The sequence below is a fragment of the Stegodyphus dumicola genome, chromosome 3 (assembly GCF_044657685.1).
Source record: "Stegodyphus dumicola isolate Sdum_Otavi_A_Nest chromosome 3, ASM4465768v1".
Classification (NCBI taxonomy): Eukaryota; Metazoa; Arthropoda; class Arachnida; order Araneae; family Eresidae; genus Stegodyphus; species Stegodyphus dumicola.
Genome location: NC_140770.1, coordinates 145,710,334 through 145,848,493, shown reverse-complemented (window position 1 = coordinate 145,848,493; position 138,160 = coordinate 145,710,334). Strand labels below are relative to the sequence as shown.

The following is a 138,160-nucleotide window of genomic DNA, read 5'->3' as shown; positions in this document are numbered from 1 at the left end:
GAATATTTTATCTATATTTTTAATAATTGCTTTAAATTATTTGCACCATTGTTTAAGATGTTTAGGTTAAATAATTTTAGGAAAAAAATCTAAAATAAATAATAAAAAATTGAGATGGAAACTTTAATTTTGAATAACGTTAAAAAATTAATTGCACTACTGTTATATTATTTGAGAAGGTAAAAAAAAAATCTCGTGCATCCTAAAGAGAAAAAGAAAATCACATTGTATTATATGTATTTATGCCATTGATTGCCTTTCCTTTCTTGAGATTATATTACTGGAACAAAATAATGCACTCTCTTTTCTCGAGATTATATTACTGGAACAAAATAATGCAATCTTAATTACTGATTTCCATATTAATAATTCCATTTCTTAATTACTGACATACACTCATGTGTATGTCATGGGGGGATCAATACATCTTATTAACTATAAAAATTATTTTATATTGAATATGTATCAAACGGTAACAAACTTCAACTCAGTATTTATTATTAGGATCAAAACGATATTACAGTTAAAAGTGCTCTCAGTCTCCTTTTTTTTTTTTTTTTAAATACTATTTAAAATATGGTAAGTTTTTCACATCGCATTTTTTCAATTACAATAAATTTTTAACAGCATCGTAGATGAGACAGAATTATAATTCAGATTATTTTTATTTTAATTGATTTTATAGAAAATAATGATAAAGCATTGAGCTTTATAAAAGTAATCTGATTTTTAAAATAATGCTGTTTAACTGTTTATGTTCAATGTTGCATGAATCAAGATCTTTAGCCTTTTTTTTTTTTTTAACAAAGTAAACATATCGCACAATCTTTTCTCAATAATTTAATGCTAATAATAGTGTTTTTCTTTTTTTATCGCAGGCAGTAATTGTTTATGAAATCAAAACGCGTAGGACTTGGCGAAAAAAGGTTAACGCCAATTGGCGCAGCTTTCTATTTCAACGGAATACACGGAAAAAACATATAAAATTCAATTATTTGTAAAGGGTGATTCCAGTAAATAGTGTCACAGTATTTAATACATTTTGATGCTAATAGTACATGCTGAAAATGTCATATACGGCGGCAATTTTTTTATACAATATGGCTGAAACTTTCCAACCAATTCAACAGAGATAGTTAAATGACAAAAATACTGAAAACAAAATAATAAATCATGCAGTTTTAACTTACCTATGAAAGGTTACAAGTCCTCCTTTCACGAAACTTTCTTTACATCCGTAGGCGCTGCAGCGAATAACCATTTTTAATTAAATTTTATGTGACCAAGCAGAGCAGAAGTCTTTCGTCCCATAGAAAGCAATGTAAAGTATTTCCGCACTTTCGGAATTCGCGCAGCAGTCACGTGACACTAATGTTGGAACCGGTTGAAGGTTGCAATACTCTCTCTACCGCGTATTTCCAAACCCTACCCCGCTTTTCGAATTTTTGACGTCACGAAAATATCGACTAGTTTTACCTGGCAAGACGCCTACCCCACTTTTGAATACTACGGCGCGCTTTCGAAAGAATTGTGCTGCTGAATAGTGTGTTTAGGTGCTAATTGTGAGATTTTCGCAATTTAAATTATGATGAGGTGGAATTTACGCAAAATCTTTAGTGAATGTTTATTGTTTATCGCCGTAGTGTATTTGAGGAAAGAGGAGAATAATTCACTGCTGATGTATACATTAACAGTATGAAAAGTCTGGAAGGTGACACTCGGCAATAAATGTGCTGCATTTCATCGCAAAATTCAGCGACGCCAGTGAAACAAACGAAAGTGTTCGAAAAACTTATCCACATCTGAAGCCACTATACAAAAATTGGCCACTATACAAAAGTGCCCACATAGGGAAGCACTTCCGCAAAGGATCCGTTAAATGTAAACATCGCCAAAAATGGCGATAAACGTTCAAAGCTGGTAACCCGGCGAATTGGCAACCTGGTTTGCTTTTAGAAAGAGAATATTTGCCGTGCGTTTGCCGCTTGCGAGAGGTGCGTCAGTACCGGTTTAGGTGGCGAAAATCGCCGGAGGTGGGGGGGTGAACATAATACAGTCAAAAGTCGTTAATCCGGACTCGTCGGGACTTCGGCGATTCCGGATTATCGATTTTTCCGGATTATAGATCATCAGTTTAAATCTGGTAAAATGGCATGCAGAAATTATAAAATTAAAAATATGAAACCGTAATTTACGAAATAAAGAACAATTATGATCTAAAGGGTATCAAAATTTACAAAAAAAAGCTTAATATTTATTTGTTTACTTTATTAAACATTTCTTTCAATGTAAGTTGTTTAAGTTGCTTCGTTTTTTATGTGATAATACATTCTCTTTAATTCTATAAACAGACATAATTTCTTGTTCAGTTACAAAGTTCCGCTGTTCAAGTCGTATAATTGCTGTGTCGAGAATACCGACTAATTTGTCAATCGAAATTTTTTGTTTTCAATAACCTCTGTCACTTTCTTCGCTATTGGAAGCGAATTATAATGACGAGGAATTTGATTTAAATCATATCAAAGACGGAGTACATCGAGATGAAATACTACATTGAGTAAGCAATTATAAGCCAAATAAAATAAAAACATCTGCCCTTAAGATAAGGATAGTGCTGACGGATCAACTTCCAATTCATTGCACGCCGCGCGGCGTTAAAGATAAACAAAGTTTAGATAAACAAACGTTAAAGTTAAGATAAACAAAGGATATGGCTTTATCCATTTTTTGCAGCAATTCCACTTTTTGTTTAATGGACTCCGAAAGATACTTTCGCTTTGTATATCCTTTACATATTAGTAAATATATATCGGAAATTCTATTTGACATAATCGAAAGTTCAAGCTTACTTTTATAAAATTGCTCTAACAGTCTGCAAAAAATAATAATTTGGATCCAATTCGAAGATTAAGGAACAACGCAATCTGCAACATTAACTGAAATAGATAATTAGATAATTTTAGCTTAGCTTATTCCGTCCGTTATACATTAAACGCGCTTTCGTAAACGTATTTTGCGCACGCGCACACGCAAATTCGCCGCGGTAAAGGTCTTACGCGCATGCGTCCACGCGACGCATGCGCAGAAAGTTTGTAGCTTTGAGGTCCGGATTATAGATCATTCCGGATTATGGGCGTCCGAATTAACGACTTTTGACTGTACGGCTTTTTAAAAGACTTTAAACACGCAGAACCACAGGGCTCCTAAACTATTATGATTAACGTGGGTTAAGTTTAAATTAAGTTTTTATTTTTATTACTGTTATTTTTACCTAAAATAATAAGAATTAAATCAGTTTTCTTGCTTAAAAATTTGATATATTTTTAATGCATTTTTAAAAATTACTTTTCAGAGGATGCTAGGTGTTTATATACAATAGATGATTAGAATGAAAAAAAATATATATTTATTCTCCGAGATGACAAAATACTTTTATGTATTCCCAAGGTCATCAAAGTTAGTAAACCACTGCTTTGAGTAATTAATCAAAGTTTGAATGAATCTTGAAAGATAACAAGATGTATAATGTTTATTCTAGTTTTATTTACAATGCTACTTTAAAGGATTTGAATATTATTGAAGATACTTGGCATTGTCAAATTTATTACGAAAAAAACAGTTGTTGCAAAATAAAATATTTTAAGCTATCAGCAAGTAAATTCAAAAAACAACTTTGAAAAATTGCTTGTGTAAAATGAATGTCTTAAATGTATTATTTAGTAATGAATCTATTAATCTATTAAATGTACAGTAGCACTAATTATTAAACATAATTTTGAGAATATCGACAAGCAAAGCACGTAATGAAAAAGACACTTTTTACTAAAAATATTAGTATTCTGTATGAATGACAGAGAATATATGTAATGGCTAAATACAGTCAAAAGTCGTTAATTCGGACGCCCATAATCCGGAATGATCTATCAAAGCTACAAACTTTCTGCGCATGCGTCGCGTGGACGCATGCGCGTAAGACATTTACCGCGGCGAATTTGCGTGTGCGCGTGCGCAAAATACGTTTACGAAAGCGCGTTTAATGTATAACGGACGGAATAAGCTAAGCTAAAATTATCTAATTATCTATTTCAGTTAATGTTGCAGATTGCGTTGTTCCTTAATCTTCGAATTGGATCCAAATTATTATTTTTTGCAGACTGTTAGAGCAATTTTATAAAAGTAAGCTTGAACTTTCGATTATGTCAAATAGAATTTCCGATATATATTTACTAATATGTAAAGGATATACAAAGCGAAAGTATCTTTCGGAGTCCATTAAACAAAAAGTGGAATTGCTGCAAAAAATGGATAAAGCCATATCCTTTGTTTATCTTAACTTTAACGTTTGTTTATCTAAACTTTGTTTATCTTTAACGCCGCGCGGCGTGCAATGAATTGGAAGTTGATCCGTCAGCACTATCCTTATCTTAAGGGCAGATGTTTTTATTTTATTTGGCTTATAATTGCTTACTCAATGTAGTATTTCATCTCGATGTACTCCGTCTTTGATATGATTTAAATCAAATTCCTCGTCATTATAATTCGCTTCCGATAGCGAAGAAAGTGACAGAGGTTATTGAAAACAAAAAATTTCGATTGACAAATTAGTCGGTATTCTCGACACAGCAATTATACGACTTGAACAGCGGAACTTTGTAACTGAACAAGAAATTATGTCTGTTTATAGAATTAAAGAGAATGTATTATCACATAAAAAACGAAGCAACTTAAACAACTTACATTGAAAGAAATGTTTAATAAAGTAAACAAATAAATATTAAGCTTTTTTTTGTAAATTTTGATACCCTTTAGATCATAATTGTTCTTTATTTCGTAAATTACGGTTTCATATTTTTAATTTTATAATTTCTGCATGCCATTTTACCAGATTTAAACTGATGATCTATAATCCGGAAAAATCGATAATCCGGAATCGCCGAAGTCCCGACGAGTCCGGATTAACGACTTTTGACTGTACCTATATAAAGAAAAACAAACAAACAAACAAACAAAAAGTAGTATTCTCTACCTCGACATTGCAAAAGTAAACCTGCTATGCAACACATAGTTAATTTCTGATTACATTGCAAGCATTTTCTTCAGATTTTTCCTACAACTGGTTAAGACCCTTGAATACTGGTAGTTTGATCTGGTTTCATATCATAGTTAAAGGGCTGGCTGCATGGTTGATTTTTCTAGTTTACCTCATATGTCATGCAAATACAAGCCAGTTTGCCTTAGAAAGTTGTTCAAAACGACATCTTTCTTCAGGTCCATAGCTATTCTCACTTTGGATATTCTAAATTGCACTAATGTATACAGCATTGAATTATGTCCATTTTAAGGTAAATTTGCGGAACATCATTTCTTATAAGTTTCCAAACATCTTTTCAGAAACTGTCTTTCTTACAAGATTTAGAGATGAAGGTATATTTAGTGATCATCAGTCTGAATTCGAAAAACAGTGCAACTCTTCAGAAGACATTCCTTGTGATCTAGTGACTATTTTAGAGGAAAAGATAAAACAACAAAATGGAAGAAAGAACCCTTTCGAATTCAAAGATGCATGGTGTCCCATAATATCGTAAAAAAATTGCCTGGCAATACACATCTAAAGATGTGGCTTCACCCATCGATGCATGGAAGCTAATATTTGATAATGCAATGATTGAAATGATTGTGAAATGCTCTAGTATTTATGTAAAAAAAATTTCGGGAAATTTTAAAGAGATGCAAAACCTATGGAGAAGTGTTTCTTGCTTTTTTAGGACTTATGTAAATCCCATTCCCATTATCTATCCTCCCATGTAAATGTTAGAGAATTGTGGGTGACTGATGGAACAGGATTGAATATTTTTCATAAAACAATGAACTATAAGCATTTTCTTTTCATTTGTGCCTTATGATTTGATGATGTTGGAACACGGGATGGCAGAAGAAAGAGTGATAAATAGCTCCAATAAGAGATTTGTTTGAAAATTTTGTCAAGAATTGTCAGAAATTATATCATGTAGGGGAATACATGACTTTGGACGAAAAGCTAGAACCTTTTCAAGGTCGATGCTCCTTTCTTAAGTATATGCCTAAGAAATCTGTAAGATATGGTTGGTATAAAGATATTTACTGTGGTTGATTTTAGAACCTTCTATACTTTCAACATGGAAATTTACTCAGGTAGGTAGCCAGATGGGCCATACAAGAAAGTCAACAGTTCTTGTGAAAAATCTGAAATAATTACGTTTTATAACATGACAAAAGGTTTGGTTTATTGAGATTATAAAGTACATCAGGGCTATCTGCCTAAAGGGAGGGATGCCTTCGTGGAGGACTTTCTAAGGGAAACTGGCTTGTATACATGGTACACATGGGGAAACCACGAAAATGCCCATGCAGCCAGCCTGTTTGTGGGATTTGAACCTCGGACCGAACAACCAGTGTTCAGCAACTTTACCGATCAGCTGCTCGTTGACCCTCGTGAAAAAAGGAGCAGTTGATATAGTCGACGAAATGGGTGGCACTTACTCTGTGGCCAGAGTATCAAACCGATGGCCTATGGGCATTTTTTTTTTTTTTTTTTTGTTATTAAATATTGCCAGCATAAATTCAAAGATCTTGCTTTTATCTACTAAAACTCCACCAGAGAAGTTCAGGAATAGGAGGCACTTCTGATTTGGTCATTGCACTTTTAGATCCTCATTTAAAATCACGACAGAAACAGAAGGAATACAACGAAGATTCACAAACAAAGAAAAGAAAATTATGTTACCAGAGATGTTACATGTGCTCAAGAGAAAAAGGCAGAAAATCAAAAACTATATATGTGAAGTGTAAAAAAAATAGTATACTATGTCAACAACACTGTGAAATAGAAGCGTCATTCAAACCACAAAATACCTATAATTCTTCTTGAGCCTAATTGATTTGAAAATTAATTATATAACTCACTGTTCATGTAATAATTCTGCATAATTTGGATTATAATTGCATTCAAAAATAAAAACACAAATTTCTCATAGAAATCAATGATTCCTAGTGATATGAAGAAAACGTAAGTACTTTTGATTTATTTGTCATTAATTTTAAAAGTAACAATATTTTTAAGCAATTTTATATAATAAATGTTATAATTAATATAGAATGCATTATTTTACATTATTATATTTGTACGTCGTTTAATTGCGACGCGCGTTCTCGTGTTACATAAAAAAAAATTTTTTTTTTAAAAATTGCAGAAAACTTCAGATCAAGGAATAAGAAAGAATTGCAGTGCCTCTATGTGCTTAAAAACTAGGAAGCATTCTGCAGACTTTCGTGCCAAAAAATCAAGGTTGACAAAGGGATTAATACATTTTATTGTTTCTTTTAGTGTATACATTTCAAAATTATTAAAATAACTCGCACAGTTATTTAATTGCTTAAAACAGCAGTAAAGTGCATTTATAAAGATATACAAGGAACTTCATAATTCATTGCTTTGGTGAACAACTGAAATTTACTAAATTACCTAATTTTATAACGTTAAATATCTTCGTAACTGTGGTATTATGCTCTGTTTTATAAAAGCTTAACTACTTTATTCATTTGTTATACATTAAAATATTTTCTGATTTATTTACTAAATGCATAATCAATTATCAGGATTACTAAATGTATTAAGAATTTCCATACATGCTTGTGCAGTGTGAATGCATGTTTGTGTAATGAACTTTGATTTTCATGAACAAAAAAGAAATACAATCTCTGAATAAGTACTTTTTTGTTTTCCAGTACCTGTGTTTAGCTGTAAAAGTAAATTCACTTCAAGTATGTGTCTGTGCAATTGTGACGATGTAAATGCTGAAATGTATGTATAGTAAAAACTCAACAAAAAAAATATCCGGAAAGCTCTTGAAATTTTGGATAGCCGAGCACATAAAAAATGAAATATTGTAATAAGTGAATGGAAGAATAAACTACTAGTCTAAAATCATAAAAACAGTTCTCTTATTTGTATCATTTTCATTCATCCTTGGAGTCGCTGAATTCTATGCAGTGCAACATACGAGCCAAACTCACTAATTTTTACTCACACTGCCATATACTCATCACTGAATTCCAAAGCTAACTGATGAGAGATGAGATGTTTGTGTGGCGTTTGTAGACATGGAAGGCGAAAGTACCATAGATAAACAAAACTGGCTCGTGTCACAGGCTATTCCGAGGGTATTTCAAAGCCAAATTAGCCTCTTTTCTACGAAACATGTGAAACCACCTCTCTTTCATTTCACACCCCATTTAAATCTCGCCAGCGATGCCAGTGTTTTCTGTATTTTGTTCATTTCCAGAAAGGATATCTTTTCGTGTTAAGCGATTTTTGTTTCGTGTTAAGAGAAACAAAATGCATGAAAATACATAGTAGGTTGTCGAGACTATTGCATTATTTTGTGTTAACCAATATTTTGCCTTAAGCGTTTTCATGTTAAACATATTCCACTGTATACAGATGTGTTTGGACTATGTATATACAAATAATTTTTTAAAAGGAAAGTTTATAATCCTTCCAAAAATTTTTGTGCATTATGCTGTTAAAAATTGATCAGTAAATATATAAAGAAAGAAATTTAGAACCAATTTTTCAGAAAGAATAAAAATTGAAATTCAAATTAACTTGATAAAATCCTGTTTAAACTAGTAAAATCTTTTTAAATTGGAAGATATCTTTAATTTCTCATTTTAAGACATCGAACAAAGTGGAAATTAAGTAACAGACGAAATGACAGCGTCATGTGCAAAGCAAGTAAAATGAATATTTATATTATAAACAGAATGCGTTGAAACATTTTTTTTTTTTTTGTCTGTATTGTCTTATCTTTATCTATTTTCAGATACATTGTGTAAAAATATTGGGTAATTGTAAAATTATTATATTAAGTTTAAGAAATACCAAAACTACTAAAATTTTTTACAACCCCCTTGCTGTAGATAGGGGTTGCAATCTACAGTTTAAGAAAGTCTTGTCTAAAATAACGTTACAATATTTGCTTTTGTTGCAATATTGGATTAACTGAAGTCACAGCAAGTGCAGTTATGGCAGATGTGCAATTTTGGAATTTACAGAAATATCAAGTAGCAAAATTTTTGGAATTTAGGACCCACAGAGATTGCATAGCACAACAAAATGTACCTGCTGAAGCTAGGACTCCAGTGCATGGTTATATTCTTATAAGGAGTGTATGCCTGAATGCAAAGATGCATTTTGAGTCATCATCGCTAGGTCACTAGCCTACACAGCATTGTGTGATACATCATTCATGTAAATAAGAAATAAAATTGACTGCACTTTAGTTAAATAACCAATTTCATTCCTTGTAAGTATTATGCAAGAGTATTGTAATTGTTGAATAAGAATACAACACTTGCTTTCTGTTCATCTGAAATGGGATAGATATTCTAGCAGTTATTCCAGAAGTTTGCAAGAACGGATCATTCTGTATTTAGTTAGATAATCAAAATACACAAGCTATGAACGTAACATATTAAACCGTAATTCACTTTTCACATTGGACAGCCAATGTTTATCAATTTTCACATAAGTCGTGCTTTCCCTTAAATTTGAAAATACTCTATTGTATGCTGTTCTGTTGAAGACAAGCCTGAAATCATTTTTTCTTTTTTTTTTCTTCAAAATGCAATTGATAACTTGTTTTTTTTACAAAATTTGAAGCTGGGAGTCATGAACAAATTTGTGGCGGGTCACCAAATTCAAAGAAATTTATTTGACAAAGATATACGGGAATTTGAAGAGAATTTTGGATATTTTTTAACATTTGTCAGGAATTTTAAATTAAACATTTCCATATTTTAATTCTGATTTTATTGCTTTCCACTTGATTTATGTGTTATGTTTGATGATTTCCAAACAGCTCGAATCAAATTTCAAAGCAACTACATACACGCAGCTAAGATTTAGTTTTTTCGGCTATCTTAGTAGTGTCTTGCATGCAATTTGTAATTGTAATACGCATCATTTATAAACTATGTTTCTTATTTCTAATCAAATTTGTTGACAAGTAAGCACATAACATTTCCTAAGCATTGGAAAATTCAGTAGTGTCTCAAAGGATAATAAAAACAATTTTGTTTTCGTTGCAATTTTGTTCATGATGGTTAAATGGCCCAAAATCTCTTGTAAGAGAAATGGGATGGATGCACCAACATCAAATAAACTTAGAGAAAAACTATTAATGAAAATGCAAACAAAAATGTAACCATTGGCTCTCTTTCTACTTCTAAAAATAAAAAAAATTGAGTAAATATCAAGAGTTTATACTGTTTTACATGTTGCATTATCAATGGAAAAAGAATATCTATTGTGTGTTAAATGCAGTGAAAACTTGGCAAATGGAAAGCATGAAACCTGCGAAATTAAAAATACATTTAGAAATGGTACTTTTCCCGTTTTGCCGCCGCAAACAATAAAGTCGCCAACAACGGTACTACTGATGCCAAACGGAATATCTTCGCTGCCAACGTTTTCCGCCTCATTTTTGAAACAAGTCGCAGCCATTTCTTATCAGATTGTTTCTTTCAATACTGGCATACAACTACATAGAATTTTTACAAGATAATTAAAATTTATGCCCCAATACCATTCACAGTAATTAAGACAATTAGATTGCAATCACACCACTCACCCGAAGGCAAAATGAAGGGCTAAATTCATCAATTCTAATGAGAATGCAGTAGCGAAGTAAAGCACTGCTGTTTTACATAATTTCTGAGTAAGCTATTTGTACGAATTGAAATAATTCTTGCATTTAAACTCGCATTCCAAATTAAGATTTAACTTGAAATTAATGTAGATAATTACTGAGAGAATTAGATTTTTGTAGCGTAGTTTACGTGAGATGAGATCACTTGGGATCACGTGATATGAAACGGTGGGTCAGAATGTTCTACCATGAAAGCATAGTAAGTTCTTAAATTAATGTCTTTTTTCAAATTTATCGTCTTTATTTATTGTCTTTTTACAAAATTTTAAATGATATTAAAATGTTTGTGCCTTCAAAATAAAAAATTCTTAGAACTAACATATGTTTACATTTTTTATGTGTATATTGTATGTTGTCGACAACTTAAGGCCTCATTCAATTGAAACATTTAGTGATCGTTAGTCGTCATACGTCATCAGTTGCGATTGATTTTGCTGTTTTGGTATTCAATTGAAACGCAACGATCACTCTGAGCTCGCGATCGCTCGTTCTCATAGCGATCACTTGGAACCCATCATTCCTCGGCGAAAAACGATCGAATCAATATGGCGGCTGTGTTGTTTGTGCTTTCATGAGGACAGAAATCAAGTGTGCTAAAGAAAATGCTTTAGATCTGCTGAATGAGCATCAACTTATATCAAAGTATAGAGCGTATAAGGATCCTAGCAAGGACACATCATCTGTGTTGTATCCAAATTAAGTGCACTTGTTGCTAGTGGACATTGATTTAGCGTGGTGTTGTTTACATTTGTGTTGATGGATTGCTACCTAATTCAGAGAAATATGCGTGGATGCACTGCATCAAATTATTCATATCGTACCAGAAATAAACTTTAGTATGTTCTATTTCCCGAGAAATGAAGAAATACGAAGAAAATGGGTAATTAATTCTTGTCCATTGGAATAGATTCCGATCGCAAGATCATGCGCTTTTGAAGTAAGTTCAGCTTCGTATGTTTTCATAATTGTTAAAAAAATAAGTGTTCATGTTTCAGCGAAATGTGTATTATCATTTTTAAGTATTGCTAATTAATGACAAACTGATTTATATGTACAAAATGAATATCAGAATGTGTATAGTCAATACACAGATACCGACGGCAATAAGTAGATGTTGATGTGATTTTCTTTATTGTTATTATCGCGAAAGGACAAAGTTTAAATAATTATATTATACATTTGATTTCAATTTTGTGCGTGATTATAACTATGAAGCGCACTTTTTATTTAAATTTTAATGCGGGATTCATGGTTTAAAATCGTATGTTATTTTTTGACCTTATTATATTGTCGCCAAATCTGTCAGTCGGCTTCCAATGTAAAAAAAAATGTAAACATTGGATAATATGATTGAAATTATGCATTATATAATGTTTCCCTTAAAGTAACATTAATATATCGTATTTATATTCATTTTGAAGAAGGTAAGCATCAATTTAGGTATTTAACGAATAATTTTGACTGTATACATCATGTAGACTGTATTTCCAGCTCTTTCATTTAACTGCGATTGCTGTCAATTTATTTCCAATGTATCAACATAAAATATGTTTTAAAATGCTGTACAAGCTTAGTCAGTGATTCTTAATTTAATTCAGACAATTTTTTATGTGTAATTAAAATAATTTAATAATATATGTTACTGTAATTTACTATTTTTGATTTTAATGTTTTAGAAATTTGCTAAATCAAGTTTATTTTTGTGTGACCTTGCATCAGAGGCGCCAATGATAAATCTGTTTTGGCTTTCACTGCTAAAGTTTTTAATGAAAAAAGTATTACTGATGTAAAAGAATGAAAAAATTATATTTACTTCCTAATCAGTGCCTTATGATATTGCAATAACTTAAAAGGCTTCTTACTGTTTCTTAAGTTGCATAACGTGTTTTCATAACTTCTTATCATCTTTATATTTTATTCGTCTATGTTATCAAATAAATATAAAAGGTATGTTTCTAATTAAAAATTCTTCCTTTCATAGCAGTGTTATGTACCATGATGTGATATGTGTTGGCGTTTATTATATAGTTATGAACATTAGAGTCATTATAGAGTTTTATGTATTTATTAAATATATATGTAATCTACATCACTGTGTATTATATAATTTTCCTTTTAGAATATATTACATTGTATTTTTTGAGTTGTTAATAGAACTAGGTACACTTCTTTTCTTTTGCTTTAAAAGGTCTTTTGAATCACTTTTTTTTCAGTATGCAAAACTTACTTGACCTATATTTTTCACATGTATATGATTTATGTGAATGGAATGTATCATTTAGGTTAGCTGTTTTCATAAAGGAATTAAAATAAAATACCTTTGAAGAATTTTCATAGATAAAACTTTGAAACAATAGCGCTGAAAAGCCAAAGATGGCAAACCAAACGTGAACTGCAACCCTAAAGAATGGTTACGAGGAGTCAACCTGCACATCTGGTAGCTCTTTCATTGGTTATTTCGAAACAAACGCAACTTCCGACCACGTGACAAACAGCATCGCGCATCAAGTAACCTCTGGCAACCCTTACGAGTTCGACTGGTAGGGAAGTGTTTCAAATGAATACGAAAAATCACTTGTTTTCAAAAGTGATCGCTAATGCTGGATACAACGATCGCTGTTTCAATTGAATGAGGCCTTAAGTCTGCTTGGCGAGATTTGCGCCAGTGAAACTGAAAAGTACCTCAGAAACTAAACATAAAGATTAAATAAATAAATCTGAAGAAAGCTGATCTTTGGAATATGGTAACTGGTAGTTTGGCGATATTTTGGAGGCGATAAAGGTTACTACCTAGGACTTTGGTAATAATGTGAGAAGCACTCAGTTCCGATTACGCATTATTTTGTGTGAGGGAAATGAGAGATCATGAGATATGTCGTGACATTAATGGAGGAATTACAGTTGTTTAATCGGAAAAGGGGGGAAATCTGGAAATTTCGTATTTAGCTATATTCTGTGTTGTGTGAAACGTGACATTAATGGACAAATTACAGTTCTTTAATCGGAAAAGGGGATTAATTTGGAAAAGCTTCATTGTGCGTTGTGTGAAATAATGTTGATTAATTTTCGGATTGCATGGCGCTGTGTAAAGTGAATTCTAAATTTTTAATGCGTTTATCTGATAATAATAATAAGTTGAGATTGTGTGAAAGAAAGGATATTACAAGTTTAAATGGCGGTGCAAGAAATATGGTGAAAATGAGTGTAAGGAAGGGTACGTGGTTTGCTGAAAGTAGTTTGAGTATAGGTGAAATTTTATTAATTTCTTATTACTTGGTGAATAGACTTCCAGTTGACTACTGGATTTAGGATTTAGAAATTAGCAGTAGTACTGCGACGTAATGAAGATTCTGAAGAAGATTAGGTAAGTTGGTATTTTTAATCATTTGAGGATATCATTTTTATGCATTGTTCTAAATGTAAGGAATAAATAAATTAAAATGGTATTATTTGAAAATTGTTATTAGCAATGATTTAGTTTAAAGTAATTAGGATTGTAATCTAATTTTTATTAATTTAATGTATGTGCTTATTTATATTTTAAGTAGTGTTTTTTAATTTAATTATATTTTAATTTAATGATCGTGATTTTGTGAGTTATATGTTTGCAGTATTTTGGAATATGTTTGAGTAGTATACGTTGACTATTTTCATGCATTTTCGTGAAATTTTTCTAATTTATGAGAAAAAAGCAGTGTACATGGATATAGTGAAGAGTGTGCGCAATGCCATTTTTGCGCAATTCTGGGATGTTTTTTTAAGTAAAAATAAGTCGACGTGTACGTGGTTTAGTGATATTTTAATTAAATGATAGTTATTTTGTGAATTTTATGTTTGTAGGAATTTGGTATACGTTTTAGTTGAAGTAAACGTGCATGGAAATAATTTAAATATTTAACACTAAGTATTTGTAATGTTTGCGGTATGAATTCGTTGGTGACGTTTATAATAGATAATTTAGAGGTAAAAGTTTTTAGATATTTTATTTATTTTATACGTGGAAATGTTCATATTTGGAAAGGGTATATACTTTTTCGTGAAAAGGTAATTTAATATATGTTCTTTTTACCGGGTTTAAAGATTCAGAAAATTGTCATGCATTTTCGTGAAATTTTTCTAATTTATGAGAAAAAAGCAGTGTACATGGATATAGTGAAGAGTGTGCGCAATGCCATTTTTGTGCAATTCTGGGATGTTTTTTTAAGTAAAAATAACTCGACGTGTACATGGTTTATGTGTATGTGTTATTGTGAAAAAGGCGCAAGGAGTTTGCAATTGTGCACTTTTTCCCAATTTTGCAGTGAATATTTGTCATGATTAAGCAGTTTTGTTAGATAAAATTTCTAGTATAAGTGTAATTTGGCTTGTAGATTGTTGGAAAAAGTGTTCAGTAATTAAAAAGAAAAGAAACATGTCTTTACTTCGTGAAGACAAAATGGCGGCGGGAAAAAAAAAAAAAAAATAGAGGATTGCTGTAGCAGAGTTTTACAGGCATCCTTAAAAGTTTCATATTTATTTGCAAAAAATTTAAAACCTCATACAATTGGAGAATCGCTCATTCTTCCTTCAGCAATTAAAATTACATCATGCAGAAAAATATAGTAACGATTTAAAAAAAAAAAAAAAAAAATGACACTGTTTCTCACCAAATTTTTGTCATATCAGACACTATAGAATACAAAATCCAGTCTTTACTATAAAACTTGATGAAACTACCAACATTACTAAAATGTTTCATTTCATCGTTTATGTGAGATATGTTTTTGAAAATGACGTAGTAGAATATTTTTTATGTTGTAATATTTGGGAAGGAAAAGCAACTGGAGAGAAAATATTTGAAATTATTAACAGACATTTTGAAACAAATAATCTTACCTAGACACACTGTGTCGCAGTTTGTACTAATGTAAGCTTTTAAAATTAAGCCAATACTTTAGCAAGGAGAATTGAACAACAACAACAAAAAAACAGAAACATGTTTTTTAACATTTTACTAAAGAAAATAATACAGATTTCTTGTTTAAAATAACATATGATAAAATTGACAGAAATTTTTTTGAAAAATTTCCAAATAAGGAATTAGGTTGGATCTGTGACCCATTTTGCCTTTGGTATTTTCAATTCCAATGTATCTCTAAATGAAAAAGAACAATTAATTGATATTTTAAGTGACGGAATACTGTGTGTTAAGTCTCTAACTTGCCAAAAATTTTAGTTAATTGGAAACTAATATGCCGATTTAAAAGGAATGAAAGTAAATTATTACGTTTCTTACATAAAATTGTACAGTAAACTTTTAGCTTATATTTAAAACTTCTAAAATGCTTATCTTACATTTTTCTGTTACATAAGCATTAAAAGTGGATTTCTCACTGAAATAGAAATAATTTTGCTATTGAATTAACATGGAGAACTTTTTTATTGAAATATTTTTTCTCTGTGACATTAGTTGCATCTACAAAATAAAGATTAAAGAACTGTTTTTAAAACATTTTGACTAGTTTTAAAATGAATGAAGCACTAGATTAGTGAGTTTTTATTACATTATTGACAATACAGTTTTTAAACGATCGAAAAATTTTCAGCGGAGATAATTATTTGTCAAATATGAATGTGTTTTCAAAGAGGAAATAAATAATAAGTGATAAAAAGAAAATTCAGTTAGAACATTCACATCTCTAACAAAGTAATTTGCTTTGATTTAATCTTTATAATACAATATATTTTAAAATGATAAGGCAAAATCCAATGCGAAGATTACGATAGCACCTAGAGTATTCAGCATTTCGTATAATCCTATAACCAGATAATAATAATATTAAAATAAATTTTATCTGAATGAAGTTTTCTTATTACAGAAACAGTAAAATTATGCAATTACATAAACGAATACACTTTCAGACAATATACTTAATACTGTTTACAAGCCAAAGTTCTGTTTTTGTTACTTCTCGCCCTTCAGCGCATGCTCAAGAATTACAAGCCAGGCGAAACTAGTCGATTTGTCCATGACGTCAAAAATTCGAAAAGTGGGGTAGGGTTTGGAAATACGCGTCCGGGAACGCGGCAAAATTTCGCATTCTCTTTCGCGAAAAATGATCAAAATCGGAATATCCGAGCACGGTATTAAATAATTTAATAACTCGTGTTGTGCCATATTTAAGAGAATTCGCTATCAATGGGATATCACCTAATTTTAGGGCCATAGTTCTTTAAACAGTAAAATAGGACAATATGAATATGAAATAGGGTATGTATTAATGAGAATTAAACAGTATAAACACAGCATAAAATCGTAATACTAATAAATTATGAACGAATTAGGGAAAAATGGGCCTACCTAACTTCGGGGTAGTCCTTATAATCCAATATATATCTTGGCAAATCCAATGTAATCAAAATTCGAATTTCTATTTAACGTCCAAAATCAGAAGAATGGACAAGTATCATGTAACATCATTCACATATGTCGTCCAGCTCGAAGAATATTAAATCGTCATAAAGGCACGTCTTCATTCACATACGTAGTCCGGCTTGAAGAAGAATATTAAATCGTCATAAAGGCATGTCTTGCCTTTGTTAGCTTTCTGAACGTCTGTAGCGATTGCTGGTGTCTAGGGTTCGATTAACGCATGCACAAAAGGCACGGTCGAGGCCCCAAAATGTGGGGAAAGGCAACGACCATAGATGATAACACACATTTATTACTAAGGCTCCTATATACCAGGCTGAATCATCAGGCATTCGCGATCCCAACTGGGAGATTTAATGGCGGCTGTGTAGTTACGGTGCAACAATTTTTTGTGTTTTTTTGTGTAAAATGGGCGGATGTGCAGCTATTAATTGTTCAAATCATTCACGGAAAGGTCATACATTGGTAAAATTTCCTAAAAATGAAGAAAGAAGAAAAATATGGGTAAATAATTGCCGAAGAGACAATTGGAAACCTGGTCCAGGCGCTGAACTTTGCTTAGTAAGTGTAATGTTAATTACGCCTTCATTTAGAGTATATCTTCTCTGATGTTTATAATGTGCAAGTAAAGTGAAATTCTTGTGTACGATAACCTGAGTATCTGCTAATTTCTGTAATAATAGCTATAATTACATTAGTCTAGGGTTAATGTACCCGTCGCCAAACATCGCCAATGTGGATGTTTTGAATGTGAAAAAGAAATTTCTCTTCTAATATAAAGCGCAGATTTTGTTTTCCTGTGCTAATTGTGGAATTTAATACTAATGTAACATGAAAATCATTAGCATATTGAAATTTATTAAAAAATAAATAATAATTTGGAAAGTCAAGATAAAATCTGAATGTTTGCTAAAGATATATGTAACATTATACTATAGTTGCAATATCGTTGGAATGATATATAATTTTTTTCTTTATTTTATAATCACTGTTGTTAAAAAGTTAGATGAGTTGTTTATGCACGGTGCCCACTACTGTTTCTTGGGTAAAATAACTTCCAGAATTTTGACATTGACATCTGAAGTCAATAGAATAAATTGAATAGCATGAGACAAAATATATATAATTTGACTTCAATAATTGCGAGTACCATATATTTATAATCACAGTATTATACAATTTGGCAATTTAAAAAAGATAATAAGAGTAAAGATTTAGAAATGAATGCAGAACATTCAAATAAGCACAGAAAACTTGTGAAACTGCATGTGTATTTTTCAAAAATAATTGTAGTGTTTTTAATGCATGTGTAGTGTTTTTAATGTATGTGTAGTGTTTAATGCATGCATAACAATCAAATAAATCTGCCTGTAATGATGAATTTCAAAGGCCAAGCCAAAATCCTTTCATGAATTTGATACTTCTAAAGAATGTGATCTCGTCAAATTAAATCCTCATGACATTGATAAACAGTTATTACTGATCTGTGTTACAAAACAGATTTTTATACATGATAAATAATATTTTCTGAAGCGTTATTTTGTGTTGTCATCTCTAAATAAAAAATTGCCTACAAATTCAGAAAGCTACTGAACTACGTTCTAGAGTTTTTAATAACTTTAATTGGATATGTCTGTGCCGATGCAATTTAAAAAATTGTCGTTTAAACTGGCCTTGATGCTTTTTAAAATGCATGTTGGCACTGTGCTTCGAAATTAGGCCTATGTTTTGAATGATTAGAGAATTAAAAATTAAATATTTCAATTAGAGCAATAAACATTACTACAATTATAACAAGAACCATAGTCTGCTCTAATTATAAATGTATTTATCGGCCTAGTATCTTAAAAGTTGGGTGAAGTGAACTCTTATTTTCTTATCTATTGTAAGAGCACTATAGCAAGAAATAATAAAGTTTTATTTTAGTTGTTTTTAATGTTAAAGCAAAACACTACTTCATTTAATTTTTGGATAATGTTCTAAAGAACACTTTAAATTATAGGCAAAAAATAAATATTGGATAATTAAATTCTGCCCAAGCTTACAAGATGCTGCTGCTGATATGTTAGACATGGTTTGTTTATTGTTTCAGTTTTTTATAATACTTGGCCTAATTTAATTACCTGCATATTTATTTATTGCCTATACTTACTTACAGTTCATGCTTGCTGCCTTTGGCACAACCTCACTGTGTGGTTTGTTTTTTGTACTTTTATTTATTTTGTATACTTTTTTTTATTACTTTATGTATTTACAGGATCATTTTGAGGAATCTCAATTTGAGTCACTATGCAAAAATAGAAAAAAACTAAGAAAAACTGCAGTACCAACACTCTTTAGCATTCCAAATCCACCACCATCTGTAACTGACAAGAGGATAAGAGAAGTAAGATGTCCTAAGCCAAATACTGAAGTGGTAAATTATTTAATATTCTCCAAAAAAATTGTTGAAAAAATCATTGTTATTACAAATATATAATTCATCCAACCATTGTTTAAAAAAATAATCACAGCATAACATGTTTACTATTTCTTTTTGAATTTAGGAAACTCTACCTGCTTCAAATGAAGAGTTGTTAAAAAAAATAGAATTCCTTGAGCAACAGCTTCAAGAAAAAGATGCAAAATTGACATCATTTTTGTCCGATGAGCAAGTAGGAACCCTTGCTGTGCAGTCAAAAAGGAACTGGTCAGAAAAGTCCATTATAAAAGGACTGAAGATGCGATTTGCTTTGGGCAAACATAGATATAATTACCTCAGAAGTACTGGATATCCAGCACCATCGTACAGTACCTTGAACAGGAGGATTAGGGAAATAAAAATAAATTTCGGCATTTTAGAAAATTTGTTTTTTTTTCCTCAAGACAAAAGTCCATTCATTGGATGCTCTTGATAGGAACTGCTGCCTTTTAGTTGACGAAATGGAAATAGCTTCATATCAAGATTTTGATACATCGTCTAAGTCATTCATTGGAAATGTTATGTTAGGAAAACCTGCAGTTGATAAGCATTACACTATTGTAACGCTTAGAGGCCTTAAAACATCATGGAAACAGATTGTTGCCAATGAATTAACAGGGCCTTCAACATCAGGTTCTGACATGAAAGATCTAATTCATAGAACTGTAGTAGCAGCTACAGAAATAGGTTTAACTGTAAGAGCCTCTGTTTCAGATATGGGAAGCAATAACAGAGCAATGTGGTCGTCATTGGATGTATCTGTCTCTAGGACAGATAGGAAGACAAATTACAATATTGGAGGACCTGATGTTTTCATTCACAATATTGCAGATGTACCACATCTCATTAAAAACATGAGAAATGCATTTCTTTCAAGTATTATGATATTACCAGAGGAATTTTGCCAGCAGCATGCCTTGCCATCGAGGATAGTATCTTCAGTGTATGTGAAACGACTCTGGTCAAGTGAGATAGAATCAGATGCTGCCCTGAGATCTCTACATCACTTGAACAGAGTTCATCTCTTCCCAACACACTTTTCCTCGATGAATGTGGCATCTGCTGTGCAATTGTTTTCTGTAAAAACAGCTGCTGCTATTGAAAAAGCAGTTATTTTACACCAAGTTGCAAAAGAAGCATTAACTTCTGCATGGTGGCTGAGACTTGTAGCAGAATGGTTTACAATTATGACTGCAAGGCATCCAAAAAAAGGCATCACTATCAAAAATCAAGATGAGAAATTTAATATTTTATTGAAATTCATTCATGTGACTGAAACTGTTCAGTTTGGGAAAGCATGGAAGCCATTTCAAACTGGCATTATTATGAGCACATTGAGTGTTGTGAAACTCTCAAAAGAATTATTTTCCGAGGGGTTTACATTTTTCTTACCAGGCAGGTTGACACAAGATGCGCTGGAAAATGCCTTTTCACAGATTAGACGAAAGTCGGGTGCAAAGCCTACTGCTTTGCAAGCCAAGAGAGCACTGAAATTAGTGTGCCTATCACAGTTCATTTCAGATATCAATAATCCAAATTATTGTTCTGAAAGTGACCACAGCCTCTTTGATGCTTCTGAATTAGAGGTTGCTATCAGAAAGGAGGTCTTGCATCCTATCTCCAATTCTGTAGTGCCATCTACCTCTTCTGCAAACGTCGCTTGCCCCCAGCTGTGGAAGAAAATGATATACATTACATCGCAGGAGCCATATATAATAAGTTGTTGAAAAAAAAAAGCATATATGAAAATTGTAAAACAGCTATGACCATTTCAGAGGACATGCTGGAACCTGACATACCCGAGCATCGCACAATTCTTACAAACATAGCAATAAAGGTGGACTGAAGGTCATCTCTTCAGGAATGTATCGAATATGTAGGGAAGCTGAACGAGAATTTCAAAAATGTAAAGATGTACTCCTTCGTTTACAATCAGCCATCACAAAAGAATTAGTTGAAAGAATAATTGATAAATGTACGCATGTGGCCATGCCAGAATGCTGTAATCTTAAGAAAGTAATTATTGATAATTTTTTTATTACTAGATGCAAAGGCCTTACACAGCATCTTGTCAACAAAAGAGCCCATAACGTTTCATATTCATCAGCATCGGTAAGAAACAAAAAGTAAAATAATTTTAGAAGGTATGTAGGTTTTATATTAAATAATTTATGTGTTTTATGTAATATGTATTACTTTTTCCTAGGCTACGAGTATATAAATTTCTGTGTTTGATGTTATATATGTTACTTTCTGCCAGGCTATGAGTATATTATTATGGTATTATTTTCTTGTTTCTAATATATAGAAATATAGCATATTTTCCAGTATAAAATTTCAGTTAAGTTTTACTTAAAAGTATGGGAAAGCAGATTTGTTTCATGCATGATCTTTATAATACTGGTATGAAATAAATGAATTTTAATCTGTAAACATTTTTTTGTTAATATTGAAATGTGTTTCTTTGGATACATTTTTAGGCACTTGTGGATCATGTCAGACAACATGCAATAGAGAAAAGATGTCCGTGTGCATAAATTTTCCCATTGTGTTACTTCATTTTATCTAAATTTCAAGGATAATTCTTTTCATTTTTATATGGCATGTTATCAGTATAAAGGCTAGTGAAAATAAATTGGTATGTGTATCTGTTTTTGAAGTGTAATGCTTAAATAAAAAGATGGTGTGTGTTTCTTCATTTAAACAAAATTTCAAGGATAGTATTTTTCAGCGTTGTACTGTTTGTTATTTCTCAATGTAAAGGGTAACAAGGGGAAAAAAACTGGTATGGTACATCTGTTTTTTAAGCATGATAATTTTATTTATTTCTTTAGTGATGCATATATAGAGAGAGAAGGTATTTGGTCCAACTGAAGTTATAATAAATCTAATTTTACTAGATCTCTTTCTTCCCTCAGGTGTAGAAAATTTTCAAATGCAGAAAGTTTATTTGCAGAATTCATTCATTTCTGATAAACTTATTATCATTAATTTTTTATATAACATGTTATTAAGTTACACGTTTGACTACTGTGTAATAAACTTGTATTTAGGGCAAAAAATTAACTATTTTGAAGCTGGTGACTAATATCATATGCTTCTAAGAATATTACTTTTAACTTTTTTCATAATTTTTGTATTTCAGGAACATGAAACTGTTATTTTGATATACTTAAATAATAAAAGTGTGTATCTGAATCAATTAATGGATACAAATATTTTACAGTTATTTTTAGAAGATATTTGCCATATCGCTTCTAATAATTCATAAAGTATGTTAAAATATAGGTAAATAATTTGGTGCAGAATTCAAATTTAGGGTTTGAAATATAGTGAATCATGAGACTAAATGATTTTTATTGTCATGATTTGCCTGGGCTTAAGAATGTACTTTTCGCCCGGTGGAACTTGTCATCAAACTGTCCTGAACAGGCTTTTTGTTGATAATAACTTCCAGGCTTATCAGTACCTCCTTTTGAGTGGAGGGTATACAAATATAGTACCCAATTTAAATTACATTGTGATTGTAATAATATTGTGGTATTAAATAAGTGATTATAATTACAATTTAGATAATTCCATTGTAATTATATTACATTGTATCTGTGAACTCTTAATTTCATTACTTTATGCAATTATGTTGTAAGTGCATAATCTAATTGCAATAATATAATCTATTCACAATTACAAAATAATTATAAATGCAGTTACATCTTAAATAGAGGCCATTTTAATACTTTTAAATTTTCGCAAGATAACTTCCCATTGAGGTTCATTTGGAGGAAACTATGCAAATACTAAAAAAGAAATTATGCTAAATTTACATATTTTGTACAGTAGTTTCTTGTTATAATGCTGTTCAATATATCTTCAATACTTTTGTAAATTTAACGACATTCTTTGCAATCACTGTGGTGCTTTAAAAAGAAGTTTCTTAGTTATGCTTTCTAATAAGAATGTGTTAAAAATTAAGTATTATGTATAATAACTAGCAATTAAAAAACCTTGACTGCATGAAAATGCTGTTGCTGTGTAAAATAGAAAATAAGCTTTCTTTTATGCTTTGAAATGAATTACATGGGGTTAAGTCGCCCTTTTACAATTTAAGAATGTGGTTAACACACATTCTTAAATTGGACAGGTTTTATCTAAATTATTATTATAAAATATATAAACTATGAATTATTTTGTAACATAACTCAAATTACAAAATTCATTCTATATACGTTCAAATTTATTATCTTTTATGGAATAACTGTTTTTTAATTTAGGTAAAAATTGGATTTTTAGAAGTATTACAAATACAATGCAACACAAAGGTGATCTGATTGGAGAGGAAGGACTTTTTATTTCGGTTTCTAGTTCGTATTTATATTACATTTGGTGAAAATCATCCAAAACACAGAATTCTTCTTCCATATATGTTATGAAATATTTCACACATTTAAAAGAAAGTGTTTCTTCAGAGTCTTGCACAATTATTTCCATATACCTCAGACTAAAATGACAACATATTCTTAAGTTATTTTTTTAGTATGAATTTAGTGTTTTTATGGAAATTTTTGTTAAAATGTCATTAAGATAAATTTATTTGCACACTCTACGCTTTAACTATTTCCCCATTTGACACTATTGAAAGTTTTTATTCATATCTTATTTATTTTAGTCTGCTAACAAAACTGAAACATCTAAAGAATAAGTTATTTTGAATATGTTTACAAAATATACGCGAAATTTTTATTTAAGTGAAAACGTCTATATACTATTCGAGAATTAATAAATTATCCGAAAAGTTTATGTGCGCTGAATGCCGCGCGTCTATAAAATAAATCTTTAAAAAAACAGCAGACATTCAGCCAGCGTGTGCGATAAACGCGCCAAAATTGGTAGCGCGTTCCCTCCCTCGCCAAGAGAGAAAAGTTGGTGATTCAGCCTGGTTTAGAGGAGCCTTATTTATTACTATTTACAAACATAGATTACATTACGATTACAATTAATGAAATAGTATACGCGCGATCGAGCGACGTCTGCTCCGCTCCCCAGCTAATCCTCGTCTTCTCCCGAAGGCGGGAAAAACATGCTGACGCAATGCATACGTCACACAGTAGGGGATTAGGGAATATCATGACATAACATATCCCACATATATTTAAATATTTCTGTTGAGAATTTCAAAAATAATCATCGTAAAATGTAGTGGTTGTACTAAAGTTTTTCAATTTTTGTTTAGTTGGTACGCGTTAGTCAAAAGCTTGAGCACCGCTGATCTAAGCTAATCACATTTAGCTTTGCTTTAACGTATCACTTGCAGAATTAGACAATGAAAAGGTACTAATTTTTCCGATCTTATTTAAAAAGCTTAGAAAAAGTAAGAAAGGACTCTGAATTAAAAATTTCATTGTGATAGCTTGGAAAATCGCATATTATAAAACATTGATTCGTTAAAGTGAAATCTTTGCCACCATACAGGTAAAGAACTTAATTCATGGAACTTTATTCGGACAGACCTCAGTTCTTTTTTTTTTCTCCGCACTTAAATAAACAAACAAGTTTCTTCGGAAATTTGTTTATAGCAGAAAGCCAATTCCCGGAGGCGTAATGGCAAACCGCACATTGAGTTAAACAGTGTTAAGCGAATTTCGCTTACTGCGCATGCTTGATGGTGTACCTTTGGCGCGGGGAGAAATATTGGCGACTAAGCAACCCTACGCTAGCTTATTCGTGGTCTCCATGGCTGTCGAGTGTGTTCGAGTGATCGTATGTGTGAATGAGTGTCTACTATAAATTAAGTATAAATCTTACTCTGAACTACTTAGTATGCTTATGCACTAATTTTTGCATTTTCTTAATTCATATATTTAATTAGCGTTATTACAAAATTAAATAATGTCTGTAATAATTGTAATTGAAACAATTGTATTTGAAATTTCACTTCTTTCATAATAACCACAATTGCCTAGTACATATTCATTAGCAAAGCATACAATTAAGTGCTTCAAAGTATTATTAACTGTAACTCAGACATACATCTTAACATTCCACTTCCGAAAACAACGGTCAAGAGTTTCCAAGGGAGGGTGCTGTGATCACGTACGATGGAGGCAGGATCTTGGAAGAGCTCCTGAATTTTCAAAGGTGTTTTCCGGAAAATCTTCATTTATTTAAGAAAATTTTCGCGAATATCCTCTGCATTGTCTCGTTCTCAAGGCCGGGAGTTCTCCTGTACCTGGGGGTCTTGTCTTCCTTGCAATCTTTTGCAGCACTAAGACGGAGCGTTCAGATAAGTAGAACTTCTTTTCTCTAAGCTAAATCAAATATCTGTCACTAAAGTACCCTTAAATTCATTTATTTGTTATCATCATTATTATTATTATGCTCATTTTATTATGTTCTGGCATTAAATACTTAGTAATTGCTTTAAATAATGTGGTTCTTTTTTGGTTACCATCTTGTAGGGACGCTATCCTTATCAGTAGTGTTAGCTCTACCCATTGGGGCCCCTTTGAGGAATTTCTCGAGAGGGAAAAACACGATCTCGGGCCTCAATGAATGTATAGAGTTGTAGTTTTTGCTCCTTTAATCTATATTTCCTATCTATTTAAATTAAAAGCATATATTAATACAGTGTGCCTCAAATTGATAAAATAGTACACATATAATAAATTGTGATCATTAACTTAATAAATAAATAAAATGCTTATTTTTTTTTAAAATTAATTAATATTTAAAAAAAACTCCGTAATTTATTTACTTATTTATTTTTGCTGATATGTTCTCGCCTTGTTTTGGATTTATGATTTTATCTGATGGTGTTTTCTGAGTATATAAATGTGTTGGAAACCGCAATAGATGATGTTACTTAGTTTAATGTATAACTTTGCATGATATTATATGTATCTTGATCTTATGTGTCTTCTGTTACTGTGTCTCAAGGTAGAGGCTAGTATTGGTTTCCATGTTAAAAAATAAAAGTTTAAATTTAAAAATTTTTAAATTTTAGTTTCCCTGTTATAGCAAAAGTTAGCTTCTAAACCTGACTTATACTGTTATGTGACTGGACCCCCAATATTTATTATTTTATTATTAATTTTCCCCCATCTTTACATCTATTCAGCTTTACAAAACACACTCATTACACACACCTGGAAGACTCTATTTAATGTAAATGATAACAACTTTGACTACACTCATGAACACAATCGTGGTTTTTTTTTTTTTAAACAAAATTCTCTTACTTCCTTTTCTTTCTATAGGCCCCCCCTTTTTTTTTTTTTAATTATAAATAAAAAATTTTTTTCCTCTCCATTACTTTTGGGCCATTTATTTTTTACTTTATTTTGTCCCATCTTTTCTTCCTGGCCTTTCGAACTCGTATAAAATATACGAAGTTCCTTTTTACTCTCCTCTGAAATACGAAATTGCCCCCCTTTCTATATACCTTTCCTTCGCACCTATGCTTGATTTTTCGCCCATCGGTGCAGAAAGACTTAGCGGGTGCAACAAAAGGCATCTGTCTACTTTGTCTGTCTGTCTGTCTGTCTAAAACAACGGTCAAAATTTTTCAGCTGCCATTCACTGTGCCAATGCCTAAAATTTAAATAATTTTATAAAAATCTTTAAAATGATGATTCAAGTATTAAAAAATCTTAGATCATAACTTGGTCATACGCACAAAATATTTTATTATTTTTATACCAATGAAATGAAATGTTGTTCAGTGCTGACTGAATTATTTAACACCACGAGAGTATCAATATTGTGAAATCACATCATAATAATAAGAAAATTTATAAAAAAAAATGAAATAAGGGGTTATTATATTTAAATTTTACTAAGAATGATTATCTACTAACTGTAATTCATATATTCATCTCTGGTACACACTTTCCACAAATTATCTTTGGCTACTATAGTCTGTATAGTCAGCTTGACGGATACAAACAAATGATGATTGACAGTCATAATTGTAATCTTGTCTTCCTGCTACATGAGCAGTACATGTACATGTTTTCCTATAAACATGTACATGTACATCATGTATGCCATTTCATGATGGCATACAGACTTTTCACTGCAGAAATATACAATTTTATGAAGAACTAATTTGCAATAATATATAGCGCGCATGAAAACAATCCAAGCATACTTTGTAATATTTAAGTGCAATGTTATGTAATCATTAACGAAAAATTACATACATCAAAATATATTTTATTGTTGACTTTAATATTACTTTAGGATTATTAAAAATTATCATCATCTCCTACATGCTGTACAATCATCTGCCTTTTAAAAATATAACTTGTTACATTTAATATGTCATCAGGTTATCCTATTGAATAGATATTTGATAATATAACGAGTTAAGTAAATTTAAACCAATTATATTTTATTTTTACCAATTATTTACAGTTATACCACAATTTATTACATTATTTTATATCATATTAAATTCAACCAAAACATTTCACCATATTTTTAGATAAAAGACCCAAGTACCTTGCATCAGTTTTAGCTGTGATAAAATTACGCTGTAAATACTAATAGTTTTCTTTTTGAAGTTTCTTGAAAATGATGTTTCTTTTCAAAAGAATTAGAACAGTAAGGAAACAAATCATTCCTTAAAACTTTTTTCTTAATGTTACATTATATAGAAATTTAGGAACTGTTAAAAAAAGTTAATGAACTGTATGTGTGTTAAGAAAGATTATACTGTGACATAATACATAAACATACTTGCACTTATAAATAACATATCAAATTTACTGAACTGGGAAAATATATACGTACCTGAAAGCAATCTTGCAATGGCATTTGGTTTTAAGCTCTTGCTATCCACTGGGGTATTTGTATTTACGCTGACTACCTTTACCCATTTTTTGCACTCTTCAATCGAATTTATACTTGATCGTATCATTCAGGTTTCCAGTTGATGGAGCAGTACAGCAAAAAAAAAAAAAAAATCGTATTTTACACAGTAAAACATTATACATTTAGATTACACTCTAGGAAGATTTAAACGCCAGATTTGTTTACAATCAGATGGCGGTACATCTACCATATACCTTATTTATCTTCTTTTCAAATCGCGCCAGCATAATAATTACGCCAAATTTTTTTCTGGGCATGCGCAGTATGCGACATTCGTTTAATACTGTTCAACTCAATGTGCGGTCTGCCACTGCGCTTCCCGGAGAGTCAATCGAAGGATCTGAAAACTCCGTATAATTGCACTGCCTTTTACTGTAGGACAAACAAATATTTCTTTTAATGTAAGAGGCGGAGTTTTATATTTTCGTAATTTTATTTATTTATTTATTTTTAATTTTAACAAAAGTTCTAAATTTATTCCTACAAAATTAAGTAGTGGAATTTTTTCACTAATATATATAATATTATATATATACTTTTAGCGCAAAATATTTATTGCGCTAAAAGTAAATTAAAAAACCCATTTTTTATATTACAGAATTCCAATAATCTATTCCTCTTCAATTAAAGTTATACTAACAGAAATTTTCAAGTAAAAAAACAATAAAATCAATACTAAAATATGTATTGATGCCTTTTTGAAACTTTACAGTTTGAAATCCTTTCTGATTTCAATAAAGAAAATCAAATGAAAACATTAAAGAAAAAATAAGTACTTTAAAGAAAGTATAGCACTGCAGTCTTGGCATCAGATTTTTAATACCTGAAACTAATCTCATAACTGCTTCTAAACAATTTTATTTCCTTCTAAATTCTTATTTATGCAGTATTTGTTCCCCATTACTGGGAAGTGCCTGATTCGTCTAAAAACTGTACGGCTCTGTGTTGTATAGATTCATTTACATTAAACTAACAACTTTTTTAAAGTACGGATTATAAAATATATCTTCATATTATTTAAATCAAATAAAAAACTGAATCATCTTTATATTAAACGAGAAGAATAGCAGGAATGAATATATTTCATGTTACTTCATTTTTACATCAAAACATATTTTCCGAATCCTCATCTTATAAGATATTTCTCCCGCCTTCGTGGTGTTGTGGTCTGCACGTTGGGCGCGTATTCCAGACGCCCGCGATTCGATTCCCGGCGAAGGCGTTGCTTATTTTTCATCTTGCCTGCTCCCAAAATACCTAATGTCCCTACAATCTTTGCTCTGTAAAATCATATTAAAATAATTCCAAATGCCGAAGTTAAAACATGGTTCTGATTTAACTCTATGTTTGCAAAAATTTAATGAATCATCATTGATTTTTTTCCTGGCGTTTCCATAAAGTAAATGCATCTCTAGTATTTTTCTCGCGATAATCGCTTTATTCTTAATAATAATTTTAAAATTTCTCTTCAATTATATATTAATTATTACTGCTATCATTGTCAGTATACAATCGTGATTACACAAAGAATTATGCAGAAATAGCTCGCCCATTGACGGAGCTTACGAAAAAGAAAATTCCTGAGATAATTCCATGGACTGCTGTTGATTGTTTCCACTGAGTTACTTACTCCTTGTCAGTTTACTCCTTATATGCATTGATTAAATAAAGGAATTTGTGAAGTTTACCACATAACAGCTGAGTTTCATTCAGTTTACCTGTCAGTTTCTGAGTTCATTGCAGAAAGGTATGAGCTACTAACAGTATTTAAGCATTTCTATGAAGGTTGTAGCATAGTGTATATTCTCAAAAGTAAGTAATACAGATTTTCCGTAATTCAGCTTTTGTAGCAATGATTGTCTTATGAACTGGAATCAGGGCTTAATTTCTAAAAGTATGAGTGCAGGAGCCCTATGGAAGACCGTCAGGAAAGAGTAACAAGAGTAAATAAATAAACAAAATGACTATTAAAATCATTAATAATTTTTAAATTAAATAGTTAATGAATATTAAATTAATTAATTATTATTTGTTTTGTATTAATATTTAACACTTATTTATAATTATTATTTAATTAATTTTGTTATTATTTATTAAAATAATTAAATAATTAAAATTAAATAAAATGTAAAGAGATAAAATTTAACAAGCGATTTTGCGATTTTTTATATAATTTTATTGCTAAAAATAAAATTTTCTAGATCAAATTTCGACTGAAATCATTGTTCAATTACAGGGCTCCAGTACGCTCCGGTTAGAATTAGAATATATCCCCAAAACTAAGAAGTATTGGAGCTGGCGTCCGGTGGGCATAATTCACAAGTGCACGTCAGTATCGCCACTGAGGGAAGGGTTTCAAAAATGGACCAATGAGCTTCTATTACTCTTGTGACGTCGAATCTTTCAAACTGTGCGTACGAGCGCATGTTCTTATTTACGTTTTACTTCGTTTGTTTCGCAGTTATAAATGTATGGCGTATAAGTGATCTTATCATTTTAGTTGAAAATCTCATAGTGCTTTCATTTTGTAAGTTTATTTAATCTTAAACATTTCCCTTTCGCGAAATTTATCACGCATTGCAATATTCGGATTAATGTTCATGGCATATTTTCGCTCTTTATATTGAGAAAATGACTCAAGCTACAATTAGCCCCGAATATTATACATTTAGTAACACTTGTGGATTAAGATAATTTAAGTGTATATTTTTTTTATTGAGCTGAGAATAACTGGAAGCCTTACAATGAATCTAGTAGTTTCGTATCTCAGTGCTTGCATTCCTTTGATTTTGAAATTGTGAGATTCAAAATATATATTGTGATTGATCTGACTATACCTATTGTTAACATTAAAAGTTCTGTGTGAATAAGTTCAATCTCTTCGTTGTGAATGAGATAAATTCGTTCTGTTTGACGAGTATTTCCTGTGCAGACAATACTTTGAAGTTATTAACATAAAATTTTAACACATTAAATGCATAAGAATGCAAATTAGGAAAGTTCACTTTGAACAAAATTGTATATTGGCTATTATTATAGAACATCTTCTTCTATAGACTGCAATAAAAAGTGCTAAGACTGTGAGTATTTACATATACAGGGTGTATCTGCAATGCTTCAACAAACTTAGAGGATGATAGTACTCATCAAGATGAACAGAAAAATGCAATGAACATGAGGTCGCAAATAACATTTAAACGGTGACAATCGCAAAACTGATAAAAATATCGAAATCTCGCATGCTCCTTTTCTGCAGAACTGGCTAGTAGTACGAAGTTTTCTTTTCACTTTGTGCACATTCGGTGAAAAAGAGATAACAAAAACTGGTAGAAAGCCAAACAAATCTGTGAGCAGGAATCCACATATGCAAATTTTCTATATTCTTAGAAACAGAACAATAAACGTAACTTTGTAGCAAGCATGCGTCGTAAGTACGTGAACCGCCAGCGACGACAGAACGACGTCGACGTGCATAGCCACCTTGATGTGTTGTCATTGTGACGTGCGTAACCACTTTGATTGAGTTTATCCGGCAAGATGGATTGGACGTGGTGAACCTCATTGCTTGCCGGACCTGAACCTTTTGGATTTATTCTTCTGGGGACAGATGAAATCCCTCATTTATGAGACGCCAGAAGTAGTAGCAGCGCGTGTTGTGACCGCTGCAGCAGAAATCCAAGAAACTCCCGTAATCTTCGAGCGTGTCCGCCAGTCGTTCTTCTGTCGATGAACTCTGTGTGATAATGTCCGCGTTCGATACTTTGAACTGTTGTAAAATTTTTGTTTTCTCTGGACATCACGAGCTGTGTTGTACCTATTCTATGCAATAAATACTTTTCTGGAGTGTTTCTTTATTGTGTCAATTTGTCCAGTTTTCTCGATATTCACCCTTTAAACGTCATTTGCGACCCCATGTCCCGTTCCAATTTTTTGTTCGTGTTGATGGGTACTATCATTCCTCTAAGTTTGTTGAAGCATTTCCGATGCACCCTGTTTATATTTGATCTAACTTCGCACTGAAAATTTTCAAAAGAAATGCATGATGCTTTAATTATTTTGTACAGGAAATTGCGTGGCAAAACATTTTCAACCGTCTGCCTCAAGACGTCTCAAAGGTCACGTGAAATGACGGAAATATTACAGGAAGCCCATTGGCCCATTTTAGAAGCCAATCCCTCAGTGGCGATACAGATGTGCACTTATGAAATATGCCTCCGGTGGGCTCCGGCGCAATTTAAGCTCTGACTGGAATTATTAATCCATGCAAATTTGTTATGCGTTTGCATAATAAACTATGTGAAATTGTATTAAATTTAATTTCTAATTGTTAAGAGAACAGAAAAAATGTGTTTAGGAAATGCAGAAGTATTTAAAACAAGTGATTCATATTAATCACCAAATGAAACATATCATACGATATTTTTACCTTATTAAAATTATTTAAATATATAGAAGCTGTGTAGAGGGGGAGAATTATTTTAAATTTATAGCTTAAAAATCTCATAAAATTGTGATTTATCAATGGAGAATTAATGGTGAAAGAGAATGCCAGTTTTGTATAACTAATATAACTAAACATAAATATATATTTTTTAAATTTAGTTTCCATAACCACGTTTTCCAGCTACTGATTTTTGTACCCGTGACTATTCGTTCAGTATTGCAGATTAAGCAACAAATAGCTAACTTGAAAACTAAGATCGCAGTTAACTGATTTAGGAACTATGATTGTTATGATTTACAAAAGCTTTTAATTTAAAACAAAACATTTCGTTATATAGCAAAATATTCCAATAGCTAAATGTCCTATAAATGTAGTACTTAAACGTTTCTCTTTCATCCAATTATCAAAAAATTTCAGCTCTTTTTTCTGGAAGAAAAACAATTACAGAAAAGAGAAATGGAAACCAGAAAACAGTATTAAAACCTTAACAATTAAAAAAATATTCCAAGCCAAACAGAATTTTTTTTAATATTTCTGTTTAGAATGAGGGAAAAAAAGCATTAAATTAAGAAATGTAGATATCAATAATAAGAAATATAGTTATTATAAATATTACAAGTCAGATTTTTTTATTGGATTATTTCTATTTTGAAAGAGGGGAAAATGGTGTTAAACTAAGAATAGTTAAATTTTTAATAAGTTATAAAAAGAACTCAGATTTTTAATACAATTTAGAAATTTTGGAAAACTATGAAGTGTTTTTAAATATTCAATTCTAAAGAATGTACCTCCTGGACAGGTCATACTCAAAAGTATTTGCAATATAATAGACCACATGATCACTTTTGCATCATATATACTACGTTCTGCCTTTTCTGCATACTATGGTTCACGTAATACACATAAATAAATTACAGTTACATAAGCTTAATAGGATGAGATACAACCTTAGTACGATGAGAAATTTTCAAATTGAATGTTTTCAATAATTTAAAAATTTCGAATATTACAGAACTATTTTAATACCTTGAAGAGTATAATTCCTTACTGGATCACTAAAACATTGTTGTAGTTACCTGTTCTCTAAAATAGAAGTACATCACTTAATCATTTAGAATGCAATCCTGGGTTGCGTGACATTCTTCTGCATCTTTAGTGACATTAACTTTATGTTACATTCATGTCACTCAATGGCGTTTTATTAAAGTTGCATGAATGTTGCAGTGAATGTCACACTGTAACTTCATAACAACGTGGCAGCGTGACTATGCATCAACGTCTCAGTGTGAATTCACAGCAATATCAAAATGTGACTTCACATCAACGTCGCAAAAAGCGGACATAAAGCCATACTTGCAACATTACTGCGACATTGAGATCGTCACTGTGTGACACGTTTGCAATATCACAGCGACGTCGTGGTGCTATTGGAGGCCATTTATTGCATTTTTATTCTCCTAATTTTAGCAGCTATAAAGTCTTAAACAAATGCTTTAGGATTAAAGTATTCACAACAAAATTTTCTACTGATATCATCGTAAAATCAAAAAGCGTTCTTCTGATATTCCTGTTCTCAATTAGTTTATTAGTTTTAGCTTTGAAAAACTGCTTTCCTCAGAAGCTACTTGCTTAATATTGTAGAAAAAAAAGGAAAAAAGCAATAAGGTATATTCTTTCTTTCGGCAATGAAATAAATTCCACGAAAGAAGAGGAAAATTGTTGCCACGTGGGCTATGAACAGCAATCTCCGCATGTGGTGTGTTTACGATGGAGTCTATAGCAGATGTGCCACTAAAATTAGTTGATTTTTCTAATTTAGAAATTTACAGCTATTGTGAAAAATTAAGAAGTGTTCTTGGGAGAGATTTCCCTTTCCTTGAAGTCAACAGAAAGGGGTCTTCTCTTGTTTGAGGAAAAATACGTGACCAATATTTATATTAAAGTAATGCCCGATAGCAAGAAACAAGTTGTCTTAGGAAAGAAATGAAGAAAGCAATTAATTATAAAACATCTGTGCAAATTTCTGCAGAAATTGAGGTAATATTTAAAATTTTTTCCTATGCATGATGCTAACTGATATTCGTATTTTACTTTATTAGGAATATTAAGTGTCTATCAGTTAGTTGAAAAATATTCCCGAGAACTTGAATAACATTTTCTAAACTTTAAAATGATTTCCAAACTTTAACTATTCTTGAAGTATAAACATATATTTATAGTTCACGAATAGTTGTCCTAAATTATTGAAATACTTGAATTCATGAAAGTTCTTATTTGCAAGAACATAAATAGCTATCAAGCCAATTTTCTATTATGATTATTGATTACAGTGCCACAGAACATGTTATGCCACTAAATGTTTATTAATTTGATCACGATATGTTGTAATAATTTAGTTGTTATAATCAAGTTTTTAATCAGTAAGTATAAACACTGGAAAATCTTCCATTTGTAAACGGCTGGTATGTGAAACATTCTTCTTCGAAATCTTGAGCAAATTCGAGTATTGGGGGTTGAATTAAAGTTTTCCCTTTTTATTCTTACAAACTACTCTTTACGCAAATTTTCATTCTTAGGAAACAGATCGAAGGCACTACGACTCATAGGTCCACGAACGTGGAGTCGGAAGACGCGAATTTTAACTACGGGGCTTCGGCTAAACGGAGCAGCTATTAAAAAAAAAGTACAAAAGGCAGCAGTATTTTTTTATGTCCCATTCAATAGCGCCCTATATTGCCTCGCCGCGCAGTTTGGGCATACACATTCCATTACAAAATTTGTTTATTTTAGTTCCCTCTACTTGCCTTTACATTTTTTTCCAGGTATTTTCTGAGGATCTTGCAATCTAGGGGTCTAGTCTGGACACCGGTCGAGATCGATATCGGAAAACCAGTCGGGATTCTCTTTCCACTCGACAGCAGAAGGGAGAGCGAGTCTGGCCCCTTCAAATTCCGTCGGCGGAAAGTGAAGTGGAAATTCCGTGCGGAAGTGACGTTTATTGCATAGCAACCAGTTTATCTCACCTCTACATTGCTCCAGGCTCAGGCTCAGGGGTTAGTTTGTTGTCAAAGGGACTGTTTCGCACGTGCTTATTACTGAGGATGGCGGTAGAAAAAAAATCGTGTTTGAGTAAATAGTGAAATTTTTTGAAAAAATATGCTGCTGGATTTAGTAAAGAGTATGGAAAAAAGAAATGGGGAACGTTAATGGATATTTTAAATGCAGAAAGAAATGGCCTTTTCAAAACTTCAGGTATGTGAAGAAACCTAAACATAATTTTACAATCTTTTACAAAATGATTTACTATGATCTTTTACAAAATGGAAATTTTCTAAAAGGTTACATGTTTGTAAACTATTTGTTAACAGGAATTTTATGATTAAAATACATTATTTTGTCTGAAAAGGTTAATGCAACAACGTCGTAAGTCAAATCATTGAAATATAGCACCGCGTACGCGTGTTTAATATTCCTAATGAATTTGAATCAAAAAAAATTTTAATTTTTTGCAACCCATGATTATATCAATAATTTTATTTACTCAGGAATTATACCTATCACGTAGGTACAAATATACTATGTATCGTAGTTACCAATAAGCAGTGAGTAAAAATATAACAAACATTTAACAAAAGTAATAGGAAGGAAAAAAAATTAAATAACTATAGGTTAAATCATAAAACATATTATCTTGCACACACACACACACACACACACACATATATATATATATATATAACATATGAAGTGAAAGGAAATTGCAATACATATTCCTATTAATACACTTTTTAAATCGATCCCACCAGTGACCCTGTGGTAAAATCGCTGAACACTGGTAGTAGTTCGGCCGAGGTCCGAATACAGCAAACGGGTTTGTTGCATTGCCAACATATCTCTGATAACCAATATATCTGTCATTACCAACATATTTCTCGTAATTTCCAAAAGCATAAAAAATTAAGGCATACAAAACCTGTTTTAAATAAATAACTATATGAATATATAAATGTATTAATAATATATGCAGTGAAAGGAAATTGCAGTACATATTCCTATTTATGCTCTTGTTAAGTCGATCCCACTAATGGCCGAGCGGTAAAATCTCCGAACACTGGTAATGCGGTCCGAGATTCGAATCCCGCGAACGGGCTGGACGCATGCGCGTAGACAGATATATCATTGATAACTTCCAGAAGCATAGAAGTTTAGGGCACAGAAAATCTGTTTTAAATATATATATATATAACTGTATAAATATATTAACAGATGCAGTGAAAGGAATTGCAGTACATATATATTTATACCCTTTTTTTTAAATCGATCTCACCAGCGGCCGGTAAAATCGCTGAACACTAGAAGTTCGGTCCAAAATTGGAATCCCGCGAACGGGCTGGTTGCATGAACGTTTTCGTGGTTTTCCCCATGTGTTACGTGTATATGAGCTAGTTTCCTTAGAATGTCCTCCACGAAGGCAACCCTCACTTTAGGCAGATAGCCCTCCAGGCTTTGCCGTAATTACATAAAACCAAAACTAAGCAGTTTTTAGATCTGAATAAATATACACAAAACTGATGTAATATCTAAAAGTAGACCACATTAAAAAATCTGATAACTAATTATAAATCTTGCATTATAATATTGACAAAAATTTAACCGAAAATTATACAGGAATTTAACTTGTTTTATACAGGAGATTCTAGAAACTATTGGAAATTGACGATATCGGTACAGTTAAAACTACTTAAATAAATTTTTGAACTCAAAGCAATTTAATGTAAATGTTGAATTTAGGATGTGCACAGTTTGAATTATATACTGAATATTATTTAATGCATGTCTAATGTATTACATTTTTATATACTACAAATTCAAATAAAAGTAGAAGGAAATACATTATAATTTAAAACATAAAATTTCAAAATTTATAAATTACTCATCAAAACATGAAATTAAGTACATTGATATATACATTAGTTTAAAAATTACAATTTTAAATTAAAAGTATACACCCCTTCTTTATATGTGAAATAGAAAAATACCAAATATATTATTTTCACTAAAATTTAATTAAGGCATTGGTAATGTAGAATAAATAAATAATGTAGAATCGTCAGCATCAAATGCGTTATTTCTATAGCGAAATATTCGAGTTTTTCACAAATCTTAAGAAATTAAAATATCTATTACGTACACTTTCAAAAACAATCCGTGACCTCCGCCGTCCTCAGTTTAGCTCTAAAACGACAGTTAGAAACTTAAACGGCAGCTGTCCAGCTGACGGAAAAATTTCCGACGCGTCGATCTCTGTAATGATTGAGACGATGACACCAGACTCGCTCTCTGTCGAGTAGATCGCAAAAAGCGACCCGTTCTTCTATCTCGACGGTGTCCAGACTAGGGCCCCTAGTTTTGAAACTCCAGTACTCGAAAGCAGAATAATGAAATTCGAACTCTCAAGGAAGTTTTAAAGGTGAAATTTATTGTGTTTAAGACGATATATTTTATAAATTTATAGATGTTAACTAACTATATTTGTTCCACAACCAACGCACACTGACATAAACTGATGTAATTATAAAAAGCCTAAATATTCAGGCGACTGTATGCTGAATATTTTCTGATGAAAGCGTGTGAAAAAAAACCAAAATCTATGAACATACACTGTGAAAGACGTTCAGTAGAAAGAAGTTTTATTAGGGAACTAATAAAAAAACGGACACTTGGAAATAAGCATTACTTACCTGGAGAATTAAAGCCGAGAGAATTTGGATTAATTATTTAGGCATAGAAATAAACAGAGTTGCAAACTGAATAGAAATAAAAACATGAAATAATAAAGAAAATTTCATAAACATTTAACATGCAGAACTGCAGGCCCTAAGCACGTACCTTTACCAAAAAAACAGGCATACTCCCATTTTTTCTCTCTCTTGCTTTAGCTGTACCATACATTCCATGCTAAAAACCCGTAATGCGAAATGTTTTTGGTGTCCCCTTTTTCTTTGATGCTCTAAGCACGTTCTTATTTTGCTTAGTGGTTAATCCAGCTCGGAGTTTAAAGTAAATTCAACTAATGAAATTGTTTATAATTGACCATATCATGAAAAGATCGGTAGTTTGATGCTTATTTCGCAAAGAAGTTCTCCTGATATTTCTTTTGCCGTATGTTATCTTAGTATTTACACAAACCAACAATGTTAATGTGGAAAGCAACGAAAAGTGTTTTCCAACATTAGGAAGAAAGAGTAAACTTTGCACTGATGTACAGAAAAAGAAAACAAGGGCTGAAAGCCTTTTCAGATTCAGACTGAATTGGAGTTAAGAGTACAAGAAAAGTATTTCAGGATGTGTAATATTCTAGAATAGGAGATAGAACTGTGCTGCTATACTATCTTATGAATGGAACATACACTGAATTGTTGAATAATTGTGAAAGTGTTGACGGTGCAGGATTTTGGGCACGAACTGACCTCTCGATGATGTTCCATAAATGTTCGATGGGATTCATGTCGGGCGATCTAGGTGACTAGATCATTCGCTGGAATTGTCCAGAATGTTCTTCTAACCAATCGCGAACAATTGTGGCCCGTTCACATGGCGCATTGTCATCCATAAAAATCCCATCGTTGTTTGAGTACGTGAAGTCCATGAATGGCTGTAAGTGATCTCCAAGTAGCTGAAGGTATCCATTTCCAGTCAATGATCGGTTCAGTTGCACCAGAGGACCGAGTCCATGCCATGTAAAAACAGCCCAGACCATTATGGAACCACCACCAGTTTGAACAGTGCCTTGTTGACAACTTGGATCCATGGCTTCGTGGGGTCTGCGCCACACTCGAACCCTACCATCAGCTCTTACCAACTGAAATTGTGACTCATCCGACCAAGCCACGGTTTTCCATTCGTTTAGAGACCAACCGATATGCTCACGAGCCCACGAGAGTCACTACAGGCGATGTCGTGCTGTCAGTAAAGGCACTCGAGTCGGTCTTCTACTAGCATAGCCCAAGGAAGACAAATTTCGCCGCACTGTCCTATCGACACGTCCCTCGTACGTCCCACATTGATTTCTGCGGTTATTTGACGCAGTGTTGCTTGTCTGTGAACACTGAAAACTCTACGCAGACGTCGCTGGTCTCGGTCGTTAAGTGCAGGTGGTCGGCCACTGCGCTGTCCATGGTGGGATGTTATGCCTGAAATTAGCAACGAGATAGTATACTGGTAGAGAGCGTATTGCAACCTTCAACCGGTTCCAACATTAGTATCACGTGACTGCTGCGCGAATTCCGAAAGTCCGGAAATACTTTACATTGCTTTCTATGGGACGAAAGACTGCTGCTCTGCTTGGTCACATAAAATTTAAGTAAAAATGGTTATTCGCAGCAGCGCCTACGGATGTAAAGAAAGTTTCGTGAAAGGAGGACTTGTAATCTTTCATAGGTAAGTTAAAGCTGCATGATTTATTATTTTATTTTCAGTATTTTTGTCATTTTACTATCTCTGTTGAATTGGTTGGAAAGTTTCAGCCATATTGTATAAGAAAATTGCCGCCGTATATGACATTTTCAGCATGTATTATTAGCATCAAAATGTATTAAATACTGTGACACTATTTACTGGAATCACCCTTTACAAATAATTGAATTTTATATGTTTTTTCCGTGTATTCCGTTGAAATAGAAAGCTGCGCCAATTGGCGTTAACTTTTTTTCGCCAAGTCGTACGCGTTTTGATTTCATAAACAATTACTGCCTGCAATAAAAAAAGGAAAATGCTATTATTAGCATTAAATTATTGAGAAAAGATTGTGCGATATGTTTACTTTGTTAAAAAAAAAAGCTGAAGATCTTGATTCATGCAACATTGAACATAAACAGTTAAACAGCATTATTTTAAAAATCAGATTACTTTTATAAAGCTCAATGCTTTATCATTATTTTCTATAAAATCAATTAAAATAATCTGGATTATAATTCTGTCTCATCTACGATGCTGTTAGAAATTTATTGTAATTGAGAAAATGTGATGTGAAAAACTTACGATATTTTAAATAGTATTTAAAAAAAAGGAGAGTGAGAGAATTTTTAACTGTAATATCGTTTTGATCCTAATAATAAATACTGAGTTGAAGTTTGTTACCGTTTGATATATATTCAATATAAAATATTTGTTATAGTTAATAAATTTAAACAAATTTAAATTTAATTTTTAACAAATACGTATAAAAGTAAAAAAGCAAATTTAAATCCTAAAAAAAGCCAAAATAGTTTTTAAAAAAAATGTGCAAACATATAAAAGATTTAATACTCGAACTAATCTACAATATCATTTAAATTCAGAAGCATAAGCAAATCAAGTGCAAAATCAATCCATTATTTGTTAAAAATTTATTAATTATTTGTTAAACTAATTAATTATTTGTTAAAATTAATTAATTATTTGTTAAAATCATAATATTTGTTAAAAATTAAATTTATATTTGTTTAAATTTAAATTTCATTCCTTGAAGCAATGGCGCAAAGAATATTTAATTAAATTTGTATTTAAATTTAATTTTTTAAATTAAATTCAATTTATTCTTATGAAACAATATTATAGTTAAAAGATGTATTGATCCCCGCCATGACATACACATGAGTGTGGAAATCAGTAATTAAGATTGCATTATTTTGTCCCAGTAATATAATCTCAAGAAAAGAGAGTGCATTATTTTGTTCCAGTAATATAATCTCAAGAAAAGAGAGGCAATTAATGGCATAAATACATATAATACAATGTGATTTTCTTTTTCTCTTTAGGATGCAATGCATTAAAATTAAACGAGATTTTTTTACCTTCTCAAATATTATAACAGTAGTGCAATTAATTTTTTAACGTTATTCAAAATTAAAGTTTCCATCTCAATTTTTTATTATTTATTTTATATTTTCTTCCTAAAATTATTTAACCTAAACATCTTAAACAATGGTGCAAATAATTTAAAGCGATTATTAAAAATATAGATAAAATATTCAGGAAAAAAGGGGTTAAGTTATATCTAAAAATAATTGTAAAAAATCGAACAACCTAATTCGAGGCCGTTGTCTGCTGACTGCTAGCAGACGGAAATAAAAAGCACTACCTGCCATATCAAAAGCGGGCCAAACTGGCGATGAACAGCCTAAGCTATCACTCCCCAAGAGCGCCAAGAGCATTAGTCACGTGGTATATGTTGGAGACACCCTAGCAGACGAATTCTCTGTGGGTGAGCCGTCTACCTGTTATATGAAGTCGTTGGAAATTAGATACTCTCGGCACACTCTTGACACTGTGGATCTCGGAATGTTGAATTCCCTAACGATATCCGAAATGGAATGACCCATGCGTCTAGCTCCAACTACCATTCCGCGTTCAAAGTCTGTTAATTCTCGTCGTGCGGCCATAATCACGTCAAAGCCTCTTCACATGAATAACTTGAACACAAATGAAAGCCCTGCCAAAGCACTTCGCATTTATACATTTTCTACGCGATACTACTGCCATCTGTATATTTGCATATTGCTTTCCCATGACTTTTGTCACTTCAGTGTATTGTTGCACCTGTGGCTTCAACTAAAATAGTTTACTTAGTGAGAATTGCAGTTGATATGGAACATAATAAACCTTTTAAGTTCTAATTTAAATTTACATAATCAGGTTGCAATCCATTTAACAAAAAGTTACGAAAATACTAAGAGATCAAAGCATACTAATATCAGATATCATTTTTATTAAAAATTTGGTAGGCATGTAGAGTCATTAGGATTGTTGGCGTAGGAAACACGAAAAATGAGCAAAGTTCTAGCCGGGACTCTCACCTGGACCTCTCGAATACGCGCCAAGAATGCTACTGTTACACCATGAAGATATGCAGAAAGGAAGAAGAAAATACCTTATATATTCCACCCACCCCCCTTTAAAGGGCGACTGGGGATTAAGGTTATACAAGCGAACGGACAATATAGTACCTCTGCTTGCTATCTCTACTGTCTTCAATATTTAATTTAGGACTTTCACGATTAAGTTATGCTACGTAAACGTAAAAGATATGCACACCACTTTACGTTGCTAAATACAGGGTAGGGAAGTGTCTCAGGAACCTGACTACGTGACATCGTCACTTAAGCTACACGCACAATATCTCTCTCTCTGTAGAATGGTGTTTGAGACACCAGGGTGCTCAGCCAAGGCTTTACCCCTTGTAGAACAGTTTGATCATTTCGAAAGGTAGTATACAATAACCAAAAGATAAATCGAATAGGTGGTTTTTTTTTTTTGTTACAATTTTGTTAAGGTCAGATAAGAATATTATTAACGTATTAATATCAATGGAGTTGTTGTCTAAATTAGTGACAACAGATAAGTCGAGAAACTGGTGACTGTGACAAGAATGAGGTAGTGCAAACATAGGCAAATTGAATCCATTAAGAATTATCAAGTACACAACATCAAGTATTAAGACATGAACTTGAAATAATTATATTCATATATCTATAACATACACAAAAGTGAGAATGCAGACAGAAAATCTGAAGTGTAGCAGATAAGAGGAATGAAAATAAATACATAAATAAACACATATATCAAATTATTAGAGTTGCATATTACATGATCCATACATTTAGTTGGACCATAGGCCTATTCATATTTTCCAAACTGTTATAGTCGTAATCACAGATTTTAATACTGGGATTATCAACATTTTGCTGCCTTTCGTGAAATTTGTTGGCTAAGTCATAATAATGAGTGCGCAGTAATTCAATGCCTTACTCTTCATATATTCTGTTATTCCTTACATACCATTCAGCATTTACAATTTGTCGTAGAACAGTATTCTGGCAGACTTGCAATCTTTTCCTATGAGTTTTCTTGGTATATGCCCAAACCGGACTTGCATAACACAAAAGTGGACGTAGAATGGACTTGTAAATGAGTAACTTGTTGTCAATAGATAATATACTGTTTCCAGAAATTAAGGAGTATAGTTTGGTTTTACGAACTCGACACTTCTGGATAATAGATGTAATGTGCGGGGACCATGTAAGTGACTTATTGACGATCACCCAAAGAGAAAGGACTTGCTTGGCCCAGGGGATATCAGTGCCATAGAACTTCAGGTTTTTCTTGAAGTTAGTCTTCTTCGCAAACATAATAGCTGTTGTTTTTTCCACGTTCACGAGGATCTTCCACCTGGAGAGCCAAGTCTCTAGCGTGTGTAACTTTATAGTCGTTGTATAACTGGACCTGGAAATGCACTTTGTGCGAGGATCACTGTATCGTCTGCATACATAGCTAATGCTGTGTCGTGTGTGGAAGGTATGTCGTTCACGTAAATAAAGTGTAGGTCCGAGCAAAGATCCTTGCGGGACGATAGCCATAATGACATGGCTTGTGGAATTTGTGCTAGAGACGTGAACAACAAAGTGTCTATCTGTTAGGTAGGAATTAATAATGTTTATGATGTAGCCCGGGAAGCCCAGGATGTGTAATTTGCAAGGGAGGCCATCCAGCCAAACTCGATCAAAAGCCTTGGCAATGTCGAGGAATAAACCACCAGTCACTTTCCGGTTAGCCATTCCCTCTGCAATAGTTTCTACCGCTCGGCAGAGTTGGTTGGTCGTGGAGAGATGTCATCTGAACCCGAATTGATGCGGAATAATAACATTTTTGGAGTACAGAAATTCGTTGATTCTTTTGAGTATGATAGTTTCACATATTTTGTTTACTGAAGATAATAGGCTTATTGGTCTATAAGATACAGGTTCCGACTCTGGTTTACCAGACTTGAAAATAGGTATAATCTTAGTTATTTTCCACTGCCGAGGAAAGTATTGCCAGGTGAGGATAATATTGCAGATTTTAGTTAGCATGAAGATGGTCTTGACAGGGAATTTCTTGATCATGCTATTTGGCATCAATACCGGGGCTTTTCCTTTTCTTGAGTCTTTTGACGGTGCACAATATCTCCCCATCCCACTGCCTAAAATATTTCCAAGCCGACTCGACTACTATGACGCACAGCTTAAAAATATCATCTTATTGTAAAGAACGACTTAAGTGAATGATATTTGTGGTAGGGATGAAATGATGAATCACCAGGGCCTGTTGTTTGTTTACTCGAACACCAGCACAGTTCAAAAGAAACGAGAGAACACCCCCCTACCATGGGCATAGCCAGGGGATGCAGGCAGATGAATTTGCAGCCCCCTGAACGTATGCATTTTTTTATCCTGCTCAGATTTTAATAAGCTTCCGAAATATTTATTCTCTTTCTTATTATTCTGTTAAATATTTCAAAAACCGCTAATCTTTTTCTAAACTTACAGTTTGTCAACTGGCATTCGGTCTGTCCTTTGATGTAGGGACAGCTTTTTATCTACGCTCATCTTAAAGATTGTATTTAAAGATTGAAATGAGCAGCGGTAAGTGATTGGTTTTTCAGGAGTTTTCCGTAGACAGCACTAGCCTTTTTGTCCTATTGGTTACTAAATGAGTATATCGTTTCCTCAATAACCTTGGGGAAGGTGCCGAGGGAAGATTTCTTTGGGAAAAATTAGGGACTATGCCATTTGAGAGTTTCAGATCTCTTTAGTGGGTTAGTGAGAAGGGGAGAGGAAATTGTTACAATTTCACCCTTAATTTCCTTCATTATGATAATCTGACTATACAGTCTGGCAAGGTACTTAGCATTAAACAATTATAAAAAACATATGTTTTAGAATATAATAACTCGTTGAATCTATCGAAAATCATTTGCACGTTAATTACTATCCGCAACTAGTGCAAGTGTAACGCAAATTATTACTTCGGCTTTTCCTAGGACCGGTAAGAATGAATGTCAGTTATTGTTCAAGAAGCCCAATTAAAGATAACGTGCTTTCAAGATCACTTTTTTATGTGAGAGAAAGGCACTGTCACGGGGAATTTGGGACCCCCTAAAACATAGGACCTGGTGTAACCAGAACCTGATTTTCGGATTTTATTATCAAACAACCTAAAAATAATTGCACACTTGTGATTAATAATCCAAAACTCAACACAAATCGAGAAACAGTTGTAGAACTCGGTAATTTTTGAATAAATTTAAAGGATTTACATGGTCGAAACTACTATAATGAGGCTAACTTATATGGGGGAAAATAATGGAGCGTACATGCGTTTAATGGATATAACCAGGTCGGGCGACAGAATTTATGAGCAAAATAAAACTTAGAATAAAGTGAAGCAATGAGCAACAAAAGTCTTAGAATTTAGGGTATGCGCTAGCCAGCAGAATTTAGAAGTGGCAAAATTTTTAGAATTTATGGAAGCACTGGAAGTATAATTTAGGACCTGCACCAGGCAATTGCAAAATGCCAAAATGTCTTGGATTTAACCCACGCTCATACCACTTTCTGAAGTTAACAGTACAAAAGAAATGAAACTTAATGTAACAAGATAATTCTCCTCCCCTCCCTTTTTTTGTGTATTACACCAGCTATATAATTTTTTTTAATGTGCATAATGTTTTGCAGAACTTTTCTTCCACGTTTCCATCAAAGAAAATTTTAGAAGCGAACTAGAAAACGTCTTTTGAAGCAATGGGACTGATTAAGTATCGACTTAAAGTATTTTATGTGTTTTAATTTCCATTATAAAAAATGTGAAAGGAACACAGTGCTGTCACACAAAGGTTATTGTTTATTAATTAAGGCCATACATATAATACATACAGGGTGATTAAAAATATATGCCAAAAATGTAAAGGCAAGTAGACGGACTGAAATCAGCAGATTTTGTAATGGACTACGTGACCGAAATGGCTACCGTATAGGGTACTGTTGAGCCCAAGGTTCTTTAATATACCAGGTTAGGCCAGGAACGGAAAAAGCATGCCATTGGTTGCTGGTAGTGACGTCACCCGAGTGACAAGATACATCGGTCGACGCGTCTCCTGCATGATTTCAGTAGTGGAAAATGTAAACTAAAGCAAAACGATCATTTTATATGTAGTATGTATAATAACATATTGGAAATACCGGGTATATACATTCCTATTAAGTATTTTGTCAAAGTAAATGTTTATTTTACGTTCAGAATGCGCACGAATGCTAAAATAATTGTAAATATCCTTTTCTTAAAGGAAAGCATTAGAATATGAAAAATGATATTTCAGTTAATGAAACTAAATATTGTAAAACGCGGTATTTTTAAATATTTTTTCGTTGTACTGCCTGCACTTAATAAATCTTGTTGAATAGAACACATGAAAGCATAACTGCCAAAACCATGGTAATAACATAATCAAAAAGTATTTTCCCATGTTTTCTTCCACATGCATTTTTTTAATACAAATGAATTTTGATACTCTGTGAGTAATATATGATCGTGATTTTAAGTTTAAATTACATATCTCAAGTAAAAAATATATAAAACGATTTGAATCACCAAATTCATACTTAATATAGAATTCTACAAATTTCTTTTATCACATTCTAAGCAAATTGATCATTGATGTGAAAAGAGATAGAGCAAGCAGTCACTTATATTGATTTACTTCAGATGTCAGCAGAAGTACATATACAGTCAAAAGTCGTTAATCCGGACTCGTCGGGACTTCGGCGATTCCGGATTATAGATCATCAGTTTAAATCTGGTACGATGGCATGCAGAAATTACAAAATTAAAAATATGAAACCGTAATTTATGAAATAAAGAACAATTATGATCTAAAGGGTATCAAAATTTACAAAAAAAAAAAAAAAAAGCTTAATATTTATTTGTTTACTTTATTAAACATTTCCTTCAATGTAAGTTGCTTCGTTTCATGTGATAATACTTTCTCTTTAATTCTATTAAACAGACATAATTTCTTGTTTAGTTACAAAGTTCCGCTGTTCAAGTCCTATAATTGCTGTGTTGAGAATACCGACTAATTTGTCAATCGAAATGTTTTCGTTTTCAATAACCTCTGGGTCACTTTCTTCACTATCGGAAGCGAATTATAATGACGAGGAACTTGATTTAAATCATATCAAAGACAGAATGAAATACTACACTTAGTATGGAATTATAAACCAAATAAAATAAAAACATCTGCCCTGAAGATAAGGATAGTGTTGACAGATCAACTCCCAATCCGCCGCGTGAAATTGATAAACAGATTTCGGATGTCAAAATATACTTTCGCTTTGTAGATACAAATTACATATTAGTAAATATATATCGGAAATTCTACACTCACGTTTGTGAAAATTGCAACACCAAGAAGGAATCGTCATAATTGAATGCAATTTAATACACAGTTGAGTGGTAGTGGTACAAATAAATGATTAAATGTTCAAAGCAAACAAACAAGAACAAGAGATCAGAATCAGTATTTTGTGTGGCCACCACGCGTCGCAATAAGTGCTGCTACACGACGTGGCATGGAGTCAAACAAAGTTTGAATGTCTGACTGAGGAAGAGCATTCCATATCGTTTGTACGCGTACCCAAAGTTCGTCTGCAGACGCAACAGGACGAGGATCACGAGCAAGACGCCGACCAATGACATCCCACACATGTTCAATTGGCGACATATCCGGGGAACACGCAGGCCAAGGAAGAAGCTGTACCTGCTGCGCTGCAAAGAAGGATTTAACAATTCGAGCAGTATGAGGGCGGGCATTGTCCTGTTGAAATACAGCGCCTGGCAAGCTTTGAAGGAAGGGAACAGCTTCGGGCTGTAGAACTTCACGGATATACCGGTTGCTGTTCAGATTGCCCACAATTCGTAGCAATTGAGATCGTCTATGATATGCTATGGCGCCCCAGACCATAACTCCGAGTGTTCGTCCACTGTGGCGTTCGATAATGCACTCCGGAAGGTGGCGTTCACCGGCATAGCGTCTGACACGAATGCGGCCATCATGGTACCACAAATTAAAGCGGGATTCGTCAGAAAACACGACATGCTGCCAATCAGCACGCCAGTCTCTATGCTGATTGGCCCATTGTAGCCGCAGGCGGCGATGGTCGTGCGTTAGGGGGGATCCTGTATAAAGGAGTCCGTGCGCGCAGTCCACACTGCAGCAGACGTCTACGAATTGATGAAACACCTGTAGCTATTGACCACAGTGCTGCCAATTGTCTAGAGGGAGCTGTACAGTCCGTCCGCGCCATGAGGACCAGGTGTCTATCATCGCGAGCTGACGTCACATTTCGGGGTCCACTCCCGGATTTCCGAGTTGTCCGACACTCGTCCGTCCACTGCTTCCAAACGCGCATCACTGTGCTGCTGTTACGCTGCACACGAGAGGCTACTGCACGATACGACAATCCAGCTTCACGAAGGCCGATGATTCTCCCTCGTTCAAACTCGGTAAGTTGTTCAAATCTCGCTCTCTTTCGTCGACGAGGCATAAGTACAGATTGAGTTAACGTTTACCACTAGCAGATAACCACCGATAACCATACACGCCTCGCTACAGCCGTCTATTTATTCGGATCCATCAGCTGTTCAGAGGGCGCTGCTCAGCATACGCATGCGCTACGGATTTGCAATTCTAATCATTTGCATATCATGCGCTACTTTGCATTTCCTGAAAATTTCAGCTCACTCGCGTAAGTCCTTCATGGTGTTGCAGTTTTCACAAACGTGAGTGTATTTGACATAATCTTTCTAATCTATCATAATCTGATAATGACGTTTCTGCCCCCCCCCTCTGCCGCAGAGCAGCGTGAAATTGATAAACAGATTTCGGATTTCAAAACATACTTTCGCTTTGTAGTAAATATATATCGGAAATTCTATTTGACATAATCGAACGTTCAAGCTTACTTTTATAAAATTGCTCTGACAGTCTGCAAAAAATAATAAGCCGGATCCAATTCGAAGATTAAGGAACAACGCAATCGGCAACATTAACTGAATTAGATAACTTTAGCTTAGCGTATAACTCCGTTACAATTTAAACGCGCATGCGCACAAACATATTCGCAGCCGTAAGGGTCTTACGCGCTCTCGTAAACGCCTGTGCGCATGCGTGAACGCGACGCATGCGCAGAAAGTTTGTAGCTTTGAGGTCCGGATTATAGATCATTCCGGATTATGGGTGTCCGAATTAACGACTTTTGACTGTATTTTCAATATTATCTAAAAGTACTCTTTCCCTAATTCTTAATTTCAATTAAGCCTGCATAGAAATTAAATATTTTTAATAACTACTGTATTTACATCACCTTGTTTCTTAAAATACTTTTGTTATACTCGAAATAGTGTTCAGTATTTAAATATTTTTCTTCCTGTTATAATTAAAAACAAATTATATGGAATCAAAATTAAAAACATATGCAGCAGTTAAATAACACTGAAGAGAATATCTTATTTACTCTTTCACTATTTGTATTCCAACACAATACACATATTTGTTTTCCTTCAAGGTCAAGCATGGGGAAATGCACCTAGTTATGTTAATTAAATTACATCAGACATATGATTCAGTTAAATAACAGTGATGGGAATATGTCACTCATTTGATATTTGCATGGTAGTGTGATCGAGAAACTATTCTTTCCTCAGAATGAAGCATATATCAGTTTATGTTGGTAGCAATGCTTAACCCAAACTTTGCTTCAATGTATAGAATTACTTTTGGGATGTAAAGAAAGTAACAAAAACACATAAGCATGTGATTGAAGTTGTATAAACAAATTTAATAATTAGCTAATCATTTAGGTACTCAATATTGGTAAACATGACACTGAGTTTAAATATCTCATTGTGATACAAGTCTCATTCATAAAATGAAGATTATGATAAAAAGTGATTTAAGATGAGGGAAAAAAAATAATTTAAATGTAAAATATTAGTAATATAACCTATAAATGTACAATTACATATACTAATGTATCCATTCGATCACAGTTATGTATGAAAACTACATAAATTCCTTAAAAAAAATAAGCAGATATTTTATCTGGTTGTAAAGACTAACTCAAATGTGTCACCAACTAAATCAGATGTGTCACTGGGTGTAAACTGAATTGCACAGTCTATCTTATCAGCTTATAGCCTTTTCTTTTTTGGGGGAAAAGGAAGCTAAATTTTTCAATGCTCGTTTCCTTGTTTTGCAAGCCTGACACCTGCTTGCTCTATCTCGTTTTAGCATAAATTTGGATGAATCATTCGTGTCAGAAATATTTCTCTTCACATTTACTTTAGTTTTCTGAAGTACAACATATATAATGTATTGGTGAGTTATTTTCACACGATGATGATTTAAGATGTAAAGTGGGAACAGCATTGGCTTTCGGCACCCTTTTAGAAGTTGAACTAAGCAATCCTGCATTTAGATCCCATACGTAGTTATCAGGTGTAAAAGGAAAAGCACATATTCTTGCATTTTCGATGTTGGAATTATCTGCTTTTTTGTAGCGAACAATCCATAACTTACGAAGTTCTGGATCACTTGGAAAACGATAGTATATGATACCCTGACTTCTAGTTTTCCTTCTAAATTCTGACATAAAGTTACAGCACAATTTGCAATTTCTGACCAGGTACAATAGCAAATCAACAACACAAATCAAATGAAACTGTTGATACAACGAATGTAAACAAATGCCAAGAACTAAGGACTGTCACTCACATGACGTCATGCGCACGAGGCATAATTTTTTCCCGGCTCCACGAATCACTCTTGGGCCACCCCTGTGTTAAGCCAGGGCTGTTCCTAGCGGGGGTGCAATGCATAAAAGTAAGCGGGTGGACGGACTAAATATTTACACCTAAATATTTTTAATTCATTAAATTAGTACTTGTCACATGTAAGCACTTTTTAAACAATTTGCCATATGTAAATACTCAGTGAGAATGAAATAAAAATTTTGTTCATCATTGAGTACTTTAAAAAAAAAAAAATTGGAGGGCGGCAATTTTAGGAAAATACGCGGGCAGCCAATGGCCTAGGAACGGTTCTGTGTTGAGCGATAGATATAAGCTCTATTGACGTAAATTGTTACTCCCCGTGTGGATTTCAAGTGGTCTGCATCGCTTGTGCGAACGTACAGCTTGCCAATATACATCTATGGAGCTGCGGACGGAACGGAGGTACTCAGGAATCTTCCTCTGTACCTTCTTTTAAGTAGCTGCTCTGTTTTAGCTACAGTTCCATATATTTGCCGAATTTTGTGTTCGTGCAGGGATCTATACCACTCAAAATCTGCACAAGGAATGATGATTTTTGTCATTTTGACTCTTTTATCTACCACTCTACAATGGCCTGTATCCCCGCAAAACGCTGTTTTAGTGAACACATTGCAGGGTTTCCCTTAGACTGCATAACAATTTATGTTTAGTATCTTTCCTGAACCTCTCATTTTTCCTCGCCAGAATGCAAATTTAAAGTTATGTGAAGAAAGTTTAAAAACAGATGAAACTAGAAGTTTATTTAGAACGTGATTTCACTGGCCAGCACATGTCACTATCTTGTCCTTGCTGCTGTTACGCTGAATTTCTTTGGCCATTTCATAAGCCTGTGGGCGGGTAGGTTGTTGAGTCAGTCTAGGGTTAGCCCTAAACTAAATTGTTAGACTAGCTCTACTACTTATCTTTTAATTTATTGTTAAATTAATCTTAAGTTCCACCCCAAGCTGTCGATGTGACTGTGAGCATAAAGTATATGCATTTGTGTTAAGAGTTAAAGAATAATAAAAGGTTTGTTTTACACTTGTTCTGATATTACTCATGCCTGGGCAACAAGTTGCCAGGTTTCCTAGTAAGATCTACACATATACAAAATGATGGGAAAATATCCTAGTAAGATATTTTCTCATCATTTTGTATATGTGCATGCCTAAGATAAAATTTTAATTACAGACCACATAGTTTTAGTTTGGAAACTCTTCCTTTTCAGATTACATTACATACCAACTTCAATTTTTTCCAACTAAAATTTACTGCATAAAACTTAATTGCTGACCTCTTTGAGAAAACACTTTGTTAATTGAAAATGTCTAATTGAAACACATATATATCTATTGAAAGTAAAATTTTTGTGTGATTTAGGTATTTAATCGCTTAAAATTATACGCTGATGAAAATAAAGACTCAGATCTTTCGATTTGGAAATCCATCATTATTACAAACAATGCGATAATTTTAACCCGCGGGAAAGCGCGTGGGGTGTATCATATCCCACCCCTACATAAAAGTGGAATATTCCTAACTTGTGAAACTAAAATTCTGTGCTGCATTCAGTAGCTAAGTTTCTAGTTAGGCTGACTTTCAGAACTGCTTTTTCTTTGCCTGTGTGTTTCAGAGAAAGATTTATCGGTATTTTGTTGGAACTGGGGTATGACACACCCCACGCGCCTGTCCGCGGAAGTGTTTTTCTAACTGAATATTTAGTTCAGAAATTTACTTCTAGAGTGTAACAGTAAATATTTCTATTCGCAAGTGAGTTTAAAGTACTTGACATTAAATTCTTAAAAATTTCTAACCGCATTATGGTAAAAAGAATGACTCCCTACGAGTTAAAGATGCAATGCCTGTGAGATTTATTAGAAATATTTGAAAGCGATGAAGATTGCATTTCGGAAAATGAAGATGAAACTAGGAATATTTTCTACACTGTTTTTGGTTTCACAAAAGATAAAACATTAATTCCCAATGTTCCTAAAAAAAGGAAAAACTGTTCTTGTGCTTTCAATATTATATAACTATCATACTATATATGGTACTATTGGGGAAAATAAAACATCAGGAATTATACGTTTTTATAATATGACTAAAGGAGCAGTGGATATGGAGAATGAAATGTCAGCCAATTATTCAATTGCCAGTATAACAAGGAGGTGGCCAATGGTAATTTTCTTTCCTGCACTGAATACTGCTGCAATAAATGCTTGAATTATATTACATTCAATTGCTAATCCACCAACCAGAAACAGAAGTCTGTTTTTGAAGGACTTAGCATTACAATTAATGAAAAAAGTATTGAACAAGGATCAGAGATTAACACTTTACCAAGAAACTGACGTACTGCATGCAAAAAAAAAAAAAAAGCAAAAGTTTCGACGAAGAATTAAAACGAATACATGAAATTTGAAACAACTAAGTATGAAAGATGTGATAAATTGCCCTCGTGCCAAGGACAGAAGAACGTGAATGCAATGTTTAAAATGTGAAAACATTCTGTACCAAGAACACATGAAAGTATTTTGTTCAAAGTGTAAAGAAATAAAATAAGCATTGTGTATTAGAGATGCAATGAAACTTAGAGGCATGATGTTTATTTTTTTATTATTTTCATTTATCTTAATTTTAACTCTAAGATTATTTTGGAGATTAATTTTTTGAAATCCAATTATTATTCACGTATTTATAATACACGAGAACAAGAAAAACAGCTTTAAAACAAAATAAGACTATTTTTATCATATTTTAAATACTGGGGTATGTGATACCCCATGCGTCCACTCTACTAACTTTTCATGGTGCGACTTCCACCGGGTTAAAAAATGAATAACATTTTAAAAATCACGAAAATTTGATAAATTATTTTAGAAGTTCTGAAATCTCTTTATATGAAATAAAAAGATTACCTAATTATCTGATTTATCTAATGGTACAAAGACCGAAATTCTGCGACAGTAAAAAAAGAAAAAACACGAGAGAAAATAACAATACTAAATAATAAAAAAACCGGCTTCGAATTTTGAAGCATTTCTGTGGAATAGCGTTACAATCATAGCAGGCGCGTGAAAATTTTCAATAAAGTCTGGTAGAAGAATCAAAAACTGGTTTCAAGATCTGAAGTAAACAAACAGAAAAACGAAGTAAAATATAACTTTATATATAAAAAAATAATAATAGGTAATGTTCTGTTACTAGGGGCCGGATCCAAAAAATGTATATATGTATGTGTTCATGCATGCATGTATATATGTGTATATTATCAAATTTTTAAAAAGTAAATTTAGAATTTTTATTCGAAAAATAAATTTAATAAATATTTTTTAACACAACATATTTTTATATAAAAAACATTTACACTTTTTTAAACTTTCACATTTTTTTATTTACACTATATTTTTATGAATTGTTAAAACATTCAATATCCATAAAGATTCAGCATTCATATCATCAAGTTTATCTGCACAGAGTCAAGATTATTTTCAAGAATAAAAATATTAATTTCAAAAGTAATACAAAGAAAATATTTGTTTTTAAAAGAGCCTACACTAAGCAAAATTTCTTCCAAAATATATGAAATAAATTGCTACATATAAATTAAAGGACCTAAAATTTCATGAATGTTCAGTTTCTAGGATAAATATAGTATGTATTTACATATTTTATGATGATATTTATAATTTAGCTGCAAAGAAAATTTAAATCCTAATTATGATATATTTACTTATACAGTTACGGCAGATTTATTGCAATTCACTTTTATTCATATTTCTCACTACATCTATTGAATAACATTATAGAAAATTAAGATGCAATATTAAAAAATGTAATCAAATAAATAATGAATGATTAAAGCTTAAAATCCTAAGAATACTGGTATGTTCATTATACAAATAGAAGAACTTTGCTTGAAGCTTACTAGCGAAATGACAAGAAAAATAAAACACAGAATTCTTTTTTTAATAACCAAATAACAAAAATTAATGAATAAAACAAGAAATTAAACACAGAACTCCTAAATATTCAACTTTTTTTTTTTTTTTATGTAGAAAGGTGAAAACTAATCGGAAAACTATATATAAAATAGTCACATGCTGAAGAATGAGCAAATGCTTCTTAAACTACAGCTATGTCTAAAAACTGAAGTCCATATGCTTCACAGAATTCCATTTAATTTTATAATATTTACAATGATTATTGATCATAAAAGTTAGGTTATTTGAACATGGGAAAATACATGGGTTAGGTTATTTGAATATGCCAAAATACATAAAGTTAGGTTATTTGAATGTGGCAAATATATGAGGACTATTTGCTTAAAGCAAAAAGATGATTTTGTGTCAGACTTTGTAAGGGAAACTGGATCACATTCATGCTACACATGGGGAAATAACAAAAATCAACCAGGCAGCCAACTTGTTCACCTGGGTTCAAACCCGGCTCGACCATTATTCAGTGGTTTTAACTACTCTATCGCTGACCATAAAGATTTCTGTTTCGAGAAAAGGAGGATATGGATATAAATTTGTACTTTCTATGAGAATTTTAAGATAAGGCATAAAAGCAATGATTAAATAAAGCATTATTTGACATGATATTTATTGCTTTCCTATTAAAGTATTTATTTTTACTACTCTTAATACTCATCCCATCAAGTTCAATCACTTTTCACATGCAACTGCCCGACTAAACAATAGATTAAATTGATGAGAACAAAAATAATGCATAACATGAAATATTTGACTCTTTGAAGTTAACCATAATCTGAAAACAACAAACAAAATGTCCAAATATTTTTTTGGTTATTTCTAGCAGAAAGAAAATCCATTTCTATAGAATATTTAAATGTGTAACTTTTCTATCTGGTTACACGATTCAACCTTTTATTAACTGTAAAATGTAAATAGTTTCCGGATCATTAAAAAATTATGCTGTGATCATTATGATCTAGACCTACATGGCAAAGCTGTACTTAAATATTTTCATTCAGCCCATGCAATATGTAAGGTGAGAGACTTTAAAGACAAATAAGGCCCAAGCATGTATAAGTACCTCTCCCCCCAAAAAACACTTTTAGGAATTAGTAGGCACAAATATCACCCATATAAGCTAGAGATACAGAAAGAGCGAAAAATAAAGGAATGTAAATAAGACAAGAGAAAACGTTGATTAAATCCATTTATGGTTTCAGAGGAAACATTGAAACTTCTATCTATTTATGGCAGTACAAGTATGAACAATATAATACTGATGCATGATTTGGTGAACATGTTTTAAAATGCCCCAAAAATGGGGGGAGTTGGGCCCCACACATTGTCATTTATAAGGTGCCCAAAGTCTAAGCCAACAACAAGCACTATCTTAGCCTCGATAAAAAGCATGGACTTGATCTGATGTTACTACAAAAACAATGAGAGAAATCATAACACACAGACATGGACCTGCAATCCACTCAGAACAAATTTTGACAACTCATATCGACTTGAGCATGGTAACTTATCCATTATATGTTTTTTTTTTTTTTTTTTTTTTGTCACAGAACATCTTAAATCGGACACAAAGTCAGGTAAAGGTTTCAAAAGGATAAGAATGAAAACACATTACAGCTACATCACCAAGTTTGCTAAACATAAATCTAGCTCATCATTTGTACATTAAATTAGAGAAACAGTTATAAGAATCATCACCTTAACTTGTAACTCACGGAAACTAAGATCCACTGCAATTGTGGTACAGTACAAAGTCTTCATTCCAGACTCGTCTGGACTTCAGTGATTCTGGATAAGGGGTTTTTCCGGATTATAGATCATCAATTTAAATCTGGTAAGATGGCAAGCAAAAATTATAAAATTAAAAATATGAAACCATAATTTATGAAATAAAGAGCAATTATGATCTAAAGGGTATCAAAATTTACAAAAAAGAAAAGCTTAATATTTATTTGTTTACTTTATTAAACATTTCTTTCAATGTAAAGTTCCACTGTTCAAGTCCTGTAGTTGGTGTGCCGAGAATGCCGACTAACTTGTCAATCGAAATTTTTTCATTTTCACTAACCTCTCTGTCACTTTCTTCATGCCTTTACCCATTTTTTGCAGCAATTCCACTTTTTGTTTGATGGACATCGAAACATGCTTTCGCTTTGTAGATCCTTTGGCAGCTCCAGAATCGGAAACACTTTTTGACATAATCGAAAGTTCAAGCTTACTTTTTATAAAATTGCTCTAACAGTCTACAACAACAACAACAACAACAACAAAAAAAAAAAAAAAAAAAAAAAGAAAGCTGGATCCAATTAGAAGATTAAGGAACAATGCAATCTGCAGCATTAACTGAAATAGATAATTAGATAATTTTAGCCTAGCTTATACTGTCCGTTATACATTAAACGCGCATGCGTATACGCTACGCATGCACAGAAAGTTTGTAGCTTTGAGGTCTGGATTATGGACGTTCGGATTAAAGACTTTGTACTGTACTATGTTTGTAACTTATGTTGTTTATTACAATATTACTGCTTATTTTGCAACATAATTCTTACTGAAGGAAATACGTGGAACTGATAATTCTATAAATTTCTGCATTGTATAGTTAATTTATAAAAAAACTATATTTATGTTCTATATTTTGTTTCAAATAGATTGCGGCTCTAAAATTAAATAATTCTTTCCAATTACTTGCAAACTCACAAGATCAATTATTGCCAAGGGCATAAAAATCATGCTGAAACTCCTCATAACCTTGTTTCTGTTGATAAAAGAGAGAGCAAGTAGTCAGCAGATGAACTGTATTAAAATCTACTCTAATCATTTGCTTGTGCTATCAGAAGAAATTACTTTTATTCATCAGACAAAATATCAAAATAAAGTATAACACTCTATATCAAAAATATAAATTTTGTGGCAGAATATTTTTTTAGTTTTTACAGTTATATTGATTTTTATGATGCGGCATATTTTTTGAATTCTTTTATTTTCCAGTTTTAAGTTCCTAACTTTAATTTCCAAAATTTCTGTTTATAATATTTCGTGCATTCTGGTATCTTTTCTCTTATAGCTATGAAGTTTGATGCTAGTAACTTTTTCTAAAATTACATTCTCATGTTTTATCTTATCAATACAAATTTGAAGGAAGTATACTGTTCTAGCATCCTTTGGGAGTCACACTTTAGAGGAATATATTTAAACTTGATGAATTTTTTTCAAATGAAAATTTATAATGAAGTAATTGTGTTGGTTCCTGCACAAATGAAACTGCAGCAGTGGTGGGTGAGAATATTGGATTTGTATCAAAAGCTGATGGTGATGAATATATCATTTGTATATAGTGCATGATTCATCAGGAAGTACGCGGCAAAAATATATCACTAGCTTTAAATGCTGTGCTTATCTATCACTAGCTTCAAATCACTAGTTTCTATATCACTAGCTTCAAAGATATCAAAACAATTAATTTCGCAAAAAGCCAAGCCCTTAACTGTCATCCTTTTCAAATCTCAAAGCAGATAAAAATTCTGATCACAGAAACTTGATGCTGCATGCAAAAATATATCGATTTTCAAGAGGATAAAATTTATATGGATTATTATACAGTCAAAAGTCTTTAATCTGGACTCATCGTGACTTCGGCGATTCTGAATTATCAATTTTTCCAGATTATAGATCATCAGTTTAAATCTGGTAAGATGGCATGCAGAAATTATAAAATTAAAAATATGAAACCATAATTCATGAAATAAAGAGCAATTATGGTCTAAAGGGTATCAAAATTTACAAAAAAAAAAAAAAAAAAAAAAAAAAAAAAAAAAAAAAGCTTAATATTTATTTGTTTACTTTATTAAACATTTCTTTCAACGCGCGCATGCGTAAAGCATACATTACGCATAGTCGATTAAAAAATTGCAACCAGAAAACTATTTGATGTGATATTTATAATAACGAGGAATTTGATTTAAATCATATCAAAGACGGAATACATCAAGATGAAATACTACATTTAGTAAGGAATTATAAGTTGAATAAAATAAAAACATCAGCCCTGAAGATAAGGATAGTGCTGACAGATCAACTTCCAGTTCATTGCACGCAGCAACATCCCCCCCCCCCCCCGCAGAGCAGCGTGAAATCGATACATAGATTTCGGAATGGTTAGAGAAACAAAGGATATGCCCTTTATCCATTTTTTGCAACAATTCCACTTTTTGTTTGATGGACATCGAAACATACTTTCGCTTTGTACATCCTTTGGCAACTCCAGAATCAGAAATTCTATTTGACATAATCGAAAGTTGAAGCTTACTTTTATAAAATTGCTCTAACAGTCTGCAAAAAATAATAAGCCGGATCCAATTCGAAGATTAAGGAACAACGCAATCTGCAACATTAACTGAAATAGCTAATTAGATCATTTTAGCTTAGCTTATACCATCCGTTATACATTAAACGCGCATGTGTAAACGTATTATGCGCATGCATGAACGCATTATGCGTTTATACATGCGCAGAAAGTTTGTAGCTTTGAGGTCTGGATTATAGATCATTCCGGATTATGGGTGTCCGGATTAACGACTTTTGACTGTAGCTAACAAGAACAAACTGAATTGAGATGAAGCTGTTATATATTTTAATGGAGCATAAATCCATTTTAAAAAAATTTTTGACAATAATAATAATATAAAAAAAACTGTAGAAATACAGCATGAGAAAAAAATTGCTCATAATTAAGAATGCTACACATATGTTAAATAAATTAAAAATCTCTGAATTGTTATCGACAGCAAGAACTAAAAACTTTTAGGCATTATTTAGAATGGCTTTTAAAACTATATTACCTGTCAGATATTTTGAAAAACTGAATTTTTAAACATGAATTGAATGATTTAAACATATTCCTTCATGAATGTAACTATAACATTAAAATATAAACTTAAAAGTTTTGTTTAAAAAAAAAAAAACATATAAAAATGTGGAATCGAAAACTGATCTTCAGAAATATTTACATCTATGGATATTTTTATAATTGAAAATAACTTTTACAGAGATTTAAATCAAACAGTTATAACTGATCATCTGAAGTGTCTAGCGACATAACTTTAAAAAACACTTTCCTTCAAATTTTGATTCTCAAAAAGAAAAATAAATCATGTAAGTTAATTCATGACAGCTGTTTATCATTAAACTCTCAACAAAAGTTTGCCAAGCTATTTATTGTGCAACTCTAAATTAAAACTAGAAGTTTCCAAAAACCATTACGTGAATTTTGGCTAGAGATAGAACATAATTATATATGCATATATATGAACCCTTTATACTTGAGAGGCGACTCTCACTCACCATGTGATTTGGTGCTGCAGCTTGAGAGGTGACTCTCACTAAACAATGTAATTTGATGCTGCAACTGAAGAGGTGACTCCCGCTCATCACTTGGTTTGATGCAGAAACTTGATGTGCGGCAATAACTGTTTACGTTTAGTTTTTTCAAAGTAGTTTCTATTCAGTTCATTAGAAATTAATCTTTTAATGAGAAGAATGAAAATTTTTGGTTTGTGTCTTGCTTATATAGAAAAAAAGTAAAATTAATATTTTTTTTTTATTTTAATCAAAAAAAAAAAAAAAAAAAAGGATACAATGATGACGAATATTCAGTTCAAGTTTCCCTCTAAATGTTTTTAAAATTCCCAAGACAGCTATCATGTTTCCAGGCTTGTACTTTTCTTCTGTATCAATCTCGTTTAATTCTACTTTGTTTAACAAGGAAATTAACAAACCACTTTCATCACATAATGTGCCAGTACCTAAATGAAAAATAATTATGCAAACAACTATGTAACTGATTTTTATAATTTACAAATATTTACCTTTTTTAGTTATAAATAAGAGGATTTCAAATGTTTCTTATAAAAGAAAAATTCTTTTGATTTCATCAATCAGCTTATTGTTGAAATCAAACCTATAAATTCTCACCTTTTCCTCACACTATAGGAGCATGCAATAAATTGAATCTCAATACCTCAGCTCATTCCCTGTCAATGTGATAAATAAATAATAAAATAAAATACAATAATTAAGTACAGGAAAAAGCTTAATTTTATTCTTTTGCTTCTTGTGTGCTTAACATTTGTTCTTTGTTTGCAGCTGAATTAAGACTGTTCCTACTAACATAGATTTTTCTTTTTTTCTTTCTCATAAAACTGTAGCAAATTCTTTTTATACCCTCCACAATGTTAGGAAGAAAATTATTCAGATTCTTTATGAGTTTTAATTCCACTTTTTTTAGCAACAAACAGTTTTGCTTAAAATAATTCAGATTTAATTAACAAAAAATGTTTTTGGAATTTATATTGTCTACAGGCAATCAATAACAAACTAAGAAAGCTTTCAAATACTGAAAAACACAAATGGTACATAAATGGTAGAAAAATGTGTAGTTGACTGTGGTAGTCGTGCCGAGACAGATAAGCATCGTTGTATTATATCCTAGCATAGGGTTCAGTTGCTTCACACATGTCACCGTCGATCGACGCATAGATGACACCCATTTTTTGTTTGTTTTAACAATAAACTTTAATAAGTAAACAATTCTTGATTATTATACATTATATGTACAAGCATGAATAGGTAAGTCCGGCATGGTCTCCGCCGGATGAGAAAAACAATCTCTCCATGACGAAAGAAAATGGCGATTGTCATCCGCCCAAAAAAAACTCCGACCGTCCCGTCCGACAACCAGGGTGCAAAGTCCTCTTCGCCCCCCTCGTCTTTTTGTTAGTCCTTTCTCCTTCCGTCCAACGAACCACCTGCTCCGTCGGACTAATTATTTCGCTGGCTAGGCTTTTCCTTCTCCTTCTCGGGTTATGGGCATTACACGCCCCCACCAAGATGAAGATTTGCCTCTTAAAGGCTAATTTTCACAACAGGTTCAACCGAACCATTCAGCTTTCATTAGAAATAATGTAGAGTTCATTAGATACAAAACCCAGCGTTCTTCCTAATCAATTCCGAATTCGTCAGAATCAGAGTTCAGAGGTTTATTAGTTGACACACTTGATTTCATACAAAATGTCAAAGTTCCTGATGGCTGACATGGATACTGAAATTTTTCCGCCCCTACCCGACCAGGTGCAGGGGGTACTTAAAAACCAAAATCTGATCAGGATACAAAAGTCTTCTTACCATGTTTTTTCATTTAACAAATACAAATATTACACTAAACATAACTGCATAAATACATTCTACATTAGACAAACATTTTTTGTTTACCAACATCATTTAAACAAATTATCTCGAAAAGTATTTTAAGGACAAGAATTAAGGAACCTCTGAATATCTGTGGTTCCCCCCTCTTTTTTATATAGTACTATTATTCACACCAATCGTGACAACGCATCTGTGGCTCGATGTTGTACTCCTGGACGATAAGTGATTTTTAAATTCCATCTTTGTAAAGAGAGAGCCCAACGCGTTAATTTTGGACTCCTAGGTGTAATTTCAGTGAGATATTTCAAAGGATTATGGTCCGTAATGATTTCCACCGTCCCCCTGAAAATCCACTTATCAAATTTCTTGAGCCCGAATAACACTGCCCAGGCCTCTTTTTCTATGGCTGCCCAATTCTTTTGAGCCCCAGAAAATTTTTGGGATGCAAAAGCTATTGGTTTAAAATGCCCTTGTGCATCTCTCTGAGTTAGAAAACAACCGACGGCCACATCTGATGCATCAGAATGCACCTGAAATGGAAAATTAAAGTCATGCGTGGTCAGAGACGTCACCTGACACAGCATATCTTTCAACTTCTGGAAAGCCGCGTCTTCAACTTGACCCCACCGTACATTATTCGGCGCATTCTTTTTCGTCAAATCCGTCAAAGGTCCAGCTATCTCGGCATAGTTCGGGATATATGAGCGATAAAATCCCATGAGACCCAATACCGAACGGAATCCCTTTTTATTCGTGGGCCTTTCTAGCACTTTAATTGCTGCAATCTTACTAGGATCCGGGCCGTGTTTGCCGTTTCCTATCTTATGTCCTAGGTAATCTATTTCCTTAGCTGCAAAATCACACTTACTGAGCCTGACAGAAAATTTTAACTGTTCCAGTATCTTAAGGATCGTTTCTAGATGCTTCAGGTGTTCTTCAAACGTGTTTGAAAAAATTATAATATCGTCTATATATGCTTGGGCGAAATCACTGTACTGGAAAAGAACCTTATTCATTTCTCTTTGAAAGGTACCTGACGCTCCTGCCAAACCAAACGGCATGACGTTCCACTGAAACGTCCCGTTGTGAGTTGAAAACGCTGTCAGTGGTTTACTTGATTCCTCCATTCCGATTTGCCAGTATCCTCTGCGCATATCTAAACTTGATAGCCATTTTGAATGCCCAGCCACATATATTAATTCATGCATATCCTTCATAGGAAATGCCGGCACTTTAGTGATTGAATTCAATGCCCTGAAATCAACGCACATCCTGATTGTCGCGTCTTTCTTGACCACACACACAACCGGGTGGGCTATGTCCGCTTCCGACGGTTCAATGAGACCCAGCTCTAGAAGTTCCTTGACTTGTTTGTCCACCTCTTTGCGATATGCCATTGGAATGCCATAACAATGAGGTTTTTTTCTGTCTGCTCCAGGCATAATATCAATCTTATGTTGTCCTACTCTAGCAGGTTGAACATGTCTGAAAAATAAGTTCTTGTACTTTCTCAACAGTAGTTTTAGATCATTAATCTGCTTGTTGTTAAGATTAGTGGTACTTAGATTATTTAACCTGCTTTCAAAACTACTATCCTGGTCTAAAGTAGAGGGAATATTGTCTACTTCCCCGAACTCTTCCCCGTCAAACATTACATTGATTGCATTTGACCGCACAATGAATTTCCTTATTTTATTTTGATGTACATGCTTAATGCTCCCGTCAGCCAATTCTACTAAAAAAGAGTGTGGGTTTTTTCTTTCCTTTATCACTGCAGGACCCTGCCAACGAGCATATAACCTGTTGCTTGAATCAGGTATGAGGACTACAACCCTATCTCCTATTTCAAAAGTTTTACTCGAAGAGCGCAAATTATAATACTGCGCCATCCTACCTTGTTGGATTTCGCTCGTAAGATCAGCTTGCTCAGCAGCACGTTTTAACCGCTCCTTCAAATCTTGCAAATATTTATGAATTGGCTTCAGATCGAATTTTAATTCGTCATGCTCTCCTAACCATGTAGATTTTAAAATAGATAACGGTCCTTGTGGGGGTCTACCATACAATAGTTGGAAAGGTGATACCCCTGTAGTACTGTTAGGTATTTCCCTGTATGCCCATAATGCGTAAGGTATTTGGACATGCCAAGCTCGACCTTCCTCTCTAATAATATGATACAACATACGTTTCAAAGTCTGATTAAACCTTTCGACTAAACCATTTGACTGAGGGTACATGGGTGTCGAAAATCTCGGACTGGATCCTAATCTTTTCTCAAATTCCCGTGTTAAGTCTGCATTAAAATTGGTACCATTATCTGACGCAATCACGTTAGGAATTCCTGTCCTGGAGAAAATCTGCAGCAACGCGTCGCAGGTAGTTTTTGCCGTCAGACTGGTTAATGGCACTGCCTCGGCCCATCCTGTATGCTGGTCCACCAAGCACAAAATATATTTATGCCCCTTCGAACTAGGACGATCTATAGGTCCGATTATATCTACATTGACAACCTGAAAAGGTAACCCTGGTCTTGCTACTGGAGTAATTGGCGCTCTGTCCTTCACTTTCACTGGCTTTGTTAATTGACAACTTTCACATGATTCGCAAAATTCCTGGACATCTCTTTTCACGTTTTCCCAATAAAAGGAATAACGAATCCTCTCTAATGTTTTTTTAATTCCCATGTGTCCTCCAAACACTGATGCATGCGCGAGCTCTAGAATTTCATTCCTTCTGCATTTAGGAACAACTAATTGCTCTGCACTCTCTCCCAAAATCTTGTCCCGATGAAAAAGAAAACCGTCCCTCACAAAATAATTTCCTTTATCCGTTTTCGCTCTTTCCCACATCTTAGATAAGTCAGTGCATTCTTTCTGTTGCTGACGAAACTCCGTTGTCTGAGATAAATTAGTTGTTTTCTCCACTAAGGGTGCTCCGACATCTGGGATAGCAGCTACGTGGCTTTGAATGTCCATTTCGAACTTACCCTGAGGTGTTTCTGCCTCTCCCACGTTCGAGGAATCCTTCGATTCGTAGAACCAACCACTGCTACTTCCGTCTCCGTTGAACTGTCGATCTTTACAAGTGTTTTCGCCCCGTAACATATATAACACCTGTGGGGGTAACAAAACATCTTCAACTAAAGATTTTGCCACCGCGCAAAGTATCTCCTGATGCACTGGTGTACCCTTTCCATTAATTAGTGCTAAAGGTAATTTTACTAACTCACACCTTCTCGGCGGTCCAAAAATCCCCTTCAAATAAATTGCCGATCCGCTTCCAGATCTAAAATTTGGAATTATACTTTCCTTTACAACCGTTATCTCACTGCCAGAATCAATTAATCCGTTACTTATCCGACAGTTTACACTAACCTGCACTCTATCCAATTTGCATAACTCCTCTTTGATTGATTGTCTAGAAATTTCCTTTCCAAAATGTCCCACTTTGGCAACATTTGACACTGTTGAAGCCTGCTTCTTTGGACCAAGTTTATAGCTTTCTTTTGGCTTTACTTTAATCCTCTCTGGTGATAATCCCTCTTTAATATCATTCTCTTTCCTATAACCCTTAGCGTAAGATTTCCCGGTTGCCGAAAAAAACATATCGCATTCTCTCGCTAACTCCTTTGGTTTCCACCAATTTTCACCTTGCTTAATACCAATACGAGTAGCAGTTTCCGTATCGAGCATTTTCATTAATCTGTCCGCAACTACTAACTGATTGACAGTTTCCAGATCCGTCGCTCCCCTCAATTTGCAGTAATAACTCCACATAGAATTTAATCTTGTAGCAAACTGAATAAAATTTTCCTCCGGGTTCCTTTTAGCCCGCTTAAAATTTTCCAAACAAGTCTTAGGTGAAGGTTCATATTCCTGAAGCACTATGGTTTTCAAAGCCTCGTAATCCTCGTACTGTTCTTCCTCTAAATAAGTTAAAAGATGCGCAGCTTTGTCTCCTAACAAACACATTAACACCTTAGATTTTAAATTATCCGCTACTTTCTCACTTGCGAGGGCCTTTTCTAAACTGTTAAAAAAATAATTCCAGCCTTCTGACCCTGCGGGAACCCTCACCGTCAGCAATTTTATAGTTTTCACAATTTCATCCAAACTTTTAACTCTGGGACTCATTGTCGAATCCACCGGACCTTCCGAATTTAGACTCCGGTTTTCCGCTTCAAGTCTTAATTTTTCTAATTCTATCCGTTCGCTTTCTATGCGTAATCTCCCCTCGGCTAGCTCTATATTTTCTTTCTCTTTCCTCTCGGAAATGATCAAAGTTAACAGCTCTTTAACTACATCCTCTTCATAATTTTTACTTCCTAGAATGATATTTTTTAATTCGATCATTTTTAAATCATCCGAGACAACTTCCCCTAATTCATCGGCCAGAAGTACAAGATCGGCCTTCTTTCCTTTCATTAAATATGCCATAATGAAATATTAAAACAATATGCACAGCAATAAAATCAAAAACTTCACTGATAATTACTATAACATAAGTCATAAAGTATAAATACAGCCACTTATTTTTGTAAAAGAGATATACAAAAATCAACCAGTTATTCTAAAAAAATTATTTTACCTACTAAAATTTAAATATACAAGCATATATGCACTCTAATCAATTATCTGAGCTTTTACATACTTTATGAGTTGATACAAAAAATGACATCTGTCAGTTAAATGTTACAACAGTCCTTTTTAACAAATTTTAGTACTTTACCTCAGAATAACTTTACATTTGATATGAAACAGTAATAAAACCGTAAATAGTATTTGCAGTAAGAAAAAATATCACTGAAAATTACTCTTCACTAAATACACAGTTCCCTAAATTATTCATACGACAAAAACACATACAAAAGTTTACATACATAAAATATATATATAACACTTAAATTCTACCGAGCTTCCACCATTTCCGGAGCTCCAAAACCAGAATTTCAATTGACCTGTGTTATGATACCCCTAAACTTTTGTATCCTGACGCAGAATAATTTTAAACTTAAAGAAAAGTAATTTAACTTCAGATAAAATTTCTCCTACAGTTTGCTTTACAATCTTGCACCTTTTAGCCGTACCCAAACAAAAAAATAAAATACCCTGCATCCGATCGAACAGAGAACTAAAAAAAATCAGTACTCACCCCTGCGATGAAGCATTTGATCGCAAAGCTGCCACCATTGTAGTTGACTGTGGTAGTCGTGCCGAGACAGATAAGCATCGTTGTATTATATCGTAGCGTAGGGTTCAGTTGCTTCACACATGTCACCGTCGATCGACGCATAGATGACACCCATTTTTTGTTTGTTTTAACAATAAACTTTAAAAAGTAAACAATTCTTGATTATTATACATTATATGTACAAGCATGAATAGGTAAGTCCGGCATGGTCTCCGCCGGATGAGAAAAACAATCTCTCCATGACGAAAGAAAATGGCGATTGTCATCCGCCCAAAAAAAACTCCGACCGTCCCGTCCGACAACCAGGGTGCAAAGTCCTCTTCACCCCCCTCGTCTTTTTGTTCGTCCTTTCTCCTTCCGTCCGACGAACCACCTGCTCCGTCGGACTAATTATTTCGCTGGCTAGGCTTTTCCTTCTCCTTCTCGGGTTATGGGCATTACAAAATGAACAGGTCTTGCACTACTAATCACTTATAATACAGTCAAAAGTCGTTAATCCGGACTCGACGGGACTTCGGCGATTCCGGATTATCGATTTTTTCGGATTATAGATCATCAGTTTAAATCTCGTAAGATGGCATGCAGAAATTCTAAAATTAAAAATATGAAACCGTAATTTATGAAATAAAGAACAATTATGATCTAAAGGGTATCAAAATTTGCAAAAAGAAAAAGCTTAATATTTATTTGTTTACTTTAAACATTTCTTTAAATGTAAGTTGTTTAAGTTTTGCTTGAGAAAGTATGTGATAATACTTTCTCTTTAATTCTATTAAACAGACATAATTTCTTGTTCAGTTACAAAGATCCGCTGTTCAAGTCCTATAATTGCTGTGTCGAGAACACCGACTAATTTGTCAATCGAAATTTTTTCGTTTTCACTAACCTCTGTCACTTTCTTCGCTATCGGAAGCGAATTATAATGACGAGGAACTTGTTTTAAATCATATCAAAGACGGAGCACATCGAGATGAAAGACTAATTTGGTAAGGAATTATAAGCCAAATAAAATAAAAACATCTGCCCTGAAGATAAGGATAGTGCTGACAGATCAACTTCCAATTCATTACGTGCTCGCTACGGCGTTCCCCCCGCCGAGCAGCGTGAAATTGATAAACAAATTTCGGATTTCAAAACATACTTTCGCTTTAGATCCTTTACATATTAACAAATATATATCGGAAATTTTATTTGATATAATCGAAAATTTAAGCTTACTTTTATAAAATTGCTCTTACAGTCTGCAAAAAATAATAAGCCGGATCCAATTCGAAAATTAAGGAACAACGCAATCATCAACATTAACTGAAATAGATAATTAGATAATTTTAGCTTATACGTCCATTATACATAAAACGCGCACGCGAAAACGTATTCTGCACTTGCGCACACTCATATGCGCAGTAGTAAAAGGTCTTACGCGCACGCGTAAACGCCTATGCGCATGTGTCAACGCGGCGCATGTGCAGAAAGTTTTTAGTTTTGAGGTCCGGATTATAGATCATTCCGAATTATGGGTGTCCGAATTAACGACTTTTGACTGTATATTGTATTACTTTTCATCCACTAAAACTGTTCTAAACAGGAAAGTGAACTTTCCTTCAACATTATTAATTAATTTTAACTTTAAAATTCCAATTTTAGCTAATGATTTTAATTTCAGTTTTTTCTATCCAAAAATGTCTGCATATTTTATCTTATACATTTAATTCACATTTTTCATTTTCCTCATTCAAATGAATAACATTTGATTATTTAACTCAACAAAGGAGAAACTATGACGTCAATTGTTCAGAATTACTGTACAACTCGCTTATAACTAGTCTAGTACAACGTTCAGTATATAGGAGCAAAACTCGCTTTTAACGAGTAAACACCGGTTATAGTGAGCAAGAGTTTTGTGATTCACAAAATTTCTATTGACTTCCAACTCTCCACTCAGCTAATCCTTTCTTGGAAAATTTTCTTTAAAATTCCAAAATCAACTAAAATTTAGTGATGAGTCATAAATCCTGCACATATGTGATGACAACATTTTTTTTTATCTTAGGAGTGATCAGGATTGAATTTTTATCATCGAATACTACACTTCTTATCCATCTTAGAGACCATGGAATCATCAGGAGTTTTAAATCAAATTTTCGTAAGCACTTCATAATTTTGAAGTTTCTCGATAGAATAGAAAAAATAGGAACAACCTCAAATGATAATGTATAGTTGTGAAAACGTTAATGGATAATGGGAAAACTTCATATCAACATGCATTACCAAATTCTTCCGTAAGGCTGAACTGGACTTTTCTCAAGAGGGGCAAATCACCGAGGAAGAAGAAAAAGTAGATCTCTCGGAAAATTTGGAAAGGAGTAGAGAAGAATTTGAAAAATATGCATCTGTTGATGCCAATGTTATCACTTCCCAGATACCTATTCCCAAGGATATTGTAGCTGAAATTCTAAATAAAGCAGATGAAAAAAATACTGAAAGTGGTGATGATAATGACGAATGTGAAGAATTTCAAGCTGAACTGCTCTCAACATACTCAATGGCTTTTGAGTATGCAGAAAAACTTCAAACTTTTTTCAAAGCAAATGATGATGTTTTTCAGGGCATGAGTCTGTGGGGCTACCTCCACCCTCCCATTTCTTTGGCACTTCAAGTTCTCCTCTTTGCGCATGCGCAATAAGAATACCATCTCTGCGTGACTGCAAAAGAGAACTTTTGCCTTCTGTTTTTACAAGTTCATGTACATGTTTTACTCATCACAGAGATTCCTGTTATTTATAGCCATGTACATATTTTGATTAATTAAAGAATTTATTTTTCTAAATTGGGTGTCTAGTCATTAATCAGACCCCAAATTGGTGACTATGGCATTAAGAAGAACACGTTTTTAATCGTTCGAACATGTCTGTTAACGACGATACTATCGTTTCAACGCAAGCACCTGAAATCGACAGAATCTCAGTTAAAGTGCCGCTGTTTTGGAAAGATAATCCAAGTATTTGGTTTCAGCAGATTGAAAGCCAATTCTTTAACAGTGGCATAACTACCGATATCGCATAATACCATATAGTGGTAGGCCACATCGAGACTAACATCTTAAGTCAGGTAAGTGATATAATTGATCCTCCTCCAGTTATTGATGCTTATGACACTCTTAAAAAAAGATTAATTGAATTATTTTCCGACTCTGAAGAACAAAAATTTAAAAAACTTTTGAGAGACATTGATATAGGCGACAAACACCCATCTGTTTTACTCTGACAAATGCAAGAACTGGTGGGACCTCTCGTCCGAATTGAATTACTAAAATCATAGTGACTTCAATGCCTTCCAGCCCAGATGCAAGCCATATTGGCCTCTTCTGACATCAAACTTAAAAATTAGTAGCTACGGCTGACAAAGTCTCTGATATCACAAGTCCTACTCAGCTGCATGCAATGTACGTGAAATCAAAAGTAACTAATTCTACTGATACAAATGACACTTTAGATAATTTACAATAAAACAAATATCTGATTTAAAAAGTAGACAAACATTTTACATTGTATTCTCATATTCGATCTCACTCTCGTGGTCGTTCTAATTCTAAATCTAGATCCTTGCCCCTGAATAAACAAACTGAAAACACATCCTTGTGTTGGTACCACACCAAGTTTGGTGAAAGAGCCGTTAAATGCAACAAACCTTGCACTTTTAAATCGGAAAACAAGACAGCCAAGCGTATGTGGCGACAAACGCCATAGGCCAAAATAATTGTCGCCTTCTTGTATATGAAAAATCTTTAAGAACACATTTTTTGGTTGACACAGGAGCTGAATTGTCTGTTTTGCCTCCTACTCCACAAGACCGATGTAAACCAACATCATTGCTCAATTTAATTGCAGCAAATGGTACCAAAATTTATGTATATGGAAAACGTTTAGTCAATTTACATAGGTCTACGCTGAATTTTTCCATGGACTTTTACTATTGCTAATGGTTCGTGACCAATTTTGAGTCAGTGAGTGCACCGCTATGATGGCTTCCGACCACGGACATGAACCAAACGGAATTATATACCATCATGGCAGGGAAGACTCCAAAGTAACAAGGTTGAATATTACATACTAATAACAGTTTTTACACATTGATAACTGCAGGCATTAAGCGTTATTCTGGTTATCTGCTTTAAGTTTTGAACATTTGAAACATAATATTATTCACGGTTGTTTCTGCTTAGGCAGTGTCTTGAGATTTTCTCTATTTTATCAAGGCAGACTTTTTAATTATGGCATTATTGTTAATTTGAAATCCAAAAAATTAATCGACAGCATGACTAGCGTTGAGTCAGATGGCAAGATATCACCGGATACTGTACCCAAAGTTACAGTTTTACAATCGTTACATGTGTTTAATGATTTACTTAAAAAATATGATTCTCTGTTTCAAGATGTTTTAAAACAGACTTTGGATAAAAATACTCTTGGAATTACGCACGTAAACGAAACTAAAGGTTCTCCAGTAGCAGCTAAGGCTAGGCGCCTGACAAATTGGCTGCCGCAAAAGCAGAATTCACTTATTTAATGCAAAAAGGCATTTGTAGCCCTTCTAAAAGCTCCTGGAGTGGTCCTCTCCACATGGTAAAAAAACCGGATGGGTCCTTGCAGTTTTGCGAGGACTACCGTAAATTAAATTCAATCACTGTTCCAGATAATTATCCAATTAGACATCTACATGATTTTACATCTAATTTGAGCAATAAAACTGTTTTTTCAACATTAGACCTCAAGAAGACATATCACCAGGTACAAATAAATAAAGAGGACATTCCAAAAACAGCTATAGTTACTCCTTTCGGATTATTTGAGTTCAACTACATGACATTTGGGTTACGTAATGCTGGGCAAACCATGCAAAGATTACTCAATCAAATTCTGTCAAATTTAAATTTCTGTTTCGTCTATATAGATGATATTTTGATTGCTTCATCATCCCTCGATGAACATATACTTCATATTGCAGAAGTTATTAAGAGATTACAAAGTCATAATTTGACTGTCAACCTTTCTAAATGCACATTTGCTGCAGAACACGTAAAATTTTCAGGTCACATTATCGACAAAAATGGAATCCTTCCTTTACCAGAAAAAATTAAAGTTATTCAAGATTTTCCTAAACCCAAAATTGTTAATGAACTGGGAATTCTTAATTTCTATAAGATATTTTTAAATCATGCTACTGAAGTTACACTTCCTTTAAATGGGATGCTCGACAGCCTTTGAGTTATGTAAACAGCTTCTGACACAGGCTACAAACATAGTCCAGCCAGACCCAACAAAGAAAAATGCTCTCATGTGCGACGCATCAGACAAAGCCATAAGCACTTGCACCCAACAACACAATGCTCAAACAGGGGACCATTAAGATTTTTCTTCAGAAAATTGAGCAATACAGTACAAAAGTACAGTATGTACGACCGAGAGCCGTTGGCAATATTTGTCGCTATGAAATACTTCACATATCTTCTTGAAGGTACGAACTTTCAAGTACTTACAGATCATAAGCCACTCACAAAAGCATTTTTCCAAAAGTATGACAAGCTCTCACCTCAACAAATTAATCAACTTAATTTCATCGGCCACTTCACTACTGATATTCAACATGTGAGTGGTGCAGAAAATGACCAGCCGATGCTCTTTCTTGCATCGAAATGGTTGCTAATGTCATTCCTATTAACTATGAATCTATGTCGAAAGCACAACAGAGTGACACTGTACTCCAATCCTTTTTAGACAAAGAAAATCCAGTTCTGCAATTAAAGACGTTAAAAATGCCTGAGAGTTCTATAGAACTGTATTGCAACATTTCACATGGTAAAATCCATCCTTTTGTTCCAGACAGTCATAGAAAACTTGTCTTTTCAGCTCTGCATAACCTTTCCCCTCCTGGACCTAAAGCAACGCTGAAGTTAAATAGTGACTGATCAATTCGTCTGGCCTGGAATGAAACAGTACGTCACGAACTTCGCTAAAACTTGCCTACAATGCCAAAAGGCTAAAGTGTCTCATCATGTACGCTCTCCTTTAACTACTTTTATAGTTCCAGATGAACATTTTTCTCATATCAATATAGATTTGATTGGACCTCTTCCATCATCTCGAGGAATGTCTTACTGTCTGACATGCATCGACAGGTATACTCATTGGCCTGAAGCATATCCATTAAAAGATACACGGGCAGAGACCATTGCCACTGCTCTTTATGCTGGCTGGATCTCAAGATTCGGTGTGCCTGCTCAGATCACCAGTGATCGTGGTAGTCAATTTCGCAGTGAACTCTTTCGGGAACTAGCCGAGAACTTCGGTATTCGCCTTTCTCACACCCCTGCGTATCACCCACAAGCCAACGGCATTACTGAAAGGTGGCACAGATCCCTCAAACAATCCATAATGTGTCACTGCTCTCCAGCCAAACCAATTTGAATGCGTCTTCCAGGACAATTCTTTATGTCCCTGACAGCAACATTCCGAGGAATAACTTCCTAAAAAAATTGAATGATAATCTAGAACATCTTTGATAAATTTAATCAAAAGATTAATTTTACCTATTATTATTAGTAAATAACACCAAACAACTTTCTGACTGTTATTAAATGGCTATTTTGTGGAAGTGATTAACTAATTATAAATGCAGTAAGTCATATTGACAGTAATTTTGCAGCATACCACTCACTGCAAATGTGAGTTCCAAAGGGTTTAAGGAATGCAATTTTAAGGCACTTCATACAGAATTCTACAGCATAACTCTTTTATAAAACAATTTGTGTACAAGTGAAAATAATTCTAGTTCTTGTCAGTTAATGAATACCAGTCACATTTGTACACTAAAGCACCAAATGTTAGTAACCTATATATTTAATTTCATGAATAGCTATACAATATTATTATGAATGAGCAATAAGTATAAACTTTGATGCACTAATTTTCCTTTTTATTAGTTTTTAAAAAGAAAAAAAAATAGTATCAATTGTGTGATCTAGCAATTGCCAAGCAACGAACAGTTGCTGCTACTTAGACAAAGGTATCAACTTAAAGGAGGGATGCATTTTAATCCCCCATTTAAAATGTCTAAAGCAGTAGCAAATACAAGACACATTTACTGCTGCAGCACCACCAAGTACTGACATGAAAGATCACGCTACAAAAAGAGAGGTTTCCAGAGCATATGCCAATTTGAATGTTTACACATTCCTTTCCTTAATAATTTATTTAGTTATGGTGTAATGATCATATTGGTAGGTTTCTATTGATTCAACTAGAAATTAATCAAATTCTGTGCTTGCCTTAGTTTTTTTAATAAAAAAAAAAAAAAAAAAAAAAAAAAAAAACCTATATTTTAGTCTCCTTTTTTTTTTTTTTTTTCTTTTTTTTTTTTTTTTGGTGTGTGTGTGAAACTATATTACATTGTTAAGAGAAAATATATATTTACAGGTGCCCCTTGGCGAAAATTGGCGATACATGGACACCGAGTTTGTGCAATTACCTTGTTATTTTGGCTTTGTGTAGCGGTGATTTTTGCCTCTAAAATCACTGCTACACAAAGCAAAATAACAAGTCAAAGGATTGCACAAACTTGGTATGCATGTATACATCGACCTATTTTCACTTTAAAAAAAATCATTAGAGAATTGCATAAACTTGGTATTGCACACTCCCTTGACTTTATCCATGTACACACTGATCTATTTTTCACTTAAAAAGGTCAAAGGAGCAGGCAATTCTACACTACAGTAACACAAAAAATATATAATCTCAATAGACTACATTTTAAATCAAACAATGAAATGACATAAAAAAGGAAATTCATCTTAGCACTGCGCAAAGGAATTAACCACTTATTTAGAAATTTCTGTGTCTTCAGTCAAACAAAATTCTTTAACAGCATCCAAAAACTTCCTAAAATTATCTGAACTGGAATCTGCATACTGGCATTGCCACATAAATTCATAAAAATAAGAGTAAAAAATATCCTACGTACTGCCAGTATCCTCTGACGTTCAACCATACGCATTTCTTTCGTAGAAACAGGACACTTATAATGGCTACTAAGTAAACCTTCATTTACACACCAGTCAATTATTGCTTTTTCTCTTTCATTCCAAATTGTACAGAAATTCAAATTAATCTTACTATATTCAGCCATTTTACCGCGTAAACCACAAAATAACCACTAACATCCAACACACAAATCTTTTCCCATAGTAAAATTCACTGCAATCACACAATTACATCAGAATAGGGTTTCCATAACATTCAACTAGTCAGGTTACCGTAAATGAAACAACTTAGCAATAATCCAAGGAGTACCCTTAAATATACTCTAACCATTGTTAAGCTGTGGTAACTGGTGGCAAGTTGCACTGATGACTCCATGTAAGGATCAGTAACCAATCAAGTTGTTACAGTCAAAAGTCATTAATCCGGGCCTCAAAGCTACAAACTTTCTGCGCATGCATCAACGCATAATGCATTCACGCATGCACATAGGTGTTTACGCATGCGCGTAATACTTTTCTACATGCGTATATGCGTGTGCGCATAATACGTTTACGCATGCGCATTTAATGCATAACGGACGGTATAAGCTAAGCTAAAATTATCTATTTAAAAAAAATGATTAAAAATCTAAAAACTTACAAAAAAATTATGTATTCTTAAGTTTTATCAATTTTCGCTATCCCTAAACTTTCTCAAGCCTTGTGGCTCCCTCTATTGAGCATCAAGTTTACTACTTATGCAATTTTCCTATTTCTGCTCGCTTTTATGTAATTCTGATGAGGAGGTACATGGTTTTGAACCATAGGCACTCTGCAATTTTTAATCACTGGCATTGGCTAATTATCTATTTCATTTAATGTTGCAGATTGCGTTGTTCCTTAAAATTCGAATTGGATCCGGCTTATTATTTTTTGCAGACTGTTAGAGCAATTTTATAAAAGTAAGCTTGAACTTTCGATTATGTCAAATAGAATTTCCGACGCTAGAGCTGCCAAAGGATCTACAAAGCGAAAGCATGTTTCGATGTCCATCAAACAAAAAGTGGAATTGCTGCAAAAAATGGATAAAGGCATATCCTTTGTTTCTCTAACCATTCCGAAATCTGTTTATCAATTTCACGCTGCGGAGGGAAACGTCGCAGCGTGCAATGAACTTGAAGTTGATCTCTCAGCCCTATCCTTATCTTCAGGGCAGATTTTTTATTTTATTCAGCTTTTAATTCCTTACTAAATGTAGTATTTCATCTCGATGTATTCCATCTTTGATATGATTTAAATCAAATTCTTCGTCATTATAAACATCACGAGTACACATCAAATAGTTTTCTGGTTGCAATTTTCTAATTTTGACTATGTGTAATGTATGCTTTTACGCATGCACGCATTGAAAGAAATGTTTAATAAAGTAAACAAATATTACGCTTTTTTTTTTTTTTTAATTTTGATTAAAATTATTTTATAAATTACGGTTTCATATTTTTAATTTTATAATTTCTGCATGCCTTGTCACCAGATTTAAACTGATGATCTGTAATCCGGAAAAATCGATAATCCAGAATCGCCGAAGTCCCGATGAGTCCAAATTTAAGACGTTTGACTGTGTTTGTTTAATACGTTGGTTGAAATTGCATAATACCTATTGCATTTTTCAAAGTAAAATATATTTACTACAAATTTATGAAAATTTCCTACACAATGCATAATAACATGAAAAGCATATTATTGTAGATTAGGTACCGTCCTCATTATTTAAGGATCTTGCTAACAGCTAGTCTCAGTAATCGAGAGTTCCAGAGCATTCTGGTATGTTGTTCCGCTGGAAACAAACTGCAGACTGAATTAGTCATGCTTCATTAATTTTTCAATTGTATTTTACATCCTCTGATTCATTATATCTGGAATGATACCAGAGGAAAAACAAGATAATTGGTTTGTCATCCTTCCTGAAATTGAGAGGCCTTTGACGATAGAAACTGTGTAGAATGCTAAAATCTTTTGACGCTGGTCGTGAAGTTATGTTTCTTGTACTACAAACTGGAATGAATTATTGACCTGCGATGTCAAACTATGCCGTCTCACACATCGTAACATCTTCAAAACAGTGACTTGTGGCGGGCCACACACGCAATTTTCTCAGCTCTGTACGGTTTACTGCAAAGTTACTAATTATATCTTTAGTCAGATTTTAGCCAACATTTACACTCAGTGGGTGGCGGTGCCCTAATAAGAAAAAAGTACCACAGTTTCCTTACATTGAATTTATTGTAATATTTTAAAGTCAGGTTACTAAATGACAAATAGAATTACTTTATTACCTAATGCTTTTTTAAGATCACTAATCCTAGTGAGTAAGGCAGATTCATTATGCCACAAGACACATTCAAGTTGACCAGTTCCATCGTCCACTGCAAATAAAACAAGAATTAAAGCAAAAAATGCACAATCAAAACACTGAAATTTTCATAAAAATAACCAAGGAATCAAGAAAAATTAAAACATTTTGGAGAAACTATGTTTGAAACAGAATCTTTTTTCTCATTATAACATGAAGAGTAAAATTTCTGTACAAAGCAAAGTCTGAGATACGAAACTGGCAGATGGCACTTAGGCACATTTTTTGGAAATTTCCAAATTTTAGACCATGAGTTTAAGTTTAATAAGATGGCACATAAAAATTTTATAATTAATGAAACAAACACACATTAATGATATTAATAAACACTAAAAAAAAGTTGAATATTTATTGGTTTGTTGATTAAACATTTCGGTTGATCTTTACATTACGGTAACTTGGCGATTTTTTGGCGAAAATTTGGCGACCAACTCCCCTACAGCAACCCCCTATTTTTTTTTTCCCCGCCGCCATTTTGTCTTCCCGAAGTAAAGACATGTTTCTTTTCTTCTTATCTACTGAACACTTCTTCCAACAATCTACTAGCCGAATTACACTTATGCTAGAAATTTTATCAAACAAAACTGCTTAATCATGACAAATATTCACTGCAAAATTCGGAAAAAGTGCACAATACCATACACCTTACGCGTTTTTCAAAATAACACATACACATAAACCATGTACACGCCGACTTATTTTTACTTAAAAAAACATCCCAGAATTGCACAAAAATGGCATTGCGCACACTCTTCACTATATCCATGTACACTGCTTTTTTCTCATAAATTCGAAAAATTTCACGAAAATACATGACAATTTTCTCAATCTTTAAACCCGGTAAAAAGAACATATATGAAATTACCTGATCGCGAAAAAGTATTTACCCTTTACAAATATGAACATTTCCACATATAAAATAAATAAAATATCCAAAAACTTTTACCTCTAAATCATCTATTACATTATACACGTCACCAACGAATTCATACATGAAGCATTACAAATATTTAGTATCAAATATTTAAATTATTTCCATGCACGTTTATTTCAACTTAAACGTAAACCAAATTCCTACAAGCATAAAATTCACAAAATAACTATCATTTCATTAAAATATCACTGAACCATGTACACGTCGACTTATTTTTACTTAAAAAAACATCCCAGAATTGCACAAAAATGGCATTGCGCACACTCTTCACTATATCCATGTACACTGCTTTTATCTCATAAATTAAAAAAATTTCACGAAAATACATGACAATTTTCTCAATCTTTAAACCCGGTAAAAAGAACATATATGAAATTACATGATCGCGAAAAAGTATTTACCCTTTACAAATATGAACATTTCCACATATAAAATAAATAAAATATCCAAAAACTTTTACCTCTAAATCATCTATTACATTATACACGTCACCAACGAATTCATACATGAAGCATTACAAATATTTATTATCAAATATTTAAATTATTTCCATGCACATTTATTTCAACTTAAACATACACCAAATTCCTACAAGTATAAAATTCACAAAATAACTATCATTTCATTAAAATATAATTAAATTCAAAAACACCACTTAAAATATACACGAGCACATACATTCAATTAATAAAAATTACCTTACAATCCTAATTACTTTAAACTAAATCATTGCTAATAACAATTTTCCCAATAATACCAAATTCCTTTCCACCTTACATTTCCAACAATGCATAAAAATAATTAAAAATACTAACTTACCTAATCTCCTTCAGAATCTTCATTACGTGGCGAATACACTTTTCTTCATTCTCTTTCAGAATCTTTAAAATCATACTTATCTTTCAAAGCAAAATACCACGTAAAATAAATAACATAATAAAACATGTTTATTTCTCTCTCACACAACCTTAAAAAACATTTCTTACTATCCTTTTCAATACCACTAAATACCCATTTCGAATTCACTTTACTTACGGCCACGGGATCCAAAAATTCACAAACACTATTTCACACAACACAGAATAAAGCCAAATCCAAAATTCGCAGATTTTTCCCCATTAAAGAACAGTAATTCGTCCATTAAAATCACATGACATATCCCATGATCTCTTCCGATTAAAGAACCGTAATTCGTCCATTAATATCACATGACATATCCCATGATCTCTCATTTCCCCCACACAAAATAATGCGTAATCGGAACTCAGTACTGCTCACATTATTACCAAAGTCCCAGGTAGTAACCTTTATCGCCTCCAAAATGTCGCCAAACTACCAGTTACCGTAATGTAAAGATCAACCAACATTTCTTTTAACATAAGTATTTTAGCTGTTTCTTTTTCTTTTCTTTTCTTTTTTTTTTTTTTTTTTTGGTGTATGTGTGTGTGCGTGTGCTAAAATTTTCTCTTTAATTTTATGCGCAAGTATATTTTCTGTTCGGTTATAATAAAGTTATATCGGTACTTACATATTAGCGCAACCACCTTGTCATCATTTGGCATTTTTGACAAATGAAAAGATAAAAACTACTTATCAGGTGCAAATTTGGTGGTTTTCACAACTTCTTTAAAAATGATTCCATTATCAATATTTATCAAATTGATAAAGATTATCAACATACTTCAGTAACTTAAATAAAGAAATTTGTCTTCAAATCTTTTATGTCATATTTTTAAAACTGTTCTTCTTCCCAAATACACAGCCATCTGCTCTCACTAGAAAAAAAAAAAAAAAAAAAAAAAAGAAAAGAAAAGAATTTCAAAACTGCAAACTCATTCTGCAAAACCAGCTATCTATCAAACAGATCTCATCGTTGCTCCCCTTTACAGATATTGCAGAAAAATTTCTATATTCCTACATACATTTTACTGATGGTTCTTCCACTGCTGACAAATCCCACAGGAGCGTACTTTAAAATTTAGGCAAAAAATATCATGATTTATACATAAAAAAAAAAAAAATGTTGGAACCTGGAAATCAAGAAAAATAACACATACGAAAGTCATAATGTTGCTTGATTGAAGGATTGTTATGAGAACGGTTGCCAGAGTTTTGCATATTCCAAAAATCTGATGACTCTCTACCAAGGTAGCTGTGATAACACATAAGTGCCATTTCATATTTCAAGTCTTTCAATTGCCACATTGAGAATTTGCACGCAGTGAGAGTACTTTTCATTATGAACCTACCACACTTTTTGGCTCCTGTGCAACAGAAGCTAAACACATGCTATGAGACAATGATATCACAGTCTGGGGTCTATGTGTGTATGTGCATGTAAAAAAGAATAATTAAACGCACACACATATTATTACAATAATATTACCAAAGCGTGTGCCAACTGCATAACGGAAAAGTATTCCATTATTATTGAGTAAGAGGTGCAAAATATTTGTTGATATGAAATTTGAAGCAAACAGGGAAATATTAAGAGAATTATTAATATATTAACATTTATTCCTCTTAAAATATTAAATATTATAATTATTTTAAGAGAAATAAATGTTATTCCATAGCTTTAAACTTATTACATAAATATAACATACCACAGAATATAGTCCGCTGCTGATATTTTTTCATACTTATAATAAGACCCATCACATGAGCTTTCATTATAAACCTGGAGTCAGAACTGGTCGGTTTTTCTGTAAAGCACGAAAATGTAGTAATTTTGTTCATTAGTATTATTTTTAAAAGCAGTGCGAAATTATACTTACCATCTGATGCTTTCTTAACTACATCACGAATAAATAATTTTCTATATGAAGAATATGCGTCTTTGTAAGCGGTAGAATTCATTTTCATAAAAATCTGATGAATATATTTCCGTGAATAATGCAAAGTCGTAAAAATTTACCGCTCCATAAGTATCCAGTTATAACATCAAAATCACGAATAAAATAAGAAACGAAATTTTATACTTTCAATAAACTCTCCTTCAAGAAAAAAAAATTAAAAGTCTTATCTATGTAGAATTGAACTGCAAATAATGGAAATGCATACAAGATAAGTTAAACCGAAACCTGATAACTTTAAAGAAGCAACAATAAAGGAAAACAAAATCAGGTTTTGCACATTATTCGGAATCTTTTGCCTTGATGGAGAAATGATAAGGAAAGTTGGCTTTCTTTATTAAAAATGTTTGTTACTATTTATTTTAGAAAATTTAGTTTCTTTATTTTAGTAAATTTAGTTTCTAAGCTAACCAGGAGATATTCGACTGGTGTGTTTTCACGTGCTCCCGTGTTCAGCTTGTTTTTTTTTTTTTTTCTTTCTTATGAAGAGTGGATTATTCGGGATTCGATTAGTGTTTTATGTTATTCAGTGTGCTTCTACTGTAATTCTGGTCTTAATTACTGTGGATTAATACGTTTTTGACCGTGTTTTGTGCTATGGTGTGCGTTGCGGGTGTTAAGCCTAACACGTGCTAGTGTCAGCAATGGATCCGAAGGATTACCCGCCGCTTCCTCCGCCCGAAGTTGTGAACGTTAGTAAAGAAAATCTCTCTGGCTTACCCGAGAAGATATGTGCGTATGCAGACAAGGTGTTAGGAAAAGGTTGAAGTCAGCTATTAAACAAGGATTGTTACGATGCGGAGGATTATCAACTCGCGCTTCAGCAAGTTCTGCTTCTGAATGTTCCAGTTCATGTACAGTCGGTCACAAAAGTATTCGAACACCAGTACCCTATCAGAAAATGACAAGATGGCGTTTTTTTTTTTCTCTTTCTCTCTGTGTGTCGTGTTATTCCATCCTAGGTTTTCTTCTCCCCCCCCATCTTGGAAAAAACTGGAAAAAATTGGTTACGATCTCTTTTTGAATGGGGAGATGCCATTTTGAGAAAAAGCTGACGACCCTATCTTGGAGAATGAACATGACCGCTCTACACACCCTTTTACTCTCTCTCTCTCTTTGAATTGGGAAGCCATTTTGGGAAAAAGCAGACGACCCTATCTTGGAGAATGGAAATGAACGCCTCTCCCTCTCTCTTTGAAATGGGAAGCCATTTTGGGACCCTCTATTCTTGGGGAGGGAGAAAACTGAAGTCTGCATTTCGCTGTCTCTGAATACGGAAAGCCCTTTTGGGAAAAGCGGACCCTCTTCTTCTGATCTTGGAGAACTGGAAATGAACGATCTACACGATCTCTCTTTGAATTCAGAAGGTATTTTGGGACCTTCTAATGTTGGAAAACTGAAATGAACGCTCTACACCTTCTCTCGCTCTCTCTCTCTCTCTTTCTCAGAAATGGGTAGCCATTTGAAAACTCCCTAACTTTGGAAAAAAACAGAAATGAACGCTCCACACCATCTCTCTTTGAAAATGGGGGGTGTCATTTTGAGACCTCCCTCCCCTAAACTTGAAAAAAAAACTGAAATGAACGCTCTACACTTTCTCTCTTTGGACATGGGTAACCCTTTGGGGACCCTCTCCTCTTGGTACGAAAAAAAAAGAACTGAAGTGAAGGCTCTACACAATCTCTCTTGGAATGGGATCCATATTTCGGGAAACGTGGATCACCTCATGCTGGAAAACTGAAGTGAACCACCAAGATTGGACTCTATATAATATTTTTTTAATTGACATCATTTTAATTGACCCATTTCCGATGTGATTTCAGAAATGCAATTCCATAACAGTTCAATTTCATTCGAGGTTAAATGATCTAAACAGTTTTTGACCCACCCATCCGTATGATTATTTTCTTCTCCTTCCTGTTGCACCAAATTTTGTATGTCCATATAATCATTCCATACGGGAAGGGCTGGATCCTCACAAGGCTGTCTTGAAACACTTGGAGTCCCTTTGGGATGAGTGGAGGGATCTAGGATGTCTGGACCCGACTGCGATTCTACCTCCATGATTTCTGGACCCGTTGGAACTTGTTTACCCGGCTGAAATTCTACCTGCATGATTTCTGGACCCGTTGGAACTTGTGAACCCGGCTGTGATTCTGCCTCCATGATTTCTGGACCTGTTGGAACTTGTGGACCCGGCTGACATTCTACCTCTACGATGTCGGGACTTTTTGAAGCTTGTGGACCCGTCTGACATTCTACCTCTACGATGTCGGGACAGGTTGGAGAAGAAGAAGAAGAGGATACTAGAAGAGGTTCTCTCTGTGAGGAGTCCGAAAGAGGTTGCCTGTTTGAACAAGTCGGGGAAGAAGAAGAAGAAGAAGAAGAAGCTTCTGGATTCTGAAGCGGATCTTGCACGCCAGGTAGGTTCCGCTAAGTCGACCGTTTTTTAAGAGGTAATTTTTTTTCTTCCTCCTCATCTTCAATTGTGATGACTTCAATTTCATTCCGTTGCCGGGTCGATTTTGTTTCGGGAAATAACGGTTTGGTCCAGCTCCTCTTATCATCTAAGGAAGGGATGGGTAAAGGTGGCGGAGGGTTTTCTTCTTCTTTTTCTTGAAACATCATCGGCGATTGGAAAGAAATCTCCTCTTTCAATTGTTTCCAAAGCGAGTACGAGCACCGATCGACGAGAAAGAGACTCTTCTGGGTTGTGACGATGAGATATTGCGTTTTCGGGGGAACGACATAGTTTTGAAAAGGTCTTAGAATATATTTCTTATATTTCATCCTGTCGCTGACTTTAAAACTTCTTTCCTTCAGATTGGGGGACGATGATTCGTAATAGGCGAGAGGAGCGGCTGTGGTCTGAACAATATGAACTCCGTCCTCAGCCGTCGTTCTCACTCCAAACGTAAAATATCGTTTCGTGAGAAAAATATTCTTCCACCGAAAACTCGTGCGCGGATCTGTATATCGCCGGTCTGTTTGAATGGGCCGTCTCAAAGCTCGATCCATCCGATTCCAAGAGAAGGGAGATTCCTCTTTCGTTTGTTGCGATTCGAATAAATTTCTGTATATATTCTGAACGAGCAGGTTGGAGGATTCGACATCTTGGTTGAAAGAAACGATCGCTTGATGAGGTGGTAAATGCGGAATAAATGTCGCACAATGACACGCCAAAAAAATTTTCAAGTTGGAGATTTGCTTTAGCGTCTTCAAATCCTCCCCGTTCGAAATCCGTTGAGTTGGAAAAACGTCTAATAGCGACATGGCTCCCAATGGAAAAGAAATGATCTCGCCCAGTACTCTCGTCTTTTTATATATCTATATAGACACACACAGACACACATAGAGGCTCTATGACGTCCGTTTTATTTGTTTTTTTTTTGTTTCTCTCTCTCTCTCTCTTCTTTCCAAGAAATCTTATCTCCATGACCTCTTTTTCTTTTCTTAAAAAGATGAATGTGTGTGGGAATGAGGAAGTGAAAGTAATAATTTAATAAACAAAAAATTATCCAACCATGACCTTCTTTTTTTTTTTCAAAGTCACCCTTTCCAATCCAAGGACGTCCAGAGATAGAGAAAGCAGGGAGAGAGGAGGAGGAGGGAAGGGAAGGTCACACTCTCTTTCTCTCTATAAATAAAAGGGGAGAGCCCCAAAGTCGTATTTTTGTCCAAGTGGATCATGAGGAGGCATCCCCAGCTCACTACGTGTATTCCTTTCAAATATAAATATGTTGATCTTTCCTTTTATATCATCCAAGGAGTTGTTTACCTGAAAGCCTCCGATTTTTCAAAATGTGCGGGTTATTATACCGTGGGGAGTTATCAAAAGATGCGGGACGAATTTTTGTCCGACGAAAACGTGTTGATGGCTCGTGACATTCCACCTTTGGATGCACAAATTTTGTTAATGAAACGAGCCAAATATTTTTACACGTCCCACTTTCTAACCGTCTCGCAAATGAATAGGATTATGGATCGTCTTGAGAAGACAAAAGGGATTCTCGTTCATTTTAGTGAATGGTTGCACAAATGTTTGCACGAACCTCTCTCGATTGAGAAGACTGGGAAGAATACCTATTATATTCTTCTCGAGGACTCTCCTCGTTCGTCTCATCATAGAGAGGCTACGACTTTTGAAAAAATCCTCGAGCAAGAAAAAATAGAATGGTGGAACAACTACCCCATCCCTCTCCCCGAGCATCAAGAGGAGCCTGTTCAGAAGAAAAAGAAAAAACCTTTCCAAAAGCCTATCCTCATCCTCCTCGATAATGATGGGGATGAGGAGAAGCCTGTTCAGATTCCTCTTAGTTTGTCAGAACCCGTCGAGGATGAAAACCTCTCCCTTCCTCAAAACCCCTTGAGGAAGAGAGACCCCTCGAGAAGGAGAGATCTCTCCCATTGTCAAACCTCCTCGAAGATGAAAAACCTCTCCCTTTCTCAAGACCCATCGAAGATGAAAAACCTCTCCATTTATCAAGACCCCTCGAAAATGAGGGACCTCTCGATTTGTCAAAACCCCTCGAGGATAAGGGAACCAAAACTTCTCTCTCTTTCGAAGAGGAGGGACCTCTCAATTTGTCAAGACCCCTCGAGAATAAGGGAACCGAAAATCCTCTCCCTTTCTCAAGACTTCTCGAGGAGGAGGAGGAGAGACCGCTTCATGTCTCAAGACAGGACCCCCCTCTATCTCTTGAGGATCCGAGGGAATCGATTCCTATTGAAAAACCATCTATCGACGATCCCCAGAAAAGGTCTTCGGAGGAGATTAGACTTCCATGTAGAAAACGAATCTGCCACAATCTTCATCATCATAATAATAATAATAATATACCCCCTTCTCAACAACAGAATCCTACAACATTTGCAGATAAATGCATTCAAACCAATCCCTTTATAGTAACCCTTTTGATTGGAGAACCCGTGCATTAGCCTCGAAAAAGAAAATGAGATTCTAGACTGTTTCTATGACCAGAATGTTAAGCCAATAGATAGGTCTAGCTCAGAATTTTTCTTTTAAAAGAAAATAAATAAATAATCGAAAGACTATTCGTAAATATAAATGGTAAAGTCTTGAGTCGGCTGGAAAAAAATTTTCAGAGCTGAGAAAAATTCTACAACTCAAAAAAAAAAACTTTTTGTTAATTTTTATCATGTCTTAGACATGATAAAAATTAACGACCCCCCTTCCCTTTTCGTCTGGGAATGTTGTCTCACTCTTTTGAAAAACAAATCGTGATTCATTCATGGAATGATTGCCATTAGAGAAAGGATGAGTCATGGTCTATTTTTAGAAAGGGTGAGACATCCTTCCCAGACAAAAAGGGAGGGTCATTAATTTTTATCATGTCTAAAGACATGATAAAAATTAACCAAAAGTTTTTTTTTTTTTTTTTCAGTTCTGAGAAATTTTTTTTCTCCCAGCCGATTCAAGACTTTACCATTTTTTTAAGAATGATTTCTCCCTGATCTATTATTTCAAAATTCCAAGTTTCGCTTCAGAACCATCTATGCTGTTGAAGAAGTAACGTGATATATGTATTTTTTTTAATGAGTTCTGTCAAGATTGAATTGTGCAGGATCGACCTTGCGAATTTTTTCTCTGTGTGTTTAAATAATAATGATACCGAACCGCTTTTTGTAGAGCGCAATGGAAAAAACCTTTTGTATGGTTAGGACAATTCATGTGTTCGATCCCATTGTATTTGAGAATCTCTTGCGTCGATCCCGAAATGTAATAAATGGATCTTTGCAACCATTTCTCTAAAAACCGCCGTTTCATTTCTCCTCGCACCCAAATCATGGAAAAGGGTTCCGTCAACATCGTTAACACCCATGGAAAATAACTGTACGGAATTTCTCCTTCGTACCACGACAAGCCGTGATAATAATCACTCGCCCACACAGCGGTTCGTTTTTCTTTCTCGGTGAGCATTTGCCATGGAAACGGGGGTTTAAAAACAAATACCCCTCGAGAAGTACCGTCCAATGTGACGTAAGCCAATTCTTTCACAATAAAGGCTCCTTGAGAATCGTAGAAACCTTCAAAGTCGAGCACGAGTTCCATGTTTTTTATTTCTTTTTCTTTCCAAGGTGACCTTTATTATTATGATGATGGATGTGTATTGAGGTACGCACGATATTATTCAAAAAACAAATATATATATACGAATGTGACCTTTCCCAGAATTCATACGACCTGTCACGTGCAACCTTCTCTCTCTCTCTCTATAAAAGAGGAGACGGCGAGAGAACGCTATCCATTTTTTCCTTCAGGACACACAGCGAGAGAGAGAGAGAGAATTTTGTTTTCTTTTTTTCCTCAATTGAAGAAGATGGACATTTTGAGTACCAAACCTCTCAAAGATTCCTACATTGTTCTGGACATGGAATACTTTCACTGTTATGATCCAAAGACGGGAGATATATGTTTCATCTTGAAAGAACTGGGCTACATCACTTGCGATTTAACCTTATGCGGATCCATGATTTTTCTCCCTCCTGTCCATTACGATGACGTATCGTCCCGCAATCAAGCTGTGGTCAACCAGACTACAAATAACCGACACGGCCTGCAATGGACCGAGGGTCGTCTTTCCTACGAGCATCTTCCTACAATCCTAAAAATACTGACCGAAAATGTGGAGGTGATCTACGTCAATGGATACGATAAAGCCGAATTTTTCAGCAAGCTCTGCCAGCGATCCGTTTATGAGTTTTACATCCCAGGGAAAACCGAGTGGCGGAACAAGTCGAAATGCACGCGACACCAATATTTCCAAAAGATGATTCATTGTGCCGAGAACAAGGTGAGAAGTTTTCGATACCATTTGATGGAGGGTAGTTACGTTTTCCGGAAATTACATTGTTACCCCTCCGAGAGCAAAGCTGTCGAAGACGAAGAGGAGGCGGAAGAATCTCCCCAGGAGAACTCGTGCGACGATGAGGAGGAGGAGGAGGAGGATGAACTTTCTAATAATAATAATAAATGTCTAAGTTGGGATGCTTTAGAGACCCAAGAATATTGGTCTCAACCCTTATCTCACCTAGACCTGAAAGAGGATCCTCAAGTGTACTCTTTGCGGTCCTCTTCTAAAATTTGGTCTTGGAGAGAACCCTTGAATGTTCATGAATGAAATGGTATGTAAATCCCTAGAGAAAAAAAATAGAAAAAAAAAGTTCTTTTTTTTGTAATATGTTGATTTCTTTCCAATCCCATTTCTTTTCCATAACTCCAGCCCAATCGACGAGAAGAAGAAGAATTTTCCAAGTTACACAAGACGAATCTTCCAAGTTACACAAGACGTAGAAAGATTTCACAAGGATTTATAAATCACACGCTCCCACATGATATATGTATAGAGAGAAAAAGACCCTCTGTTCTCTAGCCAATACGTCAAGACTTCCCTAAACTAAGAGAGACCATGAGTACCGAGGAAACCTTAGCAGAGCAAGTGGAAAGACTTTCAAAGAGATTAGAAGAGTTAAGACGGGATAGATTTACAGTTCCGCCGACTAAAGAGGAAACTATCATCGATTTCAACAAACCGTTGTACTTTCATCCCCTACCCCAAAGAATGAGACGAATGGACTCGCCGTTGAACAGTTCCAATGAGAAACAAAATGTCACTTATTTGAATAGCCAATTTCAACACATGAATATTTCATAAGTATTTTTTTTGTTTTTTTCCCTAAAGCGTAGGGAGATCGGATCAGTAGTTTTTCCCTTTTCATCGTCGAAAAAGATTGGGAGGAAAAATCTTTCTCAGCTCTCTCAGAAAAATTTTTAAGCCTTTAAAAAGAAAAAAAAAAAAAAAGTTTTTGTTAATTTTTATCATGTCTTAGACATGATAAAAATTAACTCTACCCCCCCTTTTGTCTGGGAATGTTGTCTCACACTTTCTAAAAATAGACCATCACTCCTCCTTTCCTAAAGAATAGAATTCCAAGAATGGGATCTGGTCTATTTTTAGAAACGGTGAGATCCTATTCCCAGACAAAAGGCGGATAGAGTTAATTTTTATCATGTCTAAAGTTCAGGGTCCATCCATCTTCTTATGTGAAACGGTGACCCTGACAAGATCGAGATAAACAAGTCCTGTGAGTTGTTTTGTAATCTTGACGCGATCCAAGAAAGACTTTTTATTATTTTTTTTTTGAAATAGGCGGGGGGTGGGGAGAGAAAATGTTCTCACGACCCTCAGATATCTTTTCATAAATATATTTTTTTATCAAAGTGTTTCTTTCATTCCGATCCTTTTAAGAGGTTGGAATGACCCTGACATTTAGATGGGGTCGCGATCCCGACAGATGTCGCGCGAGTATAAAAGTGTGTATCCTTCGCGAGATTTCTTCAGAGAACAGAAGAAGACGTGAACTGAGCTGGTAAGTCCCTTTGGTCCTATGAATATGGTTTAATCATAACTTCATTTAAAAAGACCTTTGAAACTTTGAAACTTCTTAACCCTTTGAAAAGAAAAATGTCTCTTTCAAGACGACGACTCTAAAATGTTTTATTGTTTTTTCCCCCCTTTCTAGATCTTCCCTGTTATACATATATACCTTTTCGATTCTTTTTTTTGCTCCTGTTTGTGGAAGACATCACCGTATTCATCGCCATGGCGTGTTCAGAAAACTTTATCGTGCTCGATCTAGAGGGTTTCCAGTCCTACAACCACAAGAAGGGTGAATTTACCTACGTTTTAAAAGAATTGGGCTATGCGACAAAAGATTTTTTGACCGTGGGATCGTTGACGTTTGCTCCTCCTCACCCCTTCCACCAACTGAATGAAAAAAAACAAAAGACGAATGCCTGGCTGACGAGAAACCGGCACGGACTTCGTTGGAACGAGGGTCATATTCCCTACAACCATTTAGGACGCATTCTCCAATCGCTCACTCACAGCTTCTCCACGATTTATGTGGTGGGATGTCAGAAAGCTAAATTCTTTGCTAAAGCCTTGGATTATCAAAAACCCGTGACGGAAATTTATGTGCCAGATGGAATCATTTGGAAGTATCGGGAAAAACGTGCCCGACATCATCAAAGGGTGAAATATTTCCATTGTGCCGAAAACAAAGTGCGCAACTATCGATGGCATATTACGGAAGGAGATTTTCATATCAATCACGTCTATCCAGACGGAACGGAGAAACAGGAGAGGATTCAGGAGGAAGCAGACAATCCTCTGCAAGCTTTTGATAAGGCCTACGATCAGTTAGAGAAGGATCCGTCCCCAAAAGCGTACGATAACCTCATCCAGAAATGGGATAATCTGTCCTGTTTCCAAGTGATGGAACATCCGGATGAGCATACGCCTTTAAACTTGATGGGCTCTTCTTCTTTGTCGTCAACTTCCTCCAATAACTCGAGGAAGACGGAGGGTTGGGGAGACATACCTGAAAATATTCCCCATTACGATCCAGCAGCCTGTTGGGATGAACCTTCCAAAGAATCTCATGAGACCCCCAAAATATCTTCAGAGGATCCAAAGACAAAATCCACTGAGTGTTGGGACAATGAACGGACGACTCATGCTCCAAAATCCACTGAGACTATGTCCACTGAGTGTTGGGACAATGAACGGACGACTCATGCTCCAAAATCTACTGAGACTATGTCCACTGAATGTTGGGACAATGAACGGACGACCCATGCTCCAAAATCGACTGAGACTATGTCCACTGAGTGTTGGGACAATGAAACCGAAAAGACGACAGAGAATTGGGATGACCGTTCTCAAAAGTATTTTAATTGATATATACATAAACTCAGGAGAAAAAAAAATAAAGAAAAGATTTTTTAGAAATAAGTAGAGAAAGGTTCTCCGCTTTCCCTATATTTATGGAAATGGACTGAGAAGAGAGAGAGAGAGACGAATCAGGAGACCAAAAAAAATGGGTCTTGGAAGGAATGAGTGCAAATGCATTCGATTCCTTCCGAGACCCATTTTTTTGGGTCCCTCTCTCATCCAATCTTGGAAAAGAACTTTGTCCTATTTTTCTAGGTCCATTCAAAAAGAAATGAATCTATCCATAAATTTTCTTAAAAGAAAAAAAACAAAAAGATCCATTACCTCTTGACGGTCCAAAGTCGAGAATCTTGGAAAAAGTCATCCACTCTCTCCATCCAGTCAAGCTTCTCTGTAGAAAATCTAGTAGGTGCATCTGCATTCTCGAACACCCGGCAGTTATTATTGGACGCGAAACGTCGAATGCTGAAATAGTTAACAGTGATCTTATTCTTAAAGAAACGGGGATGTTTTATTCATCCAGTCGAGTGCGGAAAAATTTCTGAGAGCCGGAGAAAAATTTCTCTGGCTGAAAAAAAAAAAAAAAAAAAAAAAAAAAAAAAAAAAAACCCTTTTAGTCTGAAAATTGATGTCTTCAATTTTTCAAAAATTTTCAATTTTTCAAAAATTGAAGACATCAATTTTCAAATTTTCAGAGTAAAAGGGGGGTATTTTTTTTTTTTTTTTTTAATATCTAACTTTGAACCACAGAAATTTTTTCCGGCTCTCAGAAACTTTTCCCAGACGACTCGATGTGAATAAAACTTTACTGTTTGTTAAGAATGTTATTTAATGGATCGATTTCAACCTATCGAGTTTCGCTTGAGTTCCGGCCGTGCTGTGGGCCCGCCTGGATACAAGTTTTCCCCTTTTGGAATAGAATAAAACTTTACTGTTTTTTAAGAATGTTATTTAATGGATCGATTTCAACCTATCGAGTTTCGCTTGAGTTCCGGCCGTGCTGTAGGCAAACCTGGATACAAGTTTTCCCCTTTTGGAATAGAATTTCCGTCAAGGTAGGCTACTTTTCCTCTTTTTGCATTTTTCATGTCATTTCATTTGTATTACAATATACTGAAAACGGGCGTTCGAACTGATTTCTAGGCTATTTCTATACAAATGGAGCTCGATCCAAGAAAGAAATGATGTCTTTTTTTTATTTTGTGGACTGCCAATTTGTATTGGAATATACTGAAAACGGGTGTTTGAGTCGGTTTTCAGTATATTTCAGTACAAATAGAGCTCGGTCCAAGAAAGAAATGAAGTCTTTTTTTTTATTTTGTGAACTGCCAATTTGTATTGGAATATACTGAAAACAGGTGTTTGAGTCGGTTTTCAGTATATTTCAATACAAATAGAGCTCGATCCAAGAAAGAAATGATGTCTTTTTTTTATTTTGTGGACTGCCAATTTGTATATGAAAATACTGAAAACGGGTGTTTGAGTCGGTTTTCAGTATATTTCAATACAAATAGAGCTCGATCCAAGAAAAAAATGATGTCTTTTTTTTATTTTGTGGACTGCCAATTTTGTATTGGAATATACTAAAAACGGGCGTTCACGTCGGTTTTCAGTATATTTCAATACAAATGGAGCTCGATCCAAGAAAAAAATGATGTCTTTTTTTTATTTTGTGGACAACCAATTTTGTATTGGAATATACTGAAAACGGGCATTCACGTCGGTTTTCAGTATATTACAATACAAATGGAGCTGGATCCAAGAAAAAAATGATGTCTTTTCTTTATGTTGTGGACAGCCAATTTTGTATTGGAATATACTGAAAACGGGCATTCACGTCGGTTTTCAGTATATTACAATACAAATGGAGCTGGATCCAAGAAAAAAATGATGTCTTTTTTTTATGTTGTGGACAGCTAATTTTGTATCGGAATATACTGAAAACGGGCATTCACGTCGGTTTTCAGTATATTCCAATACAAATGGAGCTGGATCCAAGAAAAAAATGATGTCTTTTTTTATGTTGTGGACAGCCAATTTTGTATTGGAATATACTGAAAACGGGTGTTCACGTTGGTTTTCAGTATATTACAATACAAGTGGAGCTCGATCCAAGAAAAAAATGATGTCTTTTTTTATTTGTGGACTGCCAATTTTGTATTGGAATATACTGAAAACGGGCGTTCACGTCGGTTTTCAGTATATTACAATACAAGTGGAACTCGATCCAAGAAAAAAATGATGTCTTTTTTTTATTTTGTGGACTGCCCTATTTTGTATTGGAATATACTGAAAACGGGCGTTCACGTCGGTTTTCAGTATATTACAATTCAAGTGGAGCTCCATCCAAGAAAAAAATGATGTCTTTTTTTATTTTGTGGACAGCCAATTTTGTATTGGAATATACTGAAAACGGGCGTTCACGTCGGTTTTCAGTATATTACAATACAAATGGAGCTCCATCCAAGAAAAAAATGATGTCTTTTTTTATGTTGTGGACTGCCCTATTTTGTATTGGAATATACTGAAAACGGGCGTTCGAGTCGGTTTTCAGTATATTCCAATACAAATGGAGCTCCATCCAAGAAAAAAATGATGTCTTTTTTTTATGTTGTGGACAGCCAATTTTGTATTGGAATATACTGAAAACGGGCGTTCACGTCGGTTTTCAGTATATTACAATACAAGTGGAGCTCCATCCAAGAAAAAAATGATGTCTTTTCTTTTATTTTGTGGACAGCCAATTTTGTATTGGAATATACTGAAAACGGGCGTTCACGTCGGTTTTCAGTATATTTCAATACAAGTGGAGCTCCATCCAAGAAAAAAAAGATGTCTTTTTTCTTATGTTGTGGACAGCCAATTTTGTATTGGAATATACTGAAAACGGGCGTTCGAGTCGGTTTTCAGTATATTCAAATACAAATGGAGCTCTATCCAAGAAAAAAATGATGTCTTTTTTTATGTTGTGGACAATCAATTTTGTATTGGAATATACTGAAAACGGGCGTTCGAGTCCTTTTTCCGACTATTTCTACACAAATTCCACTATATTAAAATGACGTCATGGTTGAGTCCAAACAGAGTCGTCCCCGGACAGAGTCGTCTCCGGACAAAGTCGTCCCCGGACAATTTTATACCGAATTTGTATAGAGATATACTTAAAATGGGCTTGGAGGGGAGGGCGCTTTCTAGTATATTCCTATATACATTCGGTTGCATTCAGAAACAAAAGGAATGTCTTTTTGAATGGACAGGATGACTATGGAAACCGGATCTCTCTCTCTTTCTCTCTCTCTCTCCCCCAAGATTGGATGAGAGAGTGCCTCCTATTTGTATTGTAATATACTGAAAACGGGCTTTCGAGTCAATTTCTAGACTATTTCTATACAAATGGAGCTCTATTTACGAAAAAAATTATGTCTTTTTTTTATTGTGTGGACAGCCCTATTTGTATTGCAATATACTGAAAACAGGCGTTCGAGTCGGTTTCTAAACTCTTCCTATACAAATTCCACCATCTATATAGAAATGATGTCATCGTTGAGTCTAAACTAAGTCGTCCCCGGACCATCTTGATGACCAGACATATTGCCTTTTCAACAGCCCACATTATTCTGAACAAAAACGTGGAATACTTTTATAGAAAAGAGAAGAATTGAAAGTGAAAGTCAAAAAGCAAAATGGGATCGGCTGGGAAAAATTTCTGAGAGCTGAGAAAAAATTCTGAGTCAGAAAAAAAAAGAAAAAATATATAATATATATATTATATAATATATATTATATAATATGTATTATAAATACTTTTTGTTAATTTTTATCATGTCTTCTAGACATGATAAAAATTAACTAATCCCTTTTGTCTAGGAATGTTGTCTCACCGTTTCTAAAGAAATAGACCATGATTCATTCTTTCTAAAGAATAGAATACCAAGAAAAGAATGGGTTCTGGTCTATTTTTAGAAACGGTGAGACAACATTCCCAGACAAAAGGGGGTACATTGAGTCTGTGCTGTAGACCCTGAACAACCTATCGGTTACCGGTAATATATCTGGAAGGACCCCAAAAAGCTATCCACTGTCGTTGGAATTGTGTTCACTGGAGGCTATTTCTTTTTTCCGCAATCTCGCTTTTAGTTTTCTCTGAGATTCTTTAGAAATGGGTGAAGATGGGTAGCGTGAACCGGGGGACACCTGGATCAGGATTCCCGATTAGGGTAGAGAGGGAGGCGTGTTGCCTTTTCAACAGCCCACAGTGTTCTGAACAGAAACGTGGAATGCTTTTATAGAAAAGAGAAGAGTTGAAAGTGAAATTAACTCACCCCCTTTTGTCTGGGTATGTTGTCTCACCGTTTCTAAAAATAGACCAGAACCCAGTCTTTTCTTGGAATTCTATTCTTTAAAAGGATGAGTGATGGTCTATTTTTAGAAAGTGGGAGACAACATTCCCAGACAAAAGGGGGGTGAGTTAATTTTTATCATGTCTAGAAGACATGATAAAAATTAACAAAAAGTTTTTTTTTTTTTTTTTTTTTACATCTCAGAATTTTTTTCTGAGCTCTGAGAAATTTTTCCTAGCCGATCCCATTTCGTTTTTCGACTTTCACTTTCAACTCTTCACTTTTCCTATCCACTGTCGTTGGAATTGTGTTCACTGGAGGCTATTTCTTTTTTTGCAATCTCGCTTTTAGTTTTCTCTGAGATTCTTTAGAAATGGCTATACAAATTTCACCATCTATATAGAGATGATGTCCAAACAAAGTCGTCCCCGGACCATCTTGATGACCGAATATGTATAGAAATAGTCTGAAAATGGGCTTGAGGGCCGGTTTCTGGACGATTCATCTACAAATTCGGCCGCATCCAGAAAAACAAAAATACATAGTTTCTTTTTGGGTGGACAGGAGATGATAAATTTCTTTTCTCTCTCTCTCTCTCCCAAGATTGGAGGAGAGAGTGGCCCAAAAAAATGGGTCTCGGAAGGAATCGAATGCATTTTGAAATGCACTCATTCCTTCCAAGACCCATTTTTTTGGTCTCCTGATTCAACTCTCCAGTCTATGGAATAGGGAAAGCGGAGAACGTTTCCCCTTCTTTAAGCGACTGGAGACCATATCGCATCATCATCATCATCATCATCATCACCATCATCCTCTTTCTGATACTTTTCAACGAAGGCTTGATGTCTCTGGATGATTTTGGGGAGATGATGGATCCCGAATTGAGTGATGAAAAAGAGAGGACTCTTTTTCCTTTCTTGTTCGTCTTGCACAGTCTCTCGGAGGGTGATATACGTTTCCCCGTCCTCCTCAATTTTCGTCAGAGGTCTCATGAATATTTTACACATCCAAGGGAAGAGCGACTTGTTATGCAGGGATTTCGAAGCGACGAAGGCCGCTTCATTCGAAGTGAGGACAATCTGGTTCGGTTGACCCCATTCTTTGGAGTAGTTGTCCAAATCGCCTAGTCGAAGAAAATGGTGTCGATTAGGAAAAAAGACTTGGAGAACACTCGTCGTATGCGAGACGTTCGTAGGCAAGAGAGTCAAGATATCTTTGGCATTCCAGTACAGGAATCCTAGATCCACATACGCGTGCACGTAATAGTCATCGTTATATTCCAGTTTGAGCAGCATGGCTTTTGTGTTTTTTTTTCCGTTCTCAAGGCGAAACACTCGTCTGATATGAACAAGAGCTCGCTGGCGATCCGTTTATATAGACTCCTCAGAGAGGGAGAGGGAGAGGGGAGGAGGAACAAGGTTGATGAATTCTAAAATAAAAAAAATGATAAAACATGAGTGTTTGTGAAGGTCATAGAGAGATGATTATAAAGTTGTTTTATTTTTTATTTCCTCAAAAGAAAAAACCAAAAGGGTCCCATTCCATACGACATAACCTTTGAGAAGGTGACGGGGTCATGTGTCTACAAAGTTGATAAACTCTAGGATAAAAAAAAGCTTTCATCACGTAGCTCTCGAGAAGAAAATGACAGGGGTCTCTAGGAGAAGGTCATAGGTAGTATACAAAGGATGGTTGTTTTTTTTCTTTCGTTCCTCTCAATCCCATGACCTTTGAAAAGGTGACGGGGTGTCCTTTAGGAAAAAAAAATAGAAGGTCATAGAGAGAGAGAGGTAGACAAAGTTGATTTTTTTTTCTAGAAGTCAACCGTCACGTCGCCCATCACGTGGTCTTCTCGTATATATAGAGAGGCGAGTGGAAGACAGACTCTATTTCCCAGAGAGAGAGAGAGACTGCTGTGCGTATCCGTATTTCTACTCAAGATGATGATCCGCGTCTTATATAATGAGTTTGTGAGCATTCGCTGTTATGTGGATGACGGAAGATTGTTTTGGAACGCTACGGACATTTTGCCTCTGATTCATACTTCCAGCAAAAGAACCTGGGACATTCTCTCCGTGTTTTTCGACGAACACCACGTCTTCAGGAAAATAAAAGATCTTGAGAGTCTCGGCAGTTCTCAAGAGGGATATGTCCTCTCCAGCGAAGAAATGTTACATCTGGCCGAAAATAATCCGAAAAATAATCAGCTTCTGGCCTGGGTGTATAGCATTTTAACTCAGCCGCTGGTTCGAGTTGTACCCAATCAACCCATTTACCGACTGCTCTATCCGGGGGAGAAATTTCCCTTCATCACCCTCTTTAATCTGGGAGTGCGCTACATACCGCCTCATCCAGGCATGACGGATTCTTCTACTTACCCTAAACAATATGCCAGCGCTTATTGCCAGACAGACCCCCGTCAAGAAAAGGTCGTCGAGACTCAAACCGATCCTCTGGTGGTCTCTTTAAATGTCACTAAAGTTATCACCTTCTAAAAAAAACAACCACCACCACCCAAAAAAAAAATTTGCTCCTCCTCCAAATTTTTTTTTATCTTCTCGAAAGAAAAAAAAAAGAAACTTTTCCATCTAGCCTCTTTCTTTCAATCCCTCTTAAGAGAGAGAGGGAGGAGAAAAGAAAGAGAGTTCTGAGGAGGCAAAAGAAATGGGTCTGGAAGGAAACGCGTGCATTGCGAGAAAAAGAGGGTCCTCTTTTCTTTTCTCGAAATGCACCCTTTTCCTTCCAGACCCATTTTTTTGATCACTTCTTCAAACCAATCTTGGAAAGGTGGGGATACAATAAATTGTGCGTAAAGTCCATTTCGATCAAGACTGGATTTTGTTTTTGAAAAGAAAACATAATGTTATATATAGATAGCTAAATCTTTATCATGATATTCTTTAAGAATTTCTTAGCCATTTGTCAAAGAAGGGGACTGTAATTGAAGAATTTATGAATTTGGGAACATGTCACCCATGGCAAATCTAAAATCTTGGAAGTGGATACTGGAAAGCCCCGCTCTGATTATAATTCTGAGTTCTAGCATGGGACATTTTTTAGATCAATAAGCTAAACTGTTTTTCTAGTCTCATATTCTCTCGTGACTAGGGTTTCAGATTTGGGTAGAGAGAGACACTGTCACCCCCCCTTTTGTCTGGGAATGTTGTCTCCCACTTTCAAAAATTGACCATGACTCATCCTTTTAAAGAACAGAATTCCAAGAAAAGACTGGGTTCTGGTCTATTTTTAGAAACGGTGAGACAACATACCCAGACAAAAGGGGGATGAGTTAATTTTTATCATGTCTTCTAGACATGATAAAAATTAACTAACTAGACCAAAATTTATGGATAGATTCATTTCTTTTTGAATGGACCTAGAAAAATAGGACAAAGTTCTTTTCCAAGATTGGATGAGAGAGGGACCCCAAAAAAATGGGTCTCGGAAGGAATCGAATGCATTTGCACTCATTCCTTCCAAGACCCATTTTTTTTGGTCTCCTGATTCGTCTCTCTCTCTCTCTTCTCAGTCCATTTCCATAAATATAGGGAAAGCGGAGAACCTTTCTCTACTTATTTCTAAAAAATCTTTTCTTTATTTTTTTTTCTCCTGAGTTTATGTATATATCAATTCAAATACTTTTGAGAACGGTCATCCCAATTCTCTGTCGTCTTTTCGGTTTCATTGTCCCAACACTCAGTGGACATAGTCTCAGTCGATTTTGGAGCATGGGTCGTCCGTTCATTGTCCCAACATTCAGTGGACATAGTCTCAGTAGATTTTGGAGCATGAGTCGTCCGTTCATTGTCCCAACACTCAGTGGACATAGTCTCAGTGGATTTTGGAGCATGAGTCGTCCGTTCATTGTCCCAACACTCAGTGGATTTTGTCTTTGGATCCTCTGAAGATATTTTGGGGGTCTCATGAGATTCTTTGGAAGGTTCATCCCAACAGGCTGCTGGATCGTAATGGGGAATATTTTCAGGTATGTCTCCCCAACCCTCCGTCTTCCTCGAGTTATTGGAGGAAGTTGACGACAAAGAAGAAGAGCCCATCAAGTTTAAAGGCGTATGCTCATCCGGATGTTCCATCACTTGGAAACAGGACAGATTATCCCATTTCTGGATGAGGTTATCGTACGCTTTTGGGGACGGATCCTTCTCTAACTGATCGTAGGCCTTATCAAAAGCTTGCAGAGGATTGTCTGCTTCCTCCTGAATCCTCTCCTGTTTCTCCGTTCCGTCTGGATAGACGTGATTGATATGAAAATCTCCTTCCGTAATATGCCATCGATAGTTGCGCACTTTGTTTTCGGCACAATGGAAATATTTCATCCTTTGATGATGTCGGGCACATTTTTCCCGATACTTCCAAATGATTCCATCTGGCACATAAATTTCCGTCACGGGTTTTTGATAATCCAAGGCTTTAGCAAAGAATTTAGCTTTCTGACATCCCACCACATAAATCGTGGAGAAGCTGTGAGTGAGCGATTGGAGAATGCGTCCTAAATGGTTGTAGGGAATATGACCCTCGTTCCAACGAAGTCCGTGCCGGTTTCTCGTCAGCCAGGCATTCGTCTTTTGTTTTTTTTTCATTCAGTTGGTGGAAGGGGTGAGGAGGAGCAAACGTCAACCATCCCACGGTCAAAAAATCTTTTGTCGCATAGCCCAATTCTTTTAAAACGTAGGTAAATTCACCCTTCTTGTGGTTGTAGGACTGGAAACCCTCTAGATCGAGCACGATAAAGTTTTCTGAACACGCCATGGCGATGAATACGGTGATGTCTTCCACAAACAGGAGCAAAAAAAAGAATCGAAAAGGTATATATGTATAACAGGGAAGATATAGAAAAAGGGAAAAAACAATAAAACGTTTTAGAGTCGTCGTCTTGAAAGAGACATTTTTCTTTTCAAAGGGTTAAGAAGTTTCAAAGTTTCAAAGGTCTTTTTAAATGAAGTTATGATTAAACCATATTCATAGGACCAAAGGGACTTACCAGCTCAGTTCACGTCTTCTTCTGTTCTCTGAAGAAATCTCGCGAAGGATACACACTTTTATACTCGCGCGACATCTGTCGGGATCGCGACCCCATCTAAATGTCAGGGTCATTCCAACCTCTTAAAAGGATCGGAATGAAAGAAACACTTTGATAAAAAAATATATTTATGAAAAGATATCTGAGGGTCGTGAGAACATTTTCTCTCCCCACCCCCCGCCTATTTCAAAAAAAAATAATAAAAAGTCTTTCTTGGATCGCGTCAAGATTACAAAACAACTCACAGGACTTGTTTATCTCGATCTTGTCAGGGTCACCGTTTCACATAAGAAGATGGATGGACCCTGAACTTTAGACATGATAAAAATTAACTCTATCCGCCTTTTGTCTGGGAATAGGGTCTCACCGTTTCTAAAAATAGACCAGATCCCATTCTTGGAATTCTATTCTTTAGGAAAGGAGGAGTGATGGTCTATTTTTAGAAAGTGTGAGACAACATTCCCAGACAAAAGGGGGGGTAGAGTTAATTTTTATCATGTCTAAGACATGATAAAAATTAACAAAAACTTTTTTTTTTTCTTTTTAAAAGCTTAAAAATTTTTCTGAGAGAGCTGAGAAAGATTTTTCCTCCCAATCTTTTTCGACGATGAAAAGGGAAAAACTACTGATCCGATCTCCCTACGCTTTAGGGAAAAAAACAAAAAAAATACTTATGAAATATTCATGTGTTGAAATTGGCTATTCAAATAAGTGACATTTTGTTTCTCATTGGAACTGTTCAACGGCGAGTCCATTCGTCTCATTCTTTGGGGTAGGGGATGAAAGTACAACGGTTTGTTGAAATCGATGATAGTTTCCTCTTTAGTCGGCGGAACTGTAAATCTATCCCGTCTTAACTCTTCTAATCTCTTTGAAAGTCTTTCCACTTGCTCTGCTAAGGTTTCCTCGGTACTCATGGTCTCTCTTAGTTTAGGGAAGTCTTGACGTATTGGCTAGAGAACAGAGGGTCTTTTTCTCTCTATACATATATCATGTGGGAGCGTGTGATTTATAAATCCTTGTGAAATCTTTCTACGTCTTGTGTAACTTGGAAGATTCGTCTTGTGTAACTTGGAAAATTCTTCTTCTTCTCGTCGATTGGGCTGGAGTTATGGAAAAGAAATGGGATTGGAAAGAAATCAACATATTACAAAAAAAAGAACTTTTTTTTTCTATTTTTTTTTTCTCTAGGGATTTACATACCATTTCATTCATGAACATTCAAGGGTTCTCTCCAAGACCAAATTTTAGAAGAGGACCGCAAAGAGTACACTTGAGGATCCTCTTTCAGGTCTAGGTGAGATAAGGGTTGAGACCAATATTCTTGGGTCTCTAAAGCATCCCAACTTAGACATTTATTATTATTATTAGAAAGTTCATCCTCCTCCTCCTCATCGTCGCACGAGTTCTCCTGGGGAGATTCTTCCGCCTCCTCTTCGTCTTCGACAGCTTTGCTCTCGGAGGGGTAACAATGTAATTTCCGGAAAACGTAACTACCCTCCATCAAATGGTATCGAAAATTTCTCACCTTGTTCTCGGCACAATGAATCATCTTTTGGAAATATTGGTGTCGCGTGCATTTCGACTTGTTCTGCCTCTCGGTTTTCCCTGGGATGTAAAACTCATAAACGGATCGCTGGCAGAGCTTGCTGAAAAATTCGGCTTTATCGTATCCATTGACGTAGATCACCTCCACATTTTCGGTCAGTATTTTCAGGATTGTAGGAAGATGCTCGTAGGAAAGACGACCCTCGGTCCATTGCAGGCCGTGTCGGTTATTTGTAGTCTGGTTGACCACAGCTTGATTGCGGGACGATAAGTCATCGTAATGGACAGGAGGGAGAAAAATCATGGATCCGCATAAGGTTAAATCGCAAGTGATGTAGCCCAGTTCTTTCAAGATGAAACATATATCTCCCGTCTTTGGATCATAACAGTGAAAGTATTCCATGTCCAGAACAATGTAGCAATCTTTGAGAGGTTTGGTACTCAAAATGTCCATCTTCTTCAATTGAGGAAAAAAAGGAAACAAAATTCTCTCTCTCTCTCTCGCTGTGTGTCCTGAAGGAAAAAATGGATAGCGTTCTCTCGCCGTCTCCTCTTTTATAGAGAGAGAGAGAGAAGGTTGCACGTGACAGGTCGTATGAATTCTGGGAAAGGTCACATTCGTATATATATATTTGTTTTTTGAATAATATCGTGCGTATCTCAATACACATCCATCATCATAATAATATAGGTCACCTTGGAAAGAAAAAGAAATAAAAAACATGGAACTCGTGCTCGACTTTGAAGGTTTCTACGATTCTCAAGGAGCCTTTATTGTGAAAGAATTGGCTTACGTCACATTGGACGGTACTTCTCGAGGGGTATTTGTTTTTAAACCCCCGTTTCCATGGCAAATGCTCACCGAGAAAGAAAAACGAACCGCTGTGTGGGCGAGTGATTATTATCACGGCTTGTCGTGGTACGAAGGAGAAATTCCGTACAGTTATTTTCCATGGGTGTTAACGATGTTGACAGAACCCTTTTCCATGATTTGGGTGCGAGGAGAAATGAAACGGCGGTTTTTAGAGGAATGGTTGCAAAGATCCATTTATTACATTTCGGGATCGACGCAAGAGATTCTCAAATACAATGGGATCGAACACATGAATTGTCCTAACCATACAAAAGGTTTTTTCCATTGCGCTCTACAAAAAGCGGTTCGGTATCATTATTATTTAAAGACACAGAGAAAATATTCGCAAGGTCGATCATGCACAATTCAATCTTGACAGAACTCATTAAAAAAAAATACATATATCACGTTACTTCTTCAACAGCATAGATGGTTCTGAAGCGAAACTTGGAATTTTGAAATAATAGATCAGGGAGAAATCATTCTTAAAAAAAATGGTAAAGTCTTGAATCGGCTGGGAGAAAAAAAATTTCTCAGAGCTGAAAAAAAAAAAAAAAAAAAAAAAAAAAAAACTTTTGGTTAATTTTTATCATGTCTTTAGACATGATAAAAATTAATGACCCTCCCTTTTTGTCTGGGAAGGATGTCTCACCCTTTCTAAAAATAGACCATGACTCATCCTTTCTCTAATGGCAATCATTCCATGAATGAATCACGATTTGTTTTTCAAAAGAGTGAGACAACATTCCCAGACGAAAAGGGAAGGGGGTCGTTAATTTTTATCATGTCTAAGACATGATAAAAATTAACAAAAAGTTTTTTTTTTTTTTTTTTGAGTTGTAGAATTTTTCTCAGCTCTGAAAATTTTTTTCCAGCCGACTCAAGACTTTACCATTTATATTTACGAATAGTCTTTCGATTATTTATTTATTTTCTTTTAAAAGAAAAATTCTGAGCTAGACCTATCTATTGGCTTAACATTCTGGTCATAGAAACAGTCTAGAATCTCATTTTATTTTTCGAGGCTAATGCACGGGTTCTCCAATCAAAAGGGTTACTATAAAGGGATTGGTTTGAATGCATTTATCTGCAAATGTTGTAGGATTCTGTTGTTGAGAAGGGGGTATATTATTATTATTATTATGATGATGAAGATTGTGGCAGATTCGTTTTCTACATGGAAGTCTAATCTCCTCCGAAGACCTTTTCTGGGGATCGTCGATAGAGGGTTTTTCAATAGGAATCGATTCCCTCGGATCCTCAAGAGATAGAGGGGGGTCCTGTCTTGAGACATGAAGCGGTCTCTCCTCCTCCTCATCGAGAAGTCTTGAGAAAGGGAGAGGATTTTCGGTTCCCTTATTCTCGAGGGGTCTTGACAAATTGAGAGGTCCCTCCTCTTCGAAAGAGAGAGAAGTTTTGGTTCCCTTATCCTCGAGGGGTTTTGACAAATCGAGAGGTCCCTCATTTTCGAGGGGTCTTGATAAATGGAGAGGTTTTTCATCTTCGATGGGTCTTGAGAAAGGGAGAGGTTTTTCATCTTCGAGGAGGTTTGACAATGGGAGAGATCTCTCCTTCTCCAGGGGTCTCTCTTCCTCAAGGGGTTTTGAGGAAGGGAGAGGTTTTTCATCCTCGACCGGTTTTGACAAACTGAAAGGAATCTGAACAGGCTTCTTCATCCCCATCATTATCGAGGAGGATGAGGATAGGCTTTTGGAAAGGTTTTTTCTTTTTCTTCTGAACAGGCTCCTCTTGATGCTCGGGGAGAGGGATGGGGTAGTTGTTCCACCATTCTATTTTTTCTTGCTCGAGGATTTTTTCAAAAGTCGTAGCCTCTCTATGATGAGACGAACGAGGAGAGTCCTCGAGAAGAATATAATAGGTATTCTTCCCAGTCTTCTCGATCGAGAGAGGTTCGTGCAAACATTTGTGCAACCATTCACTAAAATGAACGAGAATCCCTTTTGTCTTCTCAAGACGATCCATAATCCTATTCATTTGCGAGACGGTTAGAAAGTGGGACGTGTAAAAATATTTGGCTCGTTTCATTAACAAAATTTGTGCATCCAAAGGTGGAATGTCACGAGCCATCAACACGTTTTCGTCGGACAAAAATTCGTCCCGCATCTTTTGATAACTCCCCACGGTATAATAACCCGCACATTTTGAAAAATCGGAGGCTTTCAGGTAAACAACTCCTTGGATGATATAAAAGGAAAGATCAACATATTTATATTTGAAAGGAATACACGTAGTGAGCTGGGGATGCCTCCTCAGACTTTGGGGCTCTCCCCTTTTATTTATAGAGAGAAAGAGAGTGTGACCTTCCCTTCCCTTCTCCTCCTCTCTCCCTGCTTTCTCTATCTCTGGACGTCCTTGGATTGGAAAGGGTGACTTTGAAAAAAAAAGAAGGTCATGGTTGGATAATTTTTTGTTTATTAAATTATTACTTTCACTTCCTCATTCCCACACACATTCATCTTTTTAAGAAAAGAAAAAGAGGTCATGGAGATAAGATTTCTTGGAAAGAAGAGAGAGAGAGAGAGAAACAAAAAAAAACAAATAAAACGGACGTCATAGAGCCTCTATGTGTGTCTGTGTGTGTCTATATAGATATATAAAAAGACGAGAGTACTGGGCGAGATCATTTCTTTTCCATTGGGAGCCATGTCGCTATTAGACGTTTTTCCAACTCAACGGATTTCGAACGGGGAGGATTTGAAGACGCTAAAGCAAATCTCCAACTTGAAAATTTTTTTGGCGTGTCATTGTGCGACATTTATTCCGCATTTACCACCTCATCAAGCGATCGTTTCTTTCAACCAAGATGTCGAATCCTCCAACCTGCTCGTTCAGAATATATACAGAAATTTATTCGAATCGCAACAAACGAAAGAGGAATCTCCCTTCTCTTGGAATCGGATGGATCGAGCTTTGAGACGGCCCATTCAAACAGACCGGCGATATACAGATCCGCGCACGAGTTTTCGGTGGAAGAATATGTTTCTCACGAAACGATATTTTACGTTTGGAGTGAGAACGACGGCTGAGGACGGAGTTCATATTGTTCAGACCACAGCCGCTCCTCTCGCCTATTACGAATCATCGTCCCCCAATCTGAAGGAAAGAAGTTTTAAAGTCAGCGACAGGATGAAATATAAGAAATATATTCTAAGACCTTTTCAAAACTATGTCGTTCCCCCGAAAACGCAATATCTCATCGTCACAACCCAGAAGAGTCTCTTTCTCGTCGATCGGTGCTCGTACTCGCTTTGGAAACAATTGAAAGAGGAGATTTCTTTCCAATCGCCGATGATGTTTCAAGAAAAAGAAGAAGAAAACCCTCCGCCACCTTTACCCATCCCTTCCTTAGATGATAAGAGGAGCTGGACCAAACCGTTATTTCCCGAAACAAAATCGACCCGGCAACGGAATGAAATTGAAGTCATCACAATTGAAGATGAGGAGGAAGAAAAAAAATTACCTCTTAAAAAACGGTCGACTTAGCGGAACCTACCTGGCGTGCAAGATCCGCTTCAGAATCCAGAAGCTTCTTCTTCTTCTTCTTCTTCTTCCCCGACTTGTTCAAACAGGCAACCTCTTTCGGACTCCTCACAGAGAGAACCTCTTCTAGTATCCTCTTCTTCTTCTTCTCCAACCTGTCCCGACATCGTAGAGGTAGAATGTCAGACGGGTCCACAAGCTTCAAAAAGTCCCGACATCGTAGAGGTAGAATGTCAGCCGGGTCCACAAGTTCCAACAGGTCCAGAAATCATGGAGGCAGAATCACAGCCGGGTTCACAAGTTCCAACGGGTCCAGAAATCATGCAGGTAGAATTTCAGCCGGGTAAACAAGTTCCAACGGGTCCAGAAATCATGGAGGTAGAATCGCAGTCGGGTCCAGACATCCTAGATCCCTCCACTCATCCCAAAGGGACTCCAAGTGTTTCAAGACAGCCTTGTGAGGATCCAGCCCTTCCCGTATGGAATGATTATATGGACATACAAAATTTGGTGCAACAGGAAGGAGAAGAAAATAATCATACGGATGGGTGGGTCAAAAACTGTTTAGATCATTTAACCTCGAATGAAATTGAACTGTTATGGAATTGCATTTCTGAAATCACATCGGAAATGGGTCAATTAAAATGATGTCAATTAAAAAAATATTATATAGAGTCCAATCTTGGTGGTTCACTTCAGTTTTCCAGCATGAGGTGATCCACGTTTCCCGAAATATGGATCCCATTCCAAGAGAGATTGTGTAGAGCCTTCACTTCAGTTCTTTTTTTTTCGTACCAAGAGGAGAGGGTCCCCAAAGGGTTACCCATGTCCAAAGAGAGAAAGTGTAGAGCGTTCATTTCAGTTTTTTTTTCAAGTTTAGGGGAGGGAGGTCTCAAAATGACACCCCCCATTTTCAAAGAGAGATGGTGTGGAGCGTTCATTTCTGTTTTTTTCCAAAGTTAGGGAGTTTTCAAATGGCTACCCATTTCTGAGAAAGAGAGAGAGAGAGAGCGAGAGAAGGTGTAGAGCGTTCATTTCAGTTTTCCAACATTAGAAGGTCCCAAAATACCTTCTGAATTCAAAGAGAGATCGTGTAGATCGTTCATTTCCAGTTCTCCAAGATCAGAAGAAGAGGGTCCGCTTTTCCCAAAAGGGCTTTCCGTATTCAGAGACAGCGAAATGCAGACTTCAGTTTTCTCCCTCCCCAAGAATAGAGGGTCCCAAAATGGCTTCCCATTTCAAAGAGAGAGGGAGAGGCGTTCATTTCCATTCTCCAAGATAGGGTCGTCTGCTTTTTCCCAAAATGGCTTCCCAATTCAAAGAGAGAGAGAGAGTAAAAGGGTGTGTAGAGCGGTCATGTTCATTCTCCAAGATAGGGTCGTCAGCTTTTTCTCAAAATGGCATCTCCCCATTCAAAAAGAGATCGTAACCAATTTTTTCCAGTTTTTTCCAAGATGGGGGGGAGAAGAAAACCTAGGATGGAATAACACGACACACAGAGAGAAAGAGAAAAAAAAACGCCATCTTGTCATTTTCTGATAGGGTACCGGTGTTCGAATACTTTTGTGACCGACTGTCTGATTATACTGGGAGAACCATAAAATCGGAAAAGCGATGGGTTTCACAGTTAACGAGGCAATCGAAGACAGACTGGGAAAGAGAGATCCTTTTTTTTAGCTGAGAAGCAGATTGCCCTGGAAATCCGTAACTCTGACCATATAATTTTTCCATAGACTCTTTGAACGGTATTCAGGAGACATCCTCCATGAGGGAAAAAAAATCTCCCCTTCCCCTTCTAAATCGATTGGAAATAGAATGAGGTGGAAGAGATCCATCCACGAGAGATCATACTCTTGAACGTCAGACAAATATGAAGTCGAATATCTTAAACAAAAAATGCTTGAAATGTCATCGAGTCTCGAAAATCTAGGCCTCTCTCTCTCTGAAGGAAATGAGAAAATGGGAATCTGTTTTTCTTCCTCAACGGCTGACATTCATCTGAAGTGACACTCGAAATGCTTAAATAGATAAACGAGAATCCATTCTTAAAAAAATGACGCTGTGTCGTCAATTGGAGAATCGAGTCGGCTGGGAAAATATTTTTGAGAGCAGGAAAAAAAAAACTTTTTGTTAATTTTTATCATGTCTTTAGACATGATAAAAATTAACTACCTTCCCCTTTTGTCTGGGAATGTTGTCTCACCGTTTCTAAAAATAGACCATCACTTATCCTTTCTAAAAAGAATAAAATTCCAAGAATGGGCTCTGGTCTATTTTTAGAAACGGAGAGACAACATTCCCCATGATAAAAATTAACCAAAAGTTTTTTTTTTTTTTTCAAAATTTTTTCCCAGCCGACTCGATTCTCCATTGACAAGACAGCGCCATTTTTTTTAAGAATAAACTCTCGCTTATCTATTTAAGCATTCCCAGTTTGGCTTTAGATGAGTGTCAGCCGTTGAAGAAGAAGCATCCTTTCACTTGGGAGAGACATATTTTGAGGAGTCAACATGTTGTGTGGACCGTTGAGATCGATTTTTCTCTTCCCATTGTGTGGACATTGTTGAGCGTTTTGTGAAGCTTTGAAAGAATGGAGGGGTTTTGATGGAGAATATTTCTTTTTATTGAATTTTTAAAAAAAGATTTAAGATTCACATTTTATAACAGCTTTTACATGGAAAGAAGGTTTTTCTTCTAGTTTGACGACTTCTTTTTCTTGGGAGATGTTTCTATTGGAAAGATGGAAGGAAAGACGATTCCCACATTGAAGAAGGTTCATGAGAAACTCGTACGGATCTTGGTTCTCTTCTCGAGCCGATATATCATACGGAATCCGGGACATGTTTTGCAATCGCTCCAGTTCCTCCTCGTATTTTTGCTTGCTCGCCAATTTCATGCGGGGACGAAACTGGTCCAGAATATACAATCCCTGGGGTTGAGTCACTCGAGAAAAAGCGACATATTGCTGAAATCGATTAAAAGGTCCGTGCATGTAAATTGCGATCGACGGAAAGGTGGCTCCTTGGGCTTTATGAGCCGTGATCGCTTCGGCTAACATCAAAGGAAACTGTTCGCGATAAAATGCGAGTGTTTTCGTCGAACAGGTGTCAATACGAATGGAGACGCGATCGATAGGAGCTAGACTATTCGAAAATTGCAGCCAGACTCGCGTCACAACTCCGTCTTCATCCTGGTCTATTTGGTGTAGTGTTCCAATTGCTCCATTCATCCATCCTTTGGATCTATCGAGCGTTTTAGTCAATTGATATCGCGCTCCTCTTTGTAAATGGAGGACGGATTCGAGATTCGCCATCTGAGATCGATGTAAATGTTGACTCCGTTTCATCATCCTCTTCCGCAATTTTTCGCTCTCGGAATAAATCACGTCTCGAGCCAGACACGAACAGTACGTCCCTCGGGATTGGAGACGTTTCATATTATATTTCTCTGCATCCTTGCTCGAAAAACAGAGAATAATAGCTTCGCGAGGAATTTCGTCGAAACTGCGAACGCGGGACTGGAAAAATGCCACATCGTCCGGTTCTAAAAAGTGATTTCTCGTTAAACGATCGAGTCTCTCCTCGTAATCCAGAGAGAATCGCATACATTCGACTAGTTCATAGTAGAGCGTGGATTGAGGCGTCCACCACCCTTCAGAATAAAAAATGGGCATGTCGCGAATCGGTTGGAGCTGCTGCAAATCTCCAAATTTAATCATATGCACATTCCCAAACGGCTTATCCGGCACATGACACAATTGTCGAAGTTGCTGGTCGAGGCGCAAAAATAAATTGGATCCGATCGTGGAAACGTCATCCAAAATCACCATCCGTAAAGGAGCATACAGGGGTCTGTAATAGTCTAAAGTCTTTTGGGTCCGAGGTCGAACAAACGTCCCGTTCATTTGAAGACGCAGGGCATGATGCAAAGTATCTCCCGTAATGTAAACCGCTCCTTGAGCACTGAGTGCGAGTTTGAGAACCGAGCACGCTTCGCTAAAAAGAGGCGTTCGAATCAGAGTTTGGTATAAAGCTTGGATCAGGAAAGATTTACCCGTTCCGGCAGATCCTTGCACAATAATATCCAGAGGAGGGGGACGTTTCGATTCAGGTAACGCGTAATAGGTGTACAAACGGACGAGAACGTAGATCAGGAAATTGTATTGCTCTTTATTACATTGTCGAATACATTTTTGATAGGCTTCTTCGGACCACATATCCTTATACTGCAAATTCGTATAGCTTTCCCACTGCTTGGGAGGAAGATGTTTCTTTCGCGGTCGGGAGTTCTTTTTAAGAACAGCATAACGTTCCCTTTGAAGTATTCGTTCTCGCTCTCGATTAGCTGAATTGCTTCGCCAGCGTCGTTTCTGTTCACGCATTCTTTCCCTAAGACGTTCTCTACTGGATAGGCTCATCGTGACACCACTCAAAAAGGTGAAGTGTGTGTATGGAAAATCACTTCCTTTAATTTATATACATATACTTTTTGAGGAGGAGGGGGTGTGTGTGAAATGACCTCGTCTCGAAACGAACCAATAGCACTTCGAGAAGACTTGGAACGAGATAGGTTTCTTAGAAAGAGAGGGACACAAAAAAATATATAAAAAATCAGAATGATTTATCCGTCAACCTCTAGGCTAAAAGTAAACAAACAAAATTTGAAAAGGTCAAGGTGAACTCACTGAATTCATCTTAGAAATCAGATAGGAAAAAAAAAATGAGGGTACCCATGTTTCCTCTTCAACAACATAGACTCATCTAAAACGAAACTCGGAATGCTTACACAAATAAACAAGAATCCATTCTTAAATAAAAAATGGGGACGTCTTGTCGATCGAGTCGGGTGGAAAAAATTTATGTAACTCTGAAAAAAAAAAAAAAAAAAAAAACTTTTGGTTAATTTTTATCATGTCTTCTAGACATGATAAAAATTAATGAACCCCCTTTTTGTCTGGGAAGTATGTCTCACTCTTTCTAAAAATAGACCATCACTCACCCTTTCTAATAGCAACAATTCCAAGAATGAGTCATGGTTTGTTTTTTTCGAATGGGTGAGACATCCTTTCCAGACAAAAAGAGGGGACAGTTAATTTTTATCATGTCTATAACACATGATAAAAATTAACCAAAAGTTTTTTTTTTTTTTTTAACTCAGAATTTTTTTTCCCAGTCAACTTGGCTGGACAAGACATCTCCGGATTCTTTCTGGAATGGACTCTATGATCTATTTAAACATTTCGAGTTCCGAGTTTCGCTTCAGTTAAGTGTGAGCCGTTCAAGAAGAAGAAACCATCCTGTGACTGGAGAGAGAGAACTATTCCTTTTTCCATTCACCCATTGTGTTAAACCGTTCAGATATTTGCTTTTATTAATATTTTTTTTTCCTATTCCACGCGTCTTTAAACAATGGAATAGTTTGAAAGGGTCAACCCATTTTATAGATATCAACCTCATACCTTCATCTCAACGGGTCTCGAGTGGGAGGAAGGAAGGAGCAGGCGACGAGAACTAAGCATGTCTGTTTATCGAGTAGACGCATCGGGGAAAGAACGATACCTGACCGACCCCCAACATCCTCATTACGAATTATACGTTACGGATCCTGAAGGAAATCCTATCTTGGCTCGAGACGAAAACGGTCATGAGTATTACGCAGTAGATTTAAACGGAAACCAATACATTTTAGCTCCTCGACGGTATGCCCGAACGTCTTTTGGACGAGAATACTACCCGAAATTTCAAAATGGGGACGTGTATTCGCTTTATAGGTATGCTTTATTCCCTTATGCCAAAGACGAATCGGGGCATGAAATGTATCCTAAAAAGGCGGATGGAGTCGAATATTGTTTAACGGCCGGCGATCGAATTCGTTATGCTCGCGATGCTTGGGGAAACGAGTTTTATCCTCGAAGAGCGGATCAGCAAACGGAATACCTCTGTGAAGAAGTGGGGTATGCGAAAAGAGCCGACGGATCCGAAACGTATCCTAAATTTTATATCTACACTTCTGGTTAAGATCTCTCTCTCTCTCTCTTTCAAAAGAGAAGAAAATAATAAAGAGTGTGTTACTGCAATGGAGCATTCTGACGCGGAACCTGTTTCTTATTCCATTTGGTGTGTGAAATGCCGAACCAAGACCGATACGGTCGACGTCCACTATCGCATGTCGAAAAATCGACGGCCGATGGTCACGGGAAAATGTCAGGCGTGTGGAACCAAGAAACAACAGTTTATTACAAATGCTTCCGTTCCACCTGGAATTCAGTTCCTGGATGAGGAGGAAGAAAAAGGAAAATGTTCCGAGTAAGAAGAAACAAGTATATTCAAATCAAAAATTGGAAAAAGATGGATCTTACTATTATATGCTCTCCTAAAGCGGGTGGTTCACCTTTACAGTTTGGCATACAGACGGATTCGCATAATCCGGTTCCAAGACTCGTGAATTTTCCTCAACCGGCAACTCCACCCTTAGATACTTCTTCTTTGAATGAGTTTTCTAGCATTCTGAAAGAATATCTAAACGTCGTGAGAGAATTGATTCTTCCCCTGCAACGAAATGTTGAAGAAAAGAGCTCTGAATGTGGAAGCAAGGACACGGATCCAAAGCCAAATTCGGAGGGTTGAAAGGGATAGGTGAAAATCCATTATTAAAAAAAAAGAAACAATGGTCATGTCATGTCTTGTCGATCGAGTCGGCTAGAAAAAATTCTCTAGATCAGATTAAAAAAAAAAAAACTTTTTGTTAATTTTTATCATGTCTTCTAGACATGATAAAAATTAACTCTCTCTTCTTTTTTGTCTGGGAAGGATGTCTCACCCTTTCTAAAAATAGACCATCACTCACCCTTTTTCAAGGCAATTATTCCAAGAATGAGTCATGATCTATTTTTAGAAACGGTGAGACAACCTTCCTAGACAAAAAGGAGGGACAGTTAATTTTTATCATGTCTAGAAGACATGAGAAAAATTAACCAAAAGTTTTTTTTTTTTTTCATCACTTAAAAAATATTTTCCAGAGCTCTGAGAATTTTTTTCCCAGTCGACTCGATGATCCAAACAACAAGACATCCAAAATTGTTTCTAGAAGAAACTCTCGCTTCTCTATTTAAACCCTCGCGTTTCCAACTTCAGATCCGTGTGTGCTGTGCACTCAACCTAGAATTGCGCTTCTCCTCCCTCCTGGAAAGAGCCTTTTTTTTCCTGAGCTCTTAGCATTTTTTCTCAGCTTCATTTCCATTCTCCAGGTTTCTGTCTCCTCCTTTCCGTTAACACTGCAAAATTTCTAAATTTCTCATCACTCGGAGCTTGGAAATCTGTCATCAAAAAAAAAAAAAAAAAAAAAAAAAAAAAAAAAAAAAAAAAAACATGACATAGCTCTGCTTTCAAGGAGTCGGTTTAGATTCGTCAGGATCATGGCTGATTTTCCATGACGGCTCTCCAACCTCAATATTAGAGTTTGAAAGGAATAAGGTAAAAAAGTTCGTCCTAGATATCCAACGAAACGTAAAAAGAGCGACGAGGATCTAAAAAAGCTACGACTCTTTCCAGAAGGGGGAGGGAGCAATGGATATTCAGTTGAGTCCACAGCATGGACTGCACGAAAATGAAACGACTTCCGCAGATAACAGAATGTTCGAGATGTCTCTCGTCGATCAAGTCAGCTGGTAAAATTTTTCTAAGAGCTGAGAAAAATGTTCGCATACCTTCACAGAAATTCTTTCCAGGAGGGAGAAGTGTGTATCCAGGTCGAATTCACAGCACAGACTGAACTAAAGTTGGAAACACGAGTGGTTTAAATAGAGAAGGGAGAGTTCCTTCTAGAAACAATTTGGATCTGTCTTGTTTGGATCATCGAGTCGGCTGGGAAAAAATTCTCAGAGCTTTGGAAAAAATTTCTGAGTGATTAAAAAAAAAAAAAAAAAACTTTTTGTTAATTTTTCTCATGTCTTCTAGACATGATAAAAATTAACTCTCTCTTCTTTTTGTCTGGGAAGGATGTCTCACCGTTTTGAAAAACAAACCGTGACTCATTCTTGGAATAATTGCCATGAGAAGGATGAGTTTTGGTTTCGTTTTCGAAACGGTGAGACATCCTTCCTTGACAAAAAGAGGGGACAGTTAATTTTTATCATGTCTATAAGACATGATAAAAATTAACAAAAAGTTTTTTTTTTTATTGCTTAGAAATTTTTTCTCCCCCTCCAACCAACTCAATGGACTAGACGATGAGTTTTTAAGAATGGACGTTTTGTTATTTATGCAGATATTCCGAGTTTCGCGTCAGGTAAATGCGCGCTCACCTTAGATTGAATTCCCTTCAGACAGGTCTAGAGATTGGATAACCCATCAAGAATTCTTCAACAGGTTTTTGGAAAAAAGAAATCGTCAAGAAGTGAGTATTGATTTTGATATTTTCTTTTCAACCTTGGGTCAGTTTCTAGTACATTCCTATACTAATTCCATTGTATTTAAAAAAAATAATGTCAGCACGGACTGATCTGACCCGAAACGCTTGCCCATCCAGTTGGCTGCTGGAGGGAGGGGAAAAAAAAGAAATTTGTTTTGAAGGATATGTCAATTCTTTTCTAAAAATAGATTTCTAAGAAAAGAATGAACCTTTGTTGGAAATCTATTTTTAGAAACATGTCTAGACAACATGTTGACAAGAAAAAAAAATTCTTTTTTTTTCCTGAGAGTGAAATGATTTTTTTCTTTCCACCCACTTTTCTTATTCTTTGGGAGGAAGGAAGAACTTCCCTTCCCCCCGCCTTTTTTCCTCTAGTGTTTATATAGATCCGAGTTTTTCTGCTTACAGGGTTCATTCTCGTTCTTCCTTCTCAACCGAGCAAAACTAAAATGTCGACCGATGCCGTTGCAGTTCTACCTACCCTGGTGGAAATCACGCCCGTCTGTCATCTCGTTGTAGCTGATCAATGGGAACCTCTCTCCCGTTTCGAAGAATGGTTTCGGGACCCGGAGCGTATGGAACAAATCGTCCAAGAAACCATGTGCTATTTATCCTGTTACGATGGAAAAATCCTGCATTATTTTTCGTCCATCGAAGTTTTCAAGCACTTTGCTTTCCAATCGATGATGGAGGCAGGAACCTTTCGCTTACACGCTTATCTGCGATGGGAAAATGTGATCGCCGTCGATGCTGGAACTTTTTTAAAACTGTTTTACGTTTCACCCGAGTGGGTTCATATTCTTCAAACCGGAGAAGCTTCTATCCGTCTTTATGGATGCGAAATGGAATCAGAAGCCGACGGGTATCGTATGATTCCCTATCGACTGCGAGCTCGCTCCGTGTACATTATTCACGGACCTCTTTACTACCAACTCCAATTTCATGACAAGACGGTGTTTGCCGTAGACGCCCTCTCCAGGAAGAAAATGGAGTCTTTACGAGCGTTGCATCCTGAACAGCATTTTCAATTCCCTGCTCGCGAGGAAGAGAGGAGAAGGAAAAGATCCAGAAGGAGGAGACACCTAAAGAGGTACTAAAAAGAAGTCGGAAGGTAGAAGCATATTTGTTTTTTCATTAACGGAAAAAAAAACTGTGGATCATTCTTTGTATATTTCTTGGAAAAAAAAGAAAAGACTAATAGTCATAATAGAGGGAGTTAGGAGGGACCCTATCTATATATATAACTCTCTATATAAATCGGAAGCGTCAACAGGACGGTCCACCGAAAACAATCTATCCTATCTTTCTCAGAGCAGAGTGGAAAAAAGGCCAAGATGCGTGGACTCATTGGAAGCAAAAAAATTCGAGTGGTTTAAATAGATAAATGAGAAAAGATTTTGAGAGGTGTTGTTTTATGGATGGAGCTGGCTGGGAAAAAAATTGGCAAAGCTCAGAGATATATTTCCTGAATTGAAAAAAAAAAAAGAAACTTTTTTTTAATTTTTATCATGTCTTATAGACATGATAAAAATTCTCTCTCTTCTTTTTGTCTGGGAATGATGTCTCACCGTTTTGAAAAATAGACCATCACTCATCATCCTTTCTAAAATAATAGAATTTCAAGAATGGGATATGTTCTATTTTTCGAAACGGTGAGACATCATTCCCAGACAAAAAGAAGAGAGAGTTAATTTTTATCATGTCTATAAGACATGATAAAAATTAACCAAAAGTTTTTTTTTTTTTTTTTTAACTCAAAATTTTTTTCCAGAGCGCTGAGAAATTTTTCCCAGTCGACTCACTCATCCAAACAAGACATCTAAAATTGTTTCTAGAAGGATTTCTCATTTTTTTATATTTAAGAAACTCGAATTTCGGCTTCCCATCAGTTTGTACTGTGCATTCAACCTGGATACCCATTTTTTGGAGATAGGGGGGGGAACTTTCGCACTTTTTTTTTCCTGAAACTCTCTATGGATCAGAGAATCTCACACATATCCTTCTCCGTGGATCGAAATGGACTGACCGCCACATCTGTTTTAGATAATAGTTTTGAATTTTCCCCCTCCTCCCCAAGATTGGACTATCTCAATATTTTTTTTTAAAAAGAAAAACGAAATTATTTTTTATAATTATTCTACAATTTTTAGTTTCCCCCCACTCTTTAAGAAGAATAAAAACATAAAGCACATTGAAACAGTTCCGATAAATTTTGAAACTGAAAATCCATCACCTTGTTCTCCACGGGACTAAAATAAGTTTCTCCGGTCTGAGAATCTTCTTGGATTTGAAGAGGTTCTCTCCTCACACTCTGAAGCCAGGTCGAAAAGAGGAGAGCGTCTGGACCCAAATCGTTGAGCAGTCTTTCCAGGGAATCGAAGGTGATAAAAGGAGTATAGCGGAGAATCCGGCTGGGGCGGTCCGATGTATCGATCCAGAGATCCGTCGTTAAGGATCGGTAAGGGCGAAAAGGGGCTCGAGAGATCCATTGCTAAATAGTCCGTTGACTTTTCGGACTCATCCAAATCCCTTGCTGGGAAAGGCAAGTTACGAGTTCCGATCCTCGAAAATAGAGCGTGCCCGACACCAAGTAAAACGTGAGGGGAATTGTCTTGGCGAAACGGAAACGAATCGCGAGGGAAAAAGACTCTCGCCGTAACCACTCCATGGCATTTGGTTTTCTCTCTCTTTCTCCTGAGGACGAGATGGAAAAAAAAGAAAAGACAACTTTTCTCTCGGTTTCTTTTATATATAGGAAGAGAGAGGGGAAGGAGTGTTCTCGAAAAGACTCATGGGAAATTTCTTCTTCTTCTTCTTCTTTTTGGGGTAGGTGGGAGGAACTCGTTTTTTTTTTTTGGCGGAGAGAATACGTCGGATGACATCCCGAGACATTTAAAAAAAGAATAGATAGGATGGATTCTTCAAATGGGAAATGCGGGGTGGCTAAGGGATCTTATTCCATTTTTTTACTTTTCTAAATAACAAATAGAATCGGGTGGATTCCATTTATCTCCTTCTAAAAAATATAGCAACACTTGATCCTTCCCGTCCTTTTTCATTTCCTGTTGACGTGTTAGGTACTTTAGAGCCTCTTCGATTTTAATTAAGTAACCCCGATAGACCATCCGATCATCAATACTCCCGATATTGCGTTCGAGAGCCATTCTATAAGCAGCTTGAGATTGGAAAGGAGAATAATTATCAAAGTAGGTATTACGGCGTAAATGTTTAGGATGTTCGACTATAAAAAAATATTGTGTATAAATGCATTGATCTAATCCCGTAAATTCTAGTTTGATTAAGGGATACTGAGCCACGTCCGAGGGTTGGTAGGCGAATCGGTAGCCGGACTCTTCTTCAAATTCCTGATACGCGACTCTGAACCATTTGAATCGAGGGTCGTCGTCTTTCTTGAAGCGTCTTTTATCCATTTGTCCATGCGGGAAATCCCATTCATCTTCATAAGCTAATTTAGCCTTGTACCGATCATAATCATCTTGTAAATTGGGATGGAGAGTCGGATAAATATGGTTTTCAAATTCATCTTGAAGCACCGATATTTTTTCCAAATCGAAGGGTGGTTCGATACGTTTATTTTTTAAAAGCTGAATTAAATAATTTTGAAAACAGTATGGCATTTTTCGATGAATCATCACCACCTGTCCTGATGAGGTCTTTACCACTAAACCATATTAAGTAGAGTATTTGTTTCTCTGGATCATCTGAAAAAAGGAAAAAGAGAGAAAAATTCCTTGATTACCTATCCACTCAATGAATACATTTATGAACAGCAAATTTCACTAATTGTTGGAGCGCTAGCATGGCCATAAATCGATGACAAGATTTCGATCGACAAGATGGACATTGCTGTAACTGACGATGTTGAGGTTTGTAAATAACAGTCCATAAAAACTTGAGATGTACCTTTTGATGAATTTTTTCTCGAGTGGGTTCATTCGCCACGTACAGTTTTTCAATATGAAGTCGTTCCAGATCCGCATTCAATTGTTGAATAAATTCCTTCGTATGTGTTTTCAGGTCTCTGGCTATAAACCGGACGCAGTTCGTAAGAGTATATCCATCAGAGGTGACAGCCAACACACCAACAATTTTTTGGTGGAGCTTGGTCTGTGAGGACTTCTTCTTTCTAGAGCACTGATGAGTGGATGACGAGGGAGGAGAAGACAGTATTTCCAAAGAATGAGTTGGAGAAGGAGAAGACTTTTTCGGTACTCTAAAAACGGGTGAAAATGGTCCATAAAAAGTGGGTTCCGTATCTGGAATATCCTCAAAGGGATCTTCTTCACATGAAATGACTAAGTTATCCGTTGCCATGTGTTCGCTATCTTTTTACGAAACAGAATGAACCCCGATTTCTTTTTCAACCATTTATATACTAAGAGAGGGGGGGGAATAAAATAGGTAGAGGTATCGAGATATCGTTGAAAAATATTTTTAAGAACTAGGAGAAAAAATTCTTCAGTAAAAAAAAAAAAAAAAAAAAAAAAAAAACTTTTTGTTAATTTTTATCATGTTTTTTAGACATGATAAAAATTAACTCTACCCTCCTTTTCGTTTTGAATGATGTCAACATGTTGTCTAGACATGTTTGTAAACAATAGACTTCCAAGAAAAACATGATCATTCTTAGAAATCTATTTTTAGGAAAGGTGAGACATCATTCAAAACAAAAAGGAGGGTAGAGTTAATTTTTATCATGTCTAAAGACATGATAAAAATTAACAAAAAGTTTTTTTTTTTTTTCACCCGATTCGATTGACAAGGCATCCCAGTTTTTTTTAAGAATGGAATTTCTCTTCTATATATTTCAGCATTTCAAGTTTTGATTCAGATCCCTCTGTGCTGTTGAAAAAGCCTGCACTTCAACTCTCCTGGAAACAGTTTAAGCCATGTCTCTCTCAAGATTCTCTTTAGATCCAGCAAAGATGTGGATTGAGTCTCGTGAAAACAGTTCATTGTTCAAGAAATTCATAGAAGGATGGGGAGGTCTTTTTAAATGTACTATTTCTTTTTATTAACTCTTTTCTTATGTTTACCACCTTGACAACTTGTTGCTTTCTCAACTTCAGGTTCTTTGGTCGGCTGTCTAAAATCAGCTCTTACCTCAGTGGACGATGCATCAAATTCCATTGTACTGAATTCTCCATTTCCCGAAAAGACTTCTTTCAACATGTGGATGGCTTCTTTGGTCAATTCTAATGTTTTATCTATCGTTTTATTCTTTTCATTTTCTCTACGTTGGAGGATAGCGGGAGTTAAAAAAGGATTTTGACAACAGGGTTCAAATTCTTTCGTTTTGTCTTTGCGATTATGACGATGTATTTCTATAATCTTCTCATCCGTATCATCGGGGTTTATCCATATTTCCAAATCTAACTCTTTACCTTCAGAATTTTTGGGAGATAGATGAATAAGTACAGGATCCATCGCCATGGTTAAATTATTGCTTCTTCCTTTTTTATTACTCTTCTCCCTCTTCATTTTTTTTTCAAATTTTTTTTTATATAATCCACTCTTCAAGTCCCATATTCAACGAATATATTTCTGACTTTCTTTAAAAGCTTGCAATAGCCACTGAAATCGGTATCGTATCAAGTAGGCCAGAGCTCCAAAGTAAAATAATAGAATTAAACAGACGACATAATAATGAATCTTCAATACGTTGCCCAGTAAAGCGAAAAGAATCGTAGGACCTGCCGTTACCAGTAGTAAATGAATGGCGAACGTTTGTCTCTTCGACCATCCTTCCTCTTTGGGGCTTTCGTCTTCCTTTTCAAACCGACTCAATTCTTGGTCCGTTTGAAAATTTTTCTCGATTCGTTTGAAATGAGATGTCATTCTTGACCTCTCGAAATTTTAGGAACACTTGTTCCATGTACAATGACATAATCGTACGCTGTGTTGCCTCGCAAGATCCGTTTTGTGAACCGTAAAACCGACTGATTCTCTGGACAATAAATCGGTCGGAATTCAACAGATTGGTCGGTCATACATTCTCGTTTTCCCGTTAACCTATGCTTTTCGTCTATGTGTGTATATTCCAAAACACAGGGGGAAGATAGATCGCCCAGAACTCGATGCACGTAGGGTCCACATTCACAGACGTGTCGTTCGACGTCCCATCCTAGTCCGGGCACGTTCCACAAATCTCGAACGCAGTAATCGACAGAACAGACCCACGGAGATGTTTGAATCATTCGATTACCTCGTCGATCTAAAGAATGGCATTGACATTGGTATCGGAACGATCCATCTTCTAACGTTTCGTAATAATCGGCTACTTCTTGAGCGGGTTGTTGGGTTTGACGATCTATTAAAACATTGAGAGAAGGATCACGGGCTTCTGGATGTTGACAGAGATGGGTGAAAGAGGAACGAGGAGCACAGAGCCATCCCGAGGCCGAAAAAATAGGAATTTCCGAGGAAGAAAGACAAGCGGTCCGGATTCCTTGGGGAATACAATAAGTACCCGGTTCGAGATGATTCCATGTTTTATCAGAAAGAGTGAGTTTCTCGTAAAACGTGGGATTTGTTTCACAGAGCTGAGAACAATCGCAATGGCTATCGGGACACTGAAAGATTTGGAAAGGACAATACGTCTCGGTTGAAATTTCTGGTAAGGCTAATGATGATGAGGGAGGAATAGAAGGCATCCGGAGATTGGGTTTATAAAAAAGATTCAAGAGAGTCACTAGAAATACAATGCATAGAATGATCGCGCTCGGGTGTATCATTTTTCTTTCTTTCCTCCTTTATAAATTAGAACCGGTTCCGATCCCTACGAGTTCTCATTATACTGTGATTCGACACTTTTCCAAGGACAAGTCGTTTCTGCAACTGTTTCCTCAAGACGTTTACGTGTTCGTCGATCAAGGTATTTGTTATTTGTACGAGAAAACCAAAGAAGAAAAAACCTATATTTCAGCTATCCGGCTCGATACGCTGAAGCGGCACGATCTTTTACATTATAAATACATGCTAAAATGGCCTCATACGATTGAAATCGTGTCGTATCCGAATCATCTCACCCATCCGATGGATATTTTAAATTACAGAGCTTAAGGTTCGGTTTTGATGAAAGGAGCCGTATTCTTCACGGCAATATCGTTTTTATTCTCCGTAGTATACCAATGAGCATCGACCTCCCAAATATTTTGAATAGCCTTGCGTTGTGTTTCATAGACGGGATCGTCGAGCGATTTGAGAGGCAATAACGCGTTCGGTTGTAACCGTTGTTCGGCATTCAAACCTTGGTGAACGATCCGTTTCAACATAAACGTAAGAAACAAGCGACGTTTTCCAAAGAAGACCAGCGACTCTTCTGTATGGGTATCCATAGCCGGATGAAAAAGTGTGAAATGGCGTCCTTTTTGGGGATCCATCACGTATTGGATGACGATATGATGATACCAATCGCGTTGCCGTATTTGCGAGAGGAAGTGAAGCCGTTGCAATTGACGAAAATAACGTCGGGTTAGACGATACGAATCCATTCTGACTTACTTTTTTATCGCGCCAAGATCTTTCTTTTTTGTTGACAGGATAAACATTCACGATACAGAGCCGGCATTTCATCCAACGCGCGATCTTGTTTTAAAAAATGTCGATAATTCGGTTTGGAACAACACGCTGCTGCGTCCTTTTTCGGAATTTTTTGCTCTTTCCATAATTGGCACATCTCGTTTATGAATAAAGGCTGGATGCTCGCCATACTTTTATTCGTTTTGGGTTTATACTACTGCTACTTGTATTTCTATAATTTTTCGGTCCCGTCCCCGAAAGTTCCTTCTTCTCCTCGGACGACAACGACGCGTTTCCAATATCAGATCGAGACCTCAAACGACAACGAGGTTTCGTTTCACAACTCCACGGGAAAAACATGGACGTTTCCTCTCCCACCCGAATATTATTTCGCGGAAGGACGGATTTGGAAAAAAGATGAATGTTTTGGACAGCCCGATGATACTCAGCTCCCCGCAACGGGGAAAAACCTCTACCTGTTTTTATTACGATCGCAGAGTTTTGTACCCCGCGAAAAGTCCATGATATATTATTATTATTATCGATGTCGGCACGGTCGTGTTCTAGACGTGCTCATGTGTCAAGAAGAACATTCTCCTTCTACCTGCATTCCTGTCAATCCCTGCATCGATCAGCATGACGGATCGGTTTTACCCGATCCAACCAATCGACGTTTTTATTACGAATGCCAGAACGAACAACCGATTCGAATCGCCTGTCCGCCCAAGACATTTTTCTACTACGACGCTTGCACTTCGCGAAAACATTTCGTATCTTACTGTGAAGACGGTCAACATTTTCCGATTGACGAGGTGACGTATATCGAGTGTCGTGGCCATCGACCGAAAATGATTCGATGTTCGCCCGGAGAAAAATATTCGACACATTATCGGCGATGCGTGTCTGATCTCTGCGACGGATTTCCCGATAATACGCAACGACCTCTCCCCATCGTCCAAAAAGGATCTTTTCTGTACTCTCCGGGTTACGCGATTTGTGAAAACGGAATGGTTCGCGACACTATATCCTGTCCTCTTTCCTGGGATACATGGACCGGCGATGCCTTATTCCATTTACCGATGGTGTACGACGAAACGTCCCAAACATGCCAACCGCCTCTTTTCTGTGAAAATGTTCAACCGACCTCGAAAGAAATTGTCGTTCCCGCTCACGAGTATACGAAACATCTCCCGTCCTATCCATTTTCAACATCTTTGGATCGAGCTGTAGCTTACACGTGTGATCCAACCCGAAAACGTACGGTTCTAGAACCAGGCTATCGAGTGTCGGATCAATATACAGTTGAATGGGCTTGTGAGGATAAGTCGTCGTCGTCAAAACTCGCGATAGGCGATACGAGCGATCGATATTTTGATTGCGCTCGGAGGGAAATTCAAACGTGTACTCCTCAAACATTTTTTGACGGAAATGAATGTCGACCGCGCATCCCCGGCGCGTTTCAGTATCGGCATCTCGATGTGTTTAAATTCGATCATTTATCGATCGTTGCGAATTGGATTCGGCCCTGGACGACACTTGATCATGAACCTCGTGCCTCTTGTGACGAAACCAACGAAGAAGTTTATATTCCCGGCTATAATATTTGTTCTCATCCCGACTGCACGCCGTACCCATTCCTCAAACAATTGAAAACGGCTATTTATTTACCCACTTCTCCTCACATGTGTCTTTTCGAAAAGGGAAAAATTCGAAAGAAACGCGTTCGACGGCAAGGTTTGAAATTTTGGTCGCAGCGATTTGTGAAACAGGCTTCGACTTATAGTGTTCCCGAAACGTGTCGTGAAGGCCATCGCATACGATCGGGACGATTTATTCCCGATTCCGTATTATACGCCACTTGTAATTGGCGTCAACCTTTTGTCTTTTGTCCTTCTTCCTCCACAGAAGGAATTCGAGCCACTTTGTACGGGTATCACGTATGCGTACCCAAAGAAGAAGCCTATGAAGGGATTTTACCGGCTGGATAAACCCTTCGACTTGAAGTTCAAGAGCTGAGTCGTATTATACCGGAACATGGAGCGCGATATAAAATAGATGGACGAGAAGCTGTTTTTGATGCGACGCAGCATCCCGAAGGTATCCCCCTCCTCACTTCAGTCTATGAAATTTGGACCGAGCGCGACATGAAATTGTTTTTTAGAATTCTCGTCACGCATCCTCGTTCAGCTTACTGGGAAGACCGAAAATTAAAAGCCCTCCCCGATCCTGACATGACGTTGTTGTACACAGGTGAAATGACCGAAAAGCCCGTCACGACCGATCACTATCCGGTCTCGGCTGACTCGTTGATTCAAATGGAATAAAGTAGAAAAAAAATGGATCGTTATTTAGGTCAAGGCATATTGTTTTACTCTACGGTTTATATCAGCATCATCCTAGTCGCAGTCACCCTCTTAACGAACCGGCTCATCTTTTTATTTTTATTAGTCCTCACGTTTGGTCTAGCTGCTTACATGGCTTATTTGACCGTTCATAATTCCGAACATCTCAAAACGACGGGCCAATCGATTGAAGACTGGATTCGAAAGATGTGTCAAAAGATAACTGGATAATCGGAGGTGACTCATGTAAATATCAAGATCGGTAAAGGAAAAAAACATGGTTTCGGTTTACACCATAGATGAATTTGGAAAAGAACGATATCCAAAAGATCCTAAAAAACCTAAACAGGAGCTGTATTATTTCGATAATGACAATCGACCTATTTTTGCCAAAGACGAGCATGGAAATGAATATTACGCTGTGGAATATCGGGGTCATGAATATATAGCGCTTCCTCGTCGGTACGCCAAATCCAATTCCGGAGACGAGTTTTATCCTAAATTAAACAATGGAGGAGAATACCCGTTAAATTCATTGGATGTAAATGTGAAAACGTATGCTGTCAATGCGAGGGGAGGAGAGATTTATCCTAAATCCAGCATTGGAAAAGAATATTATATACAGGATAGAATTCGGGAAAAGCCAGAGACGAATTACATCCGATATGCACGAGACGAAAATGGAAATGAGTATTACCCGAAAGATCATAAAAACGAGGAATTTCTCTATATCTATCTAAGTTATGCTAAAAAAGCGAATGGTGATGAATTTTATCCGAGAAAGTGGTATTATTGAAAGATCTTCAGGAGAACAGTATCCGCAGCACGGACTCATCTGAAACGAAACTTGGAAAGCTTAAATAGATAAACGAGAGTCCATTATTAAAAAATGGTATCTTGTCCATCGAGTCGGCTGGGAAAAAATTTTTCACAGCTGAAAAAAAAAAAAAAAAAAAAAACTTTTTGTTAATTTTTATTATGTCTTATAGACATGATAAAAATTAACTGTCCCCTCTGTTTGTCTGGGAAGGATGTCTCACCCATTCGAAAAACAAACCAGGACTCATTCTTGGAATTCTATTCTTTAGAAAGGAGTGATGGTCTATTTTCAGAAAGTGTGAGACAACATTCCCAGACAAAAGGGGGGGGGTAGTTAATTTTTATCATGTCTAAAGACATGATAAAAATTAACAAAAAGTGTTTTTTTTTTTTTTTTTTTTTTTTTTTTAATCTAGAAATTTTTTTCAGCTCTTACAGTTTTTCCCCAGCCGACTTGATCCACAAAACCAGACATGTCAAAATTGTTTCTGGAAGGGATTCTTGCTTATCTATTTAAACTCCAAGTTTCACTTCAGATCACTCTGTGCTGTGAAAGAAGAAACATCTTGTAATTTGTAAGTACTAACAGATTTTTTAGTTTATTCACTGGTTAGTTACTCTCCCTCCAAGTCATTCGTTTTTTTTCCCCTCCAAAAATCTTCAGCTTTCATTTAGAATGACGATAAAAATAAAACACAAATAGGAAAAAGATGGTCACGCATAAGTAATGCATGTAGGGTTGAAATAGGAAGGTGAATCCTGTTAACAAATAAACAATTATCGTGAAATAAATCCAATTTTTCGGGGTTCTTTCGTCTGTTCGTGATTTTTGGAGAAATGACATTCGCGTTTGGGGTCGATCGGTCATGGGCACTTTATGGATAGCATCTAAATATTCTTGCACTTTCTCGGCAAAGAAGAGGTATCGATCGCTCGCATCTTCTTCTAACACGTCCCATAGAAGATCGGGTGTGATTTCTAGAACATGGTCCGTTTCCGATTGATAAAACTGAACGTCTAATCGCCAGTCGATATCGTAAAGAGTTCGAGCGGTTAGCACTTTATTGAAATGAAACGGATCCAATATATCGAGTACGGCGGACAGAATACTTATACCCGTCAGCACATTGGAAGTAATCGAGAATCCTGTCGCGGCGATTCTGGAAAGTGTTGCGAGCGTACTTAATTGGGTCCGAACGACGGCTTGAAGGATGGCCGATTGAATGGGAAGAGACTGCATACTCAATTTGGTTAAGAGTTTAGGCATCCGTTTTTCAAGGATTTTTTGCGCGGCTTCTAATCCAATATCGATCCCTACATCAATCGCCAATTCATGAACCAAGGACCGTTTCACATGTTTCTTGGGCCAGTTTTGTACAAAGTCGGGAAGATGAGGAGGATATGGTGGTAACGTATGATTTTTTTGCAGAGTGGAAATAGATCGATAGATACTGCTTCCCAAGAAAAATTCGCCAATATCTTGCCCCGTCGTCGTCACACAATCAGACCCGTTGAAAACAAGACCGTACGCTTCACAATAAGGCTGGTTGAGTCGTAAATGACCCTCGACGAGATTGAGGCCGGCATGATGACGAGGAAGAGAAGGATGATTCGATTGAAAGAAAACTTGTTCGGGCAAGAGAGCTAATAATTTCTTGGCGAGATTTACGGCTACACATTTTCCATTTCGATATTCCGTGTCCATACTCTGCTGCGTGTTGGAATATAAACGATCGCAGGCGGGTTGGCAAGCTAAACTGAAACCCGTTCCGAGTCGAATCCATCGCGGTTCATCTTCCAGGGAACACGATTCTAAATTTTCTTGGAAAGGGAAGCAGGCAATCATGTCACATCCCGTTTGCGTAAAAACAAATTTTTCGATTTTCGATTCGAAATTTTGTTCCGGATTGAGGGTTTTAGGAATGTAGTAATCCCGTTTGGAGTCGGCTTTTCTTATTTGGAAGGTGGTATGTTTAAAAATAAAAGCGTACCGACTTTGAAGAGCTTGTTCGTAAATATAGAGTTGAGTCGCTTCTTGAGCATACCGAATAGCGTGATCGAGATCGTAAGAAGTGACAGTATATTCATTTCTATTTTGAAACGAATCCCATTTCATCTTGGAGGAGGACTTTGTTCCTATATATCGAAAAAAAGTTCGATGTTGTTGCTTTTTTTTAACAACAAAAATAAAAGGATTCTTTTTTTTATATAGTAACAAGTATAAAATGAGATTCAATTCAGTATTTACAGTTGCGTATGGAACATATACAAAAACCAGTTCGAAAAAAAATTTTTTTTAATTAATAAATAAATTGTCTCAACTATAAAATCCTATAAATTTTAGTTTTTACAGTTGCGTATGGAATAGCGATAAAAACCAGTTCTCAAAAATTTTTTTTAATGAACTATCTTATCTATAAAATCTTGTCAAAATCAGATTTTACAGTTGAGGATGGAACCTGATGAAAAAATATTTTGGAAAGGATGCTATTCGAAAAACATTTTATCATGGTTAGTAGTTCTTCTTGTAAAGGACAAAAACAAGTTCATTTCGTCTAATATTTGTGCATCTAAAGTATTTAAATCTATTCCAAAAAAAATATATATATAGTCTCCCACATACCTTCAATGTATTATTGGACTGTTCACTCTTTATATTCCATTAAAGAGCCATGGAAAAAATGTTCCGAGTCTCTAGGGGTTCATTTTGCCTTGTTCACTACTTGTAGTTTCTACATTTTCGTCTTCACACTCTAGTCTTTCGAAGGAAGCTTCTACAGGATCTTCTCCTCCCCTTTCCGATGGAGGTGGACTCTCGGGAGAAATAGGATCTTCTTCCCCCTTTTCCGATGGAGGTGGACTCTTGGGAGAAGGATAACGAACAGGTTTTAAATCGACAATCGAAGGGTCGAAATAATCACTCGAAGCTAAAGTAAGGTCCGACATATTATTTCTGTTTTTCTTCTTGATTCTAGGATCCTCTCTCACATTCTTTCTCTTTTGAGAATTATTTTCTTGTTGATTCTTTTTCGCCTGGTATTGTTCCATATCTTTCGTCTTCCAGACTTTAATTTCGTAAAATATGTTTGAAAATTGATCCTCTCCAAGATACTTTAAATACAATGCACCCCATTCGCTTACTGGTAGAAGGTGTAGTGTTTATTATTTCTTCTATAGTACGTCGAATCACATCCACGTAGAGAAGAGATTCCGATCGTTTGGAAACTTCGTGATATAAACAACGGACGATTCGAGCATGAACTCCTTTAAAATCTAGAGCTTCTTGTTCGTTTAAAGGTGTTTTTTCATCTCCTCCGTACTGTAGATTAAAAACATACTTTTGCAGATCCTCGCCCAGCAATCCGTCTACGGCAAATAATTTATACACTTCTATCTTAGGTATTTCCTGTCGTTTGAATAAGATGTTGGAAAGTCTTATTAGATCGGTCGATCTAGAATAGTCTTTAGATAAAACTTTCTCGATCATATTCCATTCATCTGGCGTGGAGATGGTTTTATTTTGTACCAACTGCTGTTGCACATCCATCCATAAACGCCAAATGGTATTTAAACAGTATCGATGGACGGGTACAAGAGGTTTTAAATCTTGAATCAAGGTCCACGGAAACATCATCATATTAGCTATTCTTTTTAAAACTCTCAACTGAACGGTGGTTTTAGTCGTAAACAAATTAGATTGATTAAATTCTTCCAGCACGACTTCATCCAACACGTACTTGAGACAATCCTTCAAGGGTAATGTCAAAGGTTCCAGGGTTACAGTGTTTTCCTGATCCATCTTGTCCTCAGTATGAAATGAGAAAATCGTCTCAGCTCCAGCTGTTTATATACTGTGAAACTAAAGGGGGGAGGTAGAAAGGAGAAGCAAAAGTTGGGTAGTAGGAAAAAATTTAGCTTTAAAAAAAAAAAAAACCTTTTTGTTAATTTTTATCATGTCTTTAGACATGATAAAAATTAACTCTCTCTTCTTTTTGTCTGGGAATGATGTCTCATCTTTTCGAACATATTTCTAAAAATAAATTTCCAAGAAAGAAATGAGTCATGTTCTATTTTTAGAAACATATCGAGACAACAGATTAACATCATTTGAACAAAAGGGGGATAGTTAATTTTTATCATGTCTGAAGACATGATTAAAATTAACAAAAAGTTTTTTTTTAATACAGCTTTGGAAATTTTTCCCAGTTGGTTCGATCGATAAAACCAGAAAAAGGATTTCCACTTAACTATTTAAATTACTCGAGTTTCGGTTTCAGATCAGTTTGTGCTTTGGAAACCAGCCTCGAAAGATCTTCAGTTAAAGTCTATTATATACACATTTTGGTAAGTGAACTTTATTATTTTGTTGAATTGTTTTTTGGCTTTTGTGAATTGCTTGGATATTGTTTCTTTTTCAACTCGTTGTGTTTAAGCTCTTTTCTTTCTCAAAACAATACGAGCTTGTCGTGGCAATCGATCTCGAGCTGTTGGATGCCGTCGGGAGCAATGACTTAATAGATATCGACAAGCTTTATTGGGAATTTTCTTATTTCGTATGTGGGCCCCACCTTCGGTCACAAACGTAATGGAATGGTTACCATATTTATGAAGCAATCGATTAGGACCCACACGAACGGTTCGAGATCCAAGAACGTATCCTCGACGTTTTCTCATAGGTCTTCTACGAATGGGTCTTTGTGTTCCTCTACGATTGATATTGGAAGGAGAGGAAGAAGAAGATGCAGACGATGAAAAGGAAGCCGAACGACTTCTTCTTACAGGACTTCTTCTTCTAGAATGACGTATTTCTAAACTACGACTACGATTTCTCTGACTTTTTCTTCTTCTTGGACTTGGACTTCTGCTCCTGCTTAGACTTGGACTTCTGCTCCTTCTTGGACTCGGACTGAGTTTTCTTGGACTTCTTCTTGAACTTGGACTCGAACTTCGAGAAGAAGGAGAAACGGACGGTCGAATAATGTAAGGGCTAGTGGTTACATCGGATTTGGCATACGTGTGGAGAGGAAATTGAAGTTCGAAATCGTCGGGAAGGTCGACTTGGTTTTGAATTTGTGAAGGTAGAATATCGTCATAATAAATAACTTCGGGTGTTCCAAGAGGTGGAATTTCCTTCGAAACATCATCCTCGTTAGGATCATTCATTCTGACTTTATTTCAATCGAAACACGGATCCGACGACAGGATCTAAGTTATATCGCATAGAAGCTCGATACGCATCTTGAACCGATGTGCAAAGAATATATTCCAAAGGTCCGAATCGTTTCTTTTCTAAAATAATGGGAAGATCGACCGTCCCTGCTCGATAAAAAGGCGTGAGGGAGAGAATTTCATTCAATTGTAACACGTTCCCGTGCTGGAATTCCCTACAACAGAGATAATCGATCCATTTCTGAACGAGTTTCTTATAAGCACGAGCTTCCGCGGACGTTTTAAAACACAATTGCCAGCCTTCAATGCGATCGATATGATTCAGCATGTAATCAAAAGCTGTCCAAAAATGAAATAACAGTGACGACGTATTCCGGAAGGACGTGAGATCGATTAAAATCCATGACATGTTTTCTAAGGGAGTCGGATCGGGATTCTCGGGACTGATCCATCGATCCAGGGTAGGACTAGGACCGATCGAAAGAGCTTTCTTGGATTCTTTAACTTCGGGTAGATCCGTTTTGTAAAGGAACGTCTGTTCCAAATCCATCAGCTGTTTGGTATTTTCCATATACCTTTCTAAACTTCCCGGGAAATGAAAATAGGATAAATAGGAACACGTATGGTATCGATCGATAAAAAACATGTGGCTCGTTAAAATGACGAGGCGCTGAGCCGTTTTAATGTCGTGGTGTAAAACGGCATGCGGAAAAGGTTCAATGTAGAATAATAAATCGCACGTGTTCGTGCTCAATTCTTCCGGTTTAATTACACGCACATGAGGGGAAGACGGGTACGTATAAAAGGGACAAATGACAAAAATGGTGAGGTGGGATAAATGTTTGGAAATGTAATCGTTGATCACATAGGGTAATCGACTCAGGTTCCCAAACACAATCGTTTTCTTGTGTTGGAGAAGGTACTGAAACAATTCGTCTAAATGATTCATTCTTTGCTCTTCTTTTTCTTTTTCTGAAATAAATGAAAAAAAATATTTAAAAATAAGGAACCATGAATTCAGAAACGATTATGAAACAAACTGTAGCTTGCATTTCTTGGTTTTTGAATGAAACGTTCGGTCCCTCAATTGCCGATCAGTTCAACCAAAAAATTCAATGTTGGCCCGAGACGTGGAACCGGTTACGCGAATGGTTAGTTCATACGCCGATGCAGAATCCCAAAGACTGTATTTTATCGTTTGCTCAAACTCTGCTTCAGTACGAAACGTTCCAGGCCTCTTTAGAAAATTCGCTCGCTATTCACGAAGAATTTTGGAATAAAGTATTTACTAACTTGAGAGTTGCCCAGTCGCTTTTAGGATCCCCATGAATATTTCGAAGCTAGAACCGTTCGGTATCTTTGCTTTAGCGGGCGGATTACTCTATTCCATTTGCGTGTTGATTGTGCATGAGGAAGAAACTCACTTTAAATTTCATTTCACGGTCTTAACGCTCGTCATTTTTCTAGCGCTCATGGCCATCACATCTTTCAAATATTTAAAATACCGCTATCAATGTGAGAGAATGGAAGATATAATGTCCGCTTTGAAAATTCAATAATAATAATAAGAAGAAAAAAGCACTTCCATCATGAATTTTGTCGAACAGTTATACGAAATGACGTTGGATGAAATGGCCACTTATTTAAGTGAGAAAGATCCTATTTTCCGGAAATTGTTCACTGAATATGTGGAGTATGCCAATTTATTACCCGAAGAACAAACTCAAGCCGAAACGCTTTACCGACAATATTTTCCAGAATCGGAGGATACTCTCCACGCGTTTATTGACAATTGGCGACGGTTTAAATTACAGTATCGTTCCGACAATGGCCGACAGGTCGAAGAAGATGTTGAACCGGACGAGGTGGAAGTTCGTTCTCAAAAAGGTGGACCTTGTCCGGGTTTCGTCTTTGATCCGAAGGGGAAACGACTTTACAGTCCGAGAGTCCTGAAACCGTTCAAATCAGATCGCCGACCAAATGAATTTGATGTGTTCAAGTTTCTCATGGACAAAGAACGCAATCATGAAGTGTATCACCTAAATATTGAACCGAACGCCAATGAGCTATATTTAGATATGTCTTATGAAGATAGACGCAACATGGACACTCGAGCAGATCAAGCGCTACGGAAAATGGCGAAAATGGTGACCATCTTAAATCAAAATTGCCATTATAAAATATTGGATCTCTATAGCGAAAGACGAATCACATAAACTAAACGCGAAAAGCCAAAGAAACAAAAAATATATTATTAACATACCTGAACAGAAGCTTGTATTCAAGCACAAACTGATTTGAAGTGAAACTGGGATGGTTTAAGTAAATAAGTGAAAGTTCATTATTGTAAGAAAATGGTGATGTCTGGTCAATCGAGTTGGCTGGGAAAATTTCTGAGAGCTGAGAAAAATATTTTCTAGTAATGAAAAAAAAAAAAAAAAAAAACTTTTTGTTAATTTTTATCATGTCTTCTAGACATGATAAAAATTAACTCTACCCTCCTTTTCGTTTTGAATGATGTCAACATGTGTCTAAAAATAGATTTCCAAGAAAAGTATGATTCATTCTTAGAGATCTATTTTTAGAAACATGTTGACATCATTCAAAACGAAAAGGAGGGTAGAGTGAATTTTTATCATGTCTAGAAGACATGATAAAAATTAACAAAAAGTTTTTTTTTTTTTTTTTTTTTTTTTTTTCAGCTCTTGGGAAATTTTTCTAGCTGACTCTGATCATTCTTGTTCTTCCTTCTTGAGTGGGCAAGATGTCAATAAAAGCAGTTGTTGGTATATTTCTTCTTGGATTTAAGTTACGCCCGTCCATCACCTTGAACGTGTTTATGAATACGAGTGACTCATCGTTATGTATGAAAGTATTTCTCTGAAAGATTTTGGATTCATCTTGGGTAGGTCTTGTCATATTTTTTTGAATTAAATCATTACGTTTTCATAAAAATGCCTCCACCTAGCATCAGAGCAATAATATGTAGCATTATATTTCCGTAAAACATCCAGTTGCGTTGATTAAAATGTTCGGCTCCTGTTTTGGGTGTCGCATCACTGTAAATAGCTGTTGCCAGGTAGCCGAAATTGAGTAACGAGACAAATACAATTCCTAATAAGATAATTACCATGATAGCCTTTGTATCCATCGTGATGTATTTTTGAATCTAGTCTTTATTCTCTTTTCAGTTACACGTAAAGTAATAAACCGACCATTAGTATATTGATCACATTGACAACCGTTGGAGCAATGAGCAACATTTTATTGTTGGTCCAGAAATCCCTCGCTGTTGTTCCTTTGGTCGTGACTTTATTCGGATCAGCAGCATCGTAAACGAAAGCCACACTGCCGTAGGAGAGACGATATACGATGAGGGCCAGGATGACCAGTGTTGTCACCAGACATATTAAAATGGTTATGGCGAGAGTCGAACGAAGATTAAAACCAAACATTGTTTTATCCACTAATGATTCCTTTATTATGTGATTTCTTGATGGACTTGTCGATACCATTGAAGAAGATTGAAATGTAAAGGGATCGATTGTCCCGAATAATAGACGAGTAAATTTCGGTACATGAAGCATTGGAATAGGTAAAGAAGGAAAAAACAGAGTAGATGAAATAATATCATGATGGAAACGATTCTTGATCGTTCATCAGCTTGGATTCCTTATCAGGAAGAATTTCTAAGAAGTCAATTGTTATTGACGTATCCCAAAAATATTATTTTTACAGCTCAACTCTTAGACGCGCATTTACGATATGTAACGGAACATGTTTATCCCAATTACCCCTCGGCAGAAAAATTCAACGTGGATTCTTTAAATGAGGTGGATTGGGCTCATTCCGTGATTCTGGTGAATCAAGACAGACAATTATTAATCGCTCCTGAACCGGTTAAACAGCTCGTCAACCTTGATCGGCGTTTACGGTATCATGAAGCGGCCGAAACTATATTTCATGGATTTCATTCCTTTCCTAAACTCTTCTATACATTTCAGTTTCGATGGATCGTGTTTCTGGTGTTGGTTGCGTGGTTTATCGAATGGAGAATAGACATTCGAAAAAAGAAATTCTTTTAAGAATATGGACCCAAATAAGAAGGTTTTTTCCTATGATGGAGTATAAGCTTGGATCCAGTCCACAGCACTGACTGACGATTTAAATAGTTAAGTGAACGTTTATTCTGGTTAAAAAAGGGTAACTTCTTGTCCACATCGAATTGACTATTAAAAAAAAAATCTGAAAGGATTCAGATTTTAGATTACGTCCAAAGGGGCATTGTCCCCGAAGGACTTTGATTGTGATTAATAATATGATATTTGTTTTTCAATGCAAATGATTTTTACAATAGTTTTTTTTACTAAGGTCTATTTCAATGGTTTCTTCTTACTGCGGTTGCTTGACTACCGTTTTATTGAGAATGATTACTATTCTATTGTTTCATACAACGGGAAATGGTAACTATATGGAAATGGAGGACAAGAGTGGAGGATGAGAGAGTGTGGATGAGTAGAGACAGGAGGAGGATTAGAGAGTGGAGGAGGATGGGAAAGCGAGTAGGATGGGAGAGCGAGGAGGATGAGAGAGTGGAGGAGGATGGGAGAGCGAGGAGGATAAGAGAGAGGAGGAGGATGGGAGAGCGAGGAGGATGAGAGAGTGGAGGAGGATGGGAGAGCGAGGAGGATAAGAGAGAGGAGGAGGATGGGAGAGCGAGGAGGATGAGAGAGTGGAGGAGGATGGGAGAGCGAGGAGGATAAGAGAGAGGAGGAGGATAAGAGAGAGAGGAGGAGGTGAGAGTGGATAAGGATAAGAGAGCGAGGAGGAGGTGAGAGTGGATCAGGGTAAGTGCGTTATTTTGAAAAGTGATTCGCCGTCTACAGTTGTCGACGCAAAACGCCCAAACGAAACTAATAGTCCTTCGGGGACAATGCCCCTTTGGACTAAAAAAAAAAAAAAAAAAAAAAACTTTTTGTTAATTTTTATCATGTCTTTAGACATGATAAAAATTAACTTTACTACCCCTCACCCCTTATTTTGGTTTGAATCAGGTGTCAACATGTTTCTAAAATAAATTTCCAAGAACGATATGACTCATTCTTTTGCTTAGAAATCTAGTTTTAGAAAGTGTGAGACATCATTCACAACAAAAAAGAAAAAGGGGGTAGAGTTAATTTTTATCATGTCTAAAGACATGATAAAAATTAACAAAAAGTTTTTTTTTTTTTTTTTTTTTTTTTTTTTTTCAGCTCTTAGAAAATTTTTCCAACTGACATTGTCATGTTTTGTTACTAATGGACTTTCGTATTCCTAAGCGTTTTTTTTTTCATTGGTTATTTTTCTCCTTTTCTAGGTGTTCCGATCATTTCAAAATCAGGCGTAGATGCAGTTGCATGATTCGCTGCGATCGCCATTAATATACTTGTCACGTATTTATTGACGGCATACATTTGCTGTGTGAAACGATTATACAAAGGATTGGGGACTTTGAGAGGTTCCTTCTTTGACAATTCGTCTTGAATCAAAAACGAAACGCAATGAAGTTCCGTGGATACGTTCGTATCGTCTGCTTGCAGAGTTTCTTGGAATACGGCAAAAGCCCGATTCAAATCGTGATCGGTGACTAGTTTCGTTAAATATGGAGCGATATATTTATCGTGAATGACTTTCCCGATCACGCCATTCAACATGTCAAAGATGGAATTAAATGCCATCAATTTTTTTAACTGAATTTCCGAATGGACGCATGTTTTAGCGATACTGTACATTTTTAAAAATCCTTCGTAGCCTTCTGGAATTTCGGTCGTTGAATCTAGAACATGTTTACTCATGGGCAGTTTTTCAATGACTTTCCGTAGATAAGAAACGAGATATTTTTCGCGAGCCGTTTCCAATTCTCGATTCATTTGCTGACCGGGATCTGTGTGTTTATTTTGAAGCTCTAATAATAGAGACACGTCCGACTGTTTAATTCGTTTATGGGTAGGTTCTTCTTCCTCCTTCTCCCCCTCTTCATGTTCCATTTCCTTTTCGGATTCTTCATGAGCGCGTTTCATTTTTATTTTGATTATATGTCTCCCTTTCTTTTATTTTGATTTTCTCTCTCTTTCTCTTTAAAAGAAATGACCTTTTTCCAACGCTTTCGTGGGTTCTCCTTTAATATCGGGAAAGACGGCTGGATCTAACGTCGCCGCATATGTTTCTACATAAGGAGCTCGAGCGAACGTAACATGCCACATGCCTTCCTCATTCGGTTTCATCTGAATACCGTTCGATCGAAGAAGGTTTGGGAGGGCTTTCAACAGTAAATGGAAAGGATTGAGAACGACATGGCCTTGATAAATTTCGGGAACGCGTCGATCCTCCTCTGAAAAAAGACATATGGGATATCCATACAGGAGCGTGTAGGCGTTCGCGTGTTGACTTAATTTTCCATCCAGTTCTTGCTCGATCAACTGGCAACGCGTGAGCTGGTTTTGTCGAATAATGGTTTCGTAGCACGTTTTGACATGAAAAATAGGATCTTCGTGGCAGTGACGCGTATGCACCGTAAAGGGAAGGTACTTAAAAACATATTGCATGTAGTCAAAAGGCCACGTTTCTTCGATTTGTAGATGGTGTTT

General features: G+C 35.6%; 1 protein-coding gene across 6 annotated transcripts; it reads right to left on the bottom strand.

The window, feature by feature from the left end:
- Window positions 1-20,849: 20,849 nt before the first annotated feature.
- On the bottom strand, window positions 20,850-82,473 carry LOC118203119 (CST complex subunit STN1-like). Of its 6 annotated transcripts, none has more exons than XM_085813417.1 (6): window positions 82,138-82,473; window positions 81,967-82,065; window positions 78,350-78,439; window positions 61,237-61,404; window positions 60,944-61,068; window positions 20,850-21,291 (listed from the first exon to the last, which is right to left on the bottom strand). In XM_085813417.1, the coding sequence occupies exons 1-6, from the start codon at window positions 82,223-82,225 to the stop codon at window positions 21,202-21,204; spliced, it is 660 nt and encodes a 219-aa protein (XP_085669543.1). In that variant the 5' UTR covers window positions 82,226-82,473; the 3' UTR covers window positions 20,850-21,201. The 6 variants fall into 6 exon arrangements, 5 of the variants coding, with proteins under 5 accessions (XP_085669543.1, XP_035231260.2, XP_035231259.1 ...); XR_015040289.1 differs by lacking the exon at window positions 20,850-21,291 and adding an exon at window positions 57,115-57,431 and having other exon boundaries at window positions 57,561-61,068; XM_035375368.2 differs by lacking the exon at window positions 20,850-21,291 and adding an exon at window positions 57,115-57,431 and having other exon boundaries at window positions 82,138-82,470.
- Between the last annotated feature and the right edge of the window lie 55,687 nt (window positions 82,474-138,160).

What these genes read in the sequence shown, in the direction of transcription:
- LOC118203119 (XM_035375366.2), bottom strand. Translation starts at nt 82,225, where the DNA reads ATGAAAATGAATTCTACCGCTTACAAAGACGCATATTCTTCATATAGA. An exon ending in GCAGCGGACTATATTCTGTG is followed by an intron (nt 78,440 to 81,966) that starts GTATGTTATATT and finishes TTTTATTTGCAG; the next exon opens with TGGACGATGGAACTGGTCAA. An exon ending in TGATCTTAAAAAAGCATTAG is followed by an intron (nt 61,405 to 78,349) that starts GTAATAAAGTAA and finishes TTTTTCATTTAG; the next exon opens with GTACTGGCACATTATGTGAT.